The sequence below is a fragment of the Cantharellus anzutake genome, assembly GCF_015039405.1.
Source record: "Cantharellus anzutake strain C23 chromosome Unknown EI90scaffold_9, whole genome shotgun sequence".
Taxonomy (NCBI): domain Eukaryota; kingdom Fungi; phylum Basidiomycota; class Agaricomycetes; order Cantharellales; family Hydnaceae; genus Cantharellus; species Cantharellus anzutake.
Window position 1 is genome coordinate 309,087 of NW_024066959.1, and position 116,913 is coordinate 425,999.

At 49.1% G+C, this 116,913-nt stretch overlaps 38 protein-coding genes across 38 annotated transcripts; 22 read left to right on the plus strand and 16 right to left on the minus strand.

Moving 5' to 3' along the window:
- Positions 1-641: 641 nt before the first annotated feature.
- Positions 642-3,001, minus strand: EI90DRAFT_3144460 (cyclin-like protein; the record flags this gene model as incomplete). Its single annotated transcript, XM_039065146.1, has 8 exons — positions 642-1,024; positions 1,174-1,447; positions 1,553-1,614; positions 1,669-2,161; positions 2,212-2,417; positions 2,473-2,532; positions 2,598-2,775; positions 2,957-3,001. 8 exons carry the CDS (start codon positions 2,999-3,001, stop codon positions 642-644), a joined length of 1,701 nt encoding a protein of 566 aa, XP_038919833.1.
- An 8,584-nt stretch (positions 3,002-11,585) lies between these two features.
- Positions 11,586-12,698, minus strand: EI90DRAFT_3287000 (uncharacterized protein; the record flags this gene model as incomplete). The annotated part of the gene is made up of 4 exons (XM_039067036.1): positions 11,586-11,634; positions 11,667-11,884; positions 11,943-12,261; positions 12,310-12,698. The coding sequence occupies 4 exons, from the start codon at positions 12,696-12,698 to the stop codon at positions 11,586-11,588; spliced, it is 975 nt and encodes a 324-aa protein (XP_038919834.1).
- A 1,447-nt stretch (positions 12,699-14,145) lies between these two features.
- Positions 14,146-15,134, plus strand: EI90DRAFT_3042700 (uncharacterized protein). Its single transcript, XM_039059205.1, has 3 exons — positions 14,146-14,449; positions 14,510-14,666; positions 14,734-15,134. Exons 2-3 carry the CDS (start codon positions 14,516-14,518, stop codon positions 15,021-15,023), a joined length of 441 nt encoding a protein of 146 aa, XP_038919835.1. The 5' UTR covers positions 14,146-14,449; positions 14,510-14,515; the 3' UTR covers positions 15,024-15,134.
- Positions 15,135-17,842: 2,708 nt separating this feature from the next.
- Positions 17,843-18,776, plus strand: EI90DRAFT_3118807 (uncharacterized protein; the record flags this gene model as incomplete). The annotated part of the gene is made up of 2 exons (XM_039063141.1): positions 17,843-18,508; positions 18,642-18,776. 2 exons carry the CDS (start codon positions 17,843-17,845, stop codon positions 18,774-18,776), a joined length of 801 nt encoding a protein of 266 aa, XP_038919836.1.
- A 2,544-nt stretch (positions 18,777-21,320) lies between these two features.
- On the minus strand, positions 21,321-21,593 carry EI90DRAFT_2887469 (uncharacterized protein; the record flags this gene model as incomplete). Its single annotated transcript, XM_039053972.1, has 2 exons — positions 21,321-21,406; positions 21,512-21,593. Coding segments are annotated over 2 exons (168 nt in total), but the record flags the coding sequence as incomplete, so codon positions are not given.
- Positions 21,594-22,735: 1,142 nt separating this feature from the next.
- On the minus strand, positions 22,736-26,196 carry EI90DRAFT_3118809 (anaphase-promoting complex, cyclosome, subunit 4-domain-containing protein; the record flags this gene model as incomplete). Its single annotated transcript, XM_039063142.1, has 13 exons — positions 22,736-22,918; positions 22,994-23,124; positions 23,201-23,362; positions 23,485-23,545; positions 23,601-23,870; positions 23,929-24,239; positions 24,301-24,455; positions 24,521-24,642; positions 24,696-24,802; positions 24,856-25,508; positions 25,560-25,630; positions 25,682-25,884; positions 25,941-26,196. 13 exons carry the CDS (start codon positions 26,194-26,196, stop codon positions 22,736-22,738), a joined length of 2,685 nt encoding a protein of 894 aa, XP_038919838.1.
- Positions 26,197-27,033: 837 nt separating this feature from the next.
- On the minus strand, positions 27,034-31,583 carry EI90DRAFT_3118810 (uncharacterized protein; the record flags this gene model as incomplete). Its single annotated transcript, XM_039063143.1, has 22 exons — positions 27,034-27,111; positions 27,163-27,208; positions 27,267-27,377; positions 27,437-27,470; positions 27,524-27,614; positions 27,667-27,761; positions 27,814-28,063; positions 28,120-28,229; positions 28,289-28,317; positions 28,359-28,384; positions 28,433-28,484; positions 28,538-28,657; positions 28,721-28,772; positions 28,830-28,851; positions 28,910-28,948; positions 29,007-29,166; positions 29,224-29,787; positions 29,841-29,913; positions 29,970-30,633; positions 30,690-30,748; positions 30,806-31,031; positions 31,083-31,583. The coding sequence occupies 22 exons, from the start codon at positions 31,581-31,583 to the stop codon at positions 27,034-27,036; spliced, it is 3,402 nt and encodes a 1,133-aa protein (XP_038919839.1).
- Positions 31,584-32,766: 1,183 nt separating this feature from the next.
- EI90DRAFT_3279675 (uncharacterized protein) lies at positions 32,767-38,182 on the plus strand. The gene is made up of 20 exons (XM_039066697.1): positions 32,767-33,509; positions 33,568-33,792; positions 33,843-34,036; positions 34,111-34,538; positions 34,591-34,699; positions 34,758-35,069; positions 35,127-35,331; positions 35,382-35,528; positions 35,580-35,712; positions 35,766-35,806; positions 35,858-36,060; positions 36,112-36,251; positions 36,294-36,446; positions 36,499-36,678; positions 36,736-36,893; positions 36,943-37,074; positions 37,125-37,301; positions 37,352-37,394; positions 37,460-37,604; positions 37,660-38,182. The coding sequence occupies exons 1-20, from the start codon at positions 32,884-32,886 to the stop codon at positions 37,908-37,910; spliced, it is 4,002 nt and encodes a 1,333-aa protein (XP_038919840.1). The 5' UTR covers positions 32,767-32,883; the 3' UTR covers positions 37,911-38,182.
- A 355-nt stretch (positions 38,183-38,537) lies between these two features.
- On the minus strand, positions 38,538-40,061 carry EI90DRAFT_2642362 (uncharacterized protein). Its single transcript, XM_039053378.1, has 4 exons — positions 39,920-40,061; positions 39,356-39,867; positions 39,083-39,293; positions 38,538-39,033 (listed from the first exon to the last, which is right to left on the minus strand). The coding sequence occupies exons 1-4, from the start codon at positions 40,013-40,015 to the stop codon at positions 38,575-38,577; spliced, it is 1,278 nt and encodes a 425-aa protein (XP_038919841.1). The 5' UTR covers positions 40,016-40,061; the 3' UTR covers positions 38,538-38,574.
- Positions 40,062-40,564: 503 nt separating this feature from the next.
- Positions 40,565-41,445, minus strand: EI90DRAFT_2642664 (uncharacterized protein). The gene is made up of 3 exons (XM_039053379.1): positions 41,196-41,445; positions 40,869-41,146; positions 40,565-40,816 (listed from the first exon to the last, which is right to left on the minus strand). Exons 1-3 carry the CDS (start codon positions 41,349-41,351, stop codon positions 40,687-40,689), a joined length of 564 nt encoding a protein of 187 aa, XP_038919842.1. The 5' UTR covers positions 41,352-41,445; the 3' UTR covers positions 40,565-40,686.
- A 5,692-nt stretch (positions 41,446-47,137) lies between these two features.
- EI90DRAFT_3118814 (uncharacterized protein) lies at positions 47,138-47,845 on the minus strand (the record flags this gene model as incomplete). Its single annotated transcript, XM_039063144.1, has 1 exon — positions 47,138-47,845. The coding sequence occupies one exon, from the start codon at positions 47,843-47,845 to the stop codon at positions 47,138-47,140; it is 708 nt and encodes a 235-aa protein (XP_038919843.1).
- Positions 47,846-48,517: 672 nt separating this feature from the next.
- Positions 48,518-49,433, plus strand: EI90DRAFT_3255047 (uncharacterized protein; the record flags this gene model as incomplete). The annotated part of the gene is made up of 1 exon (XM_039066595.1): positions 48,518-49,433. A coding segment is annotated over one exon (537 nt), but the record flags the coding sequence as incomplete, so codon positions are not given.
- On the minus strand, positions 49,360-50,680 carry EI90DRAFT_2910505 (MAGE family-domain-containing protein; the record flags this gene model as incomplete). Its single annotated transcript, XM_039054400.1, has 5 exons — positions 49,360-49,772; positions 49,841-50,092; positions 50,125-50,295; positions 50,348-50,430; positions 50,490-50,680. 5 exons carry the CDS (start codon positions 50,678-50,680, stop codon positions 49,360-49,362), a joined length of 1,110 nt encoding a protein of 369 aa, XP_038919845.1.
- Positions 50,681-51,314: 634 nt separating this feature from the next.
- EI90DRAFT_2910018 (uncharacterized protein) lies at positions 51,315-52,562 on the minus strand (the record flags this gene model as incomplete). The annotated part of the gene is made up of 6 exons (XM_039054385.1): positions 51,315-51,447; positions 51,502-51,561; positions 51,613-51,930; positions 51,986-52,216; positions 52,270-52,356; positions 52,411-52,562. Coding segments are annotated over 6 exons (981 nt in total), but the record flags the coding sequence as incomplete, so codon positions are not given.
- Positions 52,327-54,366, plus strand: EI90DRAFT_2644376 (uncharacterized protein). Its single transcript, XM_039053383.1, has 10 exons — positions 52,327-52,498; positions 52,654-52,779; positions 52,883-53,093; positions 53,142-53,246; positions 53,304-53,477; positions 53,534-53,762; positions 53,811-53,893; positions 53,947-53,986; positions 54,039-54,256; positions 54,334-54,366. The coding sequence occupies exons 2-9, from the start codon at positions 52,776-52,778 to the stop codon at positions 54,240-54,242; spliced, it is 1,050 nt and encodes a 349-aa protein (XP_038919847.1). The 5' UTR covers positions 52,327-52,498; positions 52,654-52,775; the 3' UTR covers positions 54,243-54,256; positions 54,334-54,366.
- A 155-nt stretch (positions 54,367-54,521) lies between these two features.
- On the minus strand, positions 54,522-56,410 carry EI90DRAFT_3118818 (uncharacterized protein; the record flags this gene model as incomplete). Its single annotated transcript, XM_039063145.1, has 8 exons — positions 54,522-54,684; positions 54,744-55,307; positions 55,361-55,471; positions 55,528-55,869; positions 55,924-55,985; positions 56,040-56,118; positions 56,171-56,319; positions 56,396-56,410. The coding sequence occupies 8 exons, from the start codon at positions 56,408-56,410 to the stop codon at positions 54,522-54,524; spliced, it is 1,485 nt and encodes a 494-aa protein (XP_038919848.1).
- Positions 56,411-56,455: 45 nt separating this feature from the next.
- On the plus strand, positions 56,456-57,612 carry EI90DRAFT_2991674 (uncharacterized protein). Its single transcript, XM_039056120.1, has 5 exons — positions 56,456-56,642; positions 56,694-56,797; positions 56,846-56,952; positions 57,007-57,185; positions 57,235-57,612. Exons 1-5 carry the CDS (start codon positions 56,553-56,555, stop codon positions 57,589-57,591), a joined length of 837 nt encoding a protein of 278 aa, XP_038919849.1. The 5' UTR covers positions 56,456-56,552; the 3' UTR covers positions 57,592-57,612.
- A 1,047-nt stretch (positions 57,613-58,659) lies between these two features.
- EI90DRAFT_3144464 (Ion transport protein-domain-containing protein) lies at positions 58,660-66,241 on the plus strand (the record flags this gene model as incomplete). The annotated part of the gene is made up of 28 exons (XM_039065147.1): positions 58,660-58,889; positions 58,958-59,197; positions 59,247-59,417; positions 59,469-59,997; positions 60,051-60,133; positions 60,186-60,238; positions 60,285-60,436; positions 60,495-60,578; positions 60,623-60,762; positions 60,812-61,002; positions 61,051-61,301; positions 61,354-61,524; positions 61,573-61,690; positions 61,744-61,781; positions 61,839-62,072; positions 62,121-62,296; positions 62,357-63,415; positions 63,475-63,632; positions 63,853-64,114; positions 64,162-64,338; positions 64,465-64,586; positions 64,711-64,865; positions 64,925-65,111; positions 65,183-65,237; positions 65,289-65,386; positions 65,448-65,592; positions 65,646-65,782; positions 66,012-66,241. 28 exons carry the CDS (start codon positions 58,660-58,662, stop codon positions 66,239-66,241), a joined length of 5,646 nt encoding a protein of 1,881 aa, XP_038919850.1.
- Positions 66,242-68,520: 2,279 nt separating this feature from the next.
- EI90DRAFT_2643677 (uncharacterized protein) lies at positions 68,521-69,585 on the minus strand. The gene is made up of 3 exons (XM_039053382.1): positions 69,465-69,585; positions 68,772-69,391; positions 68,521-68,716 (listed from the first exon to the last, which is right to left on the minus strand). The coding sequence occupies exons 2-3, from the start codon at positions 69,297-69,299 to the stop codon at positions 68,684-68,686; spliced, it is 561 nt and encodes a 186-aa protein (XP_038919851.1). The 5' UTR covers positions 69,300-69,391; positions 69,465-69,585; the 3' UTR covers positions 68,521-68,683.
- Positions 69,586-70,879: 1,294 nt separating this feature from the next.
- Positions 70,880-72,208, plus strand: EI90DRAFT_3013614 (putative ADH1-alcohol dehydrogenase I; the record flags this gene model as incomplete). Its single annotated transcript, XM_039056681.1, has 5 exons — positions 70,880-71,014; positions 71,070-71,079; positions 71,132-71,493; positions 71,570-71,869; positions 71,936-72,208. The coding sequence occupies 5 exons, from the start codon at positions 70,880-70,882 to the stop codon at positions 72,206-72,208; spliced, it is 1,080 nt and encodes a 359-aa protein (XP_038919852.1).
- An 831-nt stretch (positions 72,209-73,039) lies between these two features.
- On the plus strand, positions 73,040-75,060 carry EI90DRAFT_2643497 (uncharacterized protein). The gene is made up of 9 exons (XM_039053380.1): positions 73,040-73,172; positions 73,222-73,420; positions 73,480-73,487; positions 73,555-73,607; positions 73,665-74,095; positions 74,159-74,557; positions 74,728-74,766; positions 74,855-74,920; positions 74,989-75,060. Exons 2-8 carry the CDS (start codon positions 73,413-73,415, stop codon positions 74,907-74,909), a joined length of 993 nt encoding a protein of 330 aa, XP_038919853.1. The 5' UTR covers positions 73,040-73,172; positions 73,222-73,412; the 3' UTR covers positions 74,910-74,920; positions 74,989-75,060.
- Positions 75,061-76,117: 1,057 nt separating this feature from the next.
- Positions 76,118-76,778, plus strand: EI90DRAFT_2644844 (uncharacterized protein). The gene has a single exon (XM_039053384.1). It carries the CDS (start codon positions 76,208-76,210, stop codon positions 76,667-76,669), a length of 462 nt encoding a protein of 153 aa, XP_038919854.1. The 5' UTR covers positions 76,118-76,207; the 3' UTR covers positions 76,670-76,778.
- A 28-nt stretch (positions 76,779-76,806) lies between these two features.
- Positions 76,807-77,811, minus strand: EI90DRAFT_2645026 (WD40-repeat-containing domain protein). Its single transcript, XM_039053385.1, has 3 exons — positions 77,614-77,811; positions 76,926-77,563; positions 76,807-76,866 (listed from the first exon to the last, which is right to left on the minus strand). Exon 2 carries the CDS (start codon positions 77,559-77,561, stop codon positions 76,947-76,949), a length of 615 nt encoding a protein of 204 aa, XP_038919855.1. The 5' UTR covers positions 77,562-77,563; positions 77,614-77,811; the 3' UTR covers positions 76,807-76,866; positions 76,926-76,946.
- On the plus strand, positions 77,778-79,105 carry EI90DRAFT_2645064 (cytochrome cd1-nitrite reductase-like protein). The gene is made up of 3 exons (XM_039053386.1): positions 77,778-77,824; positions 77,881-78,014; positions 78,074-79,105. Exon 3 carries the CDS (start codon positions 78,109-78,111, stop codon positions 78,904-78,906), a length of 798 nt encoding a protein of 265 aa, XP_038919856.1. The 5' UTR covers positions 77,778-77,824; positions 77,881-78,014; positions 78,074-78,108; the 3' UTR covers positions 78,907-79,105.
- A 307-nt stretch (positions 79,106-79,412) lies between these two features.
- Positions 79,413-80,120, minus strand: EI90DRAFT_2910242 (kinase-like domain-containing protein; the record flags this gene model as incomplete). Its single annotated transcript, XM_039054392.1, has 4 exons — positions 79,413-79,598; positions 79,650-79,850; positions 79,922-79,990; positions 80,043-80,120. Coding segments are annotated over 4 exons (534 nt in total), but the record flags the coding sequence as incomplete, so codon positions are not given.
- Positions 80,121-83,427: 3,307 nt separating this feature from the next.
- EI90DRAFT_2645256 (uncharacterized protein) lies at positions 83,428-87,196 on the plus strand. Its single transcript, XM_039053387.1, has 8 exons — positions 83,428-83,768; positions 83,832-83,900; positions 83,950-84,132; positions 84,187-84,255; positions 84,324-84,524; positions 84,576-84,757; positions 84,805-85,165; positions 85,220-87,196. The coding sequence occupies exons 1-8, from the start codon at positions 83,610-83,612 to the stop codon at positions 86,963-86,965; spliced, it is 2,970 nt and encodes a 989-aa protein (XP_038919858.1). The 5' UTR covers positions 83,428-83,609; the 3' UTR covers positions 86,966-87,196.
- A 2,156-nt stretch (positions 87,197-89,352) lies between these two features.
- Positions 89,353-90,454, plus strand: EI90DRAFT_2646168 (uncharacterized protein). Its single transcript, XM_039053389.1, has 3 exons — positions 89,353-89,359; positions 89,414-90,239; positions 90,301-90,454. The coding sequence occupies exon 2, from the start codon at positions 89,755-89,757 to the stop codon at positions 90,190-90,192; it is 438 nt and encodes a 145-aa protein (XP_038919859.1). The 5' UTR covers positions 89,353-89,359; positions 89,414-89,754; the 3' UTR covers positions 90,193-90,239; positions 90,301-90,454.
- A 1,213-nt stretch (positions 90,455-91,667) lies between these two features.
- Positions 91,668-92,941, plus strand: EI90DRAFT_2645264 (uncharacterized protein). Its single transcript, XM_039053388.1, has 2 exons — positions 91,668-92,072; positions 92,135-92,941. The coding sequence occupies exons 1-2, from the start codon at positions 91,881-91,883 to the stop codon at positions 92,681-92,683; spliced, it is 741 nt and encodes a 246-aa protein (XP_038919860.1). The 5' UTR covers positions 91,668-91,880; the 3' UTR covers positions 92,684-92,941.
- Positions 92,942-93,414: 473 nt separating this feature from the next.
- EI90DRAFT_2895282 (kinase-like domain-containing protein) lies at positions 93,415-93,888 on the plus strand (the record flags this gene model as incomplete). Its single annotated transcript, XM_039054015.1, has 2 exons — positions 93,415-93,636; positions 93,685-93,888. Coding segments are annotated over 2 exons (426 nt in total), but the record flags the coding sequence as incomplete, so codon positions are not given.
- An 809-nt stretch (positions 93,889-94,697) lies between these two features.
- Positions 94,698-96,187, plus strand: EI90DRAFT_3042815 (uncharacterized protein). The gene is made up of 2 exons (XM_039059206.1): positions 94,698-96,021; positions 96,080-96,187. The coding sequence occupies exons 1-2, from the start codon at positions 94,950-94,952 to the stop codon at positions 96,157-96,159; spliced, it is 1,152 nt and encodes a 383-aa protein (XP_038919862.1). The 5' UTR covers positions 94,698-94,949; the 3' UTR covers positions 96,160-96,187.
- A 35-nt stretch (positions 96,188-96,222) lies between these two features.
- Positions 96,223-96,728, minus strand: EI90DRAFT_2910011 (galactose-binding domain-like protein; the record flags this gene model as incomplete). Its single annotated transcript, XM_039054384.1, has 2 exons — positions 96,223-96,570; positions 96,627-96,728. Coding segments are annotated over 2 exons (450 nt in total), but the record flags the coding sequence as incomplete, so codon positions are not given.
- Positions 96,729-97,777: 1,049 nt separating this feature from the next.
- EI90DRAFT_2910113 (proteasome endopeptidase complex beta subunit) lies at positions 97,778-98,958 on the minus strand (the record flags this gene model as incomplete). The annotated part of the gene is given in 8 exon segments (XM_039054388.1): positions 97,778-97,808; positions 97,858-97,940; positions 97,958-98,198; positions 98,256-98,402; positions 98,465-98,594; positions 98,649-98,725; positions 98,781-98,872; positions 98,923-98,958. 8 exon segments carry the CDS (start codon positions 98,956-98,958, stop codon positions 97,778-97,780), a joined length of 837 nt encoding a protein of 278 aa, XP_038919864.1.
- Positions 98,959-99,517: 559 nt separating this feature from the next.
- On the plus strand, positions 99,518-100,806 carry EI90DRAFT_3042823 (uncharacterized protein; the record flags this gene model as incomplete). The annotated part of the gene is made up of 3 exons (XM_039059207.1): positions 99,518-99,611; positions 99,708-100,080; positions 100,132-100,806. Coding segments are annotated over exons 1-3 (731 nt in total), but the record flags the coding sequence as incomplete, so codon positions are not given.
- A 722-nt stretch (positions 100,807-101,528) lies between these two features.
- Positions 101,529-102,540, plus strand: EI90DRAFT_3152096 (uncharacterized protein; the record flags this gene model as incomplete). Its single annotated transcript, XM_039065773.1, has 3 exons — positions 101,529-101,877; positions 101,948-102,430; positions 102,485-102,540. 3 exons carry the CDS (start codon positions 101,529-101,531, stop codon positions 102,538-102,540), a joined length of 888 nt encoding a protein of 295 aa, XP_038919866.1.
- A 408-nt stretch (positions 102,541-102,948) lies between these two features.
- On the plus strand, positions 102,949-104,074 carry EI90DRAFT_3152097 (uncharacterized protein). Its single transcript, XM_039065774.1, has 4 exons — positions 102,949-102,980; positions 103,010-103,509; positions 103,570-103,662; positions 103,721-104,074. Exons 2-4 carry the CDS (start codon positions 103,173-103,175, stop codon positions 103,753-103,755), a joined length of 465 nt encoding a protein of 154 aa, XP_038919867.1. The 5' UTR covers positions 102,949-102,980; positions 103,010-103,172; the 3' UTR covers positions 103,756-104,074.
- A 736-nt stretch (positions 104,075-104,810) lies between these two features.
- EI90DRAFT_3144467 (uncharacterized protein) lies at positions 104,811-105,559 on the plus strand (the record flags this gene model as incomplete). The annotated part of the gene is made up of 4 exons (XM_039065148.1): positions 104,811-105,102; positions 105,159-105,209; positions 105,269-105,392; positions 105,448-105,559. 4 exons carry the CDS (start codon positions 104,811-104,813, stop codon positions 105,557-105,559), a joined length of 579 nt encoding a protein of 192 aa, XP_038919868.1.
- A 291-nt stretch (positions 105,560-105,850) lies between these two features.
- On the plus strand, positions 105,851-107,281 carry EI90DRAFT_2910232 (sure-like protein; the record flags this gene model as incomplete). Its single annotated transcript, XM_039054391.1, has 6 exons — positions 105,851-105,964; positions 106,092-106,125; positions 106,186-106,236; positions 106,290-106,381; positions 106,453-106,857; positions 106,943-107,281. The coding sequence occupies 6 exons, from the start codon at positions 105,851-105,853 to the stop codon at positions 107,279-107,281; spliced, it is 1,035 nt and encodes a 344-aa protein (XP_038919869.1).
- A 3,804-nt stretch (positions 107,282-111,085) lies between these two features.
- On the plus strand, positions 111,086-112,177 carry EI90DRAFT_3118835 (uncharacterized protein; the record flags this gene model as incomplete). Its single annotated transcript, XM_039063146.1, has 1 exon — positions 111,086-112,177. The coding sequence occupies one exon, from the start codon at positions 111,086-111,088 to the stop codon at positions 112,175-112,177; it is 1,092 nt and encodes a 363-aa protein (XP_038919870.1).
- Positions 112,178-116,913: the final 4,736 nt, after the last annotated feature.

A 116,913-nucleotide genomic window follows, 5' to 3' on the forward strand; every position in this document is an offset into this window, starting at 1 on the left:
CCTCAGTTCACGTACCACGGAACTGAGGTGAGATAGTTTTTTTCCTGTCTTGTGTCCTGATACATTGTATTTGATTTATTGTTAGAATTCTTGGTATTATGGCGTACGCTATGACCAACTCACGTTCAGTGATGTTGAGTCGTGTGGCGTCTTGGATCTTCGCCTATTATTGGACAACCCGACCTTTCCTCAGTTCACGTACAATGTTACGGGACTGAGGTGAGTTAGTAATTTCCTTCACTATCTTGTTCGCAGCATGTATTAAAGATTTGTCCACCAGCGATAAACTCGCTTTTCGTCTTATACTAGCGACATACATATCCCTAGGTAACTTTTAGTTCAGCGTATAAGTCACTTTTATTCCAACACTTCGCGCTCTATCTAACCTACTACTTTGCGACACAAAGATACCAGTGCATGATATCGACAGGTACTGGAACAATACTTGAACAAGAACTATGATTATGTTGAGATCGAGCAACAGACCACTCGGAGCTGGTTCCAATTGACGGTCTTGGTGACTATGGGATACGGAAGTTTGAAAGTGGATGAATGTATAGGGTGCACGGGGTCGTAATAAATAATGAAATAAGCATACAAAGGGTTCAAAGAGGCAGTATCGATGCAGACTCTTCGTGATTTCATACTTCCTCCTGGAAGCCGCCATCATCGTAATAGTAATCGTCACCCATATCGTAAGGGTCGTCATGACTAAAGGCGCGGAGTTTGTCGAGGTCGAATGTCTCGTCCTCTTCTTTATCCTCTTCCTTCTCATCATCCTGACTTGGTGCAGGCGGATCAAGCAACGAAGATTTGTTCCGCTGTCCAAATCTGGACTTGTTCTCTTTTCCGTGAAGGTAGGAATTGCCACAGAGAAGGTTATCCAGATTTGAGTAGTTGATGCGTTTGGAAAATTTGTTCTTTTGAGCGCTCAACATATTCCTGGCGGAGTGGGCAGCGTTCTCCCCCATCGGTGTGCTGGAATCTCGGGGTTTTGCAGGCTTAGACCTCTGAGATTCGATCACTGTAAGTACAGCACGCTTGTCATTACCAGGCAGAACAAACCTTCCGACGCTCTTTAACTCCTGTCAGCTCATCCTCGATGCCCTTAGCTGAATGATCCAAAGTCAACCGTAGTCTCACAATCCCAGAGTGGTAATTAGGGACATTTACCAGCGGTCGCCTCCATCCAGTCAAAGTTCCGCTCAACCCACACTTTCTCCTTGCAAACTATATCATCGGGGCTTGCGAGATACATCTCGATCTCGTCATCATCGATTTCCGGATCGTTCCATTCGCCATCCGCTTCAGTTGGTTCAGTTGTTGGCTCAGATTCCAAGCCCTCTGCTCTCCGAGATTCCTCTAACTCTCGTGCAAAAGCCGTGCCGACTTCGAGTTGAGCAATGACTTGATCAGCGAGCGCTTCGCCTTCCTCCCGTGAGATGCCCTTAACACCTGCATATGAGTCTTCAACACGTTCTTGGAGTTCCCGTTCTAGAGATTTGCTGCGCGATACCTCTCCGTCGTCCAATGTTTCTGGGCCGAAAGGTACAACGCCATTCTCAAAAGGTACGTTTGGGTTGGAGACATTGATTGGTGTGTCACTGCGATTCCCTCCGGGTGGTTCAGGTGCGGGAGTACCAGCAGGCTCAGTTCTTGGTCGCTTACGAGAGTCTGCGCTTCCCTGAGACGACTCCACATTACATCCATCCTCGATCTCGGTGTGCAACCGCTTCTCCTTCCCGCGCGTGAACGCAGGAGGATCATTCTCCTGCTCCAGCCACATATTCCTAAAATCATGCACAGACAGATCGCCCGAAGGGGTGCTCTTGAACTCCTGTAGGCGCTTGTTGAGGGTACACTCTGCGATTTTGACAACCTGGACCACCTCGGTGACCGAACGTCGGAAATTATTCATGCGGGCCGCCAGCAATAGACACGCGCCACATATCCCGGACGGACGGCGACCTGTCTGAAGCCAATCGGTATTGTACCGTGACACGAGGCGAAGCGCATCTCTGGCGACTTGCGGAGTTTCATCACCAAACGCGAGCATTTGCGCAAACCGGATAATAAAATGCCCAGGGTCTATAGGTGGCAGACGAACCATAAATTGTCGAACGAAGCGCGTGTATGTTGCTCCCAACGTGAATACGTCCACCTACAGTAGACGTGAGTGACTACGGTAAACCGGGAGTACCAATACCTTACCCCGAGCGAATCGGAGAAGTCGATCAGCATCTTGGACATGTTTTTTATACGACATGCACAATACAGGCATACAGCAGCCACATGAGTACTCCGTCGGCCCTTGATGAAGTTGCTCTGTACTGCCAAATTGTAATACTTCTCTGCGGGTATAATCACCGCGTCACCCAAATTCAGCGCATTGGCAACGTTACGAATGACTCGCTTCCCTGGGTATGCGAAGGTAAGCGACGAAGAGAGAGAGCAAGATGGCACGAACCGCACCGTTTCGGATGGCAAAATCCTTAGTTTCGGATCCTCCTCTTCCTCTAGTATTGGCGCCAGCTTGGGACACAGAAGAAACACGGGTATTATAGCCTCAGCCCGAAGGAAATGACGGAATGACTTACTTGACCCTTGGGGGACGAAAGTCCCATTAGCGATAGCAGCACCGCTGCTAGTCTCGCCAAACGTGAGCTCATTTACCATAGCGTTCTCTTCCAAAACATTCCCACATGTAGAGCAGATCGTATCTCCACCCGCATTATTGAAGACCGTCTCCGTACCCTGGCAGACTGGGCATGGCGCCTATAAAATGCAGTAGGGTTAAGTGTACCTGGGCTGGGTTTCGACTATTTACCATACTGGGTTGAGGTGCTAAGTGAGTGAGATTTTTCGGAAGGATCCGCGATCGATTCCGTGGGAGCAATTCAAATTGAATCAGCACCAGGTCTTAGCCGTCCGCCGCACGCCTGCAAATCTGTCTGACCTCGCGCATCTCAGACTGATCATCCGCGTATGTTCCGTAAAGCATAACCAACCTCCCATGACACACATTGGGAATGCAGAATTGATCGACAGTACTCACATGTACATAGAACGGTTCCCAACACAAACCAATTTCCCTTTGGAGACGGCTTGTTCCTGTTTACCATTAAATTTTAGAGCTCGCCTATATACCAAAATTTCCTATATATGAAGCTTCTGAAGGATGGTCCCCCCCTCTCTCTCCTCAGTTTTCTAGGCATTCCAAGATCGAGGCTGGATCGAAGCCCTTGATTCATGTGGCCCACATGGACATATATAGCTACTCACAAACATTGCCTGCCAGTACAGTGGTCACAATTAATGCGATTCTGGAATGATTCATGTGGTACCCAAACTTGATTCCCATGTCATGGAATGAGTGAGTTCCAACCCCGCGAGGGGAACATGAACAATAGAGGTAGCAAATGAGGATCAGAATAGTAAAAAAAAACCTAGGGATCTTGGCAGCTGGCATCAGAAATTGATATCACCCCTTCGGGGGCACATGTGTTGCAGAAACAATACCAAGAGGAAGAAAGAGATGTGGGGCATGGACTGGATAGTCGCCGTGCAAAAGGGAGACGTTATAATCATTGTAGATTGACAGCATGCGGGCACATTGAGTCTTCTACAAATGGCACACACGATGGAGTCACAAGGTGTTCGGGGGAAGTATATAGTGCCTCCTCGGTAACTGCGTTTTCGCAGTTTCTCCGGCCATCAAGTGGCGGCGCATTGTTCCTGCCATTGGCGATGAAGAAGAGGCAGGGACCAGGGAACGATGATAGTTACACATCGTCAGGCGTAATGTAAGTAATATGTCCCACATAAGTAGTGGTGATCACTGATATTGCATGTTAAGCGATAGATGAGTCCAGATTAAGTGTCAACGGTACCAGTTGGGTCGTGTTTGCCCCGACGCAGCGCACAAGTACAAATAAACCATAACAAAAATCCCCGTTTGTACTTTCTCTCTCCAGTATCCTCCTGAGAGCATATAGATCGGGGATATGGTGCAGATAGTAGATTTCTACAAAACGTTCAGAGGAATTTGCGTGTAACTTCCTACAATTGAAGATATGGGCAAATTATACACATTTCCTCGACCACAACACAGCCATTTTTGACTTTCTCAAAAATTCCTCTGAACAATTTTTATTTTAGGTCAATCTGATTAATGTTTACTAATGATGTTTCTCTTTATTTGTTGTGTGTGGTGAGAAAGTACATGAGACATTTTTGGTACACTTTTCTGCTCCATGTGATTACATAAGCGGAACACGGAACCAACCTACGTTGCCCACCCCCAGTTTGTACGTGGCAGTGCGACTAACCTGACTAATCACATCTGAGTTGGTCACTAAACCTAATAACGCCCCATAGTGGAATGGACAATAGTCATGTGCTCGACATGGGAAATGTCTCGAAAATGAGGGAAATTGATTCAAGACCAACTAGAGATAGATCATATATTATTACCATAAATAATCATATTTAAATGGTCAATGCGCGGAGACGGTCTAAGTTACAAGTAATCTGAAATCTGAACCACTGTTGTGGGCAGCAACAGCATAATGCCTATGTGGGCACCGTTCATCGCAATGCTGGCAGAGCACAGCAGCAGGCAGGAAAGCATCGATTTTGATTTTGAGAGAACCATGCGACGTGAATATCAACCCAGAAAAAAATTAGGTGAAATTAGACACACATTACCAATCTTGAGAATCGTCCTGGAGGGCAAGTATGAGTTGATGGCAAGATAACATTGTAACCGCGCGTGTGCGGTGAAGCAGTGAAGGGGTGTAGAAAGTAATGAAACAAAAATAATGGGAGGCGCTGCCACCGCAGAATGCTGGAGCATTGTGAATGAGTAAAACATGCAGCACACAAAGCAAAAGGGTAAAGATATGAACACACAGATATGCGTACCAGCGTGTTGTCACGGCTTATTTGTCCAACGTGGATTGAAGGTGTTCTCACTAGTAAGATGAGTTGGCATTCAGGTATTCTTTCTGCTCGAGCTCCCGCTTCAAAGTGTAGATGGACTCAACTTCTATGACTTTGCAACATTAGCATAGATGATCCGTTGGAAATAACTGAACCGCTTGAGTCACTTCTGAATTTGAACCACTGTCATGAGTGGCAAAGGGGTTCATCAACACTCTCGCGCTCGATTCCACCGGTGGCAGGACAGTTCTTTCCCTTTTAACAGACTTCATGGCCACCATGGCCGGTTTAGGCTTAATGACAGTGTTCCAAAGTTGGCAGAGCACAGTGAGCGGGAAGGAATTGATCTTGATTTCAATTGTCCACGTATATACAACAGTGCCCAACTGCATTCTAAGTCAAAAGTGATGTTGTATGAGAAAACTTAGAAAGAGCAATTTGTTGAGCCGGCTGACCTGAATACCCTGACAACACACTATCGCTACCCTTCCGGCTCAGACTTGATGGTAGAGCGTGTATGGGGATGCCCTTCGCTCTTTGGTACTCTTTGGCCAGGTCCGTCCAGGTTGGGCCTCGTGGCTGTCCACGACTTTGACGTACTCCCCGATTACCTTTGCTGTGCTAGTGAATAGCGGTGTTGAGGTGATGGCCTTGGCCCATTTGGGGTTGCTGTGGGTTGTTTGGGTTGTGAGGATTTGCAGTGTGCACTCAAGATTCTTCATGAAGCCCTGTATTTCTTCTTCCTTGTTGGCTGTCTGGATTTGGGATAAATAAAGTCAGCAAATTTTCACAGTAAATTGACTATCATACTTCGTCGGTGTCTGATCCATAATCTACAACATCAGCCTCCGATGATGGAATGTCTGATATTGATATTTTAAGCTACATGTTAACGAAAGAAACACAATCAGTCTCTCATATTTGGGAAAAATATATCCCTACCTTCTTGTTAAGAGGATTCCCGCGTTCAGGAGATGGCAAGCGCTGGCGCTTGGTTGGCATCTCAGTCACAGGTATGAGAGAAGAGTCACGGGTCACATGAAATCTCCATGTGCCTCTCGATAACTGGCCCTGTTTATCCATCCAAATGTCATCACCATCTGAAATAGAGCCTCCACCATCAGTTGCTGACTCGGTGTGGAGATGTGCAAGTCTGTAGATCGGCATGGTGCAACGTCGCGAGAGAGTTTCAAAGAAGTTAGATGGGAGCGGGCCTGTTGCTTGAACAGCCTGAACTAAGTGCTTGCAGAAATGTTGCGCTTGTAGTTGTTGGGCCCCACATCTACACACCCATCTCGCGACGTCCGTCCCATAGTCCATGCCACCAGACTGCCGAGCTGCAAGAGTAAGCCACGATTTTTTTGCTTGGGTTTGGAATGTCGTTAATGGCAGTGCTCGGCCAAGGTACTGCTCACCATCCAGGTCAATCGATTTTTCGATTATCGCTGGAATTACACTCACAATCATTGTATAGATTGTCTGGTCAAGCCGGGGTCGGTGCATGAATCCAAGGTGCATATATTTGAGATATTGCCAATGTTTCTCTGCTGTCATTGTTGTTTGAAGGCGGGAGAGAAGAGAGGGGGAACTGGACCGTGCCCAGAGTTTCCACATTGCGGGTGTGTACCATGATGTCCACATATAGCCCCAAACATTGGCTAACCCTCGCTTTCTGCAGAAGGTGTACATCTCACGTACGCATGCTTTGCGAATCTGGGAAGCATCCTGGTGAGTGCCATTTCGAGTAGGAAAGAATGGGTGCCGACAGAAATGTCGTGCTAGGATGGAGAGAAGTTGTTTACGATGGGCAGCAGGGCAAAACTCGTAGTCAGGGTTGGTGGACCGTTTCTCATTTGTGTCAAATGCCCAGTCGGGCGCATCCTCTTCATCTGCTGCCTCAGTCTCCAGCTCATCAGGATTCACGTTAGCTATGGACTGAGGTAAGTATCATTAATTTATATCGGTTATGTTGCTGACCTGCGTTGAAAGGTTGCTTACTTATTTGGGGACGGTAACGTTCCGTTCCCCCGTTCGCCTCAGGCCTCAGTTAGTCCATCTAAATATATGCTTAAATGTGCTCTATATTCAACAGGGTAGAGGTAAAAGGCTACCGGGCCTTTACAACTACTCCAAGGTATATATATGTAATTTACATATCTCGGCGCAAATAAATAAAGAAATAATAGCATCACTATAATGGGAATTATAGCGATGCAACATAATGATATCACTATAATCGGAATTATAGTGAAGTAAGGTTAATCCCTTACATCCTCCTCCCTTGCGATATTGAATCGCAGACAGGGTAAAAGCATATGAAAGGGAAAGCAAGCATATTAAGGAAATATAACACTCTACATACGAAGAATGTATGCAAGCGGGGGTACACTCATTGCAGGAGGCTATAATAGTAGTTTGTAGGCAAAGCCCACTTAGAGTTTCTCCTGGAACATATGCACCCAGATCTCGATGACAGTGTTGTCAACGATGAAGTAGCAAGTGTCAATATGACAAGCTAGAGTAAAGGAACAGAATCAACAACAGCATTGTTGTTGATGAGAAAGGGCATGCCACCTCAATTGGTCTGCTGCGGGGTTGAGCAAGAGATGAAGCAGTCAACCTGAAGGTTGATATTCCAGTGACGGAAGTAACTCACCAAAGGTCAATGCCCTGGTGATGGAAGTAACTCACCAAAGGTCAATGCCCCGGTGATGGCCAGTGATTCCACACCCGAAGGTTGATACTCCGGTGACACAAATAACTCACCGAAGGTCAATACCCCGGTGATGGCCAGTGATTCCAAAGGTCACTGAGGCCACTCCTCCCTAGAGTGTTGTCTGGGAGTAAAATAATAGTTTGATATGGGTCAGCGCGATGCTGACCCACAAAGATAACCACTAAAGAGTGGCACGGGTTTGTTTCTCCTCCCTAGACAGTTGTCTGGGGGAGTAGTTGAAAATTCAACCTAGGAATCTAGGTTAAAAAAATAAGAAAAAATTTCCGCCACACTTGAATGTGGGCCGGAGTTCTGAGCAGTGATCTTCTCCTCCCTAGATAGTCATCTAGGGGAGTAGAGAGGTCATTCTGTCCATATGAGTGACAGAATGGAAGCGCAGCCCATGAACTGGGCAGGACTGAGCATGTCTGATCATTCAGACACGGGTTTTTTGTTGGGGGCGGCTTGTCCGTCGGTGGGACAGCTTGTTCACTATGAAGTGAACAATAGAGAGAATCCCTTTCCTTAGAAAGGGCCAGCCTTCCAGATGGGAAGGCAATAAGGAAATGAGTGCGGTGCAGAGAGGCACCGCGCATTTTGATGACCTGGCACTCAACAGCGCCAGGAAAACACAGACCTTCCCTTGGAGGTGGAGTGTCTGTTGGCAAGACAGATCGTTCACTATGCAGTGAACGACAGAAGAGAACCCTTTTCCAGATGGAAAAGCAACAGAGAAATGAGCACGGTACAAAGAAGCACCGCGCATTTTGGGGACCCGGCACCCACTAATGCCGGGAACACACAGACATTCCCAGAAGTGGAGTGTCTGTGGGCAGAACATATTGTTCACTATGCAGTGAACGATAGATGAGAACCCTTTCCTTAGAAAGGGTTGGTCTCCCTTCCGCGGAAGGGGTGGAGAATAATGAATCACCAAAATCGCGATGTGGAACAGCATCGCGCATCTTGGTGACCTGGCACTTAACAGCGCCAGGAAAGCATCCCTCTTGGCCTGCAGAGGGCCAAGGAGGCGGTTCGGATTCGACTTCCTGCAGAGTGGAGGGAGTAGGTGCTGCTGGGTTGTCAAACCCAGGAATTTCCGAAGCGCTGGGCAGCTCTATGAGCTGGCACTTGGCAGCAGCTGAAGCGCTGCCGATTCCATCTATAACCACGATAGATGAGAACCCTTTCCTTAGGAAGGGTTGGTCTCCTTTCCGCGGAAGGGGTAGGGAATTATGAACCACCAGGTCCGTGGTCCGGAGCATCCTGGTGACCTGGCACTCAAAAGTGCCAGGAAAAACGCTCCTCTTGGCGTGAAGAGGGCCTCTGAGGCCCCTCGAATCCATCCTCCCTCAGATCAGGATGAGTAGGGGGTTGGGAGTGTGTAAGGAGTATCTGGGTTGTCAAACCCAGGAATTGCCGAAGCGCTGGGCAGCTCTATGAGCTGGCACTTGGCAGCAGCTGAAGCGCTGCCGATCCCATCTAAAACAGATGGTAAACAAGTCGCTTGGGCCCTCACAATGTCGCTAGATTGACGCCCGGCCCCCACTGGGGCAAGAGAGTCAATGAGACTTCCACACAGTGAAGCGCTGGGTGGCTCGGTGCGGTCACACTCTACAGCATTAGAGGAATGGTTATTCCGTCCCAAACTGGGCGGAAGGGAAGTCTCAGTATGCTTTTCTAGTGTGCAAGTGAGTGGGGAGGGAAGTCGGGCCTGAGTGGCCACGGGTGGGTCAACTCGCGTTTTTGTCCGTGGTTCTAACTTTGTTGACGCGTCCATATAGTACTTGTGTGCTCTTAAAGTAGGGAGAGCGGGCCCGTGATGGTGAACGCGAGGGTGGCAGTAGGACAGACACCAAGTGAGATTGAGATGCTGCAACAGGTTCAGCATCTCCTGAGATGGTACAACGTGTATGAGATGCGTTGCTGGGCCCTCACGGGCCCAGATCACCACTTCCAGATGGAGTGGTGTTGACTCCCACCATGGGACTGGAGGGAGGGCCAGCTGTGCAGGTGCGAGTCCGGAACTTCCTGGTTGTGAGCATCAGGAAGTGAGATCAAAGGTTCCGGTGTGAACCTTGATTGAATGTGCGCGTCGTCAGGGACAACGATGCATGGGTTGCCAAATGGGGTTCTGGCACCGGTGTTGTGGTAGCTTCCCAGATCCTGAGATTGGGAGGGGTTGCCTCTACTCTGAGGCACAGCCTAGGTGAGCGTGCATCTAGGAACGGCGCACGCGCGATTTGCGCGTGAGAACTAGGCGCAAATGCGCGTTGTCGGGCTAGACAACGCGTGTGGGACACAGCAGGGTTCCGTCACCAGTCACGGTGCCGAGATTGTAAAAGGAAACTAGCTTAAAAAAGTGAAAGGTTGCTTACTTATTTGGGGACGGTAACGTTCTGTTCCCCCGTTCGCCTCAGGCCTCAGTTAGTCCGTCTAAATATAAGCTTAAATGTGCTCTATATTCAACAGGGTAGAGGTAAAAGGCTACCAGGCCTTTACAACTACTCTGAGGTATATATATGTAATTTACATATCTCGGCGCAAATAAATAAAGAAATAATAGCATCACTATAATGGGAATTATAGCGATGCAACATAATGATATCACTATAATCGGAATTATAGTGAAGTAAGGTTAATCCCTTACATGCGTGCATCTCATTGAGAGCCTTTGTTACCAAGTTCCGGACATCACCGGGTGAGGATATACCACCCTTGCCATCGCCGTTACCATCATCAACATCATCATTGTTGTCGGCCTCACTGTCAGAAACTCCTTCCACATCCCCTTCGCATATGGTGCCATCAAGTGGTTTTGTTGGTAACAGTGCTCCGATGCCGATGGACTGGCCTCGGAGTTTAAAGGAAATACGAGGTATGAATGAGCGGACAATTTTTATGTCGGCTTCATGCCTCTGACAATATTCCTATGTCAGCTAGCACCGGAATATGGTATTCTAGACATACAATATGTGCTGGGAGCTGATCCCGTTGGTTGAGAGGCACGAATATTGGACTTATAAATGGGAATTCAGCTACAGCCTGTGTTGGATCATATGGAGCAGGTTGACAACGAAGGATTGAGAGACGTTGTTTGACTGCCCTTAGGACATGCCAGAAGCATAGTTGATATTTTGCATCTGGGAAGACATGAGTGAAGGCATTGATTTCACTCCGGTCTTTGTCCGAGTGTCAGGGCCCGGCCTCGGACTCGGAGGCTCCCTGACCTCAGCCCCCATCTAACCTGTCCTCACACTATGCGGGGCATGAGATGTATAGTAAAAGGAAAGATAATATATACACTTGCCTATGCGGGGCATGAGATGAGAAGAAGGGTAAAGGTCTCATCTCCCCACATGGTTGCTATATAAAGGAATGGGTCACATGCCCACAACTATACAGCTCCTAGAGTTGTGTAGTGTGACCCGGAGGGAACATCCAGGTGGCAGTGCCCAGTAAGCGTGGGAACGTTCTGGGCGAGTTGCTCGCCCAGAACTGTGGCTGTGACCCGTGGGAACATTCTGGGCGAGCTGCTTGCTCAGAAAGTTCCCACGCTATCCCATGTGCGCAGATACACAACACAGAAAGGCAACAACAAGGCAACAATGAAGGAATGGAAGGAAGGGATTGGTTGGGGAGTCTGGGGCACCCTAGGGCAGGGTGCTGAACCCTGACACCGAGTGGGTGACCTTTGCTGTTATTTCCCACTTATCACGGAAGTGACATAGCCATGTTGTAAGCACGAGTTCCTTGCCACCTTTTTTTGGATTTTTAGACTTCGCTCTCATAAAACACCAGCCAAGAGGCAGCCCCGAGCCTCGCACTTCTCCCAGTAAGACAAATAATTCCCAGTTGCCAGTCACACATTTCCCTTTGGGCAAGCCAGGTTAACAGGTGGGTCCGAAAGAGTGGATATAATGTATGCTTACAGGCTGAATCCATTATCAGTTCCTTGATCCGACCTCCCCACAATTCTAGTACGGTAGGGATTGATATCCCAATATACTCATAGTCCTCATTTTTACCCAGGTCGATAACTTGTAGCTGATGATGCAGGCCATCCCAGGCACCAATTTCACTTGCTCTTCTCAGAAGAATGTTGGCGGATGTGACTGGGTCAGGGTCAAGTTTCCAGTCTTTCATTTTAAGGGAACGATGGTAGTGGTATACTGCATCCCGGCTGAATGATGCATTAGGAAATTTATTCCGAACATCTTGCCAGACCTAGCAAATATAGATGAGTGTTCTATGTATTCTCGGTACAATCGTGCACATTCCTTACATCTTTCAGCAGTTTCTCCTTATTGGTGGCAATCATTTCCAAGGCTTCCGGTGGAAGTTGTGTAGCACGATAGGGTATGTGGTCATCAGTGTGTTTCAGGTCAATTTTGGCAGTGAATGTGCTGTGAATTATTTGGAGGGTGACATGTAGATGGCTTTCACAGTTGAAAAAGGCCATGGCTCGGCGGTCTCGTTGCTTGGATACATCAGTAGTCTTCCGAGCCTTTTCCTGCATTTGCTGATCTTGGGCGCATCGGTATCGGAAGAAGAAAGCAGGAAGCTCCCCCCTGACTCCCACCCGCTGTATCATATCATGGTACCTAAAGAACACTCAGCCCCTTTGTGTTATTACCAAAATCCTCACACACCTCCATCTATAGCCAAGTATATCCTCACATTGCCTACTTATTATGTCGGCTTTTGTCCTATAGGCTTCGTTCCCTGCATCATTCTCAGGGCCCGCATCCACAATGTTTTCATTGCCTAATGAGGTGATCCGGACAAAATGAGCACCCTGAAAAAGGATTGTGTGTGAGAGATATTCCTCTTCTTTGGCGGCTTCTAGTTTGGCATAAAAGTCCTCAAGTGTAGGCAGAGTTTTGACAGTATTCAAAATTCTGTCCTGTGCTTCTGCCCGCTCCCTATGCTGTCGGGCATCAAGACATGAGGCACAGGCAGAGGATACTCCTTGACGGGTAGGTCGGAACTGGTCAAGACCTTTGGTTTTCCGGCAGCGGTGACAGAATTTTTCAGACATAAGATGTGGAGAACGAGCTGAGCTGGATTTTTGGGGTTATAGCGGCAATGTACACAATGTAAACAAGGACAATTATGGATAACATTTCAAAATACGGAGGCAAATAGAGCAAATAAACAAAAGATATTCGAGAAAAAGTCCAGTGCACGTGCAAGGACATGTGACCTATTGTCCGTTCCACTATGGGGCGTTACTAGGTTTACTGAGTTGGTCTAAGTCATGTCTGGGTATGCGTGGGGGTGTGGTAAGGTACATGTCACCCCTCTTTCTCTACGGGGGGGTTACTGGTTGGGTACTCCTGTCTCCTGTTCCCCCGCTTTGCGTCGCTCTCTGTCCGCCCTTCTTGTCTATGGCCCACGACTTCTTTATAAATTCTGCCAGTCTAAGAATGCCTTTGGGCTTCCCCATAAGGGCCGAAAACCTGCTCTGACGACCACAGCCCAGTATGTGTCTATGTTTCTTAAACTGTGGGCATACCTGGAGGATGTGCTCTCTCGTCTGGATAGCTGCTCCACTCTTTGTGTGGATACCGAACCGGTGGTAGTGTTCGCCCAGGCGCACGTGGCCGGTGCGGAACTGGACCAGCCTACTGAAGGTTTTCCGGTCCAGCGATTTGAACCTGGTGGTGGGTTTAGTCGATGGGGGATCTGGTTTGCTGTGTGAAATCCTGATCGGATCGGGATGGGCATGCTTGCCCAACGTTCCTTCCACTCTTCTTCCATGTCCTGCTTATGCAAGCTTTCTACATAGGATAATGAGTGATAGCGGGGTCTGTCCGGGCTGAGGCGAGCTCCCTCTTTGGCCAGCTCGTCTGCGCGCTCGTTACCCTTGATGCCGCAGTGGCCTGGGCACCAACTTATCGCGATCTTGAAGTCGTCTTCGCCGTCCAGGAGCTTGCACACTATCTTCCTAAAGATCCGGGTGTGTTCCTGGGCTTTTCCGAGTTTCCCTTGGAAGATGCGACCGATTGCACTTGTATTGTCTGAGGAGAATACTATGTTTGACAGCTTGTGGGTGCTTGGGTTGTTTTCGATGAAGCGACATGTCTCTTCCGCCGCTGCCCTCAGCTCCATCATTTCTGTGTCGAAGGCTTCTACATAGCCGCCCATAGATCCATTCCTCTATCATTTACTATGATAGACCAACTTCACTGTTCTAGTGAAGTTGAATGTTGGGACGTGCCCAGACTGCTGCAGCGGAGATAGTACGGCCGCGCGATGTTACAGATTAATGATCATCGCGCAGAGAGGCGGTGTCAAGTCAGAGATGTGGGATTAATTGCGCCGCATACAGGGTATGTCGCCGAAACGGCACCATGATAATCCGACCAAGACATTACCAATTTGATGGAAAGCTCGGTTTGGCCGACAAGTGGCCTGATGTAAATTCTATCACCCGCAGATTATGCAAAATAGGAAATTATTAATAAACGTCAACAAACATAGGTTTCTTATCATACAAGGGATGTTGTATAGAGGCTGGCCACCTGCCTAGGGGTGCTGTTGTTGTGAAGAACATCTTTTAGTGCAGCGACAAACCAAAAACTGGTGCTACATATGGAACTAGCCGAGGCCACGGTATTAATCCTCATCATCACACAGGGAACTAGTACCCACATGGCTTTACTTTGGCGCTAACCGAGATTTTCATCCGATCCACTACGCGATAAGATACTATAAGGAACCTTAAGGATGGTCCCCCCCCCCCCCCTCTTTCTCCTCAGTTTTCTAGGCACTCCGCTCAAAACCGAGGTTAGAAGTCTTTGATTTATGTGGCCTACATAGCTACTCACCAACATTACCTACTGGCAGGCCACAATGCGATTCTGGAATGCCTTGGTTGCAATCACTCTACTTCCGATCGTCGCGGCTAGTTTCCACCTTGGCATTGTGACTGGTGACGACTACGACCTCGCGCCAGGATCCGGCACGACCCAACTTTGGACGGTTTTGCTCCCATCGGGACAAGGTGGGTCGAAGTCATGCAGAGATGAAAATTTCTCCTGTTTAACCAATGGTTTTCCTAACACTGGCAGATGGTTGCCGTCAGGCATTCGCCTTGAGACCCCCCCAAGTTAGGCGGGATACCGCCGGCCTCGAAGGGGTGGCCGTCCAGCTCGGCTCAATAGTAAACGTTACACTTTGCGGGCTTCTCGTTACGGTACACCCTACGCTTGACAGGTGGTCCACCTGGAACGACACCGGAAAGTGTTACCCAACTTATCCGGGTACCTCCACAGTGCATTTTGCGAGGTGTAAAAGTACCAACAGCATTATTTACTACGATATGTACTGGTGCGATTCGTACTTGTGCGGAGAGACCTAGGGACCAATGCAGAAGAAATCAGAAATCTTCATCTAGCTGCCTGACAAGGCTTGGTTGTGTTAGCCAAAAATTGTTGTAAAACACCCTTGAAATGATCAATCACTTGCATACACCAAAGCGCCTGAAATAGAAATATCGTTCTAACAAATTTGTCACATCCATGTATATGTAACATAAGTGATGGGCGCCGCCTGACGCGGCTACTCGCTGTGGATGGGTGCAAGGTTTCCGATGTGGTATTTTACGCACACATGGTAGAAGTCACCAGCAACGTCCATATCCGCAGGCTCGGTCCACCACACTGGACGCGCAATTATCTGGCTCGTTCCCCATGTGATGGAATGAGTGAGTTCCAACCCCCGCGAGGGGAACATTAACAATAGAGATAGCAAATGAGGATCAGAATAGCAAAAAAAAAACCTAGGGATCTTGGAAATTGATACCACCCCTTCGGGCATGGACTGGATAGTCGCCTTGCAAAAGGGAGACGTTATAATCATTGTAGATTGACAGCGTGCGGGCACATTGAGTCTTCTCCACAAATGGCACACATGATGGAGTCACAAGGTGTTGGGGGGAGTATATACATTGTTCCTGCCATTGGCGATGAAGAAGAGGCAGGGACCAGGGAACGATGATAGTTACACATCGTCAGGGCGTGATGTAAGTAATATGTCCCACATAAGTAGTGGTGATCACTGATATTGCAATGTTAAACGATAGTAGTTCAGTGCAATCGCCGTAGAAATGGTTCTCGAACGATACTGGCTAGGGAGCCTAATTCGAATTATATGCTAAACTCACATTACAACGATGGCAATGGAGTCCATGCAACCGACATTCATTCATTCCTGCACAATCTTTCAGAACAGAGCAGCGATTGGGGAATTGGTTGGTAATGAGGTGGAAGACGTCAAGAATTTCGGTAAAGTCGTACCGTGGCCATTCATGTTAACCTGAAGCGATTGCTCAACTTCCAAGCGGAATACAGAGAAAAAGACCGAGTCCAAAAGACATATGTAGCTTTTGAATTTGAACGGGGCTGCGCAGGGGTTGAAGAAGAGGGGGGTCGGATATTGTGCGACTGAGCAGCATACGAAGACATGGGGCGGATACAGATTGAGGGAAGAGGAACCGTAAGCGGGAAATACGAAGTCATAGCCTAGGCTGGAGTCTTGCCTACTTGGTGGTACTGGTCACCAAAACTCGCTCGATCGCGAGTTTTGTAAAACGCCTACCATTCGTATCCTGGCCTGGAGTCGTCGATCGATAGCACGGGAAATTTAAACCAGTGAGTGAGTTGTGCTAGACCGGCAGCCTAGTACGATGTTCGTGCACGACGAGCTCTCTAACATTAGTCAGTGGCGAACTTCCCCTACCTGTGTAACCACTTGCACAAGAGCGATCGGGGACGTCGGGTTTTCATCCTTCTTTCCGATAGCCGTGGTTGAGTATGATCCCAAGATTTAACGTGCCTCACCAAAGGACCTCATGCTACCTTGAGCGCGGTTAATGCAAGTACTGAGTTTAGGACCACCAAAGTGATCTAGGTAACCCCATTTCACTGACGTTGGACGTTGTGATGGACCTCATCCGCGAGATGGGGGCTATCATGATGCTGGTGCAGATCCGCTGTAAGTAATTGAGAGCTAGAATCCCCTGAGCGTGCATGACTTCCGCATGGTTATGTTTATTCCACTTTTCTTTTTTTTGGATCTTATGCTTGGCACGGTAAGTATAATTAGTCCGTACACTGCATCTCCGCAACTGGCCGTAAGCGGGAAAAACGCCGAGGGGGGAATTAAACTGCGCGAGCATGGATGGATGGATGATCTCTGCTCACATGGTCTGAAACCATATGGATATGGAGGTGGCTTCATTGCACGCATGGAATGGAATGGATACTTAGTTAATATGTATGTAACGGGCCCCCCCCCCACATGGCACAGCATCAGGTGATTGCACATTAATGGATTTGCCAAGGGGAAGGTCGAAGGAGGACTTCGGCACCCGCGTGATGGTAATCTTCTACATATATCTCCACAACCACGGAAATGCGGCACCGCGCCAAGACTTGTGCATATGGTCAAAGTGGAGACCGGATATATCCGGAGTCGTCGACTGCGACTGGCAGCCATTTTTGAGGGGATTCCGATCTCCGCGGGAATCCTTGTTTGCAGGCGGATCAACAGCCTCTATCGAGATTGGTGGATACAAAGATAGATCTGAGATTGAAAGCTAAACACCATATGCTATAAGGTTCTGTCCCCCCGGCCCCGGCGATTATGTACATATCAGCAGGAGAGCGCTCAAGTCCTCCCGGCGGCGTGGGTAATACATAATAGGAGTGAGAAGAACCACCATGCCATCGAGAATCTCGCACCAAGTACTCCTGTCACCCATGCTCTACAAGATCCGAACGATAGCAGCTCAATAGCAAAAGTCAAAAGAGGTCTTGGATAACTTCCATGGCGGGGAGGATGGTGAAGTAGATTCTTCTCACTGGGAAACGCCGGATAATCATGACAACAGCATCGCGCGGGTTCGCGAGTGTGTGATATACCTTGGCTCTGGCGGATTCGTAATCATGATCGACCATGAATAGAGAGAAACTACATTATAGCATGCCCACGATTTCATTGACGCCCAGGAAAACAACTGCACATCATTGGGCGCTTTTAACGAGAACGTCAAAAGCCTTCAAAGAACGAAGTCAAAAAAGCATCCCGGACCGTACTTGTCCGATTTCGGTATCTTCCGTCAACTCAGTATCAACCACAAACACCCAAATCGGAACTCCCCGCGCCGCGCTCTCTTCGATGGGTGTAATATGTTCAACATCATCAAATCACGGTGGAGACCACTCTGCCATAGGTGGTCCCTCTCAACGTTATCCTGATGGTACTCCCGTAAAGTCTGGGAAAAAACCATCACGGCAATCATCATCCGCACCTCCACGGCGGCTGAGTGCGCAGCAGACGCAGACACTCGCGTCGTCTAAACCGAAGACGACGACGACGACGAATGCTACTCAACAACCCACCACCCCTTCACGTATGCAGTCTGTGCGTATCGCGAGTCCGAACCAGTCAACTCCGACTCCTCAGAGAAGCGCATCAGCCAGGCAGCAACCCTCAGCCCCAGCCCCACCGCCACACACTCAACAACCCACTCCCACTCCTACTCCCGCACGTACGCAGACCGTACGTCTTCCAAATCTAAACCAATCAACTCCTCCACAAAGAAGCACATCGACGAGGCAGCACGCTCACACTAGTCAGACTGTGGCTGCATCAACTCCACAACCGTCAAAGCCCACACCTCCACTCCCGCCACCACAACAATCATCACTACTAGGTCGGAAGCTATCTACAGCCGTGACGGCGCTCGGCGGAGGTGGTGGTGGTGGAGGTAGTGGTTCACCACAAAAGCAACAAGATCCTCGGAAGGCCGCCGCTGAAGCAGCAGAAGCACGAGCCAAAGCGGTAAGCAATCACTATATCACTACATTAACATACCATATTACCCGTATATTCGACTTCTACCCGACCCAGCCAGTCTTATACACACACATATATATATACATTTACATTTTGGTTTGTTTATTTTACAATATAGAATGAACAACGAGGCGTCACTGTGTCGAACCCAAAGAGTGGTCAACTAGCCGCCAAACTAGCCGCTCAAAATAAATCAAAGTTGATACCTTCACCTACCAAAGAACCCGAACAATTAGTGGTGAGTAGTCAATGAATTTTCTTCCCCTTTGACAGAATATATTGCTATTACCAAACGAATTTTAATATGGTTCTCTTCCCCCCCCCTTTTTCCTTCTATTCTAGTGGGACTAGTAGTCGTCGAATTTATCTTGACCTCCCCCTGCCACCCCCTCACCCTTTTGCGCGCGTTAATCAAGATTGTATAAAAATCCAGTGTTCCAACCCATGTAATTTTTTGTAATTTCCATTCATCCATAACAATTTATAGAATGCCATTTCCCCCCCCTGCCATTTCCACTCATGCATCGCCTACATACCCCCTCCGAAAATACAAAAACGATATGTACATGTACCATCATGCAGCTCTATCTATATTATTAGTATATACGCCAAGCCCTGGAATTTACGAACAAACAAACAATATTCGAAGGTCCCTAGGACACTAGGTGCTGGTATCAGGTATGTAACACTAGTCCCTGAACGCAAACAACTGAAACAGGGTGGTAAATATATATTTATATATTTATATATCGGGCTGCTGTTTTTACCCTCATCGAAGGATATATATATGTATCACAACATCTCCGGATTCACCCTTTGACATAACGCCACAAAAAGTTTAATATTGACATTATTGGAAAGACTTTGCGCGGGAGCTGGACGTGGTGGGGGCCCGTTCGTTCGTTCGGAATAAACAAGCAGACATTATGACTCGCAATTTAGCGAAGACTTGGGGGATATGGAGCTTGGGACAGACAGAGAGAGAGACAGAGATGTTTTACTCGGGGAAAGAAACAAGTCCAAAAGAAAAGGAAGAAACGGACTGTGATGTTATTAAGGATAGTACTTAGTAGCCAATGTCTATCATATTGGGGGGGGGAGAGAATAGTGCTGTGAACAAGAGTAATAAGCTGATCGTCCCCAAGGTCCGTATCTTGATCGTAGCTCCAATGGGCATGTTCAGCAAGTTCAGCAATACAGGAAAAGAAATAAGTTGTGAAGGAACACAGAGAGACAGAGAGAGAATAGTACAAGAAAAGTGAGAAATATGTTGTCCATCACGGTTCACCTCAATATATCACCTATCACGATATTTGGGGGATTCCTCCTTCCTGTTTCTTTGACGTCTTCCACTAACACTCGTCTCCCCTCCTCCTGTCGTTGCAGAATCCAACTCAATATCCAAGCCCATTCCTAACCCTCTAGCCTGGAGCGCCTCCATAGCAACTCTCGCAGCGCTGTCCGCACCCGCCCTTCTTGCTCGCACGCGTGACTTGCGTACGGTACCAAAAGCCTGAGCTTTGATCACAGCGAGCGTATTCGACATCGGAGGTAAGGAAGGATCTTTGGAAGCAGCCGCTGCAGCCGCAGCCGCAGCCGCAGCGATGCCCGATGACGACGTAGGGAAATTTGCACGCCCAGAAGACAAGCCAGGTACAGGATACTGCGACTCTGCCTGCTCGTAGTCCATTTCGAGATCTTCTGATGATTCAGTCCCATAAGCGTCAGGTGAGGCAGCGCTGACAGGGAACGAGTGTCTCCGAGCGGATTTGACTCTGCTCAACTGAGATGGAGCAAAAGCGCTCGGCTGTTGTGATGTGGATTGGTCTGGGAAGCCGTGTCCGAGGTCCCCACCTACTGAATACCCAGAGGAGGCGGAGGATCCTGGCCTATTATCAAAGCGCTCGAAATCATATGGATTAGCGCTCGTTGTCTTTTCATCGATAAACGCTTGAGGTTCCGTAGGCATTTCTTGCAAGTCTGCCGTACTAGAATACGCTCGGCGATGCTTTTGCGAACCTTTGGATATCTTACGATTGATGGTAGAATAATTGGATGCTTTGACAGTGTCTGAACGGCCTAGTTCTGTCTCCGTTTGCTGATTGCGGCTGTTATTCTGCGCAAAGGTGGAATCCGAGTAGAAGGCCGTGTCCCAGGGGGAAGTCCCTTGTCCAGATGGTTGGTGTTGTACACCAGCCCCATACTCCATCGGGAGCGATCCGATAGGATTGTTGAACAAGCTCAAGTCACTGAAACCTATTTCCATACCAAGCGGGGTTTGGCCATGAGCCGTAGCGGTATCAGGTATCGATGAATGATCTGAGGCAGCATCGATATCGTGCTGAAACGGAGTTCCTGTCGCTGAGGAGTCTGAGCTAGACGCTGGTGAAGGTCGAAAACCGAACGGTGTGCCTCCATCAAGGGATACGTGACGGCTATGTGGGCCTGAAGTGAGAAAGTCGGTGTTTGTGACAAGATTGAGAGGTGCGGGGTATGGATCCGACGGAAAGATGGGTGGTTGATCACCGGAAACATTGGATGTGTCATACGGTGATGATGCGGAGAAGTACGAAGCAGGTTGTTGCTGTTCGTTGGGATTGGGTGAGCGAGAAGAGCGATTTGCGTATGCAACTGCAAAGTCCGCGCTCTGACTGGGCGAGTTTCGAAGTGAAGGAGAGGTGGTTAGGCCGCTGTGAGGATAAGGAGGTTGCAGATTCTCGCCGAGGGTAGCGCCTGGAGAACGGTTCCACCGTCGGGAGTCGACCCCACCACTGCTTTCGAGGGAGGCTAGCCGCTTGTTCTCCTCCTTGAGCTCTCTGATCTCATCACGCGAGTCCCGTAGAGCGTCTTGTAATCGGCGCACTGCACCCTCGAGGCTTGTAACTACGTAGGAAAAAAAAAACGCGTTGCGATTCATTCAGTGCGCATGTTCGACAAGATGGAAAGTCCATCAGAAGGGAGAGGGGGAAGGGGAGGGGCGTCGCTTACCGGTTTCCTCGAGGTTCGCTATGTATTGAGTACGTCTAGCCCTAAATGCGGCTTGTGCATCTGCATTCTTTCTTCTGCGCATTAGTGCAGCAGTCTTTGGCGACGGTGGTTGCTCATCGTGAGACAGCGATTCCGAAAGGTGTAATGACTCAACGTCGAGGTCAGATGGGATCGAGGTTTGACGGGGTTGGGATGCCGGAGGTTTAGGCATGAGTAAAAGACTAACTCGGACGTTCCTTGGGGACACGTCGAGGCAAGATCGCAAGCCAAGAAGGGGTTGCAAGGGGAGAGATGGAGAAATGGAAGCTAAGCGTTGGAAGTTTTTGAGATGTGTGTGGGTTGGATACAATGACCAAGAAAGGCAACTTTGATTTGAATTGCTTCACGGAATGAGAGTCCGTTGAAAGGCCATCATCACCTTGTGTGTGCATGTGGAGGAAAAAAAAACGAACGAACAAACGATACAACGATTGATTCCTGGAGACTTAAAATAATTACAGAAGACGTCGAAACTCTCCTGTCGCGGTTGTCGCGATATCGATCTCGGGGCTAAAGTCCCACTTAAAAAAAAGTCAAAGGGAGCAAGGAGAAACCGCTCAATTGAGAAAACAGCAATCTCTGGACATGTTCAAAACATTTCAAGCAACACCCAAAAATCCAAAAAAAAACATTCGAGGAAACTGCTTGGAGTGCACAGCCACGGGCGCATTGAGATAGGCTCGCAGTCGGTGGCCTGCCCCACTCGCAGTCACCTAAGATAACACGATACATTGAGACGAATCATTCGGTGCTGGGTGCAATATCGATAGGTGCGAGAAGATCGAGTGTTGGATGCACTATGAGCTAGGAGACGTAATGACCCGTTGCAATTGCCTGACCCTCCCCGGCATTCGAATTCATCCTTAGTGCAGTGGCATTGATGTGATTGACTTTCGATATGTACGTACGTACCTTGGGACCCTACAAGTCCATCAAAATCATATCATCCAGTACGGGGAGGGGGCCCATCTCAATACTACAACTGCTCCTTCCAATCGAGTACTCATTCTCTCCTTACCAGCACGAATTCAGAACCTTCGATCCGTTTCACAAAACAATCTCGGGGGAGTTTGTGTAAAAAACCGCTCACCCCGGAAACAAGCGTGATATTTTTCTTCCACCCCTTCAGCGGATGGCTCTCTGATGCATGAAACTAGGTCCGCACCCGGCCGCACAGCTTATCGCTTATGTTTCAATTTCCTCTTCTTGGTCCTCCAGCATCATATCAAAAACTTGCCCATGGCCACGCTCGTCAAGTATGCAAGCGACCTGTCGCCGTTGCGCCCCATTGACAGCAAGGTACCCACTTCCTTCCGAACACATCTCTAACCTTCGAGTCCTGCCACGGGGAACATCATGCGCTGGAATCTAGGGGGATCATCAGGACAAAGGTTCGCCAATGGAGGAGCCGTTGAACGGGCTATGGACGAGCTTTTGACGTACTTGTCCATTCTGCACTGCCTCTGAGAGCTGAAGCACCCAAGTCTCCCGATGTGTCGCCGGGAGCATCCCTTCGATTGGTTGATATGGGATTTTGGCTGGGGTATGGTCAAAGTGAGTCAGGTACGCCGCGCCTTAGCAATCACATCCAATTCATTACGTTCATCAGCAGCTTCGAAGGAAACATGTTAAATATGAGAGTTGGCCTACCCTGAGCACGTAAGAGCATCACCATCGAGAAATCGTCAAAAAAATCATAGTCAAGCAGCTCGAAGTGTATGTCTCTTGTGCGGCACTGCATAACATGAGCGATCACCGCTGATGGAGTCTGGTCGAGATCCCAATTAGGGTGCGTGGTTTTCAGCAAATATACTAACGAAAAATGATATATGTTATTGTCCGAGGCACGAAAAAATGAGTGAACAGCCTTCAAGAGCGGGGCTCACACAAAATGAAACTGTAACACGCCGATTAGGCAAGTTTTACGTACTCACCTACGTGTATACCATCCTCTTGTTTATGTCGTAAAGCAATGTATCGCTCGACACCCTCTGCCTAATAATGAATCAGTCTTGGGCGGTGCCGCTTGAATGACCCTCAAACTTTTTACCGTTTCAATGATACGCTCCTTATGCGTAATTATCGATCGCCCATCATTACCAGTGTTTCGGAATCGGATCCGTGATTCTGATGCATTCCGTCCCTCAAGCAGGGGATCAGTATTGACCTCGGCACTTCGCACGACGGCACCGCTCGCGGTAATGAGGATTCCCTGACATTTCTCAATAATATCCTCCAGTAAGGATACTAAATTCCTATCGGTCATTGCAGCAAGAACTGCTGTCCGCTCCGCTTCAGCTTGATCAAGGTCATTCTCGGTCTTCGTGAGTGTATGATGGGTGGATCTAGCCTGAATGACGGAGTAGGGGAATGCGCACCACAGATACATCGAGCGAACCGCTCGCCTCTCTGCTGCTAGGCTCAGGCGAGCTTGCCTTGCTTGCACGCGGGGATTGGGCATCAGCGGACTTCTTGTTCAGAAAGGAACGTGCAGTCGCGATCACGGTTTTGACACTGTCGAATGGTTGAGCAATGACGTCTGAGGGCGATACGGGAGGGATTGGGCCAGTGAACCAACGATCAAGTGTGCTGGATGTCAGCCCATTTTCTAGGTATTCCAGGGCTTCAAGGGGGTCAAACGAAATGGCGCGCAGCTCGTTTCCACTCCCATCATTTGCTCTTATACTCTCTGAAATGCATTTAGTACTTCCAAGCGGCGTAGCATAGAAATGTGGAGAGCTCAAGCTTACCGCTCTTGAACCATTTCGCAAATTCAAAATATCGATGAAGCTCATTCTCAGCCTCTTTAGAGAGCCATTCAGAAAACTCAATGGCTTTTAATACTTGCTTAACGGCTTGCACGATGTCAGCTTCGCGGAGATGGAACAACTTATATTTTTGAGTCCTGCTCATCCCGACCAATCAATAAATTGGAAGCAAGGAATGATGGGTGCAACTTGCCAAAGCGACCATCCTTGGACTTGTTCCAGCACAACGACGAGTCTTTCGAGTGTCGGGACAAGCTTCCTTTCGGCAAATTCTTGAAGAGTCTTAAGCGTCCTACCCATCGTCGTCTCCCAATGAGATAAAGCCTGTGCAAATAATGAATGAACGATAACCGGCGTGAGAGCACGAGATGCTTTACACGCTCGGACAGCCGCCCTCCACTGGAAAAGAACTCGCGTATAGATGGAGGCCCTTTTCCGGTTAGCAAGAGCACCGTGAGATCCAAGAGAGCATCCCCAGACGTCGCTGGCGGTGAAAGTTGGGGATGAAATGCAGAGCAATCAGGTATGTGAGCTCACCGTCGCCATGAGCAGCCAGAATATTCTCTAAATGCCTCAGCCATTTTGCCCCTAACCCACGTGCGCCCTCTCTAGACTCAGTTCCCATCCAGGCTTCTTCCATTTCGTGAAGCACAGAAGCTGCAAACACAAGTAATTCCTTGATAGTTGTAGAGGCTCTGACCACGTCCCGCGTAATTTGCTGATGCAGCAAAGGTAGTTTAAGCGAGGCGGCCCGAGAGTTCGTTAGGGTCCCCAGACCACCGGAGGTTTCCAGAGTTGCAATGGCAAAAAGGTGCAGATCTGGCGCAGGTTCCGTGACGACATTGAATGGCAGGAGGGGAGGCGCATATACTGAGACCGGGGAACATTGAGTACCAAGGTGGATATAGCCCAACGGGTAGAACCCGTCTAAGAAGAAATGCAGATAGCCCCATGTATCCCCTACAATTAGTAGGCTTCGGTCCACTTCTTGAAACCAAAATGTGTAGTCTTCCCGTCGTCCAGTGTGGCCTAGCAAATTGAGAGCCAAGTCAGCAGCATTGATCGCCTTCGCAATTGACGCGCCAAATAGATCGGATGAAGACGAGGGTATCATCAAGGGATCCTTTTCGGGAGGAACAACTCTCGTTGCTGCCTGCATTGGCGGTCTTTGGAAGCCAACCCCGGCCTTTCTGGTGATCATCTGAATGACCATTGCACCACAAGCTTCCCGATATACTCACAAAGCACTTAAATCTGGAAGCACATGCTCAATGCGAGGCAACAGTCTCAGCACTGAATGAGCTGTTCCGGGCTGCGAAATTATCACCACTGACAATTCTAAACATCGAAAAAAGATGCTCACAATTTCCGTTCGATTAAACACATCTTTAAAAGCCGTGGGTGCTTTGGGGATCTTGGTTTCCACCCACCATAAATTAGAAACTAGTCTCTCTTCCTCAACGTTCTTTTCGGGAACAGCCAATGGAATCGACTTCAACAGGGCCCCATCATGCAATGAGTGGAAAGTGATCCTGGCCCCTCCATGTGCCACAACAATAGCAAGGGCTGCCTCGAAATGTTGTCAGTAATCTTTCTCCGACACACAACTGCTGCGGCCATACAGTCTGGACTCCAGCGGACGCAAGAGATTTCAGGATGTGGAGTAGAGGCGTCAAACTCATGGTCCCACACGGAAGTCTCCCGGAAAGACCTCAAAACCAGATGGTTCCTCTCTGCGATACGGGTGACTAAAACGAAAACATCGAGTTTCGGGCACCAAGCGGTGGGGTAGAGTTTGCTGCTTTGCGAAGTGAAGGACCAAGATTCAGGGAACTGTGTGGGATCATCAAGAATAGACCGATCTCCCAGATGTGCCATCATGGGCACATACGGGTTGAACACGCTAACGCTCTTTTCCTTTAGATGGCAATGCGCAGGCGCTCAGGCAGCTACTCAATTTAATTGGCATGAACACGTGTGCTTTACATAATTTTCGTTCTCATCGCGCTGCTTGACAGTGCGGAAAATCACTCGTTTTTTCCCCTGAGGCGTGCCAAACCAGTACTTAAGTAATCTCGTCCTAGATGAATTCGGTCACCTCTGCCAACTGGCTTGTGTTCTAGCTCACAACCTTTCCTCGGTACTGTGCAGCAACCTGTCGCGGCTTTATTCGAACCACTAAAAAAGATCATGCCGCGTAAAGGATATCGTCGCGTCTCACTGTAATCGCAATCATTATATTGAGACCATGCTCGATCTCTTCTGTCTCGTCCCAGAAGTGCACACTATCTGGTTTTAAGTTCGCCCCAAACTCTCAGTCGAAACGTGAGGCTTTCCACCGGACTTCGAAGTTTGATCGTCCCTGACCTAATTGACGGTTATGGTTTTCGTACAAATATTGTACGTTCCAATTGAGCGCCTAGGCAGGAATTGAAGTGGCGAGGAGCAGCCCAACCCCCAAGGTAGACCCTTTCCAACTTTCTGAACGTTCCACATAGGTAAATTCCTTGTCTATCACCCTGTTATGTTGCCGGCCTATTGAGTCCAGTTGGGTGCCTGTCGGCGCCTTTGGCACGAGGGTGAGATGTATACTGATACATTATGACAAGCATAGAACAAGGTACAACGCTATTCCAGTGTTCAAAGAAAGATCGAATAATCTTCGTCAGAGATTGGGTAGAAACATCAGCGCGGCAGGCGATGTCACTTGAATGATCACAATGAGGTGCGTCTGTGAGCGGCACGATCCATGTATGTATATATAGCTCGGATGGCGTGATGGACACCGTCCTCCTGAAAATGATCGAAATAAGCAATGATCGAGTAAGTTGCGGAACAGCTCACCATTCGGACTTTCTCGCCCACTGCGGCCGCCTTCTCCTTCATCACACTGAAGCAAAAAGGTCAATCCTGACTCTGTGTCAGATATCATGGTGATGAATAACTACCGATCAGACGTGGCCTTAATCAATGCAGCAGAAATATCCGAGCTGCCAAGGTTATCTATGCGCAGTCCAGCGCCAAGCTTGTGAACACGGGTTGCCCAAAAGAATTGGTCCCTAGAATAATGAAGTGATGAATATGTATCTCCGCATTTCGGTGATTCGAAGAAGCGTACCCGAACCAGGGCTTGATGAGGGTGGGTATCCCCGCTTTGAACGATGGTTGATAACGAGGGTAAAACGGACACGGTTGAGAATCTTACCTCGCAGACTGGCGCCAGTTGTTCCAGCACCACCGTGATGTAAAGCCGCATCCAATTGAGGAAAGAGCCAATCATGCGGCACCTTGTCCAGCTAATGGCGCACTCTGAGCATCGAGTGATGGGATAGGGGGACTGAAACTTACGGAGAAACATTCAGGAGGGACTGGTAATGGTTCCGCGTTCTTATCCTTGGATAAACGATCCGACCATCCTTTGCTGATGATAGCACGAACCCCAGCTGCATACTAGCAGTTAGACATCAACGAGGACCCAAAAGAATGATCGGTCACCTTTGATGACTCCTTTATAAATGGAGCGCGTCATTGCGTGAGGATTTGGAACAACAATGGATCCAAAGCCAATGTAGACAAGTGGAACACCATCATGCTTGGCCTTCGCTATGAACTCCAGCAGTTCAGGTGATGGCGTCCACTTCAAATCCGGATTATCGAGAAACCAGTACCCTGATACCGTAATGAGGTCGGACCAATCGAGGGGTTTCGGAACGACAGATGGAGAGAAGTTGTAGATGAAGGGAATCTTTGGGATCATCGTTTGCCACTCGCACGTTGACGAAAATTATGATATTCTCTTACCTTTGTCTGCGCAAGCGTTTCGAGGTCAGTTTTCGGTATCTGCAATACCTTCTTCCGCCAACGGTTGACTTGACCTGACATTGCCGTCCAAAATATGTTATCAAAAATCACTGACGGGTAGTAAAATATGAGATGACTCAGTCCATCCAATCACGTCATTAAAGCTCACCATATCTACGATGTTTAAGGTCCAGACCGCTACCTAAGTAACGAATATACATCACCAGGAGACCACATACGTAGAATAATTAAAGGATCCAGATATCTGCCCGAAAGATCAGCATCGCTATCAGGTGCATTATCCCACACGTACCTCCACAGGTGGGGTGAGAAATGCATGGGGATACGCGGATGTTCTTGTCCATCTGCGATGAAGTGTCATGAGTCCCACATAACTCCATCGAGCAATATCACCTACGGCATAGTGAATGCTCGGATGTACGGTATATCTGCGAAAGGGTCAAGTTTCGAGAGAAAGTGGCGGGGACCATGCTTACTTAAAGCCTCAGCAATGTGGACACCCGCCATTGCGGATGGACTAAGGCCGTGAATAGTGCTTTAGGACCATCGAAGAGAATTAAAACAAATTTCCTTGACAAACCTCTCGATCAAGACGTCCGCATCCTGGCAATTATTCCAGGAATCATTCAACACTGTAATACAGGTGCATGAGTGAGGTTGCGCTGTCACTCTTATGTGAATTGACCCACAATCGTTAAGCCACCCTCGGAACTGAGCAGATCGACGATCAGAATCTGCTGCTCTGGCGAGTTAAGTGCGAATAACTCACCTGGCCAATGCTTTCTCTGAAAAAGTGCGGAGAAAATAACTTATCAAACAATCTCAGAGGAGACTATGGGGGAATGCAGATGAAGGCTAAAACTAACAGAATGCTCGACGCTGAGTTTCATGAGAGCAGTCGGATCGCCGCCAGCAGTGCGGTGGTTAACGCCAAATCCAGTTACCCAATCCTTGTATTCTTCATGTGTGACGATAGTGGCTGTATGTCCTTCAGCAATAAGTCCTCGGCAAAGTGAAATATAGGGTCTGTATGTTCGAAATTACGAGTTCTGAAGGACTGCGGTAGATGAGGAGGCGACTCACTGAACATCGCCCCGACTCCCAATGGTTAGACACACAAAATGACGGCTTCTCATGGGAGGCAGCATATCCCTTGGCACATTGATAGGTTTAGGTATAATGGCAAGCGCGTCCTTAGTCATATCCTGCAGAGTCAGGACGCTGGATAATGATGCAAATGTTTGAGTAGCTCTGAAGGCATCGTGAGTTGGTTCAGCCGATTCCGGCGTCTTGGGATCGGATGCAATGCTGGTCAATTCGCTCGAAGATGAACTAGCCGACCTATGGAGTGTTTCGGACGCGGAGGAGCTAGCATCCAAGTCACTGGAAAGCGAAGTATCCGCTCGAGGGAGGGAAGGTAGAGTAGGGGCGCGGCTCAGGGCTCTGTCTCTGACTGAATTGATTCTCCTAATGTAGTTATCCCGAACGTGCTGTCCGCTGAGAGCGAAGTGGATCACTTGATGACCCTTTATTTCAATGCTGAGGGAGTGATGACCAAATAGGGTTGAAGGATGTGCTTTTGCTTCGTTCACATCCTTCGTAGGATATCGCAAACGTATATTGGAACTGGTGTATGATTTACTCCAGCTGCAAGCATAAGAATAAATTTAATGGATCACACAGGAATGTGCTGAACTCACAAGCAAATGTAGTCTTGGCTGACAACTAAATATCCTGCACAGCATATTCGCCCTTGCAGCCAAGCCCGGTGAACTGCAGATGAATACACAGCTAAGTAATCCCACCCTTCACGACAAGTTCAAACTTACTAAACAACTCGGCATCAGGTTTTAGCGCAAAAGTCGTTCTCATTTTACGCTCGAGTGCGGCTTCACGGGTTTCGGGGGTGCTCTTCAAAGAAATGCTTCCCTTGGAGGACGCATCGGCTAATCCTCTCTCTGAATCATCAGCGAATGACAGACTGGAGTGGTACAAGATAAGCCAACGATCGTCATACGAGATGGAAACGTACGGGCCAAAATCAAGAGTAACAATATTCGCTTGGGCCGGTAGTGGGAGATCGGGCCTGAGGGAAAGCTCCTCCTTCCGCTTCTTGACAATGTCCGCAAGAACATATCCCGCACCCGGTTTCTGAACAACAAGAACTTTGAAATCACGCATCCATGAAGCGGTGGGACGGGTATCCCCCAGCATATCGTTTGTTTGCTCCTGTGAGATAGTGAAGCTGATCAGGATCCCAATATCCAGAAATGGTTGGCACGAAGTTGATTCGATGCGATGGAGGGGGATACAAGTCCTGATACCGGCCTCGCGTTTGGCCTCAGAACAAAGTTGGTCTCCATAGAGGTGGTCGTCCCGACGCTGTCTGTACATGAAGACAGCATCTTTGATTTCGCGATGCCAATCGATTGCGGCTTCACTAGTGTCAAACTCGAAACGCGCAGTCATTGGCCCTTTCTCTTTGTCGAAGAGCTTTTATGGAGAAGATCAAACATCACTTCTAGCAGAACGAATTAATGAACACGAACCAGTGACATCGAAGTCGGCTCCGAACTGTCATAATCAAGAACCTTCAAGACGCCCGAAACTAAGCTCGTTCATAGTTAAGGCACTTGACCTGGATGGCATAGGAAAGCAAGCTCACGCAAAATCGACCTCAATGGACGGATCCGTGATCCCTCCGAAGAATCTTTATACAAAGAGAGCATATCGTGAGAGAGTTCTAACCATCGTCGTTGTTTTCGATGGAAGGATTTCCGGAAGATGATGGTTCCAGACTTTATGACGTCTGGTTTGGGCGCCAAGTCGGGGCGAGTGGATAGAAGAGACGCATGAAATGTTACTCGATGTGAAGTAACATGGACCATGCCCTTAAGGGACCGATCAGCATTCAACAAAGGCTGGAGCATTCGAAGACATACTAGGATTGTAGTATCTGATAGCAAGGCCGCGTCTGATTCTTTGATGAGGACCTCCTCTTCACCTTCTCTCGTGAATTTGCCAAACTCTGTTTGGATCACTTTCAACGCCAAGCTTGGGTCAGTACTGGTGGGACGAGGGGCTGGCGACAAATGTGGTTCTTCATTCATATACGCCACAGGGGGTAAATTGTACGAGTTGACAGCGAGTTGTCCTAAACGGCCAAACACACTGCCATCGTCGATCGGGTTCGGTTCCCTGCTTGGGGGTTCGGGTTCGGATCCGTCTTCCTGATCCGGTCCATCGCTCGTCATTGGCTTTGATTCAGTACTGTCGCTCTCGTCGGATTCATCATCATCGTCCTCAAACTTGGATGCAGCGTGAAGCATTGGCCAAAATGATGTCTGGCCCACTCCAGTGAAGTGTTCGGGATCACCTTGCAGTAACTTGGACCACGTCGAATCCAACGAGTCAGACTTTGCAGGAGGTGGAGGCTTGTCCATGTTGGCTGTGAATGTTTAAAGGGGAGGTGGCAAGTGGCCGAATTAATGCTTGTCATTGAGTAACTTAATTCACAGTTCTTCTCTGCGTGTAAAGTTTGTATTTCCGATCCTTGCTTACTGGTTCGCTCGGTCTATGACGAATGCCTCCGCTGGCAACGAGCGCAACGGCTCTGCATGGGATTCAAGGTTCGTAAGCGTTGCGTAAGCGCCGTTACGCGTACCTTATTGACTTTATTTGGCAGTTCGGCACCGGCATTTGCCACACAACCTCACAACCTCAACCATTTGTACCATATTCAACCGCGACTTTGTCGTCTCAAGCCGGGCTGTTGCTTTTGGCAATACCCCTGCGAAACCGGCGAACTGTACATATCGGGGGCCCAACTACCGCCTTCACCGAACCATCCCCGGTGGGATCGGTCATGATAGTCCCGTCTCTCAGGATCCGGGTGACAAATATCGACTCTGCTGTCGTGCGGAATGCCAACTTTGTCCTAGATGACACCACCCTTCCACGTGTCCCTGTCATACGCGTGTTCGGTCAGCTGGAAACTGAGAGCACAATTTGTAATGCTTGTGTACATGTCCATCAAGCTTTCCCATACTTGTACATTGAATACAACGGTTCCAGAGACCCCGATACTGGTATGAGTCGGACCCCCCCCCTTACGATGCTCAAGGATGACCTTCTCAATGTAGTAAAGAAGTATATTAGAAACTTGAGGAACTCGATTAATATCGCGCTCGCTGTCTCGCAGAGACGACCTCCTCAGTCACAGGCCGACTGGCGTTACGTTAGGCACATTCTTTTTGTCAAAGGAGTCCCTTTTTATGGCTTCCATTGTGCTTATCAGCCCTATCTCAAGATTCTGCTGTGTGATCCTGCGCTTGTTCAACGGCTTGCGACCATTCTCCGTGCTGGTTCTATCCTGAATACTAAGTTTCCGGTATATGAAACCCATTTGGGCTATATATTGCAATTTATGTGCGACTTCGGTCTATACGGATGTGGACGGATGGACGTTGGAGATGCTTTTCTCAGAGGAGATGTAGATCATGAAGGTATTTTGTAAAACTATTCCATGGTTCCCACACAAATGAGTAATCTCAACTCGTAGTATTACCCCACTTTGATTCATCCCAATTTAAAGTTTCTCCACTTACCAAGGCTACGCGTTCCTTGCTGGAATTCGATGTCGTTACCCACCAGATACTCAACAGGAGGCTACTTACGGCACGGCCTCTCCCTGACACTCTGCGCATTCCCAGGCTCCTATCGTCGGACCAATCATTAGATTCGATGAAAGCAATGGTAACCCCAGAGCCCCTTGTCCAAAGCATACGCGAACTGTGGGAAGATGAACGCAACAGGCGATTGAAGCTCGGATTGGACCCTTCACCTCCGCCTCCCTCAGATGATGTTGAGCATCGCGAGGGAGGTTCTGGCTGGAGAGGAAAGGTCCGCGATTTCGAAGATTTGCAACGCCGCATGGAGGACGAGAGGGCTAGTTGGCATGAACGTGTTGCAGAGCCATGGGAGGCACTCACCTGGAGCACTTTTGAAAGCGTTGAGATGCTCTGGGATCCGAAATACAGGACGCTGAGGCCCCCAATGGCGTCATCTGAAGCGAGTCAAGAATCTCCTGCCGAAGCTCTGGGATCCCAGAGTACTTCCCAGAATCCCTTTGAGTCACCGCCGGATTTCTTGGAAAGCGATGGTGAAGAAGAGCAGCCTGTAGAACAAGTGGACAAAGAGTTTCTTGGAACACAATCTTTCCAAGCAGAATTAAACAAAGAGCAAACATTCGCAACAAACGATGAACTTGAGCAACAAACTGAGCAGACCCCCGCTGAGGCAATCCCGCTGGGCGAGGAATTTAACGAGGATGGTACGCCAGACACCACACCGTCGAAACCTATCACAAGGTGAACTACACTGTTACCTCTTTCCTCTTGCTGATTCGTTATAGCTAATGCAATCCAGTAGCGCCCTGTGGGATTCAGCACCGTCTACGCCGATCAAAGCGCCCGACTTCTCTAAGGAAGAAGTACCTTCAGGCGGCGAGGTGTTGCAACGACACGCGTCCTCGCCAACTGCGGCTCAAAACACATTTGGCGGTCCACCAAAGGTCCCAACAAAAGTGGATACATCCAAGAACCAATTGTCCCAATCTTCGATGATCCGCTCTGGGGCCCTTTTGTCTGAGAGGTAAGACCTTTCAGTGGTGTAACTTCTAGATGATTTAACCCTCTATGAAGAAATTATGTTCCGACCAAATTGGAGCATTCCTCAAGTCTTGGTCCTCTGTCGCAACCGTCCTCTTCTGGACCAAGTTTGTCGCAGCACATCTCTGTTGGCAGTGGTGATCGCTCTATAAAGCGCAGACGAGTAGGCAATCTCGTATCATGGAGCGAAAGTCCTAGAGGAGCCTCGTCTCCGTCAAATTCATCATGTAGGTTCGCGTGGCGCCGATCGGAACAAGTGGTCTAACGGTCAGCACGCGTGACATGCTCCGCGGTGTTTTAGTTCCTCCACCAAGTTTAGCTGAAGATGCCTTCATTTACGGTGTGCCGGCTCCCACCATTGAAGAACTCCTTTCAACAAGGGGTTCCTTTGGTCTTCCGAGTGCCATCCACGGGGACCCTTTCTATTCCAGTCCTGCAGATCGACCCACACGCGCTATGGAAGTAGCAGGACGGTCTTTCTTGATAAGCGGGAACGGGCTTACCTCCTTGCTGGGATGGGAAGATGATGAGATAGCCCCGGGGAGCGGTTTGGTCGACAGTGTCATAGGTCAACACACTTCTTGCGTGCTTGAAGATTTGGGTGCGGGTAATGTGGGATGGGAGTATGCAGGCCAACCTCCTCCTCCTAGCGAAGTTCGCAACTGGATAAGAAAATACCCCAAATCTGTCCATACACCATTGTTGCCTCGTGTTCCGAACAGATCGCAGGTGATTATTAAAAGTTCAACATCGCGAAGTCTCGCTGATGTTCCGACCGAAGATTTTCAGACCGACTCCAATTACTCAGGCACCTCAACTGAAATCACACATTCCACATGGCGCCAAACGTCAGAATCAGAGCATGTCCGTCATGGCATTGGAAATATTTGGTATGTCTGGCGATCATCGTGTGCTTCCTCCATTATTCGAGTTCATCGTTATCCGCAGCATGTTCATCAGGAAACAAGCTTCCTGACCCGGTTACTGATCCGATTCTGGCCGTTTTCTACTGCTACCAGTCGACAATTGACCCTGATGATCGTCGAGCATCTTATATTCGCGGTATAATAGCTGTTCGAAGCGCCACGGTGACAGAAAGACGTCTTGGGCTTTTTGGAATCCACATCGTTGACGACGAGTTGAGCTTAATCAACGCTCTAGAGGATACTGTGCATGAACTTGATCCAGACGTGTTAACTGGATGGGAACTTCAGAATAGCTCATGGGGTTATATCTCCGAACGCGTTAGGCATGAATTCTGTGAGATGTGATATCTTTCTTCTGGGAGTTTTTGACCGACCAATTTACGGATCCTAGCTGTGAGCCTTTCTAGTATGGTATCAAGGGTCATAGAGTCTGAGGGCCGAGGCCACGGTGCATCTTCTGATTGGTCCAAAACTCACGATACGATGTTCAAAACTACGGGCAGACACGTGTTAAACATTTGGTCCCTTTTCCGATCCGAACAAACATTCACATCTTATACTTTCGAGAACAACGTGTTCCAAATCCTACAACGACGGTATGCACCCTAGGCTGGAGCTATTTTCAGGGGGTTCATCAACTCCACAGGACGCCGCGATATTCCAGTGGTACACTTGGAGCATGGTACCACAGTGATATCCCCGCCCGTACGGCTCGAGTATTCGAATACTTTTACGAGAGAACGGCTGTGGTCATAGATATGATCGACGAAATGGATGTGATAACTAAAAATTCGTAGGCTTATTTATCTGTCATTTTGGTATCATGACATTTTCGTGTTTGTAGAGAATTCGCGCGGATCTTTGGTGTAGATTTCCTCTCAGTCCTGACGCGTGGATCGCAGTTCAAGGTGGAAGCCTTTATGTTTCGGCTTGCAAAGCCGGAAAATTTTGTGTTGATTTCTCCAAGTCGAGAAGACGTACGTCATTTCCTTTGTGGATGGTGTTGGGTAAATGCTGAACAATTTATCAGGTGGGTCGTCAGAATGCCGCTGAGTGTATCCCAATGATTATGTAAGTAGAACTGCTGGACCGCTTCGGGGAATCAACTAACTTTGTTCTCAGGGAACCTTCATCCGCATTCTACAAAAGCCCTCTCCTCGTACTTGATTTCCAATCCCTCTATCCTTCGGTTATGATCGCTTATAACTATTGCTATTCTACTTGTCTGGGACGCATCCGACTATTTAAAGGCAAAAACCAATTGGGTATCACAGAATTGAACCTTCCGGAAGGGCTCATTGAGTACCTAAAGGACTACATTCACAGTAAGCACGAGTTGCAATACTAGATGTCTCTGCGCTGAGTGACCGCATTAGTCGCAGCAAACGGTTTAATATATGTCAAGCCCTCCGTACGCAAAAGCCTGCTGGCCAAAATGCTGGAAGAGCTTCTGGATACACGGGTGATGGTAAAGCAAGCTATGAAGCGTGCCAAAGGAGACAAGGCATTATCGTGTGTTTTTCACAGAGTATTGTAGCATACTGAAAATCCGTGTTAGATCCTGATGAAAATCCTTGATGCGAGACAGTTGAGCCTCAAATACATAGCAAACGTCACCTATGGATATACTAGTGCCAGCTTCTCTGGACGGATGCCCTGCGTAGAAATTGCCGATAGCATAGTGGAATCTGGGCGACAGACGTTAGAGAAGGTTATTCTGTATTCCAAGTTCACTGCATTCAGTTGATTGACAGTCTTACCAGGCTATCGATCTCATTGATGGGACCCCTGCATGGGGAGGTCGAGTCGTTTATGGTGACACAGATTCCCTCTTTGTCTCATTACCCGGAAAAACGAAAGCAGAAGCATTCCGGATTGGCCAGGATATCGTGAACAAGGTTACGGCATTAAATCCATGCCCTATCAAACTTAAATTCGAGAAGGTGGGTCGTTAATTGGCCGGCAGCCATGAAATCAGAGACCTGAGTGGTCCGCTGAAGGTGTATTTTCCATGTGTACTGATGGCAAAGAAGCGTTACGTGGGGTTCAAGTACGAAAGCCCTGATGACGTTGAGCCCGTCTTTGACGCAAAGGGGATTGAGACCGTGCGGCGTGATGGAGTGCCTGCTCAAGCGAGGATGCTCGAGACCTGTCTGAAGTAAGGCGGTTCTTTGAATCTGCGAATTATGAATGTTAAGTCCACCCAGGATCCTATTTCGAACACAAGATCTTAGTCAAGTCAAAGAATACTGCATTCAGATGTGGACTCGTCTGCTCGCAGGAAAAGTTTCTATACAAGACTTTGCCTTCTCGAAAGCAGTCAGATTAGGAACGTACAGGTCTGCTCATTTGCTGCTTTTCAAGTGAATGCAGCTCATTAGCACTTCAGCGAATCCGCACCTCCAGTTCCTGGTGCAGTTGTGGCAGCGTTGCAAGTCAAGAAAGATTCAAGAAACGAGCTTTACGGGGATCGTGTGCCTTATGTTATTACCAGAGGCAGTCCAAAGACCCGACTTGCGGATCGTGCGCACAGTCTAGATGAAGTAATTTGGCATGAGCGTGATGGGTAAGTTTCGACTCCAGAAGGCCTCACACTTATCCTCAGACTTTCATCAGGAAAGAGCCACTCTACCTTGATGCGGTGTACTACATCGAGAGAGTCCTGATACCCCAATCAATCGCGTCTTTGAACTTATTGGCGCAGATGTCACTCTTTGGTACAAGACTATGCCTAAGGTCGTTCGCGCAGAAAGCGCTGAGGGCCCTGTGGAGATCATTAGGTCTCCCAGTAAAGGGGCTAAATTTAAAATTGATTCTCATTTTCGCAAGCTCAGCTGTGTCTCGTGTGGCAAACTGTCCGATGCTGACGGTGAGCTCGACACACTGTGTTTCCTTCCTAATACTCTCAATACTTCCTCTTTCAGAGTTGTGCTCTTCATGTAGAGCGAATAAAAAGGAGGTTTTGCTGTCGTTGACCACAAGGCTGCGGGACGCAGAGTACAAGCTTTCGTCGGCACTCACCATATGCGGGTCTTGTAGTGGTATCCCTCCGATTGAAGGGAACCAATGCGAATCTTATGACTGTCCTTGGTTCTTCGAGAGGCACCGTGCCGAAGATGACGCTGAAAAAATGGCGGGGATCTGGGATGCGGTGATGCGCCTCCAACTGAGTTGAGCAACGGATTATTGTGGAAGTTGACTGATGTGACACCAGTCCCTTGAAAGCCATCCATGGAAGCTGAGAGCTTCTGACAGTTCATGTGTGCCACATCCGTTACCAGTGTGTGTCATGGTTCTTACATAAAATAACCATCATGCAATTATGCACGCAGTAGGGGCTTCATGTTCATTATGTAATGAATTTTGTAGAGACAGAAAGCCCTAGCTGGTCTCTTGGTTTTTGTGCGCGACACGTGTCATGGATCTCACCAAAATCACAAAATCAACGATTCGTTTCTTAAATGGCGGAAAAGACAAAAACTATCATCACTGCATGTATATCGCAGCGGGTGGACAGTACCCAAGCGAACGAACCGTGCCATAACAAGAAATCCAAAAGAGTGACAATCAATCGAACTGAAAGATCTCGACGCATCTCCTAGAAGGCCGTATGATCACCGCTCTGCCAGAAACAAAACAAAGTGAAACCAAACACGACCCATCAGTGATCGCTCTCCTATCCTCACGGTCAAACATGGTCTCCAGAACTATCCTTCCTCCAACAGGATTCAATCGCTTATATGACCGCAGCGAATTCTTATCATGACCGAGAGAGTGGCATTCGAATATTAGGGTGGGGCAGAGTCGAGGGAATGGGGAGGACGGGGAGCGATCTGCTGTCAGACCACGTTCCATAAGCATGCCGTACGAAAGAGTGTATGTCGGATTCCAGTCAAGGGAGCCTCGGGCACGATACACAAGGCGCGGAAGCAAAAGCTTTGGATCACATCCTTCCGAAGCCACTGGATCGTATGTGTCAGATGGGCACTCCAGAATCTTGTAGAGCTGGCAAATCTGGATTCAACTCGGACTATCCGTTGTGGAGTTTCTTCAGAAACCGTGGTCTTTAGGCAAATCTTCGTTGATCTCCGCAGATCTGGAGGGATCCATGACTGAAGGGTGACTACAGACCTCACCCTTCCGTAGGGAGAAGATTTCGATAGTGATTTAACAGATAAAGCAGGAGAATTGCTCCCCGTAGTGCTGGTGGGGGGGATCCAGTAGACGCAGGATTCTCCGACAGATGACAGGGTTATAAGATACGGCGGGAGAAATACTGCGTGTACAACGTCGTCAAACTGGGGGGACGATAAGCGATGGATAGGATTTGAGGGAATAGGGCCTAACCTCAAGATTCACATTGAGCATTTCGTCTCGCCGCCAATTCCACACAATCCACAAGTTTCGACAACCTGCAAAGATGTAATCCCCATCGAGAAACGCAAATTGTACAAAGATATTCCCGGGGACGAGTCGAGCGAGGGGGATGAAGAATGCGCCCATCTCGTCTTCATTTGTCGGCAGGGCCCAGGCTAGACGCAATATCTCGAAATCATATCTGCGTTAGGTTTCCAAATTAAGCAGCCAGGTATCCGTTAGCTTGAGAAAGCGGGATCTCACTGTCCGTCACCATCGCAGGTGAGAGCCATTACAGTTACTGAAGGTCCGGTTTCACTATATTGCGCCACGATTACGGGAAGGTCATCCATCTCCTCAAAAATGGCCAACGGTTTCCTGAGAGCATAAGTTTCTGGACGTTTACTGACACATTCAAGATCCCAACAGCAGAGTATCGATGGTGCGTCGTTCCCGACACCAGCCAACAGCCATTTCGACCCAGGTAGGACAGTGCTGAAGAAAATTCTCGAATAGGAAGGAGCACCATGAAAGTAAGAAATACTGGAAGAAAGGAGCGCGAGGTCAGGAAGCAACAATCCGTCCTGGGCGCGCTTAGTCTCGATGGCACGAAGTAGTCTGTAAGGGCGAGTAGCAATCATCTGCAAAGAATCAGGTGGAAGTCCCAGAGGCTTGAACGTGTTGGGTGGGAGACATCGATTGCGGACCATCTGTTGAATCTGGTCATGCCAAATAGACCTGTCGTTAAGTATGCGCTGATGCAGAGAAGCATTCACCTGTCCAGAGGTCAGGACGGCTGCAACGAAGAGGAAGTACGAGGATTCACACCAGAGAAAGCCTTATAAGGTCCCGCGCATTCAGCCAGTGAGCAACCTCACACAGGACGTCTAAGGGAAGGTGCTCCAACCTGAGCCGCCCTTGCATCCTTGACTGCTGCTGGGTGACAGTTCTGAGTTCAGGACGGATGACATTCGGCCAACTCCGCCACAATTGAGTTATGCAAGGGATGACCTAACAAGTCATTATCGTTGGGCGTTCCTAATTACATGATTGCCACCAATTTATGCAGCTAGTTATGCACGCAGTTACGTGTTTGCGCGTTACGCTGTAAGGGCTTCACGATCATTTCGAAGAGACAGAAAGCCCTGGTCTCTTGTTTTTTTTGGTGCGACACGTAAGGATCGTGGATCTCACCGAAACCACAAATCAACGATTCGTTCCTTGACGTTGGCGGAAAAGACGAAAACGTATCATCACTACATGTATATCGCAGCGGGTGGACAATACCCAAGCGAACCAACCGTGCCATCCAAAGAGTGACAATCAATCGAACTGAAAAACCTCGACGCATCTCCTAGAAGGCCGTATGATCACCGCTCTCCCAGAAACAAAACAAAGTGAAACCAAACACGACCCATCAGTGATCGCTCTCCTATCCTCACGGTCAAACATAGTCTCCAGAACTATCCTTCCTCCAACAGGATTCCATCGCTTACATGACCGCAGTGGATTCTTATAGTGATCGAGAGAGTGGCATTCAAATATTAGGGTAGGGCAAAGTCGAGGAAATGGGGAGGACGGGGAACGATCCGCTGTCAAACCGCGTTCCATAAGCATACCGTACGAAAGAGTGTATGTAGGATTCCAGTCAAGGGAGCCTCGGGCACGATACACAAGGCGCGGAAGCAAAAGCTTTGGATCACATCCTTCCGAAGCCACTGGATCGTATGTGTCAGATGGGCACTCCAGAATCTTAGTAGAGCTGGCATATCTGGATTCAATTCGGACTATCCGTTGGGGAGTTTCTTCAGAAACCGTGGTCTTTAGGCAAATCTTCGTTGATCTCCGCAGATCTGGAGGGATCCATGACTGAAGGGTGACTACAGACCTCACCCTTCCGTAGGGAGGAGATTTTGCCAGTGATTTCACAGATAACGCAGGAGAATCGCTCCCCGTAGTGCTGGTGGGAGGGATCCAGTAGATGCAGGATTCTCCGATAGACGATAGGGTTATAAGATACGGCGGGAGAAATACTGCGTGTACAACGTCGTCAAACTGGGGGGACGATCAGCGATGGATAGGAGTTGGGAAAATGGGGCCTAACCTCAAGGTTCACATTGAGCATTTCGTCTCGCCGCCAATTCCACACAATCCACAAGCTTCGGAAGCCTGCAAGGATGTAATCCCCATCGAGAAACGCATATTGTACAAAGATATTCCCGGGGACGAGTCGAGCGAGGGGGATGAAGAACGCGCCCATCTCGTCTTCATTTGTCGGCAGGGCCCAGGCTAGACGCAATATCTCAAAATCATATCTGCGTTAAGTTTCCAAATTTAAGCAGCCAGGCATCCGTTAGCTTGAGAAAGCGGAATCTCACTGTCCGTCACCATCGCAGGTGAGAGCCATTACAGTTACTGAAGGTCCGGTTTCACTATATTGCGCCACGATTACGGGAAGGTCATCCATCTCCTCAAAAATGGCCAACGGTTTCCTAAGAGCGTAAGTTTCTGGACGTTTACTGACACATTCAAGATCCCAACAACAGAGTATCGATGGTGCGTCGTTCCCGATACCAGCCAACATCCACTTCGACCCAGGTAAGACAGTGCTGAAGAAAATTCTTGAATAGGAAGGAGCACCATGAAAGTAAGAAATACTGGAAGAAAGGAGCGCGAGGTCAGGAAGCGGTAATCCGTCCTGGGCACGCTTAGTTTCGACGGCAGGAAGTAGTCTGTAAGGGCGGGTAGCAATCCTCTGCAAAGAATCAGGTGGAAGTCCCAGAGGCTTGAACGTGTTGGGTGGGAGACATCGATTGCGGACCATCTGTTGAATCTGGCCATGCCAAATAGACCTGTCGTTAAGTATGCGCTGATGCAGAGAAGCATTCACCTGTCCAGAGGTCAGGACGGCTGCAACGAAGAGAAAGGACGAGGATTCACACCAGAGAAAGCCTTATGAGGTCCCGCGCATTCAGCCAGTGAGCAACCTCGCACAGGACGTCCAAGGGAAGGTGCTCCAACTTGAGCCGCCCTTGCATCCTTGACTGCTGCTGGGTGACAGTCAGGACGGCTTTTAACCATGACACTCGGTCTAACTCCGCCACAATTCAGTTAAGTCAAAAGAGTTCATTAATATCGTTGGCCGTTCCTAATTAATAAACCGGGCCGGAGTGAATGAACTCCCCTCACCCACCAAAAAAAAAAAACTCCTATGGCACGCATTCCATTGGAATAGGTCGGGGCGCATCCGCCATTCCTCTTGGCAAGAGGGGAAGACCGATTGAAAAAACCACAAGTTTGAGCCACTGGAAAAAAGTTAACTACGCAGATGTCACACCGTTGTGTCATGTGTCACCCCTAAGTAGTTAAATCGATAGCTTTTCTTGCATTACCCTTCAATCGAGTATCTGTTGGCCAGCGACTTGTTTGCGTGAGTCTCCAGCCCTTCTCCTGGCTTCAGCCAACCTGAAGAGCTCAACACCCTCGCCATCTCAATCGCCAAGATCTTCGCTGCCCACAGTTCTGAGCGAAATTTGGGTTGATGAGGCTTCCAGATATCTTCCTGCCACTGGTAGATCTCAGGATCGCCGTTGGCTTTGCCTTGGTCCCGACTCTGAAGGAAATATGCAGAAGACCACTGCTGCTTCTGCACCCTTATCACCTTTCTCAAGTGTTCTTTTCTTTCCTCTGGGACAAACTTGTAAATCAGCGGGAGGAAGACTAGAGCGCGGTGTCTAGAGCGCGATGTCAAACGGGGTTAATATGTTAGGCAAGATGTAAACTATGTACAATCTATAAGGTTGAGGACTTACCTAGAGCGCGATGTCAAACGGGGTTGAGCATCGCACTCAGGTAATCCTCGCTCTTTTATGTCTATCTAACTATACAACAAAGCGGATAACAAAGGTGAAACTAGCGCCTCCGGCGCTTTGTGCGACTAAGGGTTTGCCACACGGCAACGCTTTGCCTGCAGCTCCGCCTCCCCTTTGTCCTCGTGTGGCGTCGGGCTGCCACATCAACACTCCCCCACAGCCTGACGTCCACACCTTCTCTAGGCCGCGTACTCCATCCCCATCATCAGGCAGAAGCGTTCGTGCTTCACCTTCGCAAGGGACTTGGTGAGAACATCGGCCGTCATATCGTTGGTCCCTACGAGCTTGAGGCTGACTGTCCCATCCGCGATACATTCCCTGATGAAATGGTATCGTACATCGACATGCTTCGTGGCGGCATGGTTGACGGGATTTCGAGCAAGTAGATCTGCAGCGCGATTGTCAATGTGTAAGATTGTTGGCCCGGCGATGCCTTCATGTAGTTCCTCGAGAAGTCGTCGCAGCCACACCAGTTCCTTTGCTGCTTCCGCTGCTGCGATGTACTCTGCATATGTTGATGAGTCAGCTATGTTAGTCTGCTGCTTCGACATCCAGGAGATTGCTCCCCCAGACAACAAGAAGACATTTCCTGAGATCGACTTCCAGTTCATTGCATCATTCGCCCAGTCCGCATCCGTGTACCCCACGAGTTCCCCTCCCCCCGCTGTGTATACTATCCCCCGGTTCATAGTGCCCGCAAGATACCTGAATATATGTTTGATCCCCTCGATATGTTCACGTCCGAATGTCGCCGCGAAAGGAGAGAGTGCCCGAACAGCAGCACAGATATCTGGTCGAGTTCCCAGAGCGGCATACATTAGTGAGCCAATCGCTTCGAGGTAAGGGTATGAGGAAACCCTAGAGTGGTCTTCCATGGAGGCGGGTTTGTATTGAGCTCTCGTGGGTAGTGGTGTAAGGGCAATGTGGCAGTCGGTCATTTTGAAACGCGCTAAGATGTCCTTGATGTACTGGGACTGGTCGATTGACAGTGTCCCTGCTGCGATGTCCTGGTGGACTCGAATTCCAAGTATCCATGAGGCCTCACCGCAACTAGATACTTTGAAGCGCGAGCTTATTGAGTCTTGGATGGATGTCAGGAGGTTTTCGTCATTTCCGGCTAGGAGCTTGTCATCGACGTATACTGGGATAATGATGATTGATCGACCTCGTTTGAAGACGAAGACAGAATGGTCAGCATGTGTCCATTGGAAACCCAGTTGGATGAGAAAATCATGTAGCATGGCGTACCACTCCCTTCCCGCTTGCTTTAGACCGTAAAGACCCTTCTTCAACTTGGCCAGCTTGTGTTCCTCCCCCTTTTCCTCATATCCCTTGGGTTGCCGCATGTAGATATCTTCAGATAGGGTGCCATTCAGGTATGCAGACTTGATGTCCATCTGGTGGACTCTCCACCCATGGCGAGCACAAATGGCAAGAAAGACTCGTAATGACGCGGATTTGACAACCGGGGCGAAAGTCTCAGAATAGTCAATACCTTCACGTTGGCTAAACCCTTGGGCAACCAACCGCGCCTTGAAGCGAGTGACTTCCCCGTTGGCACCCCGCTTCTTCTGCAGGACAAAACGGCACCCAACAACGTTTCGGATATCAGGCGTTGGTTCAACGAGCTTCCATGTCCCGGCTTCTTTAATCGCCACCAGTTCCTCCAGAATGGCCTTGTGCCACAGATCACATTCAGGCCCAGCAAGTGCTTCGCGCGAAGATGGGGCATCTGGGAGATCTGTATTGTTAGCTAGTACTGTGCTGGTCAGATGGACCTCATCTAGGGCTATGTCCAGGACATCTTCAAGCTCGACAGTTGCTGCCACAGGCACGTCATTCCAGAGATCCTCATAGACATTGGCAATCAGTTCCTTTCGTCGGCCATGTGGTCCGTATTCGGATGGATCAAAACGATGTGGTGGACGACGCACCCTGGCTGGTCGATTGTGGTGAGTAGGAGGGACAGGCGGAACATGTGATGCATCAGGTGCTGTGTCAACTGGACCATCGTGACTTGTAGGAGAGTCCTCGGCGGTTGCTGGTGTCGAACGACTCTCAGGACTCACCTCCGCATCGCTGTCCGAGTCACTCTGTGCCGATTCGAAGAACACACATGCTGCTGCCTTTGCTTCTTCCCGGAAAATTGGCGCACATACAACCTCAACTTTGTGAGTGATTGGGTCATATGTCCTGTACCCACTACAGCCTTCGGGGTAGCCCAAAAACTTCACCAATTTTCCGCGCTCCCCCAGCTTTAGCGCTCCCAGATCTTTTGGTCTATGGATGAAAACATCGGCATACCAAACCCTCATGTGAGAGACATTGGGTTTCTTTCCATAGAGTCGTTCAAAAGGGGTGATTCTATCAGAGCGACTATCCACCGTGCGGTTGATTGCATAGGTAGCAGTCGCGAGGGCATCTGCCCAGAGAAAATCAGGTGCATGTGCATCCTTCATCAGGGTGCGCCCTTTGTCCAGAATCCTCCTGTTTGTCCGTTCCGCGACACCATTCTGTTCAGGGGTATGAGGGACTGTCAACTCCACACCGATTCCTTTCTCTGCGCAATACTTCTCCAGAGCTCCATTCACATATTCTCCCCCTCGGTCGGTCCTCAGTATTTTGACATGTGTCCCAAACTGGTTCGCAAAGAAGGTGTCCATCTTGGCAAACCAAGGGGTAAAGTCTGACTTTAGCGCACAGGGATAAAACCAGGTAAAGTTCGTCCTGTCATCAACCAGCGTGCAAAAGTACTGTTTCTTCCCAAGCGATAGGACTTCCATCGGGCCACAAATATCCGAGTGTACTCGGCCAAAGCGTGTGGTCGCAATGTCATGGCCCTTTGCGAAAGAACCCCTCACCATTTTCCCCCTGATGCAGGCTTCGCAATCAAAGTCTTCAGACTCATTCCGGGTTCCATCAACACCGAGCACAGCCCCTTCCTGGTGCGAAGTGATTCCTTCCCCGGGTGGGCCAGTCGCTTGTGCAAGAGGTCAAAAGAAGGTGCAGTGGTCATTGCGGCTGGTCCATTATCTAGCTGAGAGGCCTTGGGAGATGACAACTGTGGTTGGTTTAGGTAGAACAATGGCCCCAACTCTGTTAGTGACTCGGCGATTAAGGTTCCAGACTTCGAGATTTTGCAGGTGTTGGTTCCCTCATCAAAGGTTACTCATATTCCACGGCAGATCAAGACCCGGCAGGAGAGAAGGCCGTAAGCCAGTTCAGGCACATACTGTACTTCCAAGACTTTGCGATGGACAATCTTTCCGTTTGCGGTGCAGGGGATCAAGACTGTTCCCTGTCCAAGTGAGGGGATTGTACTGGCATTGCCAAGCCGGATGTGTGGCGGGGTAGTGAAAGGTGTGTAATCAAGAAATTCCGTCCTGTTTGGGCAGAAATGGTTGCTGCAGCCAGAATCCACAATCCACGCTTTTACGGTATCCGTGGGTTTGTCCGCTACCAGGGCAGTGTCAGTGATGTATTCAGCACACATGGAGCTAACACTGTTCTTAGGTCTGGCAGTGGGAGGTTCGTTCCCCAATGCGGTGGCACACATGGCCATCTCAATGCCTGCTGGCATGGTACTGACAGTACTGACAGTAGTAACGTTGGCACTGCCATTTTGTTCTGCGGCTTTCTTTTCCCGGTATGCATCCTTTTCTTCTTGCGTTGCGGTACATTTAGAACGAATGTGGCCTGTCTGTCCACACTTCCAGCAAGTCTGCCAGGAGAGCCAGATGGGGTCATTTGGGTCCTTCCTCTTCCCTTTAGGCCGTTCCCCCTCAGCAGCGAGTGCCTTCGGGGTTTGGAGTGAGTCGGATTTGGTCCCCAGGTTCTCTCCCGCTGCGCGTGCGCGACGTTCATCGGCTTGTACCTGTTGATGAGCGACTTATGATCTCGGAGCTGGACTATGAGTAATGACTCAGTCTCAGCCAATATGCATGAAGAACTGGATATATTACCTATGAGTAATGACTAGAGGTAATATACATAATATAAGTTACAATGATAAAGCAATGAGGGAATGTAACTAACTAACCTCAGTCTCAGCCAATATGCGTGAAGAACTGAGGGAAAAGGAAATGAATTCAAATGAATGAATATGTCCGTGGCCTGGCACGGATTAGTCCGAAATAATATAAAAGAGAAAAGGTGTTGTGACTAAGTAGTCACGCTACCGCGGGAATGTGGCTGTCCGGGCGAGTTCCTCACCCGGATGTGGGAATGTGGCTGTACGAAAACTCGTCCGGCCTCCCATAGCACACGGTTCCTCCAACAGTACCCTTCTCTTGAGATCATCCAAGTTCCACTTCACACCCTTTGGAAGAGGAGTATCGAGGAGCATTGTTTGTAGTGTACGCATGCAGGGTGGGAGTGTATGGATGAGGCGCATGGCGATCGAACGATTTCCAATGCGGTCCTCGTTGTCAGTCACTTCCTTGTTGACCAGGTAGGCAAAATTGATAAGGGCTGTCAGGTATTCTGAAACTGAGTTGTAGTCGCTGAGCTTAGCGTTGTCATAGCTCTGTCTGGCATAGAATTCCGCTGTGGATCCAGAGTCCTCATATTCATCCTTGAGGGCCTTGAACAGGACGGCAGCGGAGCTTTTCCTGTGTGGAAAGGCATTGCGTTGGATTGATTCATCAAGTGAGAGCCAGATCCTTCGACGAGCATTCCGATCCCCAATTACCCAATCTTGGTGTTCAGTTACTTTGGACGCATCAGGAGCTGTGGTGTTGCTGCCTTCAATGAAGTCCCAGGTGTGGTCCATGGCTATTTCGAGGTTCCCAGACCACAGGATCCAGTCATCTCGTCCTTTTAGTTTGGGGATGGTAAGAACGGCCTTGTCAATGGCAGAATCTTTGAGCAGGGCGGTAGTCATGGTTCTTCGGTGTTACAACCAGAATAGAAGTGCGGCGAGTCAGAACTGGGCAGTCGTTTCAGACAAAAAGTTCAGCAGTGCCGGGCGGTGGGTGTGGCGAGTCAGAACTGGGCAGTCGTGTCAGACAACAGTTCAGCGGTGCCGGGCGGTAGGCTTTGCGCAGTGCTGGGGTAGAGTTGTACTGGGCTGATAACCTGTAAATCAGCGGGAGGAAGACTAGAGCGCGGTGTCTAGAGCGCGATGTCAAACGGGGTTAATATGTTAGGCAAGATGTAAACTATGTACAATCTATAAGGTTGAGGACTTACCTAGAGCGCGATGTCAAACGGGGTTGAGCATCGCACTCAGGTAATCCTCGCTCTTTTATGTCTATCTAACTATACAACAAAGCGGATAACAAAGGTGAAACTAGCGCCTCCGGCGCTTTGTGCGACTAAGGGTTTGCCACACGGCAACGCTTTGCCTGCAGCTCCGCCTCCCCTTTGTCCTCGTGTGGCGTCGGGCTGCCACATCAACAAAACTTGCCACACCCATTGACGAGCACAACAAAATTCTCAAACAGAGTCTGATCACACCCGGCGCCACTGGAGTGGTGTTGGAAGTGGGGGCAGGTTCGTGAGGCATCTTTCCCGGCGGGCATGGCCCATGAGACTCACGGAAGCCCCTCAATGACATGGACACACAATCCCCTACTTCGATCGCACGAAGGTGACGACATACATTGCTGTGGAACCGAATGAGCTCTTCCATCCTGTCTTGCGTGCTACTGCCGCCAAGTACGGTTACAATGAAGCAAGTGGATCGTTCATTCTAATCCCACTTGGCGCAGAAAATTCCTCTGATATCCTCAAGTCATTGGGTGATCATCACATCGATAACGGTGTCGACACCATCATATCCATTCTAACGTTCTGTAGTATTCCTTCCGCGGAAACCGTGATAACCCAGTTCATCGGTCAGTTGCTCCGGCCTGGGGGGATTCTCCTTTTCCTCGAACATGTGAGGAGCAATCGACCCGATGTGAGACGATGGCAGACTCGTTGGACGCCAATTTGGACCCTCTTTTTCGACGGCTGCAGAATGGATGTCCCTTCGGATAGATTGATCAATGATATGGATATATGGGCGGAGAAGGAAGTTTGGAGCAGGGATGACGAGACAGATGAACGGCTCTTCTGGCATAGAGTTGGACGATACGTCCGGGCATGATGCATACGGGTGAAAAATTATGGACCCATCCGGCCGCATTCGGGAATGGGGGGGACGTTAGGTTGCCAAGGCTTTGCGAATGCATGCCGAGATCTACGCGCCAATGAAGTATATGAAGACGAGAAAAGTAAGACTATGTGTAACGTACATGTACCGCCAGAAATGATTGAAAGAATCTAATCTGCGTCTTGGCGAACCCTTCCCCCTGTTACTTCAATCAGTTTGCCGCCTGCACTCCTCACCAGATCTTTATATACGGCCTCCGAAAACAAGTCAGTGCAAATCAGGACTCCGAGGTACTTTGGTCATCTCACCTCCTCATACTTTTCCTGTTCTTTGCTCTTTGCACCTTCCTCGCGAGGACTTCCTTCCTCTCCTTCGATAGCCCTCTGGCTGAAGCGCTCCCCCATAAAATCTCGAATAAATTCCGCAACGCCGACTTCGCCTATTTCAGCGAATGCACGGCTGCCCCATTTCCACTCATAATCGTCCACGCGCCCATCATCATCATCATTTGCCCTCTTCCTCCCTCGCCCCTGCGTCGCACCTGGAGCACTTCCTCCGGCAAGGGGATTACGTTGTCTATCAAGATAGCCAGATTTGGTAAATGAAGCCAGAAGAACATCAATACTGTTCCCTTTGTGGGTGGCCCCTGCTGAAGCAGGGATTGGGACACCAGGATGGAGTTTCAATTGTTTGAGCTGGGCACGTAGTTGAGCTATCCAAAAAAATAGGGAGAAAATATCATTAGTCTGGAAGTCGCGCGACAAGCGGACTGGCACACACGGTCTGGGATGGAACGGCCGTTCACCATAATTAAAGCGAGTACCACGTGAAGGATACCTATGGATGCAGGATCGTCGGCAGCCCTCCAAGCAATCAAAGTATCGTCAAGAGGTGCCGAATTCTCCTCGTCCTCCTCTTCTTCGACTTGTTCGAGCAGAGCCTCCCTAATAATCGGAGATGGCTCCATAGCTGCTTCAATCAACGCCTTAGGAAGCGTGCTGCGTAGAATGTAAGCTTTCGACGAGCCGGTCTCTGAGAGACAGGGTCGTCAGGCAAGGGGAAACCGGAACTCAAAGATGTACCTTTTTTCTTCCCTTTCACATCATCTAGCGATGCCGCCTGATCTCTTTCGATGCGAGTCATGAGCTCGACAAGTTCAAGGCCAAATGTCTGATTCAATATCTGCTGCGCTTCTTCAAAGACATAGTTAACCATTCTCGCCCGAGACCCTATAACTTGGGATCTCGTGAGAAATTTCCCGCATAGATCCAACTTGTTCTGGCTTACTCTTTTTATTTATGTCGTCCTTCTTCAACGATGTCTTGCTGTTTTCTGCGAAGAGGGCCATTCGAACAAGGTCATACGCTTTACTTTTTATATCCTAGGTGCATTTGTTTACGCGTCAGAGAGGCATCGGTGTCCAAAAGACATATCGGCGCTCACACTCGGGCCATCATCAGAGGTGCCTGAATCCTCTTCCTCCAAATCATCATCGTCACTTTCTTCCCGGTCGCGTCTCCGCCGACTTTGAGACACATTCTGAGAAGAATCTTGTCGTCGTTGTGACGCGCCACTCTTTCCCTTGTCTTTTTGACCCCTCACTTGTGTGTCGCGGGGCATTTCGAAGCCGCGATTGTATTTGAGTGTTGACATCGAGAAAATTGGGTTGTCGCCCAATTGAATTGATTCCAGCTGCAAAACCCGAGACGCCGCACTTGGGGTTACCGCTTGCTGGATGAATGTCCACGTCAGCGTCAAGCGCTAGCTCATCACCGACTGGAAATGAGCCTGCCCCAACGGAAGTACCAGGGTCGTTTCATTCGAAGGTGAGCGATTACTGCCAAGTTACCTGTGTCTATAAATGTCATTCTAGGTGGTGCTGACAGCCTCAATCGGTGGTGTACTCGTCTTAATATCAACTGCCCTCTTTTGTCTGTTCAAGGTTAGTATTCTTGTGAGTAGCTCGATAACCTTGATGATATTGTGTTATCGCTGGGCAGATATCGCGCTTCATTCGTGACCAGCGAATTAGCAAACGAAGAAAGCGCGAGGCGAGGCGATTCCGTGATCGTGAATGGGAACTTATGGAAGCTGATGGTATCCCCGTACGTATTATGCTTTTTTGCTTACGGCCTGTCAATCCCTGAATGACTGCTTTGAAGGCATAATCAAACTCCTCTGATGCTTGGACTGTCCCATTGTCAATTATAGCTCATCGTTATGACATCATCAGGGATAGCATGTAGCACTGTTCTTATGACCATCGCATAACCACGACGCTGTTGACGAGTCCTGCTTGTTCGATCGTTTGACCATCATCCTCCAGGATACGGTTAGGGAATGTAGTGCCGATGGTAAAAGGCTGCGCTTCCGACTGAGGACGGGATCTAAAAGCAGCGCACTCAGAATACGATCCAACCCATTTAAAATGTGTAACATACGCCCTGATAAATCCCCGGACATCGCCTACAGTGTGGGTTAAATTCATACGAGCCACAAGCCTGAGATGAAGAATTATGAGCAGAAACTTTCATGTCGAAGTTTGCTCGCACCTTGTACCATCGGCCAACCTTATCTGCACACTGGTCGTAGGCTGCGTTTGATCCACTTCAAACCTTGTCGTCAGGCCTGCCACAGTGCTTTCGTTGGAGGGTGTGGGGGGCTGAGGTTGGGATGGAAAGGCTCCGGGGACATGTTGTGGTGTCGACGAAGACAACTCAGTGGGCACAATCCCCCCTAGTCGGTGACCTGCTCCTGAAAAGGCCTTCCCGAGCTTCTTTGGCGCAACATATTCTTCGTCCACTCGGCGAGTAACGCGAAGTTCTACAGGCTGACCGACTTGAACGTTCAAATATGAAGGAGGCGCATTGCTAGAGAATGTGTTAGTTGACATGGGCAACGATGATGCTGATGATAAATCCCAACCCGCTGTTGATTGCCTCAAGGATTCGTTGATTCTCCGGATTATCATATTCCATAAGAGGACCGTCTTCAATGCTGAAGCCGTTTTTCCAGAATGTAAGATATCGGATAGCGGTCTCCTGCTCTACCTCCTCAGGATCAGGAATGAACGAGGAAGGCACCTCATCCGAGCCCAGAGTATTACCAGAGCCAAAGAATGCATTTCTTGGAGCCGGCTCCTCCGGCCTCGGTGCTCTTTAGATGAGGAGACATAAGTGATTGCACAAATTTCGGAACGAAAGTCATACTGTGCGGCTCTTCGGAGGATCTCGCGAACCATATTATTTGCACCGGGAGGTCCACCTGGCCTGTCAGGGTTTTCGACATTAATCCCACTGCGGGAAGTAGCAATGTTCAGCAGTTTCTCGATATGAAGGAACGTAAGTTACCTTCTCTCCCCTCCAGCGAACCAGCTTTCGCCTCCAGCACCTTCTTCATCGGAATCATCATCAGATCCACCAAGTGGTGGCCCTCGTGGTGCAGGACTACTACGGAGATCATGAAGTCCAGCGATTCTCCCTCCCGACGAAGGGGTATGCGAACTCCTAAGAAACTGGGTATATGGGCTCTTCCGATCCACTTCTGATGAAGAAGGGCTTACGACGTCGTTTGCCCGATCCGGCTAAACCGAGGTGCTTGTGAGGCCGATCGTGCCCAGTCTGCGGGAAGCGGTTCCGCAGCTCCTCCTAGGGTTCTTCCCCCTCCTGCAGTCTGTGTATTGTTTTCAGGGTCGTTGGACATTGGTCGGAAGTCAATGCGTAAGTGGTTTTGGTTTCGGAATCAAACGCAGTTGATCTTTAGGAAGGTTCTTCATGGCTTCCACCGCGTCTTCATCAACGCAAAACGTGCTAAAAAATGAAGTGAAATCAGGAAAGAAACAGCCTATCGTGATTATCACAATTGGAATGGCTGGCAGTGGCAAGACCACATTCGTCCAACGTATAAATGCCCATTTGCACCAGCGCAACTCCCCACCCTATATCGTTAACCTTGATCCTGCTGTGGCCCATGTACCTTTCGATGCCAACATTGACATAAGAGATACCGTAAACTATGAAGAAGTAATGAAACAGTATGAGTTTGTATTTTTCTTGAATCCCTGCTCTTGACCTCCGATTAGGTATAATCTAGGTCCTAACGGTGGCATCCTCACTTCCCTTAATTTGTTCACGACTAAATTCGACCAGGTGCTCAATCTTATCGAGAAGAGAGCCGAGACAGTCGAGTACAGACTTCTTTAACCTGAACTCTGGCGCAGCGTCCTCATCTCATCATACTCTAGTTATGTTATACTGGATACACCTGGGCAAATCGAAATATTCACATGGTCTGCCTCTGGTGCTATCATCACCGATGCCATCGCATCATCCCTGCCGACGGTGGTCGCATACATCATCGACACACCAAGGTCAGTTGCTCCGGCAACATTCATGTCAAACATGTTGTACGCCTGTAGGTGGGCAGCGTCTACTGTGGAGCGAAGAGCACTTACTTACTCTGTTGCTCACACAGTATCTTGTACAAGACAAGACTCCCTTTCGTTCTTGTCTTCAACAAAACAGACGTCACACCCCATGACTTCGCTGTGGGGTGGATGAAGGATTTCGAGGCATTCCAAGCGGCTCTTGCGGAGAGAGGCAGCCAGGTAGATGGTCCGAATGGGAATGGCGAACCGACGTACATGGACAGTCTAATGACAAGCATGAGCCTAGTGTTGGATGAGTTTTATAAGCACCTCACTGTACGTTTGCATTGCATCACTTATGTCGCCTCACTCACATCCATTTAGGCGGTTGGGGTTTCATCAGTTACAGGAGAAGGGGTGGCGGACTTCTTTAAGGCTGTTGACGAGGCTGGGATAGAGTATGAGAAGTGAGTTTCAGTCGATGCTTCGTCACTTAATGATTCACCCAACGTTGTCTCAGTGAGTACAGGCCAGAGAATGAACGCCTCATGAAGCAAAGGGTTTGGTCTATCCTTGCTACAAGCAGCGTGTCACTGACGTTCTCTCAAATAGGAAGACATCCTGAGGGATCATCAGGAGGAGTCTGTGAGTAGGCTCATGAAAGATCTCAAGGTTAGAGAGCCTTGGAAAGGGCCTGGTCGGGACCCGCGGGAAGATTCGTGGGTAGAAGCTGAAGCGGAAGGGGAAGAGGAAGACTCTGGAGAGGATATTGATAAGAGTGAGTGTTTCACATATGTTAGGGGATATGGCTTTTGAACCACTCTCGCCAGGTGAATATTCCGGCCAATTTCTAAGCGTAGATCGTGCAAGGCGAACTGATTTTGGGGATGGCTCTGTTTGGCCGCAGCCATGATAAAGTATGGCAGTTTACGTGAGGAGCCGTTTTATCTTGTCGATCGAGTAGGTGGCAGGAAATGGGGGTAGCATTATGTTCTTATACAGTAAAGCCAAGACAACGGGAATGTGAACATAGGGGGTTGCGGCACGACCAGAAACTGGAGGTTCATTGGTGCTCGCCGAGACGTAACGCAATGATCAAACAGTGAAAAAAGGTTGCTCGTTGTCGGTCTGGGATCGCTGCAGGCTTTGTTGGAACGGATTTGATCCCGTTCGCTGACCAATGAGAGGGGCTTGCCCACCATGTTGGTGGCCCAGGCGCAATTGACCGAAATTCCCGAAGGTGTCGATTCCATCATCCCTGAAGTGCAGAGGTAATACATGAATATGCGATAACGTGGAGTAAGAGGCGGGGCACACCTATTTGCCAAGAGTGATGCCAATTGAGTGTGCGTGCTATCCTCCACAAATGGTCGCCTTGCATTCGCACGTGTGTTCGCGGCCGTAGGGCTCGGAGGCTCGGAAGAAAATTGCTCCAGCACAGGGGAAGGCGGCTTGAAGCTTGAAAGTGGCAGAGGTGGTGTCGCGGTTGCGGGTGATTGGCTGAAAGCGAATGGGTTCTTGGAGCCGAAAGCGGTGTGCTGAGGCTGGAGTGGCTGCTGTTGCTGATGTAAGAGCTGTTGCTGCTGCCACTGCTGCTGCTGGAATTGCAACGCTTGTTGCTGGCGCGTCCACTCCTCTTGTTGCTGTTGTTGCTGCTGCAGAAGTATTTGCTGACGTTGCCACTCCTCCTGCTGCTGACGCTGCTGCGCCTGCGCCTGCTGTTGTTGTTCCAATAGGGCCCACTCTTGCTGCTGTCTTAAATACTCTTCCTGCAGTTGCTGCTGTTGCATTTGTTGGGTGTATGGGTTGAAGGAGGTAAATTGGGGTTGAATTGCCGTTATTTGGGATTGAGGCGAAGAATCAACGAGAGGAAAAGGATTCCTGGAAAGTCCGCTGTCAAGGGTCGGGTTGCAATATGTTTGATATAATCTTACAGCTGATTCTGGTCATCGAAAAGGGCTCTTGAATTGGCATCTTCTAACGTCTTGAGCCGCTTTGCTTCGTCTTCCTGGGACAGACGAAGAGCCTTCTGCAAATCTTCCTCCCTGTCACGGAATAAACAACATATGTATGATAGCAAATGGCACGATAAACTGCTTACTCCGCTTTTCGGGTATTTTCAGCCGCTAATGACTGCTTGCTTGCTTCAATGGCACGTTTCAGTTCGTCTTCGTCCTTATTGGAACGCTTAGAGCGAGTAGGGGGCGTGCTTTGGCTCCGCCGAGGAGCTAGGTCGTCGTCGTCTCCGTCATTGTTGCCATGACCGTTGGCCATACGGTCCCGCATGTGTGCGCGGCTTTTGCGTTCTTGACGCAGACGGCCATCGTCCATAAGCAGATTAGTGATATCTTTTGCCTTCTGACGAACGTTTGCGCCTTGATCCTTCCCTTCTTCATCGATATACTGGAATTCCTTAAGTGTCTTGATAATGTAAATATTATCTCTGTGCAATCAAACAATAAGTGAGTGTATTTCTGCTGAAATAAATAAGGTGTACTTGAAATAAAGAACAACGTTCTCTGATCCAGCATGGAGAGTATAATCAAGAACGGTGAGTGCCTAGATCCAGGAAAGTCGGTGCATGATTTGTGTCAGGGAAACCGCGTCACGAACCTTAAAGACATGTCTCCAGTTCTTCCCTTTGTCGTTGAGTCGCTTGTCTAGCATCTCCATGATCTCCACGAAATCGTTCCTGACGTCAAGTTATCGGCAACATCGATCGCACGGTACGAGAAATGACATACTGGTTGTAGGTGAGCTGGGCTAATTCATTCATTTGGGTGCCACTGGGCCCCCAAGGATCATTGCTTGTCGCCTCCCTGACTTTGGCTTGAACTTCGCTGTATCCTTTCGTATAGTTCTTGGCTACTCGTAAAGCTCCTTTCCCAAAAGTCTGCAGTTGTTGATCGTGCGATTCATTAAGTCAGTTAACTGATATCAAGAACGTCGGATTGTAAACATCCTCGTACCGATAATGTGGACATCCTTATAGCACTGCGCAAGCTGTCTCCGGTGGCACGGGGACTGACTTGGCTTACGTCAGCTCTCCTTCTTCTGACGGAGACACCTCAGGCCCAGGGTCGTGCTTGGAATGGAAGATGAGGGTCTCTCAGATGTGTGATCTATATGCCTGAGGGGATGTTGCCTCAAGATGATGATTTTTTTTCTTCGTTTCAGGTTGTCGCATTGTTCCATTGCTCATTCCACATAACCAAGGTTTGCAGCCGCGTGAATATGGAGGGGAAATTGTGGTTGACTATCTCATAGGGTAATATCATAGACTGGTTTCTGAAACAGGACCACATCGATCTAGATGGATTAGAGTATTCATGCCTCCCCAGTGGTTTGCACCTGGTGGAGAAGGATGTTATGTGAGTAATTCTGGTTGGCATCTGGTTCATTACGCTTATTCCTAATAGTTATATATCTCGCGATGGTTATGAAGGTGTCTGTGTTTATCGACGGCGCCAGACTGAGGAGGAGGGTCTGCGGGGTGCCAGGTTCAGTGCCATCGGTCTCCTGGTTGGTAAGCGTCCAGAGTTGTTTTGTTGCTGGCGCGTTGTGTAACGTATGTTTTCAGAGAAATCAACGCGACCCAGGCCATGGCGGCATTTGAAACATCTTCATGCTCTCTCATCTGAGTTGGACAATTGTCCAGATAATCGTCAGATTCTCGCTCATTATTATGAGGACCATAAACAATCGGCGACGAATACCGAAGGACCGTGGGTTGACTGGCCCACAGAGCTGTCCCTCCATGTGCGTTGTGCATCGTTATCTCACCGCTAGGCCTGACTGTATTGGACAGCCAGATCACCCCCTTCATCGTCTACCACTACTGATAAATATATTAGGACCAAGCACAGTGACTGTTTTCAAATATGTATTGGCCAGGAAGCGGATCATGATATATACGCATCCTGCCACGGAGTTGTCGTGCTTGATGGCTATGATGATTTCACAAGTCTGTCATCAGAAACGAGAAGCAGCATCCGAACCTCCGGTCACAATTTTGGGGATGGTGGGTTTGACGGATCTAGACCGTTTAGCGCTGGAAGCATCAAGAGGCTACGGGTGGATAGCCTGTAGGGCAAATGATTCATTTGGTGCCTTTGATGCTGATGCTGATGATTACAGGCACAACCGACAAGCTGTTTTTCGATAAGACGACAACGTACGATTTGATCATAGACCTCAATGCACCCACAGAAGACCAGCCACTGGCTCACCGGCCTACGTTGTATGCTGCAAGAAGTCGATCTGTGGGTCTACAATATGGGGCATGCCTGAACCCGATACGCTTCACATTTAGTGACATCAGAACCTGGCTTGACCTCGCTGCTATTCTATCATCAACCTCCAGGCAAGGTTCTGAATCAGCCCCCACACCTGATCTATATGAACAGTGGTGTGTAGCGCTTACCAACCTTTTCCTTGGCCTCCCGATGCCATATCTGTCAAACCGAGGAGTTACCCGTTCTATGCTGCCGCGGGCACCCCAGCTGGCCTCACCAACATTGTCGCCCTTACTTCCTGATTCTGCTGACATCACATCTACCGATTCCCAGAGTTTATCTTCGGTCCTGCGTCTTCTTACGGTCCTTCACCAACGGGTTGGTTCATGGATAGCGCAAGTAGATGACATCCTGAGCGAATGGAGTGATAGAACACAACCTCACTTACCCCATTGCGACATAGCTGTATCGCCCAGAATGATTTATGCCTTTGGCCTAAGTCCTCTTAGTCGACTAGACAAGGAATTTTGTGTCGATTTTATTAGGGCAAGAGCGTCATCACAGAATCTTGGTGTGAATGTATATTTTCACCAATCATGGAGGGATTTTGCTGATTGTATATTATGCGTATGGTGATTCTTTGTCTGTATGTACCTTTTAATGTCCTCCACACTGCGGTGAATGAAGAGTGGGCGCTTCAGGAATCAGTAGTATGGAATTCAGGAATTGCACAGCTCTATTCTACGGCAGCAACCGCCTTGCAGCAACCGCGGGCGCTTAAGCTTTTGGATTCTGGTACACTTTGCGTTCATCTTCCGCACATCCGACGTCTGTCTTGAGTTGTGATACGTTTGCATATGAGCGAGCACCCTTCAAGCGCACTAAGGCTTCATACTCTACCCGCGATTGTTTCTGGAGCTTCACCCTCTTCTCCCAACACTGCAGGTCTTTCGCGCCGCCTTAGCTGGAATCGAACCGAGGGAGACGAACGTCCTCGGATGTCGGACCCGCTAGGTGGCGCTTACCCTAGTCCTCGCCCTCGCAACCTTGACTATGATAATCCATTTGAGGACGAGCGGCCTGTACCCGACCCATACACCTACCCGCAAGCTTCTCAAACAAGCCTCGTTGATTATGCTACTCGAGGGGGACTGGCTGATGACGAACAGCGTCTCACGGGGGGCACCATCTTCCTGATTCGGAGGATGACGCTGAGCAGGGTTTACGTGTATCTACCAGAAAGCGACAGCACTATGCAGGGGAATCGCCTCTTCGTCCCGCATCCATTGGGGGAAGTGCTTTTCAGGCAGTGAAAAGGAATTTACGACATGTCAGTGTTCGTGTGGTCGACCTTGCGAGCACGGGAACGAAAGACCATCACGTTCGATTAAAGGACAGTCCCGAGGCTACCACAAATCAGACTCCTGAGCAAAGTCTCCCAAACCTTGGGGGGACGCCATTGCGGGGGTATACGCTTGGGTTATTTGGCCCGTACAGTTCAATACGACGGTCGATGTTCGACTTCCTGCAACTACCGTGGGTCATACTTGTCGTGGTCCCAACCCCAACTAACAGCTTTTTCCAGATGGACAGAGCCTATTATATTTTGCCTTATCATTTTCCATGCTATTGTGCTTATTGCTCAGTCTAGCAACGCTATATGCTCAGTGCAGACCTCCGCCCCTTGTCCACGTCCAAATGGATATTTTAACAATTGGGCGGATTATACTTTGTTTATTTTATTTGTTTTCTACTCGTATGTTCTTCCATTCTGCTATTCGATGGTAATTGACTGAAACTACCTCAGACTAGAGAGCTTCGCTCGTATCGTCATTTCTGGGCTATTTGTAGATCCCGATAAAAACTGGAGAGATGCCACCAGGAATAAAGCGAGGTTGCTGATCTCTGAAATGATGCCGTGGAGCCCACGTGGTCCAGTGCCCTTGGATGCGCATCAAAACCAGTCTACTCAACCGTCTCGGCCCATCGCCGTGGCCTCTGAGTCTTCCAACCCCACTACGTCGGGTCCGGTACGGTCAATATGGAGGATTTTAGCAACAGAGAATTCGGATCCGCATCACACACGAGGTGCTACCAGGCTAGAAGCCCCATTCCAGCTGGCAATTGAAAAGCAACGGGGTCTTGCTAAGCAGGGTCGCCCGTATCTTAGACATTCGTGGAATAGGGTGGACTTCATTTCTGTTGTTTGTTTTTGGATCATGTTCATCTTGTCGGTAACGCACGTCGAGGCGACCGGCAGCCGCCATATCTATATTTTTCGGGCATTGAGTGTTCTACGTGTCTCACGTCTGTTGTCTATGACGAGTGGTACCGAAGTAGGTGTTACATTGTTGTCAGTCGCCAATTGCTTAATCTTCTTTATGTGTAGACTATAATGCGATCCCTCAAGAGAGCTGCGCCATTACTGGTCCGAGTGGCGATGTTCATTCTTTTCGCAATGATACTGTTCTCGTAGGTATCCACACTATGTGATTGGTAACTTCCCTATTACCAATTTAGTTAGAATAATCGGTGTCCAATCGTTCAAAGGCAGTTTCCGTCGCACCTGTCAATTAGGTAATGCGCAGGAATATTGCACGAATCTACACTGACTTCGATCCAGTTGTTGATGGAGCCCAAATCTCAAACCTCCCAATATCAAGTTGCGGGGGCTTTATTGACCCTACAACGTACGACACTTTGGGCTACCTTGTTAACGGACAACCCACGAATTACACCAAAGGATATGTTTGTCCTTTGGGTCTGACTTGTAATGTGGGCCCCCATTTTCCCATGCTCCAATGCCCACATTCACTAGTCCACCTTTCCGTAGTCCAGCGACCAAAATCCCTACAACAATCTGCAGAGCTTTGACAACATCGTTTATGCGTCACTTCAGGTGATAATTGTCGCCAGCGTAAACACCTGGGCCCCGTGATGTATCAAATCATGGATGCTGAGTTCTTTATATCAGCGCTTTATTTCATTATTGGTGTCATCATCATCAATTTTTGGCTTCTTAATTTGTTTGTCGCCGTCATTACGAACACGTTTTCAGCTATTAGGGAAGAGACGAAGAAGAGTGCGTTCGGTGCGAAAAAGTATGTCATGTTCGGATTTAAGCCATATCCCTCTAATGTTTGGGCGAAGGACCGGGCCCACTTTTGACGAACATGATGAAGGCTGGACGATGGTGGATGCGACGAACGCCAGTGTTGGTAAACCCGTATTGAAATTTTATGAGTATACATCACTTGCATGGACTCTTTTGGCACTTGTTAGCCTGGGATTCCAGGCTACACAAACATCTACCTCATCTCAAAGTTATATTAAGTTGCTCAGTAAGCTTACTGTCTTGTCTTATGTCGACCGTCACTCATATCTCGCAGGGGCGGTGGAACTCTACATTACATTGGCGTTTGATGTCGAAATCGTTTGGCGTATCCTCGGCCATCTACCGGATTGGCGGGTGTTCTTCCGTTTAAAACGCAACATGCTGGATTTATTCCTTGCCTTTTCATCCTCGGTCATTCAAATCCCTGGCATTAAAAACTCGGGTGTCTATCCATGGCTTACAATATTCCAGTTGGGGAGATTTTATCGCGTCATCCTTGCAGTTCCTGGGATACGCCCTTTATTGGTATCACTTCTGATTCTTGCCTCTAGAACGCACACTGACATTCGCACCGCAGCTGCAAGTTTTTGGGAATCTTTATGGTCTCATCAACATGACGCTGTTCTTACTGATGACCAACTTGATTGGGGGTTTGGTGGCGGTGCAGCTCTTTCGTGGAGATGTACCTCCTGCGTCGGCAGAGATGAATTTTTACCAGATCGTTAACGCGTTCCTTTCTATGTATCAGGTATGAGCGGGCTGTTCTAATGCAGTGCTTTGGCCAATTATAGGGCAGATTTTTAGCTCAGAGAACTGGACGACCGTTCTATATAGCGCGGGTACAGCTGAGGTAACATTCAAGCAATCTGCAATTGCCATCTTGTTTCTCTCCGGATGGTTTCTTTTCGCAAATCGTGAGCCCCTTTTCCCAAACACCTTTGATCGACAACCATTCACTTGGAATTAGTTATTATGCTGCAAATGTTCATTGCAGTAATCAACGAGGTGCTGTCATTTTGCTTTTCCGACGTCGACTAAGTCAGCTCATGAGCAGTACATTAGAATTTCGAAGTTGCTGAGGAAGAAAAGCGTGCCGAACAAGTGCGCACCTTTGTGAGGAAGGCGGCGCCAACGTCCGACGGAAACACATGGATAGAGAGGTTTAACCTATACCGATATCTAAGGGCTAATCCAAAACTCGTTACTGTGGAGTCCCTCCCATCAAAGCTCGTATTGCCTATGCAAAAATCTCTTGTCCAACCCAATCGCGCAAATCGCGGGGCAGAGCACGCCCACGTAGGTGTCGGTGGACTGTTGGCTTCCGCTGCTCATTGTTGCGCTTAGATGCCCAGTGTGGAGCAATCCCTTGAAGGTGCCCAACACCGTCAAGGCGTTGCAGGGTATCTGGAGCGTCTGTTTGAACTGAATGGACATGAGGAGATCGAATTGGCAAACGTGCGACATGCACGGCGACCGTCCTTACCTTCCCAAGCACCTGTCGATGACACTGAAAGACATCTGTGAGCCAACTCATATTTCTCTGCCTCTTGTTTCCGTTACCAGTGGGTCGACCTTCCCAGTGATATCTTAGCTGCAGTCAGCGCCGACCATACTGTCGAAGACAGCAATGACGCTGCTGAGGAAGAGCGGGCCATGAAAGAGGAATTCATTGCCCAGCATCCAACGTACGACAAAACATTCTGGGTATTTTCCCAACGTCACCTACTTCGTCGTGCGTGTCAACGAATGGTCGCGCCGAAGAATGGTGACAGGATCTACGGAATGCCACCCGACTTCTGGGCTCAACTGTGTTTTCAACTGTTTTTGTTGGCAGCTGTGCTGGGTGGCATCGTAGTCTCTAGCGTCGCCAATCCCATCTATCAGGAACATTACGTCTCGAATCACCCCCAGGTTCGTTTCCCATGGTACACGATTGCTCAAGCAGCGTTCGCTTTAGTCTTAGTCATTGAGTTCGCCGTCAAAATCATCGCCGACGGATTTATGTTCACTCCGAACGCGTATATATTTGACATATGGAATATCGTGGATTTCCTGATATTGGGGGCAATTTTGGGTGGAACTGTTCCAACCCTCATTTCCCCTGGCTCTGTGGGCCGGTTTGGACGTGCCTTGCGTGCCTTTCCCGCTCTTCGTTTGATCACCATATTTGGCTTTATGCGATCCACCTTTCACTCCGTCATATTCGCAGGTGCCCGACGAATTTTGAGCGCCGCAGTTCTTGCCATGCTATACATGATCCCTTACGCGGTATGGGGGCTCAATATCTTCTCTAGTCTCATGTTCTCGTGCAATGATAGTGGCAGCGATAAAAGTTTATGTGTTGGGGAATATACGTCGAACCCTCTTGATAACACCAATAATAACTTGGGTTTCTTGGCTCCTAGGGCATGGCTCAACCCGCAAACATCTACCCGCTGGTCTTTCGACAACTTCAGATCGTCGCTTCTTATCCTCTTCGAAATCGTTTCGTTGGAAGGCTGGATTGATGTATTGACGGCTGCAATGAAGATCAGGGGACGAGACAAGGAGCCCATGCAGGATGCATCTCAAGTCAACGCCATCTTTTTTGTTGCTTACAATTTGATGGGTGGAGTTGTCATCCTCACACTTTTTGTCAGGTTCGTAGCACCGTTGCTTCGAATTCTCGTACTTAGACCCTTTTCCTCCACTTCCACAGCATCATTATCGGCAACTTCAGCTCTCGGTCTGGGATGGCATTGCTTACTACAGAGCAGCGTCAATGGATCGACTTACAAAAATTATTGAAGCGACAGCGGCCTTCCCGACGGCCGAAATCTCCTCCCGTCTCAAATTGGCGTCGATGGTGCTATTATCGTGCGTCCATAAGCATGGGTGGTGGTCCCGCACAATGACTGGTGTCTATTGGCTCCACATCATTAATTTGACGTAAGTGACTGTCTGTATCTTGGCACATCGTATCACACCAATTTTCCTCTAGGACTCAGACCTTCTATGAGAAAACCAATCAGTCGAATACACAAGGTTTGTTGGAACATTTGGGGTGGATTAGAATAAAAAATAACATCTCCTTCAGATATTGTATTTTTACTTCTCGCCTTCGTGTATTCTGTTGATATCTGTGTGCGTTGGATCGGGTTGGGTCGGAGTTTCACTGCCAATGGCTGGAATATCTTCGATGTTTTCGTGGTTTTGGGCACCATCACCACTACACTGGCCATTGTAGGCGGATCCAAGGGCTTTGCGGTTCAACAGTTCCAGAAATTGTTTTTAGTCAGCATGGCGTTCAAATTGGTTCAGAAGTTGAACCATTTAAACCAGTTGTTCAAGACTTCTGTGTAAGTTTGCTCTTGCCTTCGAGACATGCTGCTCAGTCACTTGGTAGTGCCTCTCTACGTGCCATCGCCCAGCTATTTCTGCTATGGATGGTCCTCTTTGTCTTTTTTGGTATTGTTTACGTCGAGGTGTTCGCTTTGACTCGTTGGAATAGCGCGGAGACTCACAACCAAAATTACACAACGCTACCAAAGGCGTTGGTTATGTTGGCCTTTATGACCACCGGGTACCCTTTCCACAGTTTCCCCTTCTGTTGCTAGCTTACTTATGAGGTTTCAGGGAGGGTTGGAATCAGTATATGCACGACTAGTAAGTGGGTATGTTGTCACCTAACTCTTCAAACTGAGTGAAGTGATAGTGCGACCGAGTATCCTTATTGTACCAACCCCACCCCCGGGCGATCGATGTCGGATTGCGGCAGCTTGCCGTGGGCCTATTCTCTATTCATTACTTGGAATGTGCTCAGTATGGCGAGTAGAATAACCTCTTAGTTTGCCAGAGTTAAACTAATAGAATTCGATAGTACATTTTTGTGAATATGTTTACTGGTGAGTGTTATCATGGCCAGGGAATTATTTGATTGTCACAATTCAGTAAGGTGTGGTTGTGGAGAATTTTTCCTATGTCTTCCAACTCGCCGGCCCCGTTTCCGTCACTCGAGAAGAAATGCGTGCCTTCAAGAAAGTCTGGACAGAGTTCGACCCGACTCGTCGCGGATATATCCGGAAGGAGGACTTCAGCAAGTTCTTCCCTGTAAGAATATCACAACTCTCAGTTTACGCACCGTAATTTGGAACCTCGCTTCCATGTAGAGACTTTCTGGGGTATTCGACGTACGAATATATCCCGTCGAAGCCACTTACTCGAAATTACTTGCCCGAGCCCGTCAATTGTCGTTGGACGGAACACTGAACCCAGAGTTTCCCGGCCTGGACTTTTCCGTTGCTCAACTGAATCGCGTTTTGAACACGATCGATTATGGAAAGGTTCGCAAGCGGCGTACCGCATTTAATTTGCTGTATCAGGAGGCCTTGGTTATCGCGGAACCTGGCCGGGGATTTCTTTCGCAGACATGCTCATTCTTCTCGCCCATCATAAAATCATTGACGACGAGAAAGCATTGAGGTGAGCTCGAGACAGTGGATTTGTTCTTCCTTTAACGCACTCCCTTTATAGAGTTGACGAACTCCTACGGCGCCAGGCGATGATGGAATATGTCACAGACCGGCTCAATCTTGACCGGCTTCGTTCCCTTCTCAAGATGGTTCATCATCGTAAAAAGTTTATGAAGGGGAGACAAGGCAAGTCATAGTTTCAAAAAAAACTTTCCGCAAGCTCATAATGATCCAGGGATTCCCTCTATTTTGGTGGACAACGTGGTTGATGGGCGCCCTTCGACCCCTCCACCTCTGTCGACAAGAGATATCACTTTGGCTAGTAGGAACTCTCTTTACCTTAACGAAACGCCAACCGGGCGCGCGTTACGTCATTCCGGTATCTGGAAGATCCAACCCTCCCTTCGACACCTCGAAGCGTTAGCGACATGAGTGTCGCCGATCTGGGCTCACGTTCTTTATCTGTCAGCCGCGACCCATCTCCGATCCGCGATTCCGGAGTGCCAGAAGACCCGCAACATGTTTTACAGTCGCTTAACTCATCTGTATGGGGAGGTGGGTTGCTTGTGCTAAGCGGCATCGGTCCGTAAAGCTGACAGATTTCTTCCAGAGATGATGCTGGGTGATGGAGCTGAGGACTAACGAAGCATGGATCTGAACCAGGCATACTGTACTGCTCTACTTACTGATTATTCTTCCAATATATTCATTCACAATGTGAACGCACATACTCGAATTGCAGGCCATGAATGATGAAATTAGAGGAGAGAAATGATAAATACAGGCATCACAACCATTACCGGGGCGGAGCCTCACCAGCCCCGCGGAGCCTGGGTCTCCACTTTTGAGCTGAAGGTTGAAATCCATCCGCATCTTTCTGAGGAGTGGCAGGGCGCACAGGTTGCTCTCGTGGCTTTGCGCCACCAAAAGGAGATTGAGGTCGTGCCGGTTCATCTCGAGGTCGTGCACTACCGAAGGGAGATGGCCTGCTTGGAGTGGTTGTTGTGGGAGTAGCGCTTCCACTCCTAGGAGAAAATCCTGAATCTCTGGCTCCTGGGGGCTTGTACGTACCACCCGAAGCTGGGGATGTGGCGTAGTTGAAGGTGGTGTGGTGTTTCCTGCAGCACCAGAAGCAGCAGCGCGTGCTCTCCATCCACCGCCGGGAGCCGGAGATTCTCCATTGGCGAGCCGAGGGGGACCAGTGGGGCCAAGGGCGGCCCCTTTTTTGCGCTCTTGCTGGCGTCTCTCGGCTTCTTCCTCCCGTTGTTGCTTGAGACGAACCTCCTCCAAACCTTTGCCCTCTCGGCCTCCCGAGATCGTTTCGTTTCGGCAGCTCTCTCCTCGGCAGCTTTCGCGCAGCTTCCGCCTCTGCAGCTTTTGCAGCTTCCGCCGCACGTTGGCGTTCCTCCTCTTCGTCCCGCGCTGTTATCAGATATTGTGAGCTCGACTATGGAAGAACCACACAATTAACAAACAGACCTCGCTGCTCTGCCCGTTCTGTCTCCTCTTGCTCCCGGCGTTGAGCCTCTGCGGCCTCCCATTCCTTTCGGTTGGCTTCGCGTTCCGCCTGAATCTTGACCCGACGCGCATCCTTCTCCTTCTCCATAGCTTCGAAAGCCTTTGCACGCTTCTCCTTAAATAATTCCTCACGTTTGGACATAAGTTCTCCACGATACGCTCCATAATCATCCATTATTCGTAAAAGTCGTTTCTTTGCGCCAACATCTTCCTGATGTTTTTGTTGAGACAAGGCAAGAGTCGAAGCGGCGTTACGTTCGTGAGTCTCTCTATCTTCGCGCTGCTGCTTATTATAATCCACCGCAAGGAGGGGTCGTTCTTCCTTTCGAACGGCTCGCTCGAAGTGATCGATATGTTTGTGCAAGATACGCAGGCGCTCGTTCAACTCACGCTTCTCACGATCGAGCTGTTGGACTTGCAGAGAAATGAGTTGCGAAGTATCGTACTTCTCGATGTCCTTGATAACATATTGACAATACGTCGCACCACAAATGAACATATACACACCTTAACTGGGACTTTGATCCCCGACTTGTTCATGAGCGTTTCAGCTAGCGCTCTGGCTTCCTCGCGGTTCTTCTCATCAATTTCGCGCTTGATACGATCTTGCTCACGTTTTCGCGAAAGTTCTGCGGCCCGCTTAGCCTCAGCCTCCTTCTCTCTCCGTGCCTGCTCGGCCTTAGCACTTTGTTCTTCTTTCTCCTTGCGGATAGTAAGCTCGGTAAGAAGTTCAACACGGCGAGTAGCAAGTGATCGCCGTATTGCAAGGCGCTCACGCTCATCATCCGCGGCTTTGACGAGCGTAGCAAACTGATCTGCAATACTGGGTGCCTGGGGTGCGTATAGGAGGACGAGCGAGGTGGACAGCGCAGATGTCAGACGGGAGAAGCGTGAACGAATCAGATCTTCCGATGAGGCGGCGGTTGATGTGGAGGCGACACCATAACCATTCGAAACGAAAGAAATGGATGCTTTAGCATGGTCAATTTGCACAAGAAGCTCGCCACGACGTGAAGCTCTCATAAGGAATGACTCCAATTTGGTGATGTTCCATACTTCATGTGGAACATAGGTGGTATCGTATGGTTCATTCAAGGGCTCCACAATCGCGACGACGTTCGAGAGACGAACGCTGGAATAAACCTGGCTTAATTCGCCAAATAACCTCGACAGAAGGACACGATTCAGTAAGGGAAGATAAGGAGCGTATGTAGCATCTTTGGAGAGTGTTTGAAAAATCGGAGCGACGTTCGCACAGATTGTAGATGGATGGACATCAACTTCCAAAAGTTGATACAACGCCTGAACTTCTGGCCGGGAAACGCTTAAAGTGTTGCGAAGGAGCTAATAAAGCGAAGGAAGTCAGAGTCCCAGAGTATGATAGAAATAAATAACTCACGGCTTCGCGGAGTAACGAGGCACGAGAGGGGGATTTCGACAATCCAAGTAACGCGGTGAGTCTAGATGATTTAGTTTTTGATTCATCCTCTTCGGAGTCGGGGACGGAGACGGGAACAGCCAATGCACTGATGAGCACGAGACCAGCGAGCTGGGCGAGTTCCTCATCAGATTTCCCACCCATATTCCGTACCACAGAATAGTACCTGGACCATGCAGCTGCGTGATACAAAGCATTCCCGCTTGTCAAGAATATTCGCGAGAGTTTTTCGTAATAATTGGCCATCATCGCGGGTCGAGGGGCCTTCTTAGCCAGAGTCAACAGGTTATGGATATCCTCGACTGAACGAAACGCCTCCTGCCACAATTCCAGCTCAACTGAAGCATTTAATTGGGCAAAACGGGTATCCAAATGCCGTTGTAAAGTTTCAGGGTCCGAAAGATTGATAGAGTGGGTTTGGTGAGAGTATTTAGCGACATTTGAAAGGTGCAAGCGAAGAGTTTCGCATAAGCGCCGGAATTCAACTTTTCGGGTATGCTTCAAACAAAATTGAACGCTTGAAGTGCAATTTGCTGTTTAACCGTCAGTCTATCGGAGAGGCTGCACATACTACAAGATCGCAATCACCTGATAAATTGCTTCTAGACGAGCATTGTTTTTGAGCGTCTCTAACGCCGTACGGTAGCTCTCCCATGAGAATTTGAGCCAAGGAGTAACGAGCGCCCTGTCCGTCCTGTCCTTGTTTTGGTCTCCACTGACAGCCCCCAGAAGAACATCCTCAGGGGTCTCACTAGCTTCCAGGTCGTCGACGTCGACGGCAATAGCTTTCTCAGCCTTTTCCTGTGCCTCAACAACCTTGGCGTCTGCATGGGATATGAGTCTCTTGATGACAATTTCGATCGAAGGAACCGAAGAATTTTGAGCAATGTTCTTATATTGCATGAGACTTTCTTTCGCTGTTCTCCCTCGTCTCATCTCAACGCAAAGTTCGACTATACGGATCATTATTGGCTCCAGAGATGACAAGGCGGTCGAACGGAAGCGCTTGGTGGAGAACACCTCGGTTAAAGATTGTAAGGCTGTAGTGCTTTGGCCGACTTGAATCAGGCCCTCGGCCTGCTTGAGGATGGCCTCAGGCCTCGTATACGGAGCCATGATTTTGTAAGAAAGCGGTACTAAGGGCGTTTGCTTAGGGAATGACCTTGCAAACGCTGAGTAGATAGATGCAAGTAAGCCACGAGTTACACCTGGATGACGTAAAAAAATAAGCAGGATATGTCAATGTCGAACCACTAAGACGACCACAGCTGATAAACAAACTTTAGAAAGGCTTTAGGACTGCAAAGAACTGACGCAACGAAGAGGGTAAGCCTCGAGAATTTTTCAGGTGCAAAACTGGAAGTCGGCTAGCTCCGGAACTGTATGGAATCGCGTGACTGTCACAGCCATCCCCTCAGCAGCCCTTGCTGACCGTATCGCACCAAAATCACCTCTGGAACACCATGGAACACGATAGAACCATGAAGACTCTTACGTTTACATAATCATGGAACCTTCGGTTACCTACTTGAGGCTTACTCACAGCTGCTTGGATCCATTCGCTGTGTTCCCGCCCGCAGGTTGGAGGATCAGGCGAGAGATAACACGTTGATGATATCACTACAGAAGCTGAATGCTATACGTAACGACCATCGAGGGAGAGTGATGTGCATCCTCTGATCGATGCCGTTACGAACATTAACAACTTAGCTTTGAAGTTGACCTCGCCTCGTCGATCGATCCTCTTTGGAAATCTACTCAGCTTCACACTTATGAACCTTTGAGAGCCTTTTGTTGTTTTAGTGGAATCGGATGGCTGGGAAAGCTTGTCGGCTTTCCGCCCCCCATCGAGAACACAAGCCTCCCATGGGCGCCTCCGCAGGCCCAGGTGTTGAGGGGTTGCGTCCGTACGAATTTTGAATGTTGTTTACCCCATAGGCACTTGAATGTATACTATCTCTTAGGTGCTCTCTCTTCCTTATCGTTTCTCTCATTTGGTTCTCATATTCCCTAGTGCATATAACAAGCAATGCAAGTCGGATGCATCTAACCATGCGATGGTTGGTGCCTGTGCTGCACGCATCAATATTTGGATTATTGCCAATTATTGCCACTGATTTGCATGGGATGCAAGTGCTATATTAGTACCAACAGGGTGTATGTGGATGCTCCAATTGATATGACTTGGGGGCGAGCACGATTCCACAGACTTTGTCACAATCGTTTGCCACCTTTTGCGCCTCTTTGCACAGCGCATGAAGCCGCACAGGCTGTTCCCGGCTGTACCCTACGTCATGGCTTCCTAATGTGTGGAGTCCAGGATGCTCCTGCGCGCCATTGAAAGTATGAGGTCACAACTGGCAACAAGGTGACTCTGGTGTTTGCATCTGACAGCACGGTCGGCCTGGACCACGTCCTGAGTATGCTTTCCAACTATGGAAGCTTAGTAGCCCGGTAGCATCCATTGTTATGCAACGGCTCGTCCTCGGCTCAACTTTTTATCGGCTATCCATCCAGTAAGACTCCCACAAAGGGTGACTCTGCTCCGAAACTAGGCACCACACCTAATTATCTTCTTCCGTTACGACCCGCACACTCTGCGATCACAGGTCAACTTTCAAATCAAATTCATGCGAGTGTGGCCTATAAAACACAACCCACCCCAATTCCCATAGCCCCAACGCATCTCATCCATCATGGCTAACGTTGATCTTTCGGTTCCCCAAACCCAGAAGGTTGCCATCTTCGACAAAGTAGGAGGCCCCGTGATTGTTAAGGAGGCTCCAGTGGTCCAACAGAAGGATCTGAAGCCTGGTCAGGTCCTCGTCAAGGTATTCCTCTGCTGTCGCTTGTACCAATCCTCATCACTTACATGACGACCCTCAGAACATCTACAGTACGTAGCGATCTGCTACTACATGTCCCGCTCCCTGACAGTCACGTCCTAGGCGGTGTTTGCCACACCGATCTACACGTCATGCTCGGTGACTGGCCCCTCCCCTCGAAAATACCATGCATAGGTGGTCATGAGGGTGCAGGGTATGTTGTCGCCGTGGGCGACAATACCCCTGAAGGATTGGTCAAAATTGGCGATCCAGTTGGTATCAAATGGCTTGCTGATTCCTGCCTTTCTTGTGAACAATGCAACAAGGGTTATGAGTCTACATGCCTGGATGCTAAATGCAGCGGGTTCACAGTCGATGGCACTTACCAGCAATACGTGGTTTCGTATGCGAGGCACGTCACACCCCTTCCCCCTAACCTGGCCCTGGACCTTGCAGCCCCCATTATGTGTGCTGGCGTAACTGTGGTAAGTGAACCGCATAGTCGATATCAGCTATGTGTAACTGAGAATATCGGATACGTCATAATGATATCATTCATAGTGGAAAGCCATCAAGAGCGCCGAACTTACCGCAGGGGAATTCATCCTCATCTCAGGAGCAGGCGGTGGTTTGGGCCATCTTGCCATCCAATACGCGAAAGCGATCGGCCTCAGGGTCATTGCTCTTGACACGGGAGCCGAGAAGAAAGCATTGTGCTTGGAGGTGGGTGCTGAGGCGTTTGTTGACTTCAAGGAGAGCAAGGACCTAAACGAGGACATTCGGGCCGTTACTGGAGGCTTGGGACCGCACGCGGCCATTGTTGCTGCAAGTAGTGCCGAGTCTTACGAACAAGCTTTAGACGTTCGTTTACATTCGTCGTGTTCATTAATGACCCCACATACTGATATTCACACCTTTACCTCATAGTATCTGCGGAATGGTGGTGCACTCGTTGCCGTTGGTCTCCCTCGAGATGCCACAATCCGGGCCAACGTCTTCTTTACAGTCCTTCGATCGCTTCGAATCATTGGTTCGTATGTTGGGAATCGGGCGGACGCGATTCAAGCTGCGGATTTTGCAGCTCGTGGTCTGGTGAAGACGACATATACAATCAAACCTTTGGACCAACTTCCGAAAGTGTACGAAGACTTGTCGAAAGGCGCAATCACCGGAAGAATCGTCCTTGACATGTGGGCGTAGAATGTAGTTCTTGTTCCTGGGATTGTCTATTGGGCGCAATTTGCAACTGTGCATGTACAGTACTGTAACCCCTTTTTTATTTCAATGAAAAGATAAGGAGAGCGCATATAGTATACCTTTATCTCTCGTTGTTCTGCGATAAATGACTCGCTTATGCAAATCGATCTCTATATTCTAGTTTTCTATACGCATTCCCCCAATTTGAGTCGCAAAGCAGTCATTACAGTGAATAGGAGGATGTGCCTACCGGAGCGTAGGCAGGTCACCAACCTCTATTGGAATAGAACCGGAGCGTCTGACTACACGATCCTACTTTGTATTCCTCTGGAACATGATCCCCGTCAGATGGCCGAGGGCTGGACGGATGTCAGAATAAACCGGAAGGCTGGAATGTGCGAATCTTACTTTAGTTCCGGTGCCGGATGTCGGTATCATGGATAGCTTGTGCCGCTCTAGACAGCCTCTATGCCGCTCGTGAAACACTCTAGCTCGCGCGCCCGCAGGCATAACGTCGCCTTATCGCGTCACGCTGGTAATTCCGCACAAAATCCCCCGGTATGGGGCTAGAAACGTCTGGAAACGCAATGCTTGACACTGTGCCGTACGCTGCCGATCGAACGCGCAATGATATTAAATGACGCCATGATGCAACGATCAGCGATTGCCCCACACCAGCTGCCCGCTTACTCAGGCGAAAATGGAATATGCCGAGTGTCCTAACGCTCCGAACAACAAGATTCCCAAGGGGGGCAGGGATGACCTTGTCCGGCTCGGCGATGGCCCTGACTTTCGGATAACGACCACATCCACGTTCACTTGTTGCAGTGACTCTGAGCTGTCTCTGGGCTAGGACCACAATAGCTACTCATGCTGAGTCTATATTACGTTTGCAGGGGTGAGATCCCGTAATGAGACTTAGTCGCTCATCCAACGAGATCGACCTCGATGCTGCTAGAATCATTATGTGCAGGAACAGTGTCGGCTCAGCAATCATGACCTTAACTTTCCCGAAGGGGAATCTGTGACAGATTGGATGATTAATTTTCATCCGTTCAGTGAAGATCGTTGGCTTTCAAAAAAGTCTATTTCCAAAAATTCGCTTGCGAGTTGCCCGGGTTCAGGCTCGATCGCGGCGACAGTATGGTTAAGCTTACGGGTTGGCGCGGGAGCCTCCTAGAATTTTTACTCGGCCTTACTCAAGCTGATGACTCGGTGTGTGGACACGCGTCCTTGTCCCAGTTCCACTATAAAAGCTGCGTCTGCGGGACCAGGTATCACGGTAAGCAAGAAAAAAAAGGGTCTTTTTAGCGCAATGCAGGACAACACACCCTCTTCATCGAATCCAGTATCTTCGTCAGGTTATGGAAAATCATGTTTGGAGTGTCGGCGAAGAAAGAAGGTAAGTCATGTTTCCAGCATTTTCCGGAGTGCTAGGTTTACGCTGAAAAATGAACAGAAATGTGACGGGACACGGCCCGCCTGCCTTCGTTGCCAAAGGAATGTCCGCACCTGCGTCTACGAAGAAGGATACATTAGGACAAGCATTACCGATCGATTAGAGGGACGGGTGCAGGAGTTGGAAGAGAGTTTCAAGTCTCTGAACGCTTCTTTCAAAGAGAAAATCTCTTCTCATAAACTCCTTGAACGCTTGGAAGGTGGTTCTCCATTGACCGTGACCACGACACGTCCATCATCCCCAGTACTTCCGTTTTTCCCGTTATCCTCCCTCGGTACAGAAGATAATTCAGACATTTCTCGCACCGGAGTTGTCCTTTCGGCCCCGAGCGAGATTGGCTATGCATCGGCTGTTCCTCGGGCCTTTATAGAGGCAAAGCTTCGTCAATTTCAGCAGACTGGCGTCATGTCTGCTGAGCTCCTTGACTATCTGTAAGTAGTTTTTTTTCTTTACATACACCACATTTAGATCTGATTTCCGACTTTCTTTCCAAGAATCCGCGTTTTCCTGCCTTTCCGCGGACATTATAAATTTTTCCTTGACATTCCAGCTTTTTTCGATGACGTCCGCCAGGGGGGACCAACTACAGACCAAGCCTTGAAGAATGCCATTTATCTCGCAGCATGTCAGATTGCGGGATCATCATCATTACAGCCATACTTCCTTTTCGAACTTCGCGGTCACCTCGACTTCTCTCAGCCACCCAACGGAAGACCGGATGGAGTTGTGTGGGCCTCTGTGATACTTGGGAACTACTTCCTACGGTCCTATCGTCTTTCTGAGGCCCGCAGCGTAGTGCTGTCTGCCGCTCGGTACGCGTTTGAACGGGAATTATATCCACAGCGCGCCTCGGGTTCTGGCAGTGCTTCAGCCGCTGCTCCATCTGCTCCAAGGTCGGTTGATGATGCAAATGAAATTGCCTTGTGGAGCGCCCTTTATCTGACGGATACTCTTATTGTCGCACTCTCCGACGTGCCTTCGGAACTTCCTTGGCAGGTAAGTTTGAGGCGTGTTAAGAGTTTGCGTTGCTTCGCCTCACACATGACGTTCCCTTTATTATCAGGAACGTATTGAAGGCTTTTCGCTCGGATCCACAGAGGAGGTGAGTAACGCATTTCATTGACACTGAAAATTGTTATCATCGCTTTCCCCCTAGGCAATACTGAATCATTTCCCATCGCTCATACCAGTCGCTTTGAGCGTTCGTCAGGCCTCAATCCTACTCAACGCCAAACGGACCCTTAGGGACAACCCAGGTCAGTGTGTTACATGACACTATCGTGATGACATGACAAGTTGACGTGGCGTTTCCCTCTCTCAAAAGGTCAGGACGATGACACGGCTTTGAGGCAGCTCCTTGCGCCTCTAAAGGAAGCCGTGAATGCGCCTGAGTGGGCTGTTCCAATCAGCGACGCCAGGGGCATATACTTTCCTGAAGAATACAAGCCCATCAGCCCATTCATTGCTGTTTATCGCGCAATGGCCGCAACGAATGTGGTCCTGCTGAACATAGATGCTTCTGATTCTCAGTCGTATGCGGCAATAACAACGGCTGCGCAAGAATTAGCGGACATTGGCGAGGCACTTATCGGGCGTGGAAGCATTTCAGCTATCCAAGGCAGCATTGAGATGATGGTAAGTTATGAAAAAAGCCTCCTATCCGTTTAACCTTAAACTCCTCCCAATACTCCAGCATTCTACATTTAGCACTGTGCAATGGCTTGTCAAGGATGCCTGTCTCCATCAGAATTCAACGTCAATGGAAGAAGTAGGGCGTCACCTCACTTCGGCTCAGGTGCTTCAAAGCTTGTTGGACTTTCTGCTTCACTTCACGTATTTGTATCCTGCTTGGAGTATGTGCGCCATCATCTCGTGTTTGTTTTCAAACTAATCCAGAATGTCTTGACCAACCCCCCCCCTTCGTCGCCCACCATTACCACATTGCAGTTCCATGGATGCAGCCTCTTCACCAGCTTCTGAAGGCATGTGCAGAATAATTATACCATCGCGCTGACCTGTGCCGCACCTTCTACAAAGGAAAGGGACATCAGAGTCCGGCTTTATCGTACGTCCATGCAAGTATTTCCTTCCATTCCCGCGTATTGATCTCCCGATCTAACTCGTCTTTTGGTTCTTAAGGTTAGGGGGGCGATGTGGTGCAATGGTGCCGTATATACCTGAGAGAGGTTTCTGTTTGGACAATTCCGATGTTCTCATGCACATCGCCGAGCACAGTTATGGATTTTTCTTCGTTCCGCCGTTCGATATTCGTAGATATAGACAACAAGATGGACAGCCGCGTCTATGATGTGTTAACTAGCCTGGTTTTTGGGACCAGGATTGATCTGTGTACCATGACTGTTGTTTGCTTTACTCTGTACATGCAATCTCAAACTTGGTCGTAAGCATGATCAATGTCCGCCGAATATTGAATTGCAAGCTAGTGAGGAGTCTGATGACATCGGACCTCGTTCGGTCGCGTTGTCGCACGATGCTCATCGCATCTCAGTCTAATTTTTGCATCCCTAAGGCCCAGAAGATCAATGCAATCTTCGAGAAGCCAAGAGGGCCTATCGTCATCAAAGAGGCACCTATGGTTCAACAGAGCCAGCTTGAGCACTCGTTATTTAAAGTATTGTTCGACCCACTATCCTGAATTTAATCCTGACTACCTACATGAGCAGCCTAATCAGCCAAAAAGGCCAGCCCTTTTGCAGTTACCGCAATGTCCACCTCTAACTCATACTCCATTTTCACACTCTCATCATTCTAACGTTCGTCTTAATGACATTTGTACATACTCTCGCAAGCCTTTCCACCTTCACCGCGATGCTACTCCAATTGCGCAATCTCATTTCCATTCAATATCGCAGCACTATCTTGATCTATGGACAGGAGAAATGTTTGGTCAAGGGGACGTGGACGAAGCTGCATCAGACTCATTAAGTGCAGAGTTAACCATCCACAAGCAGGACTGGGGCCTGAACAGAACATTTCGAACCTAGCGCCGTTACGAGGGAAGTCATCATGCCTGACTTAGGGAATGCCAGGTACCACCGATGAATACTCCGCCGAACTGTGAGTGAGCTAACCTATGCGGGCCAACGCCGTCACCTAATGAGGCTCGGCTCATAGGTTGTCCAAGGTGGAGATGGAGAAGGGACGCTTCGCCTGCTTGCGGACTTGCAAATATCGGGAATAACTTTCAGAGACTTTGGTCAGCTTCCTATTCGTAAGCGTGTCAGGGCAGTTCGCATTTACCATATAATAATCGGGAGTAGATCAAATGTCGGGCATTTCAAAGCCAGAGATGTCCAAGAATAGAACTTCCCCCTTTTTACCTCCTAGACACACCAATTCTTCATACTGCGCGATATCCGTGCTGGTTTCGAACCAATCGGGTAGCCAACAGAGGTGAATGGTTCTTTCTCCTTTCACGGCACACAGACTCCGTCTATTTTGGCTTGGGAAAACCGGCATCCGTGGTGGTGGGTAAATGGTGGGGAACTCCTCGGACACATCAAGGCAGTAGATCCTCGTCCAGAGCGAGGTGTCCCAAACATGGGCTTCGTCCCAACAAGCTGAAACCAGCCGCTTTCCATCAGGCGAAAATCGCACCCTTTCTACCTCGTAGGAGTGCCCTTCCCAATCAGCTGTGTCGTTCCAAATCGGCACTTCTACTATTAACGACTCCGACATGGAATCAAAGAAAACCAGGTAACCGCCGTCAGGTGAGAACGAGAAGTCGCATCCTTCGAAAAACCCCAATTTCCAAAAGGACAATTCAAGGTGGACACCTTGATCCGGGTCCTGAACGTCCCAAATGCGGACGGCTTTACTTGTCCCAGCAGCGAGATAACGACTATCAGGTGAAAATTCAAAGTATTCTGGCTTCATGCCTGTGTGAACTCTGGAGATATACCCCCAAAAGAGACACCCCGGAACTTACAACTGAATTCAATGAGATCATATCACCGAGCACTCGAGCTGCGTGCCGCGAGTGGTGCAACGTTGTTTGTCAATCTCCTCCAACGGATCCAGGAATCTTAACAGCACTCACTCAAGTCACACCTGCGCTACTTCATTGGGTCGCTGCCATGGGGATCATGGGAGAGCTTAACCGCGCTCTCGAAGGACTGTATGATTTACGCGTGTGGGCGGTGCGTATGACTCATTTGCTGTAACTCTATTTTTGCACACTGACGCTCAAGACAAGGAGGACTACTCACTCAAGAAGCTTTTTTACGACCTCTACCAGCTGATACTCCAGTCCCGCAACGCAATCAATGAATGCCCCCTCTCCCTCCTAGGTGGCAGTCATCCCTTTGTTCCTGACAAGAGTATTTTGAGGTCAGCATTTCCCGGGACGTTCATGAGAGCAAGAATTCGATCAGCTTCACGATCGACAGAGGCTGTCTGGTACGCACGATATACGATATCGAAAATGCGCGACTTTCCCCACCCCACAGTCTCCGCCAATGGTCGTTATGTAGTCTTCGTTGAGCAGGGTGACAGACTATCAGTTATTAACTTGGCGACCCAGGAAATCTCTGCTACATTGGAGCGAGACATCAAGCCTTTTAACGTCGTCATTTCTCCTGATGGCCATCTTGTTGCGTTTAACTCGCTTGACAACATCCTTTACATATGGAGTTGGGACAACGCCAATTCATTCTGCAAAGAGCTCGCGGATCAGGGCGAAGACTCCGGGTCAGTTAGTTTTAGCCCTGATGGGAAGTATCTTGCTGGCGAAGTTGGGGACACGGTTTGTATATGGGATACGGCAGACCGGAAAACACTCGCGCTTGTTCCAGGGAAACGCCTTTGGACAAATTCCTCACCATTTACTCCGGATGGTCGTTGCCTCGTTTTGTGCCAATATTTTTCAGATACCAGAAGTCGTCAACTGGACGTTTTTGACATCACCACTCAACCAATAACTTCGCTTTTCGCAGTGGAGTGCACCGGCATGGACGTTAACCTCTCACCTGATGGTCAACATTTGGTTTTGAAGGAGACGAACGAGATCCAGTTGTGGACGATTTCAACGGTGCAAGATTTGCACGTTCAAGGGGTCCAGCTTCTCGATGGCCGTTACGCAGTTTCCTATCTAGATGAGAACCCTATCACCATCTGGGATATCATGACCCAGACAACTACCCATTTCCATGTAGGCACTGCTCCAGGGTTTGGTTCATCCGCTCAGTTTGACCATCACCTTCAGGGTGGTATCCTGAGGTGAAATGAAGCTGGATGTTGGGGGCCTTGCCAAGAGAATGGAAGAAGTGGGAGATGAATTCGGATCCTCTATCAGAGGTGATGTGTGAGGGAACGCTGTGCTTGGAGAAGATGTGGATCAGGAACAGCTTTTCCAAATCCGGTGCTGTGTCAGGGCACGCCCCAACATGCCCCACCTGACCCCCGCTCTGCTGCCCCCCGCTCTGCACCGCTTCTTCTTCCTTTCCCCTTTCTTTCTTCTCTCTTTCTTCTTTCTTTCTTTCTCTCTCTTACATGGACCACCTTTCCTGCTGTTCAATGTATCACCGGCGCGCATGCCCATTCCCCCTCCTGTACCTACCATCCCTATATCGCCGTCACCGCCGCCGCGCTCACCTCGCACTGTCAGGGATTGGGAGGGACTCAAGTTGAAGCATATTGGAAAGCAGATTTAATACATCGGTGAGGATCGAGGATATTAATGCCATCCTACAACAGTGAGTCCATGTGTGTCTTATGTTAGTAGAGCACTTACTCGAAGCCGGTACAGAGCTCAGGACTGCTCGGTCTCCGATCCGAGCAATGTTCACAGCAAGACGCAATGCATTTCTCGAACTCGGTTGGGCAACGCCAAACATGGGGGGAAGCGGAATTTACAGTAGTTAGAAGCTGCAAATCAAAGCTGATGTGATGGTAAGGGCGTTCATTGCGCAATATCTTGAGGATGCATTAGCGAAACAGACCCTTATCATACAGACGGTTCCTCACCTCTCCGGCCGTGCACCCAAACGCCCACATGTCACTTGCTTCGTTTCGTTTCCCCCCGGAAAAGAGTTCGGGCGATTTATATCTTAGGGTCCCATCCATGCTCGAAGAGGGTGCGTATATAGGTAGATCGTCGAGTAGCGATGATAGACCGAAATCACACAATCTTGCTACTCCGGTTGCTTCCACCACCACAATGTTTTCCTATGGTTTAAATTGAATGCACACCGAGGGTTTTGGCATGGTGATGGTGAATGCAACCAAGGACTCCTCACCGGCTTTATGTCACCATGGATTATCCGCTCAGAATGAAGGTATGCAAGACCTTTGCAGGTGTCTTTGATCTGGAGAATGTTGATCATCAACGGAGGTCGATGGGAAGGAGATATAGCTCACCAGGATTTGGCGATCTGCCGTGGGATGTCGACGGAGATAACTTTTGACATCCCCTCCATCACACCAGGTCGATATCAGGCTCACACTGATGTTGTCCCGTATCACTTTTGAGGTCCACCCGAACAGTGCGACCACATTCGGGTGGATAAGGTCTCGCCACACCCGAATCTCACGCTTGAGCCTCTTTTATTTGAAAGTCGGCTTCTTGCTAAGGATCGTGATGGTGGATGTAAACGCACCCTGAGGAACTGATCCCATTTACGATCATCGAAAACGGGGATTTCTTTCAATACTTTAATGCAGACTCTCTTTCAACGCCGCACCAACATCAGCTAGTCCGATTAAATGATAAAGACGAAGCCACACTCACAATTTCACGGTAATTCCCCACGTATATATCACCGAAACTACCCCAGCCCATTCGTTGCGTATCCTCTAATGTAAACTGTCCCTCAAGATTTGGGATTTCAGCTAGGGCAAGCTCATCGCGAAGGCGCTTGTGAGCTGAATGGACATCGGACTGGAGCTCCATGACCACGTAGTCAGAAGTAAGTACGTTTGTTGGATTCAGCACAGCAGCCCCCGTCAATCTCAATGGACCATTCAATTGGCACATCGCCAGAAAACCGGTAAATAGGAAAGTGCTTCTATATATTTCCCCATCTCCTTGCCAGCACGGGTACTAGAGAATGCGTGAAGCTCGAAGAAATATCGGCAGTTCCCAAAGGGCTGTCTGGGCTATGCATTCACGACCTTGTTGCGCCAGATACCTTGGACATGCTCACGCAAGACATCGTCGTTGAGATGTACACGGTTCAACGGCTCCTCGGTCTTGTCTCGAACAGTTAGCATCGATGAGATCAGCTCTTATAATGATGAAGTTTTTTGGGCGGCTATCATGTTTCCTAGCAGTTGACTAGCTGAAAAGAGCGCGTGATCTTATGGATGATGGTTAGCGTTAGTAGACGGGGCGCTTGCCGCATAGTAATCCTAGTCTTGCCGCATAACTGATAAAATATAATTCCTGCATTGCTCAAGCAGGTATAAATCGGACTGGAATGTACGTAGGGAAGACTTGAATGCTGAAGTGAGTCTTAAGCGAAATTGCAGGGTTATCGGCCAACGCGACAATGCATGTGCTTGATGCTGCGCTCCTACGATCGATATTTAACGTCCATTGCGTCGCGCCCGTGCACAGAGTTAACGGAGATGAGGTTGGACGGAGTTGTAACTCTACCCAAGTGACTTGAAGGCTAGCGAGGATTTGTGCAACATGTGAGGGGAACGAGGGGCTTATCCATTCTATTCCAATAGAGGCTGGTAACCTGCCCACTTATCCATCTACCGTGGCTCTGACATGTGTTACACGGTCCCCGAACCAATTGTATTGCTGGGGCCGCCAACGCGGAACCGTGATGATTGATTCAATTGTTTGCAGTTCCCGGTGGCGTCATTCAGGTTACTGGGCTAAACTCCACCTAGACGGCTGAGAGCGTGACGATCGTCTCAGGATTCGGTTATGCCAAGGGTACTTTGAAACCATTATACCCGATGGTCAAAGGAAGGAATTCAAGCGTTACACCCTTCTGGTGATGACTCGGGTTATTCGATACCTTGCACTTCCCCATCGGTTTTCGAGACAGCAGCACGACACACTCTGCCCCATAATGCTTCAGGACGCCCTCCAAATATCAGTTCCTCGTGATAATCTGAGGAGCACGGAACGGATAGCCCGAGTGTCTTCTCAACCAGACTTGCTCTACATGAATCGACCGACGTCGGAAGGTGCGATGTTATCAAAACCGGAACCCAAGAACCTCAAACCCGGCACCACACCCAACAGGCACAGCTCTCGTCTTTATGATCTCTCATTAAATTTCCTATTTACGTGGGTTTGCACTGGAGACGTACCAGTCTATCATTCAAACACAGAGCGAGCGATCCATATTTTGTATATCAGCGACCAACAAACCAGAGGGGTGGCGGCAAATAGTGCATGTATAAAAACGCCAGGTGTCCCATGGCAGATTGATCCATCAACGCTAGATGGAGATTGGCTGCGTCAGGATTTGTCAAGTCGAATGTGCAAAATGCCAAAGTATCAACAGCCTAACAGATATTCCTCTTGCGCGAAAGGGAGAAAAAGTGGAGAGTTTGTTAGCGCAGGGAGGAGCACTCCTGCTGTCGCTGAGTCGACGATCAGTCTCTAGCCAAATTTATTGGGGTAAACCCACCCAGCATTCTTTCCTATCAGAACAGTATCCATGATCACCATGCGCAGCGTGCCCTCCCATGCTCGCCAGATACACCTACAGATGACGAGACCTGTGTGTGACTTCCGGATGTCTAGCTTGCGGACTCGGACTCCAAGCTGCTCCCGAGAGCGCCAAGGGAAGGGAAGGGAAGGATGATGAGATATGTAGCTCCATTGGGTTCGTAAAAGAAGTATGATCCAGTCCCAGGAGAATGATCGCACAGTTCTTGAAACCCTGACTGAAAGAAAGACCTGACCAAGGCTCGGAAGCGGCAGAAACGCTCGAGAAATTTGCGCCTATGTAGCCAGCCTTCGCTCGTAGGAGTTGGCCCCTGCCGACGGGTGGGCACCCATAATAGGGATTAAGGACTAGTTCGGGTGTATCAAATTGCATTGCATCGTATCATTCCCTTTGTCACTCTGCTGCTATTGCGCATGCTATAGAAATCGATCTCCGTTATCCCTTGAGAGCTGGAGTCGGTAGAGGTGGCCCCGGAGACCCCACAGATGCAGATGTTCCATTCATCGCTCCCATCTTAAGTACAGGGAGGTTGGTCAACGCGTGAATGAAACAATATGCCGGTGGGAATGATAGCATTTCAAGCGGGATCTGACAAGCTGCGTGACGTTGGGGATCGTACGCACAGACAAGTAACAAGTATGGTGGTGACACCAAAGAGTCAAGACTCGCCAAGATTCACTCGAGGTGCAAGCTGTTTTGGAACGAAAGATCGTAAACAGCGCAAACAATGTTGCTGCCCGATGATCTAATACACCAACTAGGGAACCACTTTGCTGATCCCCTCATGTACGCAATGTAAGAGGCTGGTCACCTGGGTCAATAGGAGCCAGCACTGCCACGTGACGACGACGAGGCGCGAGAAACAAGAGAGTGCAACAACGACAACGACCTTGGCGAATTCTCCAACTCATTATTACTGATAGCATGGGCTCTCGTCCCCCTCCTGATGTTTACACAATCCTCGTTTACTTCGCTTGAGAGTGCCCGATTTAGAGAGAACCTCTTTGGAATTTCATAAGTTTCAAAAACAGGAAGTCATTCAAATTGCGATGCACGGTTCGAAGCGACTGGCATATTACTTAAGACACCGTGCTCGTCCAGATGATTGCATAGCCAAAGAGCATATTGGGAATTGCCGATACTTCGCTGGACCGTTCACGGCGCTAACGGATGCTCCCCCCCCTATTTACTCCTATACCATTTTTCGACCATACATATGACAATTGTGCTCGCGTAACCAGATCACCACGCGACCTTGCGGACTTTTCACCACATATTACTAACCATAGTCATGGCATTCCAGGATGTGGATTCAGCCCACAGGAGCCTTCGCAATGAGCTCGCCCAGGCTGGAATCCCAAACCTTGAGGGTCATTTCACTTTCGATCACACCGAACGAGTGGGCTGGGGCAGCTTTGGCGATATATTCGTTGGGAATTACCTTGGAAGTGTTAGTCGGATTCCTTATTTCTCAAATTGATCTGGTCAACCAACGTTGGTGTGGTTTTGGAAGAGTGTATGCGTCAAAATATTGAAGGAAATTTCTGTGTCTGATGATAACAGATGGGGGAAATTCGTCAGGGTGAGTCTGTATTATCATTCTCCGCAAAAATCTCATTTCTCGATGAAAGCGGCTGAACCGCGAGATTCGGGTGTGGCGTGGCCTTGATCACCCGAATGTAGTCACATTATACGGATGGGCCTCAGAATTAGCGAGGGGAAGTATCCGCGTGAGCTTGATCTCGACATGGTGTGACGGGGGGAACGTCAGAGAGTATCTTCGTCAACATCCCACCGCAAACCGCCAAGCCTTGGTGAACTTTGTGTCCCTTCCACTTCCTACCCGATGGCGACTAACATCTCATCAGATTAGAGACGTGTGTCGAGGTCTTGAGTACCTCCATTCCAACGGGATCATACACGGGGACATAAAGCCTGTGAGTCTTTCACCACATCCACCGCTACTTTGTCAAGAGCTTCAACGTGCATCCAATTCGTACTATAGGACAACATCGTTATGATGGAAGCAACCGGAGTAGCAAAATTATGCGACTTTGGTTTATCATCGCTCCTCAACGACCTTTCCATATACGGGCCTTCTTCGAGCGCGGCTGGGACTCTGAGATATGTATCCCCTGAATTGTTTTCCGGGGGGAAACGAAATGAAGCAAGTGATATTTGGGCTTTTGGATGTACTGCTGGAGAGGTGAGGCACTGCGTGAAATATACGGTGTTCGTCTGCTAACGCGTCGTCAAGATATTGTGCAATCGACGCCCTTACCACTCCATTGCTTCTGATTGGCAGCTTCTGTCTGCTGTAACATCTGCTCTCCCATTCAATTGGCCCGGCGCAAACGATTTCGAGAGATGCATTGCTTCTTGCTATGAACTTCGCTTGGACCGGAGACCGAGCAGCTCTGAGCTTTGCACCAACCTAGAGTAAGTTCCTCACCGGAACGAAAGACGCATAGACTCATTATTTGTAGAGCGGCTTTGATGCATTTGAACTTCGTGTCATCTGCACCTTCCCTTGAACATGCAATCAATTTCCTGCAACTGCTTTCCAACGTGCTTCAACTTGAATCCCTCCCAAAACTCTGGAGATATACGCCCAGACAAAACACCCCTGGACTTGCTACTGAATTCAATAGAATCATATCACCCAGCACTCAATCTGCATGCCGTGAATGGTGTGATGTCTTATGTCGACTTCCCTGCATGGAGCCGGGAATCCTGGCCGCACTCGCTCGGGTGACGCCTGCGCTGCTTCACTGGGTCGCTGCCATGGGAATCATGGGAGAGCTCAATCGAGTTCTCGAGGGGCTATACGAATTGCGCGTGTGGACGGTGCGTACACCCGTTGGCTGCAGCTTTACTCTGCGCGCTGACGCTTGAGAGAAGGGGGACCACTCGTTCAAGATGCTTGCCTATGACCTCTATCAGTTGACAATCCAGTCTCGTGAGGCGATTAGTGAATGTCCCCTCTCCCTCCTGGGTGGTGGTCACCCCTTTGTTCCTGCCAAGAGTGTTCTGAGGTCGGCATTCCCTAGAATGTTTAGGACGTTTCCCAAAGCGAGAATTGGATCGACTTCGCGACTGACGGACCGCATCTGGTCGGTACTATATACGATACCGACCGAGGATGAGTTTCCGTCCCTTGCATTCTCTGCTAATGGTCGCTACATGGTCAATGTTGAGAGAAACAGGCTTTCCATCACTAATTTGACGACCCAAGAAACCTCTGCCACATTGGAGCATGACATCGAGCGCAGTGAAGCTATCATTTCTCCCGATGGCCGTCTTGTTGCCTTCAGCTCGCAGGACGGCATTTTCCGTGTATGGCGTTGGGACAGAGGCAACACATGTACGGAGCTCGAAGAGGACAGATCCTACTGGCTCGGTGTCTTTTCCCCTAATGGGGAGTATCTTGCAAAGTACAATGGGTATGGGGTTCGCATCTGGGAAACGTCACATTGGGAAACTCCTGCAGTGATTAATGGAAAAATCTTTGGAACGCGGGACGATTCTTCCCCATTCACGCCAGATAGTCGTTACCTCGCTACCCTCGCTGATTACTCGGATCTCAGCAAACGCGTTCACGTTTTCGATATCACCACTCAACCAATAACCCCCCTTTTCGAAACGGACTGTGCTGCTGGAACAAGCGTCAGTTTCTCACCTAATGGTCAATATCTCGTTTTAGAAGATAGTGATTCTATCCATCTATGGATGGTTTCAACATGGCGCAGAACCTATACGTTTGAGGCGAGACCCTTCACAACCTCACCTGATGTGACCCGCTTCACAACCTCGCCTGATGGCCGTTACGCAGCTTCTCATTCAGATCCGAACTCTATCACCGTGTGGGACATTGTGACGCAGACATCTATTGATTTCCATTCTACAGGCAGTGGACTACCAGAGTTTATAAAATTCTCACCCAATGGCCGTTATCTTGCCTCATTGGTTCGTGGTTGTATTCGCGTCTGGGACGTTCGAAAGGGAGATCACACGGTACTCGAACTGCTCACATGGCCATTAGTTGGGGATGCACTGGAGATTCGCTTTTCACCTGATGATCATTACCTGGTCATTTTTGGGATCAGCTTGTCATTAATAGTAGAAGTGCCAATGTGGATCGATCCAGCTATCATGAAAGGGCATAACCGAGCGATACAATGCATGCGACTCTCACCTGGTGGAAGGCAGCTAGTTTCAGCCTGTCCTTATGACGTTCAGGTTTGGGACACCCTGTCCTGGACGAGTGTTTACCGGCCCGAATGGGATGCAGAATCCTGCTCCATTACTTTCTCGAAGGACGGCAGACTTATCCGCATTGAAGATGCCACAACCGGATATTTTGAGATACACAATGTGTTTTCTGGAGAGAAGCTGGAATACCCTCCACCATGGGCCTCAACTGACGTCACTGTCTCTCCGCCACCACGGACGTCGGTTGTCTTAAGCCGAGATGGACGGAGTCTATGTTTCCTCCAAGGAGATAAAACCATTCATCTGTGTTGGTTGCCTGATTGGTTCAAAAATAGCACGGATGTTGAACAGTGTGAGGGATTGGCGTGCGTGGGGGGCCAAGAAGGTGAAGTGCTGTTCTTACACATGTCGAGGTTTGAAATCCCAGACATTTGACTCCTGACATACGAGCCACCCTACGTGCTTGCAATCCACAGGCTGACCACGTTCCATGAAGGCATCTCTCTCTATGTCTGCGTATCCACTCCATCCTGCTGGAGATTCACGTGCTTCACTCCTGAACTCACCCTCACGTTCCCGCCTCCAATTTGTCATTACTGCAGAGACAGACACTATACTTCGATACTACCAGTTCTTGAAACGCGGCATCTTCTGGCATATATAACCCATCCGTCGCATCCTCCGAACAATCTTCCTCGTTTCAGGATGCTTGGAACACTGCCAGCGATCACGCGTTAAACGGTTCCGTTCTGCTGCCTCCGAAGTGTTTGAAACATCTGAGTATTCCTTTCACTTTCCATATAATATTACGAAGTCACAGCTGGGTCGAGTGCCACATGATCATCCCCCTCAAGATTCGGCAGGGAGAGCTCTTCCCGAAGACGGTTGTGAGCTGAAATGAACGATAGACTGCAGCTCCATGACTCTTCAGCCGGAAACACTGGTTGTACGTTCTTTGGATTGATTCTAGCAACGCAGAGCCCGCCATTCAATTACCGCCGTCACTTTGATTACGTAAGACTCCGACATGAGGGCTGGATATTCACGACTCACCATTGCGGCAGTTGATTATTCCGGTGACATTCGATAGCACATAGTAGGATGGTTGCACATACGCAAGCTACTCATAATTCGTCAAGTGCAGCGAACGTCGCAAACTTTGCCGAAGAGCAAGATAAATGGCCGCCCATTTGAACATCATGGTCCACCGATCTCCAGTGTTTACGACTTTCAAGGAAGAGTTTACCCCCGGTAGGCGGGGGTTCGGAAGGTGTTTGGGGACATCTCTCCGTACTTCTTAGCGACAGGGATTCGACTTGCTCCAGTTTACGACGAAGCCATCCAGGGATGGCATTATAATTGCAAGCGTCTGATGGTGCGTGCACTCATCGAAATGCTTCAAATCCAATCACGGAGATCCTTCCACTCAAGGCGGAATCAAAATATATTGGAGTGGCATCCGGGCATCGTTCATCATCAAAGAACCGACGTGAATATAGGCATTATTGTATCCCAGCACCCGAAAAGGAGAAAGGTCTGTCTGTTTTTGGATAGGGAGTCAGCCACGTCGATGTTGATCATTTGTGGAAGAGCGATAGAGGATGTCCTTAGACGATGCTCAGTTCGAGACATTGATGAGTTTGCGTGAGTTCAATGCGCACAGAGAATTGGAGGTATTCATCCGGGGACGAAGGGACTTCTGGGTTACAAATTTATCGAAAATTTGCAAGACCCTATCCGATCGGACAGAGTGCCATCTCCTCCTCCAACCCATGACTTCTGCTGTGCCAGATGCTATGTTGCCGTCTGGGGCGAACCCACACAACACAATTTTAGGACCATCCCCATGGACCAAGGTTCCCTATAAAACTTAGGATCGCTGACCTTGAAAGCAGGGTTTTGGCCCGCCCATGATGACGCAACAGAAGCCTCCGTCTACAAAGTGACTTTTTCCCTCTTGTTGGAATCTCTGTTGTCATTCTCAGTCGTCTTCATCGTTACCCTCCACCTGCCCCATCGCCTCCTTTTTGCTTATCTCTGTATTTACCGGCTCGGTTCGAATCAAGAGGCTTCGACTTCTTGTCGGGGCCGTCGCCACGCTATTCTTGACGCATTCGCTCACACACAAGCCTCACGATGGTATCACTCTCACATGTTCCAGCCGAAAGGTAAACCAGCGTTTGGGATTATCAGCCTACGCGAGGTTATCTATGAGTCGCCCTATGAGTCGCCCTTGAAACACATCACAGAAAAGGCTCTTCCTACCTCGTTTATCTACGAGTTTATTGGTGTAGGGCAATTCGAGCACCGTGTCCCAACAGGCTCTCGTTGTCCGTCTCCATGTACCACCCTCAGGGATCCCTTGTCCCAGGGCCGACCCCAATATATCGGGATTCGTGGAAAATCCCGAGATAGAGGAAGGTGATATCTTCTATCCATTGCGAAAACAAATTAGTTTGGTGACATTTTACAGAATACCGCCGATCGGTCGTGACAGATAGCAAAATGGAGCAAGGTGACATCTTCCATCTATTGCGGAAATGAATCACTCTGGTGACATTCCACAGCACGCAGCAGAATGGTTGCATATGCGCAAGCTGCTCCCAATCCGTCAAGTGCAGCAAACATCACTAACTTCGCCAAAGAGCAAAATAGATGGCCGATCTAAAACATCAGCAAATCCTGCACGCAGGTAGTTCGTGGTTGCTAGGGTTTTGACAGGTCCCTACCACCCAAAACCTTGAGAATCTGCCAACCAGTTCTACAGGGTACCGCAGATCTTTCCGTTCAAGGCGGAATGATGTCCCGAAAATTATGGGCCCAATCCTTGTGCGTTTCTTTCCTTTTTTCTCCGCACAGAGTGCTTGAATCTTCAGGATCTAGACTGGAACGAGTGCGAAATGTGTCTTGCTGCCCGATGTTCATCCTCGCCATGGCTCGTCCCCATATGACGATTCTGGGTGCTAAATACTAATCGTACAACCACTGACCAATTTCTTGTGGCTTGGTGGAGACCCTTCTTACGAAACTACGATATGGCATGTTGCCAAAGTTTTTCATGTTTTGCGCAAATGCTTGAGGATTACTATGTGGGTCTTCGGCAATCTGATGTTCCACACCCCACGACTTTTCCCTCACGTCACCGCCCATGGTTCACCTGAAAAAAGGCTACGATATACCGCCTCTCCAGACAACTAGAACATCCACTCTTCAGAGCTGTTTGCATGGATGACGGACGACCGTTTGCCGTTAAGTTCGTTCATCGCTATTGTGAAGATGCCCACCGCCTTCTTGCACAGATTGGGCGTGCACCTACCCTTCACCATTGCGGGTCAATCGGTGCGGGCATCATCATAGTTGCGATGGATTTTCTTAATGAGTGTCAGGATTCTCATTCGAGGTACCCCAGTGGCCTGCTTCCTGCTCGCCTCCTCCAGGATGTGAAGGAGGCTGTCGAACTTATACACAAGAATAAGATCGTGCATGGCGACCTGAGGCAGCCTAACATTATGATTTGGTCTCACAAAGAAGATACCACAGATGAAGCCAGAAGGGAGGAGCATGCAATGCTAGTGGATTTTGATTGGTGTGGGAGGGTGGTGAAGCGCGCTACCCGTCTACCTTATATGATCCTGGGGATATTACGTGGCATCCAGATGTAGGACATGACGGAATTATGTGGACGGAGCATGACGTTTTACGTTAAGGAGTAAGTAGGGTATGGGCTGCAAGCTCTGTCTCGATGCGGTCGGCCTTATAGTTCACTCAAGGGGCAGGTGGGAAGATGCCTTTGCATGCCACAAAGAGGCACCATATGCACTCGTCGGCGAGCGAAATAGGCTCAACTGTTTCGTGGGCTAGTGACCATAAGGACGTGAGGGTTTTTGTTACAAACACCACACTAAACTTGTACATGTGTGGAACACTGTTCATATTTGGCTTCCGCAGTTCTCGGGCGGATTGAATCGCGATTGAGAATACACCAAAATTGTAGCGTGCCCGGAACCCTAACTCACTCTGCCCCTCTCGGGACTGCAAGTGGAGGGGCTGGTGAAGAGCATAATATGAAGAAAAGAAGAAGAAAGGAAAGAAAGAGAACTGCAGTACTCAGAGTTCCCATCTACTATGGTACTAACCATAGCGGCACTCCACTTAACTTCGCAGATCGAACGGGATGCGGTACTTTCAGAGCCCTATGACCGTGGATACACCGATCTGCGGGGCAAGTACTCAAAACTAAATACATCTGTATATCATGCGATTCCGAGAAAGTTCCCCATTGCCACGTCCGAGATATGGCATCATATATCATATTTAGTCCACCATTCCTCTTGGTGGCTGTCTTATGGCCTTGAGCTCGGATGACGGTATTTGTTTACATGTGGATTTGGAACAGAGCCAATACTAGAGGTTGAAGAGGACGAAGGCTATTTAATTTTTCTCGAGTCGCCGAACTACCGGAGAACTTGTTCTTCCAACGGAAACCACAGGACTGTCGTCAGAAGAGAACGTATGGGACGGGAGTCGTCCCTGGCCGATACCGTGCTCTGTGTGGACCGGAGAACCACTCGACGTCAAGACACTAGGTAAAGAGGGCGTTCGTTGGTAGTGTGTACAGTTAGATTGTAGGTCTCAAGCAAGCATGTTAACAGAGCGGTCCCCCTTGCCACTGGTACATCAGTTTACTATGTCGGGGTCATGGGGTCAACTCTTTCCCAAGGTTCTGGCGGAAACGAATCTAGTTTAAATCTCTAGTATGATTGGGGGTATATAAAAAGCGTTAGCGTGTATTCGCATACCGGAGAATGCATATGGGGACTTCTTGAAGGTCAGTAGACAGCAACAATAGGTGGCCAGGTCAGGAAGGTTGAAGAAGGGATTTAGTGGTTGGTGAAGGTGCATTCACAAGAGGGACCGCACAGCCAGTATTAATTTATCGGCGAAGGCAGCCGTCTTCGGAACACATAAACGAAAATAGGGTGAAAAAAAACCAGAACAAAGAATGCACTTGTCCACCTTCACCTTTTGTCGAAGTGATGCCCAAATGCTCTTCACTGTCAAGTCTTCACAGATGATCGGATCGAGCTTATGGAGTGTCGACAACTTCAAGCATTTGCATTTGTTTACGACTATTTGTTTCAAACAATTCTTATCTCCATCGACGCGTCTGTCGGGGCCCTCCAAACGCGCGAGCTTTCAACCTCATCATTTATCATTGCCTTGTCTGTGTATAGGTCCCTCGGCGTCACACAACCCGTGAGACTGGCTCTTGTACAAATCCTCCTGCAATTATCATTGTTCCCACCAACTCATTGTATTGTTACGTGCTAACCATCCTCCCACACGTCAGATGGAGGTGATGGATGGAACATTCGCTCCCGTGGGGTCTCCAGTTACGCCCCGAGGGCAAGGCCTAACACTTCTCCAAACCGTTCGGGGACGCTATTTGTCCCTACAATTTGACGTGCCGACGCTGCTCATGGCTTATGTTCGTTTACTCGATCAACTTGGCTCGATGTCTCAGCAGGTAAAAACATGCAAAGTGCGTAGCTAACTCTTCACATATTTTGAATGAATTAAGCCTCACTGTTACTCCACCCCCAGTTGCAATGTCGGATGCTTTACGAGGGCCACAGCATGCTGTACGCTTCGCTCAAGAACCTTCGCAAGGACTCCACAGCTGAGTCTGAGATGCGCTTTGCAGGAGGACTAGAACTTGCTTGGCATGCCCTTAAACCACTACATACTGCGATTACGGAATGGGTTGAACTTGATGAGATGGAGTTCTGGTTTAGGCATACTATCATACAGGACCAGATTGCACTACATTGGAAGACACTTGATGAGGCAATCTTGGAGATGAGGACCGAGCTTGGCGGAGAATTGCATTCATTCGTGGCCCTACGGGATACATCTAGTCGTGTGTTAGTCGTCCCTGGTAGCTCCGATATTGCAAGGAGGCAAGTACAAAGGGTTGATCAGCTTGAGCTCCCAAAGTTGTTCAGGGGTCTGGTATCTGAGCTCGAGTCTTGGAGCTCGTTAACGTTCATGAAGCACGTTTATATTGAGGAATTCATGGCTGCCATCCAAAGGGTCGGTGTGGGATGCTTTGTCGTTAGGGTTCCGCGAGACACTAATACCTCTCATTTTTAGGAGATGAATACTCATCCTTCAAAGTCACAGACGTACAAACTCTATGATGAACGTTTACAGCAGCTGTACCAACGCTCTGGTGTGCTTCCGCCGGTGAATGAGTTCGACACTAACGACATACGACGGATCGGAAATGCGCCTGACATTGAGACACCGTCAGGACTTATGTGGAGAGGCAAGACGGCAGCAGGGGATCTCGTGTTTGTCAAACTTTCCAGCGCATTCAACGCCACCGAAGACTCCAGGCAGGTGTGATCATGTTGGAATCAAGTTATGCGTCGATTGATACCAATGATCCTCTTGTTTATAGACACTCTATGGTGAAGTGCAAAGATGGAACCGCCTTCGGCACCCCAACTTGCAAAGGATACTCGGCATCTGGTATCCCTACAGTGCGCGCGATGGTGTCTTCAGCATAGTGGCAAAAGGAATGAAACGAGGCGACGTTATTCAATATATTCGGATGAATCCTCAAGTCGACCGCATGCACCTAGTGAGCTGTTTGCCATTTTACCACCTGCCTGCCTAACCCCTAGACACAGCTGCTAGGTGCTGCTCTGGGTCTTCAGTATCTTCACCTTCAGGGTATCCCTCACGGGTGAGTCTCGCGCAGGGCCACAACATCAACAGCTGCTTACCCAAGGACCATAGGGACTTGCGTGGGGTATGTTGCGACTGGCCATTTGCGTCTTCCCTGTCATGCAACTGAAGCTGGAAGTGACACATAGATCAACGTCCTCATCAAAGACAATGGGGACGCTTGTTTGACGAATTTCGGTCTTCTCCAAGCGCTGGAGGCTGCCTGTGACGTGATAGTCGCTATTGCCCTCTTCAATTTGCGCTCCGTAAGGTGGATGGCACCAGAGATCTATGACCCCGAGCTCATTGGCAAGGAACGTGGTACTATCAGCGCTGAGGCTGACTGTCATTCCTTCGGAATGTTGATATTAGAGGTACTTAGTCTAAGCCCCGATGGTAACTTTTGTTAATTAACCACATAGCTTGTTACTGGCCAAGAGCCTTTTTCATATATCCCCCAAGACGATGTTGTGATTGTCGAACTCGTCCGCGGAGGACGTCCAATTCGGCCCACGACCTCATATAATAATCGGCGACCTCAATACCAAACTATGGATGATCCACTATGGGAAATCTGCGAGTCGTGCTGGACGTTCCCGCCAAACAAGCGTATGAATGCAGAAGAGATCGTCGAAGCGATTCGCTCGTATCAGCACACTGTCCGAGCCGAGGAATCCCACTCCAGGTTGCCTCCCCAGTTAGTTGAACTTATTACTCCTCTTGAGACGCCTATCGCGCCACTTCCTCCGCTCCCCATCATGCCCAAGACACCCGAATTGCGTCTAGAAAGGTCACTCGGGGACTCTAGTAATGAGACGGTGCGACCGTCGAAGTCTCAAGCACCACGCGAGGGGCCCTATATGCACCAAATATCCCCATCTGCATCATCCCAGAGATCACGAGCCGGGGGGTCCCCCTTGGAGACATCATTGTCGCATCGAAAAGATGTCGCAGAGGGGGACGAGTCCCCTGGGGCGCCTCCAACTGTTCATTTGGGGGATTCATCGACTTCGTCCCCCACTGCCTCTCTGCCTCAAAAAGCAGCAACGGTGGAGTCAGCGCCATCCAAATCCCCCGACACAATTCCGTCCGAAGAAATTGCTTCATCGGAGACTGCTTCGCCACGACACAGAGACCCTATTCCATATTCTGCGGATTACAGCGGTCCTCAGTCCATCCTCAGTGCCCCATACTACCAGCCACTACCACCTTCCCTGCCTCCATCTCCAGCACCTGAATCCGTATTCAGGGAGCCACATTTGAAACCTCTCCCTTCTTCGAAGGCTCCTTCCAAAGCACCTGATTCTGTGCTGAGTGAACCTTACAGGCAGCCTCTTCCCCCATCTAGGGCAACAACACAAGCATTTCAGTCCCCATTGAGCGAACCTTACTACCGTCCTCTTCCTCCGTCACTGCCCACATCTAAACCCGCAACCAGAGCGGCCCGGTCACCTCGTGTAGACCCCTATTATCAGCCCCTTCCACCATCCCTGCCGCCCTCAGCACCCCCTTCTATACGGTATATCGTTCTAACCATGATATTTGATCTTAACATACTAACACCCTTGCCGATAGATCTCCCGCAATTGCTCGCGTTGCAGCTACAGATGACAGTAAATCGAGCTCCAAACGTTCCCCGGATTCTTCTTCCTCATCTTCCACCATCACTGTGTCAAAGGTTCGAACAATGATGAGTGCCGCGAACTCTCTGAGGACGGCCCCTCATATTGAGCCCGTCAAGTCCCCTATAAGTTCACATTCGTCATTGAAACACCAGATGCCTCAACACTCCGAACGGGTTCGATCAATGTCTGAGAAGTCTGCCGAGCAGTCACAAGGATCTCATCCATCCCAAGCCTCGATTCCTCTGACGGCCAGAAGCCCAAAACACCCCGATTTGGCTTCAGCTTTCAGACAGAATGCTTCCCTCTCGGTCTCACCAGGGTACACCGAGCAACAAAATACCAGTGGTCTATTTGGCAATCGTTTGTCAACGATCCCGGATGTCGATGACGTTCAAGAGATGGATGGCGACTCGTCGGAACAGCACGCCGTTGAAGGGGACCAAGATCAGCCTGATCCTGCCGGTTGGGATTTCCTTTATCTTGTTCAAGAACATCAGAAGCAACGACAGGGGCCTGGCCAGGATGGAACATTCCTCCTTCCTCCACCTTTCGAGGCTCTTACGGAACAAAAGGCTGATTACAGCCGGCCCCACGACTTTCCTCCATCCGCCAACATCTTCCCGACTCCACTGAGTGATAGCAAACCCCTGCCGGCATTGCCGAAGTCCCCGTCTGTGGCCAGTCGAATCATTCGTGGGATACCGCTGGACGAGGATTTTGGAACCAGCAATGATGACGAGATGGCGGATCCACCGGAAATTGATGATTGGCGCCCAATCGTAATCCAAACTCCGCTCATGTCCAGGTCCCCGGCACTCCCTCCTCTCCCTCCATCCGAGAGTGGTCGTACTCCGCCTATGAGCCAGACTGATAGTAATCCACCACAAATAACACCTAACTCTTCGGCTCGAACAGCTCGTGGATCTGCTGGGCCACCTCCTTTCGAGACTCTAGACCCCGATGTGCCCACACCCGTGCCCCGAGGTCGCAGGTCTCGTGCCGGAACAAGATCACGAGCCTCATGGGTGGGCTCTGATGGGGAAGAACTAGTTGCGGAATTAACAAACCTTGCAGAGGCAACATGCTCCAAATGTGGCCGAGTTTTCTCCAGCAGAAATACTCTTCAGAAACATCGTACGTACTGATGACACAATATCGACCGCGAACATGCTGACAAACGCTATCACAACAGTGGATAATCAAGGCGGAATCTGTTACCAGAGGTCCCTCGAAGAAGAATTAGACATCGTAGGGGATGATGAGGATGAATGATGCCGCAATGTACAGATAAATATAGCGCGTTCCCAGATCTAAAGTTTATTGCCCTGGTTGGGTCTACGATTCAATCAATGTATCTCCATCCAAATCTAAATCATATACCACAACCCGTCCAAAAAAATCTGAGCTTTGTTCGAAGACAATCCGTAGCTGTTCACAACTTCTCTTTGGCTCCAGCTGTGTCTGGATGGGAAATATTTGTTTTCTGTTAACATCCTCAGGATAATACCTTTCAACGAGTTCCCATTGTCTTGCATCCGTGGTGTTCCCATCCTGTGTGGCATTCTCTCCGCTCTTGATGTAGATGGCACATCTAGTGCCCACGAACCCCCCTTGGAAGGTGAGTGATAGGTTGCGAAGAATGACAGGGTTTTCGAACGCCAGCTCAACATGTTGCGGCGTTCCCTACTTCACTCGATAAGACATAGGTCGCATCATGACCCGTGAACATGGAGCTGCACCTGTGTCGAAGACCAACAGGTTTCAGGATTCCCGTCAGTTAGGAACTTTTTGCTCAAGCTCTTGTCTAGAGTCGAGCTAACCCTGAACAATCGGTCGGATGATTTTTCAGAAATAATCGTAACGGCAACGCTAGCAACAGTACCGAATTCTGGTCTTCGCCTCGATGAGTCGCATCGCTTTGATTACATATGTTTACTACAATCCGAGGTTTCAGCAATCGACTCCCCACTCGTGGTCGGAAGACACCTTTTCTCTTGGTATATGGATTGACACCACAAGTTACGCCTGTCTGTTGGTCACCGGCCGAGCCAACAGATCATGTCGCTTAATCTTACAGTATGAAGGATTAAATCGGTGCTTGCACTGGTAATGAGGTCGCCCATCTCGTTGTGCTTCTAGCCTTTGATAGAGCGCCCTGAAGTGCCCAAGCACCTCCCGATTGATAACCAGCTTTTGATCATCATCGCTCGACCACACCCATTAATCAACCAATGCGTATGCTGGGAAGGGGAGCAACCGGAACTCCCGACGCTGCGGCAGTCGATCTCACACTTAGTTCAATGAATTAATATCATGTGCAATCAGCAAAGGTGGCTCCCCTTCCCCCTTGTTTACTGGTCGCTACCGCTCGCTCAACTGAAGGAGATTTGACGACTTGAACAAATTCTAGACGGCCAGGTCTCTTCAATGTTTTCTTTAGCACGAAGCTGAGCCGAACTTTTGTGGGGTGTGGAGGCCCCGCCAAACATCCAAGTGCCATACACTCCCATCGGTGCCATAACTCTCAAATGCTGGGGTGTTGCACTCCAGCCAGTCTTGGGGGATGGTACATCATGAGCAAAGGAAGCTCGAGCTCGAGCTGTAAATTGTGGTCGATGGTCCCAAACCCCTGCTGCGGAGCGGACGTAACCGGACCCCGGCATGGGCGGACTTGTTGCCGACATTCCAAGCACAGCTTTACGAATGCCAACCTCGCTTTTAGCGCGGTTCACTGCTGAAGAGTGTTTCGTGGATCAATGGAGGACATAGTTCCAGGTGCTTTGATGGAGACATGCCGGGGCAGTGATGTGGAGTCAGCTGGAAGCAGTATAGTTGTGGAGGCACGATCACTCGGTAAGAAATACTATACAGGCAGTGAATGTGAAATTGGCTACTGGATCTGGGCACCATATCCTCGGATCCTGTAGGACTGGTGTCAGGGACGTTGACGCGGGGGTAGAACGTACGCACCCTTCGGCAAATTTCCACTCGGTCTGGACAGACCTTGACTCCGATATGTTTACGCCCTGCGCAGTCACGGTTGCAATTTGAAACTGGAAACGCCAGGCACCATCAGATGGGACAAGCGATGATCAAAACAGTCACACGCCTTATTCAAACTTCGAGCATCACGGTAAAAAAGGACTTTCAAACATGTTTCCATGATCTTTGTAGCTTCCTCCTCTGTGAGCGTCGTTTCGTTGCCTTCCACTGATTTACGCAATAGTGGCTGCGCGATATACGCTCCATAGCCTGTTGCAAGTGTCGAGGCAGAGTAAGTCGTCCCGAGAAGATCGACATAACCTAGGAAGCTGGTATCATGAAGTTCTCGTCGTTTCAGTGGCTCCAGGAGAATCAATACCACAAACCTCTTGCCGTCTTTGAAACCACCCACGAGCAGGGCATTCCACAATGGGTTCATTTTGCTTCTTCGACCATACATCAGCCTACTGAGATATTCATAAATCTCGGAAGGTCCGAGTTGGTGACCGTCATCTTGGACAAACTCTTCAACACTGGTTTGAGCACGTGCAGAATAAGTCTCATCGAAGCTACCAGCTCAATTGATAGGGCTTACAGGAGGGTTTCCAATATGTGCTGTAACTCCTGGAAGTCGCTCATGTCACCACTGGCGCCGACCACAGTATATTCTCCCACTGGGTGTATGCGCTCAACATCCTTGAATCGCGCGAGAGACCCATATGAGGCTGTACTTTATACCATGAGACGGGAATAAAGATAAATTGCTTAATTAACCGTACCTAATGTATCAGCTGCCAACATTATCCCATCCTTGTATTTGAGAGCCAATACACTGGCCCCCGTGACGATTGGTTGTCTGGAGATGCAGCCTAAGCATCGCCGTGTAGTATACGATTGAGTTAGAACTTTACTTGGTACGCTGAACGCCATCAGCAAACGCGTCGGCCTTGGGTCGATGCGCGTGTATAGGGAAAGTAGCATAACTATCGAAGGTTTCGTCCCGCTAATTGCACTTGGGGTTACCTATCACAAACCAAAGGCAGCAGCGCTTACAGGCTTTCCCCAATGCGTCCCGGGGAAGTGGTCCATGTGGTGAATGCAAACGTTAAGAAGGGTGGCGAACTAGAATACGCGTCCTTGTGTGGTAGTAACGTGACATCGAGTTGTTCCCATCACGAGGCGCTTTCGCAGATTGAATCGACGATTCACGTTGGATTCACCCACCAATGCGAATTGCTTCTCCTTTGACCCTGCGCGCCTGTCGGCGAAGAGCCCCCCTTTCGCAGTGCCTTGTAAGATTTTTTTCCACCATTCGAAACCAGCATGCGCTCCACTTGGAGGCGGTGGGGTCTGCTGTGTCTGTGGTTTTTGAGGTTGTGCCTCGTTGCCTTCAGAACTGCCCAGGGTTTGAGGTTGTCATCTCATCAGTATGACCGGTAGCGGTTCATGCACGTGCTACGTCGGTTAGCTCGAGGCTTTGCACACTGCAGAATGAAGCACTGGTTGGGTTCATCTTAATGCTGTGTATCATATTGAATCTACTTTGGTCCTTGGAATCACGACGATTATCTTCAGTAGAGATGCCCAGCCTTCAGGGAGCTTTTCTTGCCGGAACATATGGCTGTTTCCCTTTGCCCAGCTAGTAATTCGGGGTTTTCCCTGGGTGCCGCTATTATCATAAATGACTGCAAATGCGCGATCCGAATGCCCCTAATTGTAACCCTAAGCACTAATAAATGGCGGTGAGATCGGAATTCATTTCTTACCAGTATATAAAGCCTGCTAATGCAGCCCTGACGTCTTTCCTCCAAACTCCCCCGAGAATGCAAACACCCCAGGCCTCCCAACTTTATCTCGCAGATGGCTATATGAGAGACTTCTCTCAGTTCATCCAGGATGTGGAAGATGATTATGTCTACCCTATTCCAGGTGACTCTCGTCCCACCCGTGAGCTTGGATGGCACTGTATCAAATACGAGGGAAACATCGACGGAAAAGGCAACACCATCATTTTTCGCTGTGTCAGATCCCATCGAGAGGTACGCATCTCGGGGGCTGATGGATGGGAGTCCAGTTGGGAGCACTACCCAGGAGGGGAAGTGTTTCCTTCGGACATAATTAAGCACGCAGCTGATGCCGCATTCCGCGGCCTCCTCTCTGCGGATGCTGCAGCTACCACGACCTCAAACGTTCAGCTGACAGAGGAGATATGTGCGTACCTTAACATGGCCATCGCACTTCCATCTTAACAGTTTCTTGAAGGTCGGCAGGCCGAAATTTCTGCTCTCACCTTCTCTTCCCAAGCAGTCGAGCCTTCTTGGTCCGAATCTTCTTCCAGAGTTGTATCGATGTTTGGCGAGGATGATCAGGATCAGGATCTCGAAATTGGCCCCGACGATGCCGTCGATGAGCAACTTGCTCGCCATCACTTGGAAGAGCCAAACAACGACAATGAAGACGCTCAAGACGAAGATGATAATAGTACTCGTAGGTGGCTGTTTTTTGTATGTGGTGTCTCAGTTATATACACAGTGCACAGTACGAGGGAAGAAAACAGTCCGCTTCACTTCCAGCACTATCGGCTAATCGCCCCCCACCGTCACGCACTCTCTAAGCTCCAGCTATTACGGCATCTCACACAGGCTCGGAGCCTTAGATGTTCATTTATGCAACTTCGTTAACCCAACAGGTGGGCTCCGAAACTCATTCTGTTGTTCCAGTTATGTGAATCACACCATAGGTCCTATGTCGACGATGGTCAGATCGTCCGATGAGATTAGTTTACTGCTTATAAGTCAGATTGGCGAAGACTACCGAACTTCGTGACTGTAGCCCGAATAATTGACACTTCCTCTTTCCTCTACTTTGTAACGTTTATACTGCTAGAATAGTTATCCTAATATCAAGAGTTCTGCCCCCGTTTCACATTCAATTTCACATCCATGCACCAATTGTGGAGCTCATGTGAAGAGACGCGAATCACAAACGATGCCACCTCTATTCTAAGCACGGACTGCCCCTCTTTACAAACTAGACGGGCCGCTGTGCAGTCCGGTAAAATTTGGGTCTCCGTGAGCCGAACGACTATTCAATGTGAGACATTAGGTGGCCGCAAAATGTGGTATTTCAGCAACTCCTGAGCATCAAGCGCTCCTTATTTTTTGGCTTCACGAACATCTTACTTGTCCAGAACGAAGACAAGATACAACATCTGAATGATGGGTGAATCCAAAAAGGTTATTCTGGTGTGCAGTTTGCTGTTGCCAACCTGATGTAACCACCCCTCAACTCCTTCCTCGTATATGACAAAGAACTGACCGGCTCGTTTCGGCCCCCGTTTGGAAAACTGCGGACAGGCTACGGGTGAGGGTGTAACCGTTACGATAGATATTGCGAATACGACTAGGCGAGGGACAATCATGGCAAGTCATCGTTCAAAAAGAGGGTTGCCGTTGTATTGGCATAGCACAGAAAAAGTGTTATTGGACCCCTGAAGCAGGAAATAGGATCTTTTTGAGGTACTAGAATCTGATGCTTAATTTCCGATTCAAACTCCGAAGCTCAGCAGAAGGGACGCAGAGGTGACACTCTGACAGAGGATAAAAGGGGCTGCGAGATCGCCCTCCTGACAGCAAAGTTACCTCACGCCCTCTTCGGTTATGAGCCTCCTTGATGACGACTTCGAAGGCTATTTACTTGGGGAAGTCCGGGCCGCAGAGGTGCACCCCTTCTCTGCGGATTTTGGGGTTTCGCACCAATCTACAGTGTCACCACTGTCACCACTGCTTACTATCGTTCATAACGGCTCGATGGGGCGATTTCACAGCGAACGGTCCATTTCCATATGGTACCGTAGACGTGTTGTGACACTTTACGAAGTCGATTCTAGCTGGTATTCTCGAGATGTCAGGATTAACCCAGCATATGCCATAAAGCTGATCGCTGTGCATACGTTTCGCTCCCTGGGGGAGCACGGCCGTGCCAGCCAAGTTCTGACTGCAGACCTTGGTAAGTTGAACTGAGTTTTAGGAATTATTCCACGCGATACATATGACTCGCCCATGTGTTTATGGTAAAGCCCTCTCAGCGGGATACATGCTGCCCCCATCCACTCAAGAAGCCGAAGTTGACAGTATGTCTAATCATTCCCTCGATGACGGAGATTCCCTAGACATGTTCGAAGACATCACACGGGGGGGAGAGCACGATGAAATCGCTGTAGGGGGACCGAATGAAGAGACCCAAGCGAGATTTGCTGAAAGCGTGTTGAACGAGGGTGACGAACACATCGGAGTCCCGCTACCCCTCAATACGGGGCCCACTACGCGGTACTTTGGTCACCACACCAGGCAAAACGGCTCCGACGCACGCCTGGCAGGCCATCCATCCATAACATACTACTGCATCAGGTCAAGGCGAACTGTAACCCTTGCGGTACCGCAGAGCTGGAATTGGACGGGTGTCATGCACCCTGGAAGAATCATCCAATGGGCTATTATTCTGCTGTATAATGGCATGGGCGGCGAAGGCGATGTAGAAGCCCTCCTCGATGACAACTTGTGTGAGCATTCTCTTCGTCGAATGATGTGAATAACTAACTCCCTACGTAAAACAGATGCTCAAGCTTTAGAGCAGGAAGACGAGACGAACATAGATTCAGAGGTTGAGTGAATTCAATTCCTGACGAAGAGGAAGGGATCCCTCAAGGGCGCTACTCAAGGAAGAAGCGCAGTGGTTACGGCCTGTGTCTTCAACAGCGTCTCATAGGAGCGTTGACGACAGGCCCTTTATCTCGATGATTTGCCATGAGTAGCCTCATGGACTTCCTCTTCCTTTGTTCTCGGGAGTTTGTGTCGCGACGAGCAACACAACGGTGACCTTTAGTCACCTTTCCAATGAAACTCGTTCATTGCATTATTTAGGTAGTCAGTTTTATTTTTACCGTAGGTTGTAAGTCTGGCCCAGAAACCAGAATGATAATTATGTTCATGCCATCTCTTCGTTCGAGCACTCGAACCAACAGGCATTGCATTATGTAAGGAGTTGTCAGGACACTTGCGAATCAATTCATTTGGGTGGAGCCGGCCCGCACTGCCTCCCCTAACATAAGTTGTTGCATCGCCCAAAGCAAGAAACTGCACCAGTGGCCACAAAGGCGCGAGAATGCCATCGAACTCACTGATCAAGAATATGAATGCGTTCCCACGCGGCCACAACCTTCGTACTTCAACACAACCAACATCTCCCCTCTGGGTATATAACACACGGTCTTGAGCGGTATCCGCCTGTTTTCCATTGACACTATGAGGGACCCCTACTCTCGCGACTTTGAAGATTGGATCATGGATGAAGTATATCCCGACGATATCTATCCAATCAGTCCTACTCCTCGGCCTATGATCACATACAACTTCAGGAACCCTTTCACGATCTTGCACAATGGGCCGGATGGAAAATTCAAGGGCGCGAGGACCATCACATTCACATGCTCGCGCTCAAACACTAGATTGACAGTTGTTGAATCGAATGGATGGGAGGACCATGTCGTTGACCCGGAGAGGACACTCAGGCGGGTGGCTGCTTCTGGATTTTATGAAGTACTGGGGAAGAGTGGACATGTTTTTCTGGATGAGTCCAGATGTGAGTCTCGGATCCCCTACACCTAAATACGCATTCTGCTGATGCTAGAGCATCCTCAAGGCAGCGACGCCGAAGAACAAGAAACGAATTTTGATTCGCAGCAAGTCGAATACCAGTCTCAACCCTTGGATTTCGACAACGAGATGGAAACATGTGCGTCCCCCCTTAGAGCCTTAGTGTTGACAAGCCCGTTCACCAGTTGTATTTACAGCAGCAGGGAAACGAGGCGTTCGGTTCTATGGATAAACGAGTTTGTCGATCACTCATGTTGCCTCCACACTCCGTCCATACGATATCGTAGCTTTTGTCCTTATCATGTGTGTTTTATAATACGGAACTACTGCCATTGATCTTGCATGGAGGGTGCAACTCGTTTGGAGACAGCGATGTTAGGGTTTCTGCCGTTATTTGGAACCCGATTTAGGGTGACCATGCTGTCGCTTTCTTCTCACCGAGAAGGAAACCCAGTTGATCTCACATACTTGGGCATTTCCGTCAAACAAAATCTCCAGGCGCCAACAGACCTCTCAGTGCAATGGGAGTAGGCCATTACTTGGACTGCTAGAGACTGAGTCCTGTCTAGACAGCAGCATTAGTGTTGCATGGCAGCCGCTTTCGAAAAAATCTGCAGGTTTCGATTTCATCGCCAGGGTCCCAAAAGTTGGCAAGATCGTGAGGGATAGATATCCTTATTTGGGTAAGTCGCCTAGCGTCAGGGTCCAAATTTGCCAATTTTGATGGAGGCGCAAGCCCCTTACATGGATATAGAGCGAGGCTATGGTTCATTGCTTTTGCAGAGCAACAAGGGAGTTCAGTTACGAAATTATGCGGACGGGCCGCGGCCCGGGGCGGGAGCGGCTCTGGTTAAAAATTGTCCGATGCTCTCGCATCGACCAAAACCTATTTCTCCTTGGCTCAGGTCCCAGTAGTATATAGGCCAGATCGGCCTCCGAAAGCTGGGCGTGGGGCCGGTACCAGCCTAGCCCACGTCATATGTACCATGCTTTTAGGGTGAATCACCAATTGCCAGCCAAATATGACTTCACATCACTCTCTGTTCATCCCTGAAACGAAAGGACGTGGGGGACAGTATCATCCTAGCATAAGGTCGTGGGGTGAAAGACTTTGCTGTGACGACAAGTCGAGCAATACTTCTTAATTTAGAAATGTCTAGAAACGCGTGACCTCGGGGTCACCCGCGTCATCGCTGAGATTTAATATACCTTCAACTGCGGGCGTCGCTTGTGGCTCGACGCGCATCTGATTAACACTCCTCATATTCCCTCCCACTTGCACTTGCAATGCCAAACAACCGAGATATGTCTGCTTCCTTTGCTCGAGAAGTACAGTACACACCACCACCCGACCGTCCAATGGTTGCCTCTTCATCTCGGGCAAACTGGTTTCCATCTCATGGCTCAAGAATGGGGGAATCGTCATACCAAGCAGGTGGGATACCGACCTTTGGAGACTCTTATGGTGGCGGAGGGGATGAGGAGCACGGACCTAGCGGGATAAACGAATGGGAGACGAGATTTGGATGGCGAGTTGACTTCGAAGCAGCTGTTGCCTATTTGTTGGGGCCGATTTCCGGTGTGTAGGCAGAATTACAATACGGTGAGGGAGGTGAACTCATCCCAGCGATTTAGCCCTTGCATTGCTTATACTAGAGACCAAAAACGATTTTGTTCGATTTCACGGCAAGTTGTCCTGCTGCTATATTGTCTATACTTGTTAACACGTCCTTCTCCGTGGGCAGCATATCAATCTGGGATATTTTCAACTGGAGTTTTGATACTTCAGTTTATCCTGCATTTCATATTTCCGCGATGGCTGATGATCATACTGTATGTATGGTTAGCTGTGTGTCTGCTGGCATTGGCGTAAGTCACCTACGGCATTTTCTTTTTCGCATGTTCGAACTGCTCTCCCATCCAGGGCTCGCGCATTCCATGACGCCAACACAGGTAACATTGGTCAAGGGGGTTTGGTCAGATACCACTTACCGCGCCTTGGGGACATTGCAGAACGCTGGGTGGGGGAGGAGTAACACCAGTGATATCTCTCCAAGATAGTTGGGGAGGTGCATTCGCATTGGCCTCATGCTCTGGTCCATTAACCCTAATCCATTCTTCGCACTGTATTGGCCTCTCATTTTTATGCATTGGACTTAAATAAGAATATTAATGCGTCTCGCTCGCGGGATCAGGTGTGAGCCTCCGAGTGCACAATTTCCATATTTAGTCTCCGCCATTTCCGGAAGATCGCACTGCGACTCTCATTTAAGTCAACTTGTGTTCCAACTCCGATTTCTCAGCGCCTGAACCTGGTGAAGAGAACGATGGCCCCTATTCGTGTCCTGTTGACGAACGATGACGGTCCTCCATCCCGGGACTCGCCATTTATATTAGGTCTATTCGTATATTTATGCACACGAGGCTCGGCGCTAAATCCTGTTGAGATTCCCCCTTAGGGTTTTACTTGGAACTCGTTAAACAAGGTAAGGCGCCTCCGATGTACGCTTTTATCCGGACGTACGGTTCATATTCGTCATGAATGGCGTGTAAGGATATGACGTGAAGGTTGTGTTGCCCAGCTCGCAGAAATCATGGATCGGTGAGTCCGCGTTTGGCTAGTTTTCAGGTCAACAAAGGTTCGATGCTGAGATTTGTACAGGGAAAGCGTATCATATCAAAGAGAAGATCTATGGAAGGTATTACTATCCACGTCACAGAGGAGGTATGGCTTGCCTGCTTTGTGTACCCTCGGTCTCATCTCAGTAATTTTGCATTCAGACGCACGATCCGAGGTTTCTGACGCGTCGAGGCCATTGAAAGAGGGCGAACTAGGAGAATGGATCCTTTTAGACGCTGTACGAAATAATTCTAGCCCAGTGAAGCAGGGTGATGGTGGCTAATCCATTTATTATTTGGTGCAAAATAGACTCCAGCAACATGCGCCAATATTGCCATACATAACATATTTCCAGGAGAAATAGACCTTGTCATTTCTGGCCCAAATTTTGGACGGAACACATCTTCGGCATTTGTTCTGTCTTCAGGAACTGTAGGAGCAGCCATGTCGTCCTCCCTGTCCCTCATTCGGAGCATAGCGCTCTCATATGGGGTTTTTACGCGTCATTTCCCTACGGACTATGTTCAACCGTCACATGAACTTTCTCTGAAGATCATTGGGAAGTTGTGGAATCAGTGGGGGAAGGATCCATCGGGTCTAAGGAACGGAGAGGTAGACCTGTATAATGTAAATATACCCCTAGTGCCAGAAATCCTTCGGGAAGGTGGGATGGAGGTTGCATGGACACGAATATGGAGAAATTCCTATACATCAGTGCGTCCAACCAAGACAAACTCTTTTCAGTTTGACCTTCATTCAGGTCTCCTGTCTCCAAACACACCGTGTGCAACTCGAACAGTTGTTCCAGCCCCAAGACTCGGAGACAAGCACCATGCCGGCGGGTCCCGACGCAAGGGTTGTTGCGAAGAATTCTTCATCTTCACAAGAACAGAACCAAGTTGTCTCGGCACCGGACCTCGCATTCAAATTCTCGCCTCAAATGTCCCCACTTGTAGATCCGCCGATTAGCTCCTTACCTTACGGAACGGATGCATGGGCCGTACATCATGCTAAAGCCTCCGTGACACCTCTACGGACCAGCTTTGCAGAACCCGGAAGCGATAGTATGGTTCTTGTTGGGGAGTCGTTTGATAATTCGCCATCAGTCGGAGAAGCAGGTCGGGCGTTCAAACTATGATCACGGCGATCAGCACTCCTAATGTACCTACTTTCGGCATGTGGCCGGCGAAAAGCCATCATTTTACCGACGCTCGGTGGTGGGAGTAATTGTCGGGGAGCCAGATAAGGTCGTCGGGATTCGTATGGACCGCTCAAATTCAAAGTGCAATACAAATAAATGGTTTCGCGCTTGATCTTGATCTCCAATAAAGTAGAAATCCCTGATGTGCACAACACGCATAGCTGACCGGCCCTATGCTATAGGGACGTTCACGGGGCTCACAACTCGGCCAAAACTAAGTCACAAGAGTGCCAAAACTCACCACCGTTGTGTGACAGTTTTCAGAGTCTTTTGTGTAAGTTTTGAGCATGGTGAAAGGGCGTTCACAGCAACAAGTCCAAAACACTGTCACAACAGGTTCAGTGAATCACCCCTTAAGTCCGCCGGCCTTGGAGCCATGTAGATGTATTATGTAATGACTGCACAGTTCCATGCCATCACTCCATGAACGCGAGCGAGCGCTTAATCCGGGCTGCGCTGAAGCATGTTACTCACCTCCAGACTAGCCACTAGCGGCGTCATCTCTTGTTATGGGCAGAGACACCTGACCAGCCTGACCTCCTGTCTCTCAGCAACCCCGAGTCTGACGATGACCCAACACCTCTTAGGCTGATAGCAGCAGCTCTCCGATTCTACTTCCAGTTCCTCCAGCGCTTCCACTTCGAGCCAAGCTTCTGGTACTCAAGCTACATCTTCACACTACTTAGCTGACTCCGAATCCAGTCATGCTGAGGTCCCGGGCCTGCAAAAAAATCACGCATGGTCAATGTGCCATGTTTGGCACTTCCTATCTACTACACATGTATATAGCTGTAGTGTATTGGTTCAAGATAGAATTCATGCTCTCTTTTCTCACCATTAGGCACCTGGGACAGAATAAGATGTTAGGCATGGAGAGTGGATTGCCCTTCAGCCTTGCAGCTTGAATAGAGTCGCCGCGTGGTTTCAACCACATGTTTGGATTCTTAAGCAGGCATGATACCAGACGGTCAGTCCAACAGGGATTCTCAAGCCACTGAACATGATGGGCTGGGGTGGTTCAGCTTGGTAGCTTTGATGAACAACTTGGGCGCTTTGGAAGTGGCACGAGTTCTGGATCCGCAGCAGCAGGCCCCTTTGGTCCTGTAGTTAGGGGTGCCACGGTTCGGTTTGGTTCGGTTCTGGAGCGATTTTTTGAGAACTGGAACCGGAACTGGTTCGAAATTTGATGATAATGCCGAACCAGAACCGAACCAGTATGTGAACCGAACCGAACCATTATTTGGTTCTCTTGCGGTTCGGTTCGGTTCTGGAACGGTTCGAACCAACTTTGTTAAATGTGATAATTTCAATGAAATATTATATTTTCGGCAGAACATTCTAAGTGTCCATAATGAGGCCCACCCGCTCTGCGCGTTCTATCATGAGATTTGCGTCATAACCCTGCCACTCTCGGACCTTTGCTGCGTCTAATGCCTTCCTTGCCTCCCTCTCCTTGAAGTAGTTACGCTGCATATTGGCCTTCGCGATTTGAATAGCCCCGAGATGCTCGGGAGTGAGACGGTTCCGACTGTCAGTGTCACTGTGTTTAGCGGCAGAAAATGCCCTTTCACATGGAATAGAGGATGCTGGGACCGAGAGCAGATCTCGGGCGATGGAGGCTAAGACAGGATATGTAGCGCCTTTTTTCTGAAAATTAGTATAGATAAGTTCGAAGTTAAAGCATAGTTGAGACAAAATACTGGTGCCGCTCACCATCCAAAAGTCGAGGATGTCCTTTCCAGGCAGTTCAAGTGGGTCGTTGAGATAGCATTCAAGTTCCCCACAAGGATCATCGCTTGATACTTCCTGAGCCCGTCAAGCTTGGCTGGCTGCAAGACGGCGAGAGAGACCAGAAACTTCATCAGCTGAAGTGGCAACTGGCAGCGCATATACACCCTCGCCCTGGTTTTTTCCAGTTGTATTGAAGGCAGCAGACCGGGTTGCATATATGGAATGATACTCAAGAAACTGGTAATAGTCTGTGACAATCAACACTCTGGGAGATGAATGGCGCGACTCACAATGATGTGCACGCTCTCATTTTTCATTTGTGTGACATAAGATACTAGTAAGGTTTGGAGCATGACAACATTCCTACGGTTCTATGGTTCGGTTCGGTTCAGAACCGGTTCACATTTTCCCCCTAACTTAGAGAACCAAAACCGAACCATCAGAGAACTGGGTCAAAACCGAACCACGGTTCGGTTCCAGCATGGTTCGGTTCTCGGTTCGGTCCCGGTTCGAACCGGTTCTCTGAGAACCACGGCACCCCTACCTGTAGTTGGTCACAAAGGAAATGAGCGTACAGTGCTGTAATTAGTTGTAGTAATGAGTGTAGTAGGCAACGATGTTGCCGGTGTGACTGAGGCAGCCTGAGTGGGAGTGTTGAATAGGAAAAGAGGGACTGTACAGTTACATCAGAGACAAACAGATGAATACAGGACGGAATTAAGACACTTTAGACCGAGTTGTGAAAAGAGACAGTTGTGGCTTTCACCGTCTTGCGGCCTCGGAGCCGCAACACCAAAACACCCTCTTGTGGCACACTTTTCAAAACACACCCGACTTTTGAGCCACTTGTGAGTTCGAGTTTTGGCATAGTTTTGGCAGAGTTTTCCAGCCGTGAACGTCCCTTATATAAGACTACTCCTCGAGGCTGGCACACGGCATAGTCAATCGGATCCGACTCTTCATTCCTTCAAACACCCCAGGAATTCTGTGGGAAATCATTGTGGTTAGTGATGATCTTTATACCCCACTAGTTGAACTGCCATTGGCTGTGTTGTTTGAGCAAGACATGGTGAGGCACCGGTACGCATATCATGCCCATATCGGCTATGCGATATGATACCCTTTCACCATGTGTTTCGTGTTTCACTGTTGATTGCGTTCCACATGTAGCGCTTTCGCGTATCTCATTCTTTTATTACTTATGTCTGATATCTGTTATTATCTTAACTTATACCGCCGTGCGGTTACAATGATAAGTTGGTTGTGTTCCCGTTGAGAGCTACATAACAACAGGCTGGTTCTGAAGTCACTCCGGTGCCCATCTGTAGGGAATGGATGTGTGGTGATGCGTGCTGTGCACGCTTTCTTTATTCATTGTTTATTACTCTTTATTTCTCGATGTAAACAATGTATATAAATTGCGGGGAAGGGTGAAACAGGTTTTCACTCTTCTCCTCCCCTGTCGAAATTACAGCTCTATACTGCCTAATTCCTGACAGCTTGAGGATAGCAGGAGTCAACACCAAGGTCGGAACCTCAACCGACCTTACACTTTTTTAGGCATAATAGGCTTAAATTCCCACGTTTAAATCACCCGCGCGCGCTTCGAGTACGCGCGCTTATACTTCTTTTGGTATATTCTCGCGCACAACTCGCGCGCCTCTCTCCAGACTTCTTTGGAACCTTTCCCACGTGCAATCCACACGTGCGCGACTCTCAGACGCGCGCCTGTGTTGATTTGGCCGTTCTAGAAAACGCGCGCTTGCATCGACTTCGCTTACTTCTTTTGTGTCCACGGCTCCCTAGGCTCACACTCAGGATTTCTGGGTCTTCCTCGCACGCTTCCCACGTCCACACACGCTTTCTGGCAACACACGCTGAAACATTCACGCCAGCACACTCCTCGCGCGTTATTCACGTGTTGGCGGCATTCCAGACGCTCACTTGCGTTCCTTACACGCGTTTTTCGATCCCGCATTCTCACACGCGTGTGCGCGACTTATACTCGCCATGTATTGGCTTGATGGACGCGATCTCGATTCGAATGGAATTCTGCTGCGAGACTTGGCTCAGTACTGGGACAAACCCAGACGCAGAGAAGTGGAGAATAAGACTATAAGTGAAATAGACGTGCTCGCCAGCGGTCTCAAATCCGCGGTTGCTGCAGATGATCACCAGCGATGGTTGATCTCTGCCAGCGAGTATGTTGATGCCATTATTTGGTTTGCGCGGCGACAAGCTCTGTGGAGTTACGAGGATAAGGGTGTTGGCTTTGGGTCATGTCATGAGACGTTCGAGTGGCTGGATTCCGTTCATGCCAAGTGGGTTGCGACTCCGATGCCGCGCTTGTATGCGCTTGCTCGCGAAAGGTACATCAAATCCCTACCCACAGAATCCCTAGGTCCCTCGACACTCTCCATGTCCCAACAACCTCTATCCCCCTGCCCACTTGGGTTTTTCACCAAACCCACATCCAATGTCGCGTCAACGTCCAATCCCGGACATGTTAACTTGGAGACGCCTTCGGCACATCAACATCCAGTTGATTGTGCGGCCTCCAACGATGATTCGAGCCGCACTGCTGCGTGCGCTGATGCTGTTGCATCGCCGGCTGCGACTCAACATCCACATCAACCTCCGCCTCCTCCCAAGTCGATGCACCCGTCATCAACACCGTCCAACGTGTCGGCGCCGGCATCGACTGATGCGCCACTGTCGTCCAGCGCGTCCACGCCATCCTCTGATGTGTCGGCAACATCGAAACGTCGTCGTCGTCGAGGCCGGAAGAAGCGCCGATCCGAGCGTCATTCTGCTCCCATCACTCCCGTGCCATCCATTTCCTCTTCCGTCCATTCTCCAATCCCCTTTCCCCCACTTATTTTAAATGGAAATCACCAAAAAATTTTACATTTCCGTTTCTTACATATGCTGCTGTTGTTGGTGGCAAAACAATGCAGCCATGTATTCCATTCCCAATTCTCGCCACCCCCGATACACATCCTCAAAGGCCATTTAAGGATGTCCGTCGACACCGAACTAAGGATCCGCCTTAGTTTAAGTCCACCCCCTTCTCGATTTTCGAACACCCAATGTTTGTTCTAGTGGGGGAGGATGTAGGGAATGGATGTGTGGTGATGCGTGCTGTGCACGCTTTCTTTATTCATTGTTTATTACTCTTTATTTCTCGATGTAAACAATGTATATAAATTGCGGGGAAGGGTGAAACAGGTTTTCACTCTTCTCCTCCCCTGTCGAAATTACAGCTCTATACTGCCTAATTCCTGACAGCTTGAGGATAGCAGGAGTCAACACCAAGGTCGGAACCTCAACCGACCTTACACCATCCCTGCACCTGACTCTGGCCCAACTCCGAGTCCAGCACTGCTGCTGCAGCCCTATGTATAGAAAACCATAGGGATGAGGCCACAATGGGGCCGGGGTCGGACCAGATGAGAGTAGAACCACTAAATAGAATTGTCAGCACAAATATATGTAAATACATGTTTTGAGGTTGATCTCCAACACTATGCTCTTTGCCTGACCTTTTGTTTATCTATTATTGTTTGTTTGACCTTTGGCCTGTTGTAAATGCGGCATTCCAAATATGGCAACCCACTTCAGTGGTTCTGTTATAGAAATGGGAATTTCCCATTTTAGACTCTTATGGGTTCTGTATCACATGATTTGTATAGTAATTAAGTTTAACCAATCAATTACAACTGTCATATCCAGACATACCTGATCCCGACTTGACTCCCGGACCCTTCCCACCACCTCTGGAGTCCCACCTCTAATCCCATCCATTCTGATCACCACCTTTGGATCTGACATCACCTTCCATTCCCCTGACTCCTTCCCTGCCAATTGTCAGGGTGTAAGGGATTAACTTTACTTCACTATAATTCCGATTATAGTGATGCTGTTCTTTCTTTATTTATTTGTGCCAAGATATGTAAATTACATATATATACCTCGGAGTAGTTGTAAAGGCTCCTCTTTCTTTCTTTCCTTCCTGTCATATCCGTACATACCTGATCCCAATCCAACTCCTGGACTGTCCACTTCACCACCTCCGGAGTCCTACCCTACCCCCCATCCGCTCCAATACCCACCTTCGGACCGGACATCACTAATGAAATAGGAGCTATCGCGCGTAACTCAGTCTCGAAATAGAGAACTAGTATTAAGATTTTTACATATCGCGTGTAACTATAACATGAAAATACAATGAGTTATGCGCAAACACAGATAGGAAAGAAATGGTATCACCTCAGTCTCGAAATAGAGAACTGAGGGAGGGAGAAAAATTACGGCGTCCAGCGTAACTTATACGACTGGAGCCAATATCGCTTAAAGCGATTGTCAGTGACAACTGGCGATATAAGACAAAGTAAATTGGGAGCGCGTGGTACCGCGACTCTGAAACAAAAAGGTATAGTCGTTGTTAGTCACGACGATATTAAGTTAAAATAAAAACTCCCCAATCCACGCTGCAGCTCGGCTGTTGTCGATGAGCGTTGATATTCCAACAATCACTCCTCCTCACTCCTCACATCACTCCTCTCCTTCTGTCCTTCTCCTACCCTATCCCCATCTGCTCCGATATCTAATAGGAGGGCTAAAGCGGGAGCTCAGTCTCCGTAAATGAAGAACTGAATTACTACGTTTAGTACTAACCTAAAGCGGGAGCTATAGTACAGAAGAGTACAGAGTAAGTAATGTAACAACTAACTAAAAGCAATGATACTAACCTCAGTCTCCGTAAATGAAGAACTGAGGAGAAAAGGAAAGTAGAGCGAAAACAGTATATACAATTATATACATTGTGTCACGAGGCAAATACAGATGTAAGAGGGATCATGTGGTGTTGGTTGGTAAGTCACAGGTCGTTGTTACTCCAACAATATCCACCTTCGGACCTGACACCATCCTCTCATCACTCCTTGTAAGGAAGGGAGGCTGCATATGCACCCCCTCCTAACTCTTTTTACTTTGCTTTACTCTTGTTATCACTTGTAATATAGTTTATTATAATCATTTTGTAACTTTGCACAACAGCACTACATTCATGTATATACTTGGAGACCCTGCAAGCTGCATAGGCTGCATGTGCTCTTCCCCCCATGTATTGTCAGGGCTCGGTCCTCGATCAGGGACAGCCTGACCTCAGGCCTAGGTGTGTGCGGTGTTCCAGGTGGTTGGGCACTAGACCCTGTCCTCAGCTCCTCAAACTCACTGAAGGGACTAAGCGGGGATTGAGTTGAGAAGAAGGGTAAGTTTCCCTATTCCCCGCTTGGCTACTATAAAAAGGAAGTGTACTGTACAGTTCATAATGTGACTCCGGGTAGAAGCTGAGCATGTTCCCACGACTTGGAAAAGGTGTCACATGGGTTAAGGCGAGTTGCTTGCCTTGACCCACGTGGATTTTCCCACAGGCTCACATGTGGGCTGAAGTTGTGAGAGATATGTAGGGATGGGGAGGTCTGGGAAGTGGGGGAAGTCTGGGAAGGTGGTTCTGGGGTGTGGTTGGGTGCCCTGACAGCAGGGTCAGGGGCCGATCCCTGACATGTATATAAACCTTACATGTGGGTGAGTTAAGGCTTTACAGCCTTTACTCCCCCATTGATTATACAGCCTACTGTACGCACATGACCAACTACCAGCACGTCCCAAGTGTGACACAAAAATTTCCAACCGGCACCCCATTTTAACGTGTGACACTGAACCAGCAGAGGCGTGACTCGAAAGGAAAGCAGTGCCTGGAGTTGGCCGAACTGGACTGTGAGGCCCCGGCCCATGTCTATATTCTGCCCACAACATCAATTGATGTTGTGTTGTCTGATAATTATGTCACGACGCTAATTTAGCGTCACGGAAGCTTCTCTATTTATTTGTGCCGAGAATGCATTAGAATGTATATAAACCCTCGGGGTAGCTGTAAAAGGTGGATCAGCCTTTACTTCTACCCCATTAATATACAGCCCATCAAAGTGTATACTTAGACGGACCAACTGAGGCCTGAGGCGAATGGGGGAACAGAACGTACTGTCCCCAAAACAAGTAAGATCCCTTTCACTTTTTTACGCTCTATTTTCTTTTCCATTCTCAGCACCGTGTTACCAGCACCGAAACCCCATTTGGCAACGCACGCGTTGTCAGCCCCTGACAACGCACGACTTCGATCAAGTTCTCACGCGAACTTGTTGAACAACTCGACACATCCTCTTGATGTCATGGTGATACAACACCAGGAGCACGTCTAACGCTCCCACCAACACGGCCGGCCCCTCCACTGGCTGTAGGGTGGAAGATGACACCACCTCAAGTGATGGTGGTGATCTGGGCCTGCAAGGGCCCAGTGATGCGTCTCAGATGCATCTCAGATGCGTCTCACCTATATGAGGGACGTTGTCAGGGTTCAGCACCCTGCCTTAGGGTGCCCCGGACTCCCCACCTACTTTACCCCCTTTTATTCTTTGACTGTTGCCTTGTTGTTGCCTTTGTGTGTTGTGTACACGCGCGCACGGGATAGCGTGGGAACTTTCTGAGCGAGCAGCTCGCCCAGAATGTTCCCACGGGTCACAGCCACAGTTCTGGGCGAGCAACTCGCCCAGAACGTTCCCACGCTTACTGGGCACTGCCACCTGGATGTTCCCTCCGGGTCACACTACACAACTCTAGGAGCTGTATAGTTGTGGGCATGTGACCCATTCCTTTATATAGCAACCATGCGGGGAGATGAGACCTTTACCCTTCTTCTCATCTCATGCCCCGCATAGGCAAGTGTATATATTCCCTTTCTTTTACTATACATCTCATGCCCCGCATAGTGTGAGGACAGGCCAGATGGGGGTTGAGGTCAGGGAGCCTCCGAGTCCGAGGCCGGGCCCTGACAGACGTTGACCAAGTCACAACGTCTGAAGCCCTCGTAGCTGAGACTCTCGCAGCATACGTCCCAATGCACGCGTTGCGTCCTCCATCCCCAACCCACTCCCTCGCATCTGAAACAGCGCGAGTACTAAGAAATCACATTGACCAAGTTGACGACAACATCGCCGACTTGAGGGGCGATGTCTGTAACATGAATACCCAGATCTCTGGGAATAGTGATAACATCGCTTGTTTAGATTGTAACATCATTAAGGTGGAAGGAAGACTAAACGAGAAATTAAACGAAATTCTCCTCACGCTCTCTCGATGCAATGAGCCAAAGCCACCTGCAGCAACGGTGGATAACCCGTGAACCCTCCTGCGAACCCATCAACTGGTGGGGATCCTATCATCGTCTCTGAGCAGACGAAAAAAAACCCCTGTTGAGGCGCAAGCACCCCAAGAGGTCCCTGTAGTCCCCATTAATCAAATGGGTCAACCAATCATTAAACCCGCTGTTGAGGTGCAAGCACCCCAAGAGATCCCTGTAGTTCCCGTTAATCAAATGGGTCAGCCAATCATTGGGGTCCCAGTACCTGAAGGGATCCCCACTGTCACTGCCATCATCACAGAGGTGGCAAGTTCACGCCCATCCATTGAGGTACAAGAACCCGATGGATGATTTGTTCCCATCTTTAGTGGAACTAAGCCACCTACCCCGTTGATGGTGCCAGTAACCACTGACGCCAAGGGGAAAGGTAGGGAGATTGACCCAGGACAACTGGCTGGATCATCGACTGCAGGGGAGAGTGGAACTTCTCCACTCCATTTCAGGCCAGGCTTCGTGCCTGCGCCGTTCATTCTGTTGTCGCAACCCACGAACAGTGGGGTGAAAATACCACATGTTGATGCTACTCAAACGCGTAGTTTCCCTCCTGACCATGGGAGAAAGAAAACAGTGCCAATGA

Coding starts and splice junctions, on each gene's coding strand:
- EI90DRAFT_2991674 (XM_039056120.1), top strand. CDS start 56,553: ATGCCTGAGGGGATGTTGCCTCAAGATGATGATTTTTTTTCTTCGTTT. Junction 56,798..56,845: donor CTGGTGGAGAAGGATGTTAT/GTGAGTAATTCT, acceptor TATTCCTAATAG/TTATATATCTCGCGATGGTT. Junction 56,953..57,006: donor TGCCATCGGTCTCCTGGTTG/GTAAGCGTCCAG, acceptor GTATGTTTTCAG/AGAAATCAACGCGACCCAGG.
- EI90DRAFT_3042700 (XM_039059205.1), top strand. CDS start 14,516: ATGCGATTCTGGAATGCCTTGGTTGCAATCACTCTACTTCCGATCGTC. Junction 14,667..14,733: donor TTTGCTCCCATCGGGACAAG/GTGGGTCGAAGT, acceptor TAACACTGGCAG/ATGGTTGCCGTCAGGCATTC.
- EI90DRAFT_2643497 (XM_039053380.1), top strand. Junction 73,608..73,664: donor AGTGTCGGCGAAGAAAGAAG/GTAAGTCATGTT, acceptor AAAAATGAACAG/AAATGTGACGGGACACGGCC. Junction 74,767..74,854: donor CGCTCGGATCCACAGAGGAG/GTGAGTAACGCA, acceptor CGCTCATACCAG/TCGCTTTGAGCGTTCGTCAG.
- EI90DRAFT_2645064 (XM_039053386.1), top strand. CDS start 78,109: ATGCGCGACTTTCCCCACCCCACAGTCTCCGCCAATGGTCGTTATGTA.
- EI90DRAFT_2642664 (XM_039053379.1), bottom strand. CDS start 41,351: ATGGGCGCGTTCTTCATCCCCCTCGCTCGACTCGTCCCCGGGAATATC. Junction 41,147..41,195: donor TGCTCAATGTGAACCTTGAG/GTTAGGCCCCAT, acceptor TCGTCCCCCCAG/TTTGACGACGTTGTACACGC. Junction 40,817..40,868: donor CAACGGATAGTCCGAATTGA/ATCCAGATATGC, acceptor TCTGACACATAC/GATCCAGTGGCTTCGGAAGG.
- EI90DRAFT_2644844 (XM_039053384.1), top strand. CDS start 76,208: ATGCAATCTTCGAGAAGCCAAGAGGGCCTATCGTCATCAAAGAGGCAC.
- EI90DRAFT_3152097 (XM_039065774.1), top strand. CDS start 103,173: ATGAGGGACCCCTACTCTCGCGACTTTGAAGATTGGATCATGGATGAA. Junction 103,510..103,569: donor TTTTCTGGATGAGTCCAGAT/GTGAGTCTCGGA, acceptor AGCATCCTCAAG/GCAGCGACGCCGAAGAACAA. Junction 103,663..103,720: donor CGACAACGAGATGGAAACAT/GTGCGTCCCCCC, acceptor TTGTATTTACAG/CAGCAGGGAAACGAGGCGTT.
- EI90DRAFT_2645256 (XM_039053387.1), top strand. CDS start 83,610: ATGGCATTCCAGGATGTGGATTCAGCCCACAGGAGCCTTCGCAATGAG. Junction 83,769..83,831: donor TTGGGAATTACCTTGGAAGT/GTTAGTCGGATT, acceptor TGGTTTTGGAAG/AGTGTATGCGTCAAAATATT. Junction 84,758..84,804: donor GAGCTTTGCACCAACCTAGA/GTAAGTTCCTCA, acceptor CATTATTTGTAG/AGCGGCTTTGATGCATTTGA.
- EI90DRAFT_3279675 (XM_039066697.1), top strand. CDS start 32,884: ATGAAAGCAATGGTAACCCCAGAGCCCCTTGTCCAAAGCATACGCGAA. Junction 34,539..34,590: donor GTGTTCCGAACAGATCGCAG/GTGATTATTAAA, acceptor TTCCGACCGAAG/ATTTTCAGACCGACTCCAAT. Junction 37,605..37,659: donor CAAACTGTCCGATGCTGACG/GTGAGCTCGACA, acceptor TTCCTCTTTCAG/AGTTGTGCTCTTCATGTAGA.
- EI90DRAFT_2645264 (XM_039053388.1), top strand. CDS start 91,881: ATGGAGGTGATGGATGGAACATTCGCTCCCGTGGGGTCTCCAGTTACG. Junction 92,073..92,134: donor AGCAGGTAAAAACATGCAAA/GTGCGTAGCTAA, acceptor CTCCACCCCCAG/TTGCAATGTCGGATGCTTTA.
- EI90DRAFT_2642362 (XM_039053378.1), bottom strand. CDS start 40,015: ATGCAAGGGCGGCTCAGGTTGGAGCACCTTCCCTTAGACGTCCTGTGT. Junction 39,868..39,919: donor ACCTTATAAGGCTTTCTCTG/GTGTGAATCCTC, acceptor ACCTCTGGACAG/GTGAATGCTTCTCTGCATCA. Junction 39,294..39,355: donor ACCTGCGATGGTGACGGACA/GTGAGATCCCGC, acceptor AACCTAACGCAG/ATATGATTTCGAGATATTGC.
- EI90DRAFT_2644376 (XM_039053383.1), top strand. Junction 53,094..53,141: donor TATGAAGAAGTAATGAAACA/GTATGAGTTTGT, acceptor ACCTCCGATTAG/GTATAATCTAGGTCCTAACG. Junction 53,987..54,038: donor AACGCCTCATGAAGCAAAGG/GTTTGGTCTATC, acceptor TCTCTCAAATAG/GAAGACATCCTGAGGGATCA.
- EI90DRAFT_2643677 (XM_039053382.1), bottom strand. CDS start 69,299: ATGGCTCCGTATACGAGGCCTGAGGCCATCCTCAAGCAGGCCGAGGGC. Junction 68,717..68,771: donor GTCTAGAAGCAATTTATCAG/GTGATTGCGATC, acceptor ACGGTTAAACAG/CAAATTGCACTTCAAGCGTT.
- EI90DRAFT_3042815 (XM_039059206.1), top strand. CDS start 94,950: ATGATGAGTGCCGCGAACTCTCTGAGGACGGCCCCTCATATTGAGCCC. Junction 96,022..96,079: donor AAATACTCTTCAGAAACATC/GTACGTACTGAT, acceptor CTATCACAACAG/TGGATAATCAAGGCGGAATC.
- EI90DRAFT_2646168 (XM_039053389.1), top strand. CDS start 89,755: ATGGATGACGGACGACCGTTTGCCGTTAAGTTCGTTCATCGCTATTGT.
- EI90DRAFT_2645026 (XM_039053385.1), bottom strand. CDS start 77,561: ATGAAGCCAGAATACTTTGAATTTTCACCTGATAGTCGTTATCTCGCT.